The following is a 136130-nucleotide window of genomic DNA, read 5'->3' as shown; positions in this document are numbered from 1 at the left end:
CTTGGCACGGTGCTGGGGGGTAAATGCAGAGCCCAGAGGGGTTCTGGCTTCACAGGGCGAGCGCCCGAGTGCTGCTGCTCCATTCCCCTGCTGGGACAAGGAGGGGACCGGCGGGTCGGGACCCTGGGGAGAGCCCAGCAGCTGCTCGGAGCCCGTGTTTGCTGTGTCAGAAGGAGAAGCCGTAAATTCACCCGGTTTAATTGAAAGCCGGTGCTGTGGGTTTGGCTTAATCCGCCCTCCTCCTCCTCCCTCATTAGATAACGTCTCGCTGAAACCACTTTGCAAACTCACAGCATTCCTGCGTGCTGAGCCCGGGGGCAGCCGCCGGCCGTGGCCCCGCTGCACCGCGCTCAGCCTGCCCCGCTCCGGTCCCGGCCGTGTGGGGAGAAGGGACCCGCTGGTGGAGAACGGCCCCGCTCGTGACGTGGATGGAGACGGGCTGGGGATGCTGAGGGTGGTGGGAGAGGGATGCAGCGAGACGCAGGGGTGCGCAAAGACCAGCAGGGGAAACAGCCTGGTGATGGGGGCAGGAACGGGATTGGGCTCGTTTAGGGGAAAAAAAAAAAAAAGAGGGATTTCTCTGAGCCTTTGAAAGGGCAAAAAAAGGTCTCTGGGAGTGGATTCAAAGGGCTCCGATTGGAAAGATAAAGGGAAATGTTTAGGGCGGGGGCAACCCAGCCGGATGCGAGGTGTCCAAAAAAAGAAAGCGTGGGTACCCTCCGCGCCCAGCAGCGCCGGGTTGGCACCGCTGCCCCCGGCTCCGTGCCCGGGGAAACCAAGGCGCAGAGCGGGGCAGGGCTGGGGGCACGTGGGGGGTGTTTTGGGGCCGTTCCTCTTTGGGTTTCTTCAGAAACAGCCGAAGAGGAAACTCGCAGGTTGCGGAGAGGCCGGTTGGCTGGCAGCGCGCTTCTCGCTAACTACCCACGCTCTTCGTCACCCGTCCCTATCATCCTCCCTGCCCAGGGCCACCCTTATGGGGGGGGGTCCCCGCTGCATCCTCCATCCTTGGCACCCGTCTTAGGGGCAATTTTCCTTTGGGAGGGGAGTTCAGCAGCAGGGCAGGGATGGAGGGGGCCGCCGGGGTGTCCCCCGCGCCGCTGACCTGCGAGGAATGCCGTGAGTCACGGGGAAGGCATCCCAGCTCCGGCACGCTCCGGGAACGACAGCTCCAGGCTTTTCGGGAGGACAGAACTGGGTGAACTGGGTGTGCCCCATGTCCCCCCCTCCCCATTACATCCCGCACGGGCACCCAGGGAAAACGCAGGGTGCGGGGAGAGCCCCGCGGGGGCACGTTGCCACCGCTGGTGCCGCGGAGGTGGCCGTCACCGCAGCTCCTGGCCGCGGTCCCCAGTCGGGGAGCCCAGACGTGACCTCAGCCTCTCCGAGCAGGGAGAGGTGACTCCAGGCTGGGAGGCCAGCCGGGGCCGTTCTCCGGCTCTCTCCACATCTGGCAAGAGGGATGGAAAGGGGCAGGGATGCTCCCCGAGGCTCCTCCTGCTCCCTCCCTGGGAACGCCGCCGCCGCGCTGGGCTTTATCAGCTCGCTGCAGCCTCGCGCCCGGCATTGGAGAGAAAGGTTTTTCCCAGCAGTGCCTTATCGAGGCGCTGAGCCCTGGACCACGCTTTGTTTCAGCCCATGGCACAATTAAAGGTGGAAAACGGCGTTTGGGTGAACAATTGCAAAATTCCTGGAAGATTATCTGAGCGCCGCAGCTGCCCCGGGGGCTCTGCGGGGAGGGCGCGGGGCAGAAACCCCAGGAGGGGATGAACCTGGGAGCATCCTTCTGCGGGGAGCATCCAGGAGCCCGTTTTTGGAGCTGTCCCCTCGGGAGCAGCCCGCTGCTTTGGGTTCTGTGCACTAAAAGGTGACGGCTCATTGCAGGGACCTGTTGCCACCTCCTGCCCGTCCCCAGCACCAGGGCAGCAGACCCTGGAGGTGCACGGAGGTGACGGGGACAGCCCGGCTTCGGGGCTGGTGGAGGTAGGCACAAAGGGACCTTTGGGCCCCTTGGGGGTCTCCAGCTCCAATCTGCCACCTCCTCGTCCCACCCCTCCTGTCCCACGCCACCACCCTTCATCCTGGGACGGGCAAAGCCCCGATGCTCTTGTGACACCTAACGGCAGCGACTTCTCATAGCCACCCACGGCCGGCCCCAGGCGCTCCCACACGCTCCAGGACACCAAAAGTGGAAAGGTTTGGGGAACAGAGATCCGGGCCCCAGGGGAGAGGAGCCCAGGAGCTGGATTTTTCCCCCGTTCCTTAGGGAAACGCAGGCTGTGATCGTGCTGCTCATCTGCTCACCTCCTTTTGGACCCGCTGGCCAAATCCAGCCACAAACCGAGCGTGGGGCACGGGGGAGAAAATCTGCAGGAGCCTGCGCAGGAGGAGCCCCAGCTCTCTCCCTCTTCCATCCTCCCCCAGACGGAGGGAAAGGCAGGAGCCTGCCCTCAACCACAGCGCCAGACATCAGAGAATCCACAGCAAAGCGCCCGGGAGCAGCCCTGGCTCCCCAAATCCTGCTGCCAGGGGCACGCCCTGATAAGCCCGTCCTGTCCCCACGGATGGCAACCCCGGGCTCAAGCTGATCCTGATGCTTTTATTCCCCTTCCTGGGCGCATCCAGCACAACATCCACCTTGGCTCCAAGCCACAGCCCCTCTGCAGTGGAGCCACGGGGTCTTTCCCACCCTCGAGCCACCTTTTTGGTGACCGCGGGGCCACCGTGGGTGCCGCACCCAGGCTGTGGGTGCCGCAGGAGGGGACGGGGTTTGGGGAACTTGGCCACCCAGCCAGGCACCGCGCTCACCGCTGCTTCCTTTCCTGGGAAGAGAGGCGATGGGGGGCACGGCACAGACACGGGGACAGCAGCTTGGTGGCACCAAACGGGGAAACTGAGGCACGGAGCGGGTACGGAGCCACCCGTGGTCGGTGTCACCAGACACACGGGTCCCAAAGGAGGCAGCCGAGCCTGGGAGGGTCCTCGCGGGCTCCTCTGCGCTTCCATCCACCTCCAGGCCATTTTCCCTGCCTGAAGTGGCTCTTTGCAGGGCGGCTGGCAGAGGGGGGCACTGCCTTTAAGTGTATTTGATGGATAATTCCTCATTACCTTAATGCATTCGCGAGCCGGGATAATTGATGGATGTTTAACAGGATGCGTTTCCGACAGGCGGGGCTGGAGAAATGGACTCCCATTACCCCGCAGCCCTTTCTTTTTCCCATTGAACTCCTTTGTTTCGATTGATCCTCGCCTCTCCCAGCATTCGCTGCTCATTAATAATCCCCCAAGCAGCTGCTTCCCCCCGGCCCTCGGCGCGCTCGCTCCTCGACCTGCGACGCCGAAGGCTCTCGCTGGGCTTTGCAAGAGGATTTGGGCACCGTTCGGGGCCGGCCCCGTGCCCCTGCCCTATAACAGAAGGGGATGTTTTCCCCCAGAGTGTGAGGTCTGAGACGAGGCAAAGTGGTTTCTGAGCAAACCTACGAAGAAAGCCAGGGGGGAAGCGCACCGGGGGTGGCACCGCGGTCAATCAGAGCCATGCAACCCGCTTGGCCAGGGGGGAATTTTGGGGTGAAATATAGAGGTAGTGGGACCGAGCCCCAGGGAGAGGTCGCCCTCGGGGCTGGTATCAGCCCAGCGCAGGCGAGGAGCTGCGCACACCGCTGTTATCTGCGGGTCCTTCTGCTCGGGACGGGGTTATCTGCCCTGCCCTCCTGTGTCCCCACCCCGGGGGGCACAGCACCCGCGATCCCGAGCCCTTCCCCGTCCTGGTGCCTCCCAGGTGCTGCCTCGATGCTCTCCCCACACGCTCAGGTCGAGGCTCCCAGCTCCGTCCCTGCCTCCAGCCCCTTTTCCTCGCCCCCAGCCTGGGTTTAGGGCTCCCCGTTTCCCCTTTTCCCCTCAGATCTCAGTTCCAACCCGCCCGTGGCTCACGTCCTCACCTCTCCACGTTCCTCCAGGACTCTCTGTGGGCTTTCTGTAGGGTTTGCCCTCCAAGGGGCCTGTTGGAGGCAGAATTAGGAAGAGAAGAGCCCAGCAGAGCCAGCTGGGGCTGCTCGGGGCTTGCACAGCCCCAGGCAGGTGGAGTGGGGGGCATGGGGGGGCAGGGCTGGAGCAGGGCTGGTGGTCCCCAGGTGGTCGAGGTGGCTCTGCTTAGGGTGAGGGCACCCAAAGGGGTTGTCCTCACCTCTTGGAGCCCCCCACGTCCCCTTGCACAGCCCCGGGGGGTGATTTCCTTTAGGGGGCTCTGCCACCCGTGTCCATCCCCCGCTGGACGAGGAGATGCTGAGCGGGACGGGGACGTGGGGACATGGGGACGGTGGGGACCGGGACTTCCCAGGTCCCAGGGAAGGTGTCCAACCTGGGTTCGTGCCCCAAAATTGTCCCCACGGAGCACACGAGCTGGGTGCGTGCCCTGCAGGGCTGTTCCAAGCCCAGTCTGGGTTTAACCCGGGCAAACCCGGGGGGTCCCACGGAGCCACCGGCCACGGCTCCGCTCCCTTCCCGAAGTGCAGAGCCGGCCTTAAATCATCGCGGGCAGGCTGGTAAAAGCCTCGGTGCCTTCAAGCATGAAATACAAAGCACTCACCGCCTCCTTTCAGCCTCTTCCCTGAGTGCCCGTCTCACCGCATGAAACCTTTTATATCCCCCTCCCCGCTCTCCCCGCCGGCCCCCAGAGCGCCGGCGCGCAGCCGGAGCCTCTGCTAGCAGCGCTCTCCAAAAATTGCTCAAAAAAAAAAACGAGGCCACAATTCCCCAATTCCCCTTCTCACCCCTGAAACGCCAGTGGGGTGAGGAGGAGGGCCGGGACCCCAAAACCTCCCCATGGTCCTGTCCCCGCTGTCTACCCCAAACCCCAATGGACTGACTGTAAAGGGGAAAGGGCTCAGCCGGGCACCGTGGCGGGGATTTTGGGGAGGATGCGCGGCCCCACAGCCTCTGAGGGGGGCCCTGGTGTGGGGACAGCTCCGTGGGGCGATGCCACCGTGGGCAGATGGGGCTGCGGGTGCTGTGGGGCCGTCCCCGGCTGCCGGTGGAGGATGCAGATGGTGCAGGGTGGGACGCTGTCGCGCCGCCATCCATCAGCAGCGGCTTCACCGAGCCTGGCAGCGTTGCCGGGGCGTAAATCAGACCCGAATGAGGCCGGGGATTTCTCTGTAGGGTTTGGCCTCGCTGGTGGCATTCGCTCCTTGTGGCAGCAGGGGGTGGAGAGCTCGCGGCCCCAGCAGCTGGGCGAGGATGCTGAGCTGCCACCGCGCCACCGTCGGGGCACGTGGGGACCTTGCTGTGGCCAGGAGAGCCTGGCAGGCTCGGAGCCTCCTTCGGTGCCTCTTTTTGATGCCCTCCCTCCCACGTCCTGCTGCTGGGGGATCAGCCAAGCCCCCCGGGTGCTTGCAGGGAACCTGTGATGCCTCGGTGGTTTCTATACCTGCACGGACAGGGGGTGTTGGTGCAAAGCGTTTGCTCCCTGGTGTGCAGAAAGGGAGACCGGGGTGGGGACAGGGAGCCCTTGGGTGGCCGGGGCAGTGGCAGGGGTCTGGCTTGTCCCCGTGTCCCCGTCCCTGCTGGAAGACCGGACTGTGGGATGTCTCCATTAAAGCTGTCCCCATTTTCCTTGGAGCCCGTTAGGTCCAGCACAACCCCACGCAGCACAGCATCCCTGCTCCTCTGCCGCAGGGACAAACTGAGGAAGCCTCCTTCCTGCCCCCCAAACCCTCTTCTGGCCACCCACACCAAGCTCGTTGCCATTTCCCCCACACTGGGCACTACTTCTCCAACTGCAAGAACATCAAAATCCTCTCCAATGACCTGTGAGCCCGAAAAGATGGAGCCAGCACCACCGGCAGGCACTGACCATGCCAGGACCCTTTTGCCCTTTGCGCTCGAGCTTTTCTTTCCCACTGCTTCATTTTCCCTCCCCATGCAGCCGGTGCCCGGCAAGGCAGAGGCTGCGTGGGGCCGAACCACTTCGGCTCCTTCCAGCCCTTCCCTCCAGCATCCCCAGCCTGCACCGGCTGCTCCGTGCCGGTGGCTTTGGCTTCGTTTGTGTGGCCGGGTCTGAGCATCGCCGCGTTCACACGCACCAAGTCTGGGCGTTCGTGGCCACCTCCCTTTCCCTCACAGCCCTGTGTTTTCATCCACTTTTTGCCATCACAGTCCTCCCCGCAATGCTTCTCCTTCTTTCTCAGTCATGCTCTGTTGTTCTCCTTCCCCTGGGTGCCCCCGCTCTCCCTCCTGCCCCGTTCATCCCCTCTGCATCCATCCTTGGGCTGCGGTCCCACAGCCGGCGCGTTTTCCCCCGGCCCCACCGAACTGCGGCTGAGCCTGCTCCTTTCCTGCCGCAGCGGCGGATGGGGCACAGCCTTTAGCTGCAGGGGAGGGGGGGGAAGAGCAAGCGAGCTCCCTGCGTTGTCTCGTGCGAGAGCCGTGAGCATCCTTCATCCCCGCACGATCGCGCTCCCATCCGAGGCGCGCTCACCGCGTGACTCAGCCGCTCCCAACGCCAGCGGCTCCGTGCCCGCGCGCCCCGATTCCTCCTGCAGCTCCCCCCCTCGTCCTCCCTGGCCCTGCAGACACCTGGGGGCTGCCAGGTGAGGTCTGGGGGATGCGGAGCCCGGTGTCCCCCCCCACCTTGGGGCACGTCGGACCCCTGGGGACAGCGGTGCCCGTGCAGGGGGTGCGGAGACGTCGGTGGTGCAGCGGCACCCAGAGCATCCTGAGCTGGGGCTGCCGCCCGTGCACGCGCCCGGGGAGGGCTGGGGCGGCTGCGATTCTTCAATCTGGAGCAGCCCTGACCTGCTGACAAAGGCAGAGTTATTTTTAAAAAGCAGCCACTCAGCGAAATTTGCCTCCGCCGCCCGTCCTGCAGCCGCTGCCCGCCGCCGGGGATAAATCCAGCCCGGGATTCGGGCTCGGGGATGCCTGGAACAGGGACGGGGAGCGCGGTCCCTGCCCTGCGCCCTCCCAGCCCCCCCAGCCCTGCAGGCTTTTTGGGCTGCCAAAGCCTCGTTGGAGCGACGGGAGCGTTGCAACCTGCTTTCCTGCACTATTTATAGTCCCACGCACACGGCGCAGCCGGCACAGGGTGCGGCGGAGGGGGGGGCACCCCGCACGCAGGCCCTGCAGCATGGCAGGCAGCGGGGTGGATAGATCCTGCCCAGCTCTCCGAGGCCTTTTTTTTTTTTATTGCTCGGTTGTTGTTTTTTTGTTTGTTTTTTTTTTTTGCATTTCCAGGTCAACAGCCGGACCCACGTGGAATTTGCAGGGTGAGAAAGCGGCCCCGAGCCTCGCTCCGGTCGCTTTTGGATGGCAAATTAATGCCTGGGTGGCGATGCTCTGCCCGCAGCCGGTGCTCCCATTTCGCAGCCCCCGGTTTTATTTTATTTTTTGAGTCCAAAAACCTCTCAAGGGGGCGAATTTCCAATTGGGGGTGTGTGTGTGTGTGTGGGGATTTGCTGCAACAGGGCACGGCCGCTCCCCAGCCCTGCTCTCACCCGCACTCCCTGGGGGCCGCCACTCTGCCCGGGAGCCCTCCTTCCCCTTTATTGCCTGGCTGTGAATTAATACCCATTTCCTGAAGCTTTTATGGTTTCCTCCCAAATGGCCCTTACATCAGGGGGATATTGGGTTACAGCAAGCACTCGCAGCGAGGAACGAGCCCAGGCTCGGCGTGCTCCTAACCCCACAGCCGGGCGCTGGCTCCCCCCGTGTGCCCCTGCCCTACACCCAGGGGGGGATCAGTGCAAATGCCCCCCCTTGGGACCTTGGGGAGCACCCAGGGCCCTCTGGAATCGCTGCAAGGGTGCAGAAGGGCTCCCTGTGCACGTGGAGTACCGGGGTTTGGGGGTGGCCAAGGGAGGGTGGGGGGGTCCCCGTTTTTGGGTAGGTTTTGGGGCTCCTGGCTTTGCTGCCTCTGCCTCGCTTTCTGCCGCGGGGCCGAGCGCGTGCACACCTCTTGGGCTGGTTACTGTAGAAACGAAATTAGCACAGGGAGGGAATGCAATCCCAGAGCTAATTAAGGTAATTACAGCTTCACACCAGCTGCTCACGAGGTCCAAGGACCTTCTGTAACTTGTGGAGGGGATCTGCCGCTCGGGGGGACCTCGCGCTCCGGCTCCTCGCCGCGGTGGCACCCCTCGCTCGCAGGGACCACGAGGACAGCGCCTGGCACGGGGCTGGGATGTGACACGGGTGACATCATGGTGGTGGCACCCGGCCCCAGGGGTGCCTCCCAGATGTGCCGGCCCCACTGCAGCAGCAGGGCCCAGGCTGGGTTTGGGGTCCCCCTGCCACCGTGTCCCACCCGCGGTGGCACTGGGGGACGTGCCCAGTGACGCTGTTTGGGGTCCTCGGTCCGGCACAGCCAGCAGCAGCGGGGTGGGGAGCTGGGGATGTGCTAATCCCGGTGAGGGGACTGCAGTGGGGTTGGGGTCCCCTCAATCCTGCAGGGACCACCTGGCCAAGGCTGGGCGGAACGGGATGGGGGAAGGCTGTGGGGAGGCAGCAGGGCTGGGGGGTGCCGGGGATGTTTTTTGGGGACACGGGACTGGAAAACAGCAGAGATCAACCCCAGGGGAGGATGAACCTGATGGGAGCAGTGAAGGAAAAGGCAGCGATGGGGTTGGGAGCGGGGACATCCCCACCGTGTCCTGGGGGGGGTGGGTGCAGGAGCATCCCCGGGTCTCCCGCAGCCTCCCATCAAAATCCTATTACCTAGCGGGCGCCTTCCCACAAAACACGATTTTTGAGCCGATTCCCGGCACCAGCCCGGGGCGGAAGCCAGGGGAATGCGGCCAAACATGTTTGTGCCGTGGCCGAAATTTCCCTGTGGCCGGCTGGCGTGGAGCTGGGGGGCTGGCGGGGGGCCAGGGTCGGGGACAGAAGCGCCGTGTGCTTGTCAGCGCCGGGAGCGGGCGGTGATTCACCGCTTACCAGAACGCTGATATTTATTCCCCGGCTTCGTTACGAGGCTGAGACGAGACGTTAAAATAAAGAGATGAATGAAGAAAGAAAGAAATTAAAAAAAAAAAAAAAAAAAAAAAACACACACAAAACGCTGCAGCAGGGGGGGAGGCAGCATCCCCCCCCCAGCGACCCCCAGGGGGTTTCCTCGCCCTCCCCTCCCTCTCTGCTTTTTTTTTTTTTTTTTTTTCTGCGGCTGGGGGATTTGGATGGAGGAAAGGAAGAGCTGGCAAAAATCAGCCTCTGCCGCTCCCCCCCCCCCGGCTTGTCCCCGTTTGCCCTGCGCTTTGGCAGCTCCGGGCTGCGGGCAGGCGGCGGGGATGGAGCGGGGAAGGGACGGGGGGGGGGGGCACGGATCCATCGCGGGGCTGGACGCAGTGCAGGGGGCTGGAGATGCCGCAGGGGGGGCGCGGGGCTTTGTCACCCCCCTGCCCACCCAGCGCTGCCATCAGAGCCCAAATCCCCCGAAATCCAACCCCTCCCTTTCCCCTTCCCCCCCCAACCCCCTCCCCGTGCCTCAGTTTCCCCGCACCACCCTGGGGCAGAGGCTGCTCCGTCCCCATCTCCCCGCATCCCCCTCTCCGTCCGCCCACCCAGCGAGGACAGCGGGGGTCTCCGGCCTCTCCCGCAGAGACCGGGGGTAGAGAGGGGGGACACTTGGGGACAACGAGGGACGCGGGGACAGCACGAGCCGCCCCCGGGCTATTTATAACCACCTCCAGCGCCGGTGTGCGGCGGCAGCTCCCGGCGATTATTTTTAGCCCGCTGCAGGGAATCACGGCGGGGCGAGGGCGGGCGGCAGGCGGGGAGGTGCCGCAGCACCGAGCCTCCCCAGCCCTGCCCGCAGCAGCCTCGCTCCCAAATCCCCCTTTATTTCTCTTTTTTTATTCCCTTATTTATTTATTTTTCGGGGGTTGGAACACCCCCCACCCCCACCCCTTTCCCTGCAGGGGATGCGCCCCCAGCCTTGGCACCGGCGAAGCGGATGAAGGGCGAGGGGCCGAAACCCGGTGGCCCCCCAAAACCTCCGCCAAGCCCCCGTTGGAGGCAGGGGCGCACGGAGGGGGGACGCGAGGATGAGGAGGGGGCTGCGGAGGCCGAGGGGGTGGCGGTGGTGGCTGCGCAGGGATGGAGGGAGGGGGGGGGCTGCCGCCTGCTCGAGACAGGAAGACATTTCCGCACGCCGCTGTCTGCATCCCTAATGGGCCTCGCTCCGCCGTCGCCTCCCGCTCCCCATCCAGCTCTGCGGAGGCTGCGGGAAAAGAAAGGGGGGAGTGAGGGCACCCCAGGGAGCAGCTCTGGGTCCCCGCTGTGGGTGCCACCGTGGGTGCCCCCCCCGTGGAGAGGAAAGTGCCCGCGGAGAGCTCGGGGAGATAATGATGGAGACTCCGGCGGGGGCCACGCTGCGGATGCTTCAGCAGGGTGGGGAATCGCCTGCAGCCGGCTCCTGGCCCCACAGAGGGTGCAGGGTTGGGATGTGGGGCTGGGGACAACGTCCTCCCCCCTTCCCATGCGCTGTGAGGCTCCACAGCTCCACCCCACACAGCCCCGACCCGGTGCTGCCCCACATTTTGCAGCCCCCGCAGCCTGCAGGACCTGCGGAGCAGCCGGCAGCACCCACCCCGAGCACCCCAAAAAATGGGCACCCCAAAACATCTGGGCACTCAAATCCGGGGTCAGGCACCCCAGGGACCGGGGTTGGGCACCCAAACCAGGGGTGTGGGGCTGAGGTGCGAAGCGAAGCCCTCCCCCCGCCCCATTCCCGGCGGTTTCCCGGTTTATTTTCTCCCCTATTAGATTCCAGCTGGCAGGACGGCGCCCATAAATATACATAAGGGCTCATTTCCATGACGGTTTATTTGGGGAGCAAATTCCACAGCTGCCTGGCAGACGGCTCCGTGCCCGGGGACGCAGCAGGGCCGAGCCCGGTGCCGGCCGTGCCTCAGTTTCCCCACCTGGAAATCGCGGCGCGGGGGAGCGGCTTTCCCCACGTTTTCGGAAGAGCTATTCCTGGAAAGCTCGGGGTGTCATTATCGAGGCTATTTATAGTAAATGGGTTATTAATAGGATGCTTTGCAGCCTGGCAATGGGTAATTTGCCCCCGAGTGTGCGTGGGGATGGCCCCAGCCCCAATCTGCCTCCATCCTGGGGGGAAATCACCCCAAAACCCCGCGTGGGACCCACTGGGGTCCCACATCAGGGCCAGGGCCTGGTGGCGCTGGAGTCCAGCTCTTGTGTTTCGATCATGATGATGAGCTGAGTCACAGCTGGGGTGCTGCTAATTAAATGTATTTCTTAATTAACAAGATCACAGAGAAGGCCTGCCAGCCCGGCTGGGCTTTCAATCACGGCTGACAGAGGCAGCTGCGGCCGCAGCCATGGCCTGAGGTGTGATGGGCGCCCCGGTGCTCAGCTCAGCCCCCGGCCCCCTCCGATGCCGTCGTGTCCCCCCCCGGGAGCTGTCACGGTGAGGATGAGGAGGGGTCGTGCGAAGCAGCGGGGTCCCATGGGTGGGTAGCCCTGGGGTGCTGTGAGCGTGCCGGGGCTCGGCACGGGGCCGCCGGTGACTCAGGGCTGCGGTGGCTCCGTCCGGCTCCACGTCCGCCCCGTCCCTCCCTGCCACCTGAGCCCATTAATATTAATCACAGCACCCCGCTGCTGCTCCGAGACCTCAAAGCAGGACCTGAAGTCACCCCTCCTCCCCCCTGCCTGGGGACATCTCCATTTCCTTTCGTATGGGGAAACTGAGGCACGGGAACTGGGGCGGGGGCAGCGCCGGGAGCGGGGGCGACCCAAGGTGTACCCCGCTCCGCTATGGGGTCTGGCCTGGAGGATGGGGCAGCAAAATCCTTGGGGAGACACCCACGGCCCCACAGATGGGCGAAGCAAAGCGGGTGAAGGGGATTTTCCTGGCTTGGAGGAAAAAAAAAAAAAGAGAGAAAAAGATAAAAAAAGAGGGAAAAAATTATTAATGAATAATAATAATAATAAAAAAAAACAAAAACACAACAATCTGCCCCCCATGCTGAGCTCTCCCACGCTGAGCTCTGCCCCTCGGCAGTGGGGCGATGCCCCGGCAGGGTGCTGAGCGATGTGGGGGGGCTCCCGCGTCCTCCCCGCCGGTGGGCGAGGGCGGGCGGCGGCGGCGCTGGGCTTCTCCCAGGTTTTGGCAGTCCGGTCATGTCCTGGCGGGGAGCAGCAGCAGCTCTGAGTCACGTTCCAGCAGCAGCGGTGACTCACGGCTGCCCCAGCCTCCTGGGGAGCAGCCGGCACATTGCAGAGATTCCTGGATGGAGGCAGGAAAATAAAATTAAATAATAACAACCAACCCCCCCCCACCACCCCTCACCATCACACGCTCCCCGTCCCCGCCTCTCCCCCGAAATTCTCCTGCAACACAGGGCGCAAGCAGCAAATTCCTGCGCCGCCGGGAAACACCTCCCGCCCGCGGCTCGCTAGACGCCGCGATGCACGACCTGGTTCTCAATTGCACGAAACGCCCTTTGCCGGCAGCCTGCGGGGGCCCTGCAAAGGATGAGGAAGCTGCAACCCCCCCCCCCCCCAAAAAAATATCCCCCCCAAGGTGGCAGGCGCATCCTGCCGCTGCGATGCAGAATGGGGTGCAGCCGGGTGGGTGCTGGGGACCCCTCCAGCTTTGCCTTGCTCCCTGGAGGGTTTTTTGGGGGGGGTTGCACGGTCCCAGCTGAATTTTTTTTTTTATTATTATTTTTTTGGGGGGGAAATTGTAACCTTTTTGCATCATTTTTCAGCATTTCCCATCCGAAATCCCTGCACCTAGGGGTGCCCCCAGCACAGCTGGGTTGGGAGGGGAGATGCGAGTCCCACGGGACCCTGGGTGCCGCAGGGACGGCTGCGCTGGGCAGGGCTCCCCCGTGGCCTCCTTCAGCCTCGGCCTTCTCCTACCAGGAGCTCTTGGCTGTCACGGCAGCCCGCGAGCACAGCCAAAAACCCCGCGGGCTGCAGAGGCTGCAGGCAGGCAGAGGCCACGCTGCGGAGGCTCCGACTCGCGCAGCCCCAGCGCCGCGGCGCGGGCGATGCTCCCGAACGGGCCCCACGGGGATGCGCAGGCAGCAGCGTTGAGCAGAGCCCCTGTGGATCACAGCCCCTGCGGATTGCAGCTCCTATAAGGCAGGATTGCAGCCCCTATAAGGCAGGATTGCAGCCCCTATAGGGCAGGATTGCAGCCCCTATAGGGCAGGGCACGTGGAGCAACCCTTCTCCACGCGGCGCAGACCCCTCTGGCTCCGCTCCAGCAGCTCCTGGGAATGCACCTGTGGAGCCCAACACCTATAGGGCAAGAGATCCTGCTGTGGGGTGCTGGCCCTACAGAGCCTGGGTCCTATACAGCCCAACCTCGGCCCCTATAGCACGAGGGATACCGCAGTTGGCTGGAGACCAGCCCTACAGAGCAAGGAACCCCATCTCCTATGGTGCAGTGCAGCACCTACATCAGTTATCCTGCAGGAGAATCTACCCAACAGAGCAGTCCCTACTGGGAGGGGGATGCTTCCCCTGTAGAGACCCCCCCTATGGAGCCTGTTTCTATACAGCAAGAGCCCCCACCCCACAAAGCAGCCTCCTGACGTGCTGCGGGACAGGATCGGGCGCAGGGTGCATTTCGGCTGGCACCTGCTGGATGCCTTCCTGCTGGCTCCAGGCCCTTGAACCTTCCTGCATCCCATTCCTGACAGCGTCAGGCCGTGCTCCCCAGCCAGAATTTGGGATTTGGGATCCAGGTTTCGGGTACCTGGCTGGGATTCGGGTTGAGCACAGGACAGCGAAGCCTCTGCAGCGAGGCTGCTGCAGCAGCGCCGGTTCCTCCTTGCCGCGGTTTGCGTTTTCTCAATGATGGGTGGCCCGGCCCCCCAGCGTAGCAGCCGTGTGGGTTTCACAATGTATTTTGGTCAGTGCTTACAAGAAAAGGCCGCGGGGAGGGCTGCGGGGATTCCAGTAAACGGCCCCCGAGCCTTCCTCATTCTCAAGAATGGGAAACTGCACGACTTCTCCACGGGGTTTCGCTTTCCACGTGGGGAGACCAGCAGGTGAAGCGCTCCGCGTGGCCATTGCTGCGAGGGGGCTGAAAAGGCAGGGGGAGGCAAAATGCAATAAACTCGTATGATTTAAAATCATGAAAAGTTATATTTGTATGATTTTTTAGTTATCAAAATGGAACCCATTCAAAATGGGTTTTGCTGAGTGTAGGATGGGACCCTGCTTCCCCCAGAGTTCCCCAGTGGTCCCGCTGGGCTTTTGCTGCAGGTTTTGGGTGTAAAATATTTTTCTTATGGGAAAACACAGCGGGGAATCACAAGGTGCCCCGTGCACTGGGTTTCCCAGCCTGTTTTGGAGGTGCTCAGGGCAGCCGAGTGATTGCTGCACCCCAGCAGGACAAGGGATCCATGTCCAGGCAGCCATGCACCTCTGGAAATCCTCCTTGCTGACATTCTGGGGGCTTCATCCTGCCCTGCTTGCCCCCCAGCACCAGGGGGACGCTCGGTGCCAGGGGCAGGAGCTGGCTCTGTGCCTCCCTGGTGCTCGCGGCCCACGGGTTTTGTGCCCTTGGCACTGCTTCACCCTGCAGCCATGCTCGGGGACGGCGTGATGCTGGTGGCACGGCTGTGCCCGTGACTCTGCCCTGCTCCTCCAGCCCTCAGCAGCCTCTTTGGGCCCTTTCCCCTGCCGCACGTGGACGCTGCAGCAGCGCAGGGGGCAGCTCGGGGCTGGCCAGAGGCCAGCGGGCCGGGGAGCAAGCTGGGCAGGGGCTTGGCAAAAAATAGCAAGCAGGTGCCCTCTGCCCCAGAAGCGATTTGTCGCTGGGTAAACAGGAAATCTATTCTTAGGCCCATTCATGAGCTGCGGGCTGACGGCAGCTCCCCGCTCCGGGCTTGTTTTGTTCCTCGCTGACACACGGGTGACGCCGGGGCGGAAGGCGGCCACGCAGATGTTCCAGCCCCGTGGGCTTCCCCCTCGCTTGCTCTTTCCCTCCCACCCCCGGCAGCACCCTGAGCTTCCTCGGCTTTTCCAGGGGTGCTGGGGTTTCCCCTGCGTGAGGCAGCGGCAGGAGGTGCAGGGGCGAGGGGGGAACACGTGCGGTCGGTAGCACCCTGGAGGGCGCCTTGGCAGGGCTCTGCACCCCACACCTGAGCTCCTCTCGCCCGTTCCCAATATTATCTCTTGCTTCCGAGGAGATAAAGCCACCAGGGCTTGCCCTTTCTTGGGAAGGGCTGAGCTGGTTAGGCTGGGGAAGGGGGGAAAAATACTTACAGACCTGTCCTGGCTCCCCAAAGACCCCCAGGGTGGTGATGGTTGAGGTTTATTTTTGCCCCTGGTTCTTTCCCCAAGCGTTGTCCCCATTTGCAATACTGGGCTGTGACCCACATCCCTTCCATCTGCAGATCCCTTCCACCTGTGACACCCCTGGGACCTGGCTGAGGTTTGGGGCTGGGGCGGGGGCTGCTGCAGGGCTCTGCAGCTGTCCCCATCTGATGGGTAAGTGGGGACCCCCAGATCCCTGGGGGATGCAAAACTCCTGGGGCCCCCAGAGCCTCCCTGCATCCCATTTGAGCCCCCGGCAGGCTCAAAGTGGTGACTTCTGCCTGGGCAACGTTTCTGGGGAGCTAAAGAAGGTGGGGACAAAAAAAAAACACTTATGGGGACTAAAGAGGATGGTGAAAAGCATTTGTGGGCAGAATGAATCCAGGGAAAGTCTGGGTTGGGCAGGAGTGCAGGGACACAGAGGGGGGTGTCTGTGGTTATGGGGTGCCCCCACACCAGGGGACTGCATCCAGGTGACAGGCTGGGAGAGCAGCATCCTAAATCCTTAATTAGGGTCCACAAGTTGGGTGAAGGCGAGCTACCAGCCCGGGCTCTGCAGTGACGGGCGGGATGCCGCTGGGGCACAGCCCCTGGTGCCCATCCCGCAGAAAATACACCCTCCAAAAAGGCTCCTGGGGCTCACACTGGGCTGGCAGTAGGGTTTAGGGCAGGGTTTATGGCCTCATTTCCACCGATCCTTGCACAAACCCGGGCATCTCCCCTGCAGCAGCCGGCACCGGGCTCGGAGGAAAGCTGAGGCGTTGCTGCCCTCGGGCGGCAGCAGGCAGCACAGCACCGAGGGGGGGGGGTCGGTCCCCAAATTGTCCCCAGCTTGTCCCCTGGGGTCCCCCAGCCTCTATATCCCCTGTAGAGAGCAAGGAGGGAGGGGAAAGGGGATCCAGTTTGTCTGTGCAGTAGCGACCGTGCCCCCATTTCGCTCCTTTTTTGCCTCAAAAAGCCAAAGCGCAGGGAGGTGGGATTGAAGTGGATCTCGCTCTAGGTGAGGGCAAAGGAAGGGCCTCAACGCCACATGCAGAAAAACTGGGGGTGAAAACGAAGCTGTGGGGAGGCCTGGCTCATCTCCTCCTGGGTCACCCTGTTTCTCCCAAAACTAGCGATCCCGAGGAGCAGGGCAGTGTGGAGTGGGTTCACCTGGATCCATCTGACCAGGAGGAATTTCAGCTGTGAAGGAACTCACTCCCCCTTCATGAGACACTTTCCATTCCCCTTCCTGGGAGTCACATCACTGCAAACAGCTGAAGCTGGTGCCGGAGGCTCGGGATCTCCCAGACACTTGAGTGTCCGGTCCCAAGGGCTGTGAAGAGCCCAAATGGGTGCCCCCGGCACAGAGCTGGTGGGGCTGCAGTGGTCGGAGGGCTGGGTGATGGTGGTGGTAGGGTGATGGTGGGACCAGATGATCTCGGAGGGCTTTTCCAACCTTCATGGCTCTGTGATTCTGTGAAGGAGGCGTGCTGGTGGAGCTGCCGTGGCTGCACTTGCCTCCGGGTGAGAACAGTCTGCGTGTCTGCAGACCAAAATCCTCTTCCCCAGAGGCAGCAGAGAAAGAAAATATTCACCAGGCAGGCTGGCTGCGAAGTGTGCCACTGCCTACACCTGAGTCTGGCACGGAAAACAAAAGCAAAGTCAGGCACATCCCAGCTGGGGTTTTCAGGCATCTCCCCCTGCAGCAGGAGGCAGACAGCGGGGCGGATCTGGGTGCTGAAGAAAAGCAAATTACCCCACCTCTTTCCCCACAGCCTCCAAACCACCTCCACCATGGGGCTTCTTTTCTGAACCCGCACCACGGGGAGCCCTGGTGCACCTGCAGCACCCGCGATGCTCCCCAAGGCCTTCAAACACAGCCACCGTGTCCGACACCATCACCTGCATCCCTCTCCATGGCATGGAGTATATTGGCACTGTGGGGCCGGGTGGTGGTGACCACGGCTCCCAGGAGACTTGTCCTCCCTCTCCAAGGTCTCCTTGGGGCCCAGCAGCGTTTGGGGATGAGGATTTGCACCACAGGGGATGAGAATTTGCACCACAGGGCTGCAGAGGATGGAGGGAACAGAGGAAAGACTTCACTGTGGGTCCATGGGAGGCGAGGGGGAGGCCAGCGTCCTGTGAGGGGTGACTGAGGGCACTGGGGGTGTTAGGGCTGGGGAAGGGGAGGCTCAGGGCAGAGCTCATGGCTCTCTGCAGCTCCCTGAGAGGGGTGGGGAGCTGGGGGTCGTCTCTTCTTGCAGATAACCAGGGACAGGAGCAGAGGGAACGGCCTGGAGCTGTGCCAGGGGAGGTTGAGGTGGGCAATGAGGAGCCATTTCTGCTCAGACAGAGCGGGCAGGCGTTGGGACGGGTTGCCCAGGGAGGTGGGGGAGTCCCCGTCCCTGGGGGGGCTCCAGGAGAGGTTGGGGCTGGTGCTTGGGGACACGGCTCAGTGGGGACAGTGGTGGGGGGGGTGCTTGGAGCAGGTGACCCTGGGGGGCTCCTCCAACCCTAACGACTCAGCGACTCCATGCCAGGAGCACAGGCACCCTGTCCTGGCCCTGGCACAGCCTCCCCGTGCCAGCTCCGGGTGCGCCCCGCTGTGGAGATTCCTCTTCCAGCGCCTCCATCGCCCTCCCTCCTCCCACAGCTCCTCCCCCCCATCTCCCGCAATGGTCCCTCCCGCACCCCCCCGTCTCTCCCACAATGGTCCCGCCCGCTCCCCCCCCCCCAGCTCCGCGGCACAGCCCGGAGTGATGACGTATGAGGCGGGGAGGGCGCAGGCGCGGTGGTGGCGGTGGCGTTGCCATGGCGACCCCGCGGCGGGGGCTGTGTGTGTGGGGGGCGGGGCCCTCCCCGTGTGGGGCTGGGGGCGCCATGTGCATGCGGCTTGTGAGGGGACAGGCGGGGCCCCTGTGTGATGGGGTCACAGCCAGTTATGGGGTCCATCTGTAGCGGGGGGTCCTTTATGGGGACCTCTGTGCATAGTAGAGCCCCTAGAGTCACAGAATCACACAGTCATTAGGGCTGGAGAAGCCCCCCAGGGTCACCTGCTCCAAGCACCCCCCCACCACTGTCCCCACTGAGCTGTGTCCCCAAGCACCAGCCCCAACCTCTCCTGGAGACCCCCAGGGACGGGGACTCCCCCACCTCCCTGGGCAACCCGTCCCAACGCCTGCCCGCTCTGAGCAGAAATGGCTCCTCATTGCCCACCTCAACCTGCCCTGGCACAACTCCAGGCCGTTCCCTTGGGTCCTGTCCCTGGTTATCTGCGAGCAGAGGCCGACCCCCAGCTCCCCACACCTCTCAGGGAGCTGCAGAGAGCAATGAGCTCTGCCCTGAGGCTCCCCTTCCGCAGCCCAAACCCCCCCAGTGCCCTCAGTCACCCCTCACAGGACTTGTGCTCTAGGCCCTTCACCAACTCCGTAGCCCTTCTCTGAACACACTTCAGGGCCTCAATGTCCTTCTTGTACTGAAGGACATGAGGGCACCTATAAAATGGGGAGCGCTGTATAGTAGGATGAGGATACCTTCTGCAACGGGCACCCTCTGTATGACAGGGAATATGTAATAGAGCAACAATGCCCCCATTACAGTGCAGACTCCTTTATATCAGGAATTGGGGCTTACTCACATGACAGGTTTTGGGGACACTTGTAAAGTGGCAGGGATGAGGACACCCTGTACCCTAGGGACCCCATGTCACAGGACCCTGAATGTCATGGGGTGACAGGGTGGATGAGGCCCTTCCAGAGCTCAGGGAGCTGGGGTAGAGGCTGTTGTGGCCCAGTGGGTTTGGGGACACCAGGACCTGCCCAGGGACCTGCTCATAGGGTTTTTCCTGCAGGTCGGACATGAGCCATTACCTCCAACTGTTGAAGAAATGTGCAGGGAAGGAAAGCTCTGTACCTGCCTGTGGGGAGCCTATGTACGCCTATGGGGAGTGTTCCCCCAGCTGTCCCATGCAGCGTTAGCACAGTGCCATACCCGGCCTGCAGCACCTCTCCCACTTTTCCAGCTGCACCCTTGGGCTCATAAAACATTACAACCCGTTGCAAAGCTGTCAGATTTATGTACCTGTTTTTGCAGGGCAGGGACAAGGAGGTGTTGGCTCAGGTGTTACTGCCACATCCCCTTGCTGTGACATGTTACTCTGGCTTTGCTTGTGGATGAAGGCGCAGTGGAAGTTTATGTGGCTTAGGTTTGTTGGTGGAGGGTTTTGCATTTATTAGAGATGGTGAAGTGTGTTTCTTTGCTACAAAACACTCCTGTAAGAACTTAGCGTCCTGACCTGCTCATTTGCAGTGTAGATGGAGCCCTAACAGGGTCAGAAATGCCAAGAAAAGGGAAGTTAGTACATTTGGAAGTAAAAACATAAGTACTGTTTTTGCAGATGCAGCATGGGAGAGGCACGTGAATACTGTATGACCTCGGAGGTTGCTTTCACAACTTTTGCAGTGATGCTGTGGTTAATTCTCCCTGCAATGCAGTTTGTCCTCGTGGCTGCCAGGGTGTGCTGCTGGCTGGTGCCGAGCTGCTGCCATCAGCACCCCCAGGCCCCTTCTGCTGAGCTGCTCTCCAGCCAGGTGCCCCCATATCTGTGCCTGTGTCCAGCATTGCTCCATCCCAAGTGCAGCACCCGGCATTTTCCTGTGTTGAATTTCATGCTGGTGCTGATTGCCTAATGCTAGATCCTCCTGCAAGGCCTTTTGTCCATCCAGGGAGTCAACAGCACCTCCCAGTTTCATGTCACCAGCAAACTTGCTGAGGATGCACTCCACTCCCGCATCCAGGTCATTAATAAAAACGTTGGCCAGAACCATCCCAGGGGAACAGCACTGATGTAGCCCCATTTGCTACAACCCTGTGAGCTGTGCCACCACCCCACCATCACCCAGCATAGCATAAACCTGCTTAGCTCACAGCTGGACAGTTTGCCCAGAAGGATGCTGTGAGGGTCAGTATCAAAGGCCTTCCTAATATCCTGAAAGATTATGCCCGCTGCCTTCCCTTAATCCACCAAGCAGGTGACTTTATCATAGAAGGAGATCAAATTAATAAGGCAGGACTTTCTCCTGAAGAACCCTTGTTTTGGCCTGACTATAGCTTTGTTCTTTAATTTTATTTCAGTATCGTCCAGGATGATCTACGTAACTTTTCCAGGGACTGACTTTAGACTAAAGGGTCTGTAGTTTCCTGGGTCTTTTCATACCCTTTTTGTAGATGGCTTAACATTGGCCAGATTCCTGTCAGCGGGGATCTCCCTGGACTCCCCAGACCTTTGGTAGATTGGTGAGAGGGATCCAGCTACAACACAAAAATCCTTCAGCACTCTGGAGTGAATCCTGTCAGGCCCCATGGATATGGAACATTTAACTGATACAACTGGTCCCTTACAATGTCAGTGACAGCAGATCATAGAATCATTCAGGTTGGAAATGACTTCTTATATCATCTAGGCCAACCTTTAACCTAGTACTAATGCCCACCACTAAACCATGCTACTAAATTCTTCATCTACATGTTTCATGAAGACCTCCAGTGATGGTGACTCCACCACTTCCTTGGTCAGCCTATTTCAATGCTGCACAACCCTTTCTATAAAGAAAATTATCCTAATATCCAACCTAAACCTCCCCTGGTGCAATCTGAGGCCATTTCCCCTCATCACTTGGTGCTTGGGAGAAGAGCCTGATCCCCTTCTCCCTGTAGCCGCCTCCTTTAAGGTAGTTGTAGAGCGTGATGAGGTCTCCCCTGAGCCTCCTTTTCTCCAGGATAAACAACCCTGGTTCTCTCAGCAGCTCCTCAACACCCTTCACTGGCTTTGTAGCCCTTCTCTGGACACACTCCAGCACCTTGATGTCCTTCTTGCAGTGAGAGGCCCCAAAATGAACGCAGTGCTCGAGGTGCAGCCTCACCAGAGCTGAGTACAGGGCACAGTCACCTCCCTAGTGAGCCCTGGGGGACACCACTGGTGACCAGCCTCCAGCTGGATTCAGCTCCATTCACCACAACTCTTTGGGCCTGGCCACCCAGCCAGTTTTTAACCCAGCAAAGCATACATCTGTGGCCTCGAGCAGCCAGCTTCTTTGGGAGACTGGTGTGGGAACCAGTGTCAAAAGCCTTACTGCTGTCTTCGTAGGCCACATCCACAGCCTTTCCCTCGTCCACTGGGCACATTGCTTTGTTGTAGAAGGAGATGAGGTTCATTAAGCAGGACCTGCCTTTGATAAACCCATGTTGACCAGGTCTGATCAGCTGCTTGTCCTGGAAGTTCTGCGTGAAGGCACTCAGGATCATCTGCTCCATGAGCTGCCCCGGCACCGAGGTCAGACTGACAGGGCTGTGGTTCCCTGGATCCTCCTGGTGGCCTTTAGGATGGCAAGGCTCCTCTGGTCATGGTTCTCTGACTGTGCAGGCAGCCCAAGATCTGTCACTACCATTTAAAACTGAGGCAAAAAAAAAAAAAAAAGGCATTTAATGCCTCCACCTTTTCCTCATCCTTCCTTAGGTGACCATCTGCATAAAATATCAGTCCAATGTTTTCCTTTGACCTCTTCTTGCTGTTGGCACACTTGAAAAAGCCTTTTTTTGTTGTCTGACACCACAGTGGCCAGGGTCATCTCAAGGTTGAGTTTTGGCTTTTGTCATTTTCTCCCTGCAGATGAGAACTGCAGCTCTGTCCTCTCCTCATGAAGACAGGCCTTGTTTCCAGAGGTCATATACTTTTTTTTTTCTGCCCTAGTTTCAGGAGGAGTTCCCCATTCAGCCGGGCCGATCTGCCGCTCCACTTGCTTTACTTGCATCAAACAGGCAATCCCAAACTCCTCCTGGGTCTTGCAGCAGGCACCATTCCTAACTGAATGCTGCAACTTGAAGACTGGATTTTAATGCCAAGAGGGAGACAAAACACTTTAAGTCTTTCTCCTTCTCAAAGGGGATCATGGGCGTGACTTGGCTTTCTGACTGGCTGGTACCACTCTTGTTGCCCAGCAGAAGCCGTATGTGATGAGCAGGTATGAGGGAAGGTGAGGTGAGATGCTAGTTTCTTGCAGAAGTTTGGAGTCAAGGCTTATGAGCAGTGTATTTCAGGTCACCACAAGTTGTGGCAAGACCTCCACACCCAGCCACCTAATTTTGGGTGTGATGGAGCGCCAGGAAACTTAACAAGGAGTCAGCAGAGCTGAATAGGATGTGCAGAGCAGAATCAGTATCTTCTGCTGTTAGCCTTTTCTCATACAAAGTTCTAAACTCTGGGTGAGACGAGGAGCAATATTTGCTTGAAGATGTTTGCTTTTAGTTATGTTCAGCCTATTTCCCTTCCCACGGCAGTCCAGTGGCATTTTGCTTCCTTGAACCTATTTGTGTGTCAGCAAGCCTTCACAGGCAAAACAACTGGCAAAAGACAGGTGGAAGTGTGCATTATTTTCTGTATAGTCCCATGGTTAGCAAGTGCAGGATGGAGTAAAGGGCCTTGCTGAAAGCAAGGCAGTTCCTGTATTTGCTGGTGGCACTCGATTGCTGATGGAAGGGATGGGAGTGAGCCACAAGGAGGAAAACTTTGTCCTGAAGCCTCTTCCTGAATCATACAACTCTGGCACAGGCTGGACCAGGTCCCTAGTGGTGGGACAGCTGTGTCGTAGCCCCCCAAAGGGCAGAGCTGCCACAGTATGAGGGATACACTGCCCATTGTTTATCACTGTGGTCAGCTCCATGGGTGCAGTGTACTTCTGTTGTGTGTCTTAGGACAGTTTGGCCTCTATCAGCTCATACTGGGGAAACTGCGAATGAAACACGGACTATACAAAATGTCTGCTTGTGAAGACCTTGAGAAGCATTCACTGATCTGTTAGCGTACGACTCACAGTACTGGGGTGACATTTCTGCCTTTGCGTGACTGTTTACTTTATCACTTCTTTAACCACATCCGTGACCTGACCACCCAAACATTACTATCTCAGCAAGCAGAGGCGATTGTTTTCATTTCTGTGGTTTGCCTCCCCTTCTACTTGGATCAGAAGACCTGGAATCGGGCCTTTGCAGGCGATGATGTAGTTAGAATTTCCCTAAACACCTGAGTAGCCCACTGTGAGGTGGATAGGTGAGCAATTTCTGCTGGAGATAACCTTTCTGTGGCATCAACACTTCCCTCATTTTTCCTCTTGAGGACTGGGGTCTTGCTCTGCCTTTGCTGGTGCACAGATGGATCCCGCAGGGCTGAGAGCCGCAGACAAACGAGCTCCTGTGAGATTCATGGAGCTGCTCCAGCACAGGGGTGATGCTGTCCCTGAGGACTCGGGAAGACACGCAGGGTGCTGGGAAGGAAGAGAAGCCCCCAGCTTTGAGCAGGGCTCAGCCCTCCAGGATGGATGTGGGGAGGCTCAAAGCAAGAAATTCCACGCTACAGGAAGGCAAAGGCTGGTGGCAGTGCACGAGCCGATTGTTGAGCGTTCCTTTATGTTTCATTTGATGGCTGACCTAAAGGGAGTGACTTTACTGGAAAAGGGATTTTAATAAGGTAACAACACAGAAGTGGAATTTACTTAATAGACAATGACTCTTTTATTTTTCTAATACGGAGTAAGCACGATCATAATAGAACTATTAGATTTATAATTGGAGCTCCAATATTTTCATTAGGACACGGGATGGGCGGAGGTATTCCATGACACCTATACTTTGTGCTTCACTGGCAAAACAGCTGCTTGCAGGTCTCCACATTGGCTGGTGAAACCTGGAGGAGAGCAGCACTACCCACAGGAGCTGCATCATAGGATCCTGGGCTCTTTTGGGTCAGAAAAGGCCCTTCAGATCATCAAATCCAACCAGCAACCTGACACTAGCCAGTTCACCACTAAACATGTTGCTCAGTGCCACATCCACGTCTTTTAAATCCCTCTGGGGCTGGGGACTCCACCAGCTCCCCAGGCAGCCTGTCCCAGTGCCCAGCCATCCCTTGGGTGAAGCCCCTGTAGGAATGACTTTGAGATGCTGGAGGTGCACTGGTCCCTGATCCCTGTGGGATGCCTCTGAAGGTGCTACTGGATATGGCCAATATCATCGCAGGAAAGCAGTCGTGCTTTGAGAGGTTCTCATTGACTGGAAAGGAAAAGCAAATGCCATGTCCATCTTCAAAATGCAGGAGGGCAGGAGGATGCAGGGGACTACAAGGCAGTGAGCCTCACCTCTGTCCCTGGGAAAATCATGGATTCAGCCCTCCTGGAAACCACTTCCAGGTACAAGAGTGGGACTGGAAACCATCAGTGTGGATTAAACAAGGGCAAATTATGGCTGAACAGCCTCTGCGATGAGCCCACAAATGAAGGGAAAGCAGTGCTTGTTATTTACCCTTCCAACACAGTATCCTAGATGAAACACCAAGATTGGAGAAGGAGGAGGTGCGTGGTGGAACAGATATTCCTGCAGCCAGAGGGGAAACCATGTGAGGGAAAAGTATGAGGAGGAAGGAGCACCGACTGTAGCCCCCATCCCTCCTGTGCTGCTCGGGGGAGGCAGAGGTGTCCAGGCATGAAGGAATGAACGTGGGCCTGGGAAAGGGGAGAGGAACGAAAGAGAAATTTCCCCTATTTAAGCTTGTTTTGCCTAGGACAATAATTGATAAGTGACCTCCTTGTGTTTATCTCGACCCACGAGGTTTCTTTGTCCCACTCTTCCTATTTTGTCCCCCTGTCCTGCTGAGATGGACAGCGTGTGAGCAGCAGGGTGATGGCTTGGCTGAGGCTAAGTCTCTGCGAGCAGGGCAGCTGGACGGCTGATTTCCCAGGTCTGGAGCTGAGGTGGGATGGCAGAGCTCAACCTGACAGCACCTTGGGGACAGGACGGCTGGGCAAGGCTTGGTTGTCTACGTGAGGATGTCTGGATCCATCTGGGACAGGATGCCTGAAGCATCAGCGTGGATCTGTCAGACGTGGAACAGCACTTACAGGAAACCTGAATCAGTGACCAGAGGCCACTTTGGGTACCTCAGACATTTCAAGACACACGTGTTTGGTATCTGAACCTTGCCCTGACCCTCTGCAGCCCAATGGGCAGGTTGTTTTTCAATGCAGATGGCAGCAGGTCCCAAGGAAGTGACTGCAATGGGATCTTTCGATCCCTGTCCTTGTGGTTGAAGGCAGAGGACGTGAAGACAGAGGGAACTGCGCTTTCTCATCATCTTCTCAGGCTCAGAAATAAACAGGATCGTGACCTGCCAAACCCTAAGGTGTTATTGTTGCTTCTGAGCTTTTGCTGGAGACATAAACACAATCAGAGATTTTACCTGTGCATGTGTTACAATTATACTAATCATGTTAATTCTCATACATGTGGTCCCTGCATCATTGAATTCCCGGTACTGATTCAAATTAATTCCTATTTGTCACCATTTTGGCACCTCCCTGTCTACAAGAGAGGTGCTCGAGGATGCACGGGTTCAAGCTGTGGCCGTTTCCTTCTCTCCGTGCCATCTTTGGACTCCTGAAGGCTCAGGTAAACAATGACCCAGCATCAGAAGACCAACCCCGGTCAGCTGGAAGATGTGTCCCCTTCCTGTCCGCATTTACCAGGAGTGTCTGTGGGATTAGGATTCAATCCACAATGGGAGCAAATTGAAATTGGAAATATAATTATGGGCAGGAGGATGTTGTTTTATCACCCTGAGATTGTGTCCAACACCCTGTGCCAGATGCTTTTTGCAGAAGCACGTCTCTTGTTTAAGCCTGGACAGATATACTGGTTCCTTCGTGAACAGACTGAGAAGGGATTGGTTTTCAGATTGACACGTTTAGCCCTCGTTGATGAGCAGTGCTGCATAACAAACTAGGAAGGACGACACCTGCAGAACGAGGCATCTACAGTCACCAGCTGCTTTGGAAAGTTTCCCGTGTACCATTTCATAATAGACAGGGCTGGCAGTGTGAGTTTTTGGTAGAAATTGCAGTGGGTTTTGAAGCATCTGCAAATAGAGGTGTTTTGCTGTGGACATGTCTATGATATTGGAGATGCAAATAACTTTTATTGTTGTTGTTGTTTGTTTGTTTTCTGCCCCACTAACCAGAGTGCTAATGTTTTAAAAAGAAATGACTAAAAACCAAAACCAACCAAACAAAAAACCCGACCAATTTAGTAGGTATTTCAAACCCAGAGCCCCTGTCTGTCAACTGCTGCTTCCCACAATGGGAACAAACACGGGTGTTCTGACTCCTCGTCCTGCCTTCTTCTGAACTACTGGACTCTGTGCCCGTCCCTAACCTCATTACACAAACATAAAGATTTTTTCCCCACTCCCACTGAATATACCTTAAAATGCGGCCCTTGACAAGCCTCCATCCTAGCCCAGCTTCTAGGACAATGCCATTTCCAGCTCCAGGGTGACAGTAACCCACCCAAGGTGATCCGTAACGTGTCCGTGGTGGATGCCTCATGAATTGGTACCTACGCTATCGTAAAACTAATGAATGTGTAGCCAAACCCTAATTTAGAGGAACTTGGGGTGACCTCAGTTACTGTAATTACCCTAAAATGGTCCCTATGGCAACCCTGCCCCCGTATGATAGGACAACACCAAATCATATCAACAGAACATGCCTAAGGCTAATCCATGGGTTACTGTAATTTAATCCTAAACTCGGTCTTTTATGTTGATGGAAATGAGACTCTTAGAGTTTTCCTGGCCTTTATCCACAGGTAAATCCCAGCTCAACTCCTGTGGCAAGCATAACCATCATCTCAATGCTAACCCTAAATTTCATCCCTGGAACAACCCTGTCCACGACTTCTGGCTTTGACCTCTGTCCATGACCCCAGCCTCACGGGGCTGGTGAGATAGGTACTAGCATCCTCCAAAAATTATCTTTGGCTTTTGGCCCAATACCTTGCTAATTACTGCAAAAACCTCCCACGCTTAACCGGACACGCTTGATGAGCCATTTGGCCCTCCTCCTGCCAGCGGGAATAAAAGGCTGGTGTTGAGGGCAGTCCTGGCAGACACAGAGTTCGAGGCAAAGGCTAAAGTTGCTTTGGCACTTCTTCGCAGGGACTGCAGTATGACAAAGTCAATTCTCTTCTTTGGCTTTCTTCTTGTCTTCCTTGGCCTGACTCTGCCAGGCACCCAGGGAAAAACTATTCCCCGATGTGAGCTGGTGAAGATCTTCCGCAACCATGGCTTTCAGGGCTTCGTGGGCAAAACTGTAGCTGACTGTGAGTATAATGAGCTCCCCCTGTACCTCTCTGCCCATACCACCCTTGTCTTTCTCAGCTTCTTGTAATCCTCCAGCTGTACCACTCTGTCCCACCATGAAAACGGCAAGCCATCTTTCATCATTCCTCTTCCTCATCCTCTTCCTTGCCTCCTGTTGCTAACACAGCACATCCCTGTTCATGCTTCTGCCCACCCAGACCTTTCTCCTTCCAAACATTTGTGCATCCATATCTCAGTCTTACAATGTCCACAATTTAATTACTCTTCCAGGTCTTCCTTCATCATTGACTCCTTCATCTCTTTCCTCTTTTTTACCCTGAGCATACTTTGATGTTCCTCTTCTGGGCTCTCTCCTCATCCTGCAGGGGTCTGCCTGGTGCAACATCAGAGCAATTACAACACCCATGCTTTTCGTGATGAGGGTAAGAGCCGGGACTACGGAATCTTTCAGATCAACAGCAAGTACTGGTGTGATGATGGCAAAACCCCTGGAACTTCAAATACCTGTCGTATCAATTGCTCGAGTAAGTGCTGGGGCAGGGCAAAGAGCCTTCTTCATCCACTCGGTGAAAGCACCCTGCTCTGTCCATGCCACCTGTCCAGGCAGCTGCTCTGGGTGTTTCTGTCCATGTGTCTGTCCTGGTTGGAGCGGCTGAGGGCACTGGGGGTGTTTGGGCTGGGGAAGAGGAGGCTCAGGGCAGAGCTCATGGCTCTGGGACCAGAGGGAATGGCCTGGAGCTGTGCCAGGGGAGGTTGAGGTGGGCAATGAGGAGCCATTTCTGCTCAGACAGAGCGGGCAGGCGTTGGGACGGGTTGCCCAGGGAGGTGGGGGAGTCCCCGTCCCTGGGGGGGCTCCAGGAGAGGTTGGGGCTGGTGCTGGGGGACACGGCTCAGTGGGGACAGTGGTGGTGGGGTGGTTGGAACAGATGATCCTGGAGGGCTTCTCTAACCCTAATGATTGTGTGATTCTATGATTCTATTCTTCCAGCTCCTCAGTATCCCATTTACCCTTCCTGATGAGCACCTTACCCTCTGCCCATCTGTCCGTGCTGTTTCTCTACCTCCCTTCCCTCCATGCTGACCTTTTTTTTCCCTATTCTGCAGAATTTCTAGATGATAACATTGAAGATGATATTCGGTGTGCCAAGATAATTGCTAAAGAGGCTAATGGCCTCTCACGCTGGTAAGGAGCTTTGTGGAGGGAACTGGGGAAGGCTGAGCAGAGGAGACAGAAAGAAATCCTCCTGTTGTCTGGTGGTGGTGGTGGGGGAGCCCTAGATACGGGGGCGTATTTCGTAGAAGTTTAGCACAGCCCTTTATCCTGGAGCTGGGAGAACAGAGGGGTCTTGGATCCCAGCACCCAACCTAACTCCCTAAATTTCCCTCCCCTTTCCGTGGTGAGGATACACCTCTGTTTTTCTTCCCTCACATTCTCCCAGATTGAGTCCACCAGGCTTTTCAGTAATTCATATCTTTCAGGGTAACCCTGCTTTCTTCATCCAAAACTAGCAAAGCCTAATGAATTCTCTTTTTATAACCAATTCAATCGTTATCTAACTCCTCAAATTGCATTCTAACTCCTCAAATTACGTTATGCATTTCTTTTCCAGGGTTGCCTGGAAAAAACACTGCAAAGGCAAAAAACTGGATTCCTACGTCAAGGGGTGCTAACCGACTGCCAGCAGCGGCCGTGTTCTCAGGATGACCAACGGTGAAGAGCGGGGTTGTGCAGAGAGCAACTAGGAAAATGGATGGGTGCAGGGAATTGAACGCAGCGTAAGGTGGATGGGTTGCTGGGTATCGCTAATACAACGAGGCTTTGTGCTAATACAATGCAAGTAGAGAAAATTTAAAGGCTGATGGCGTAGTAGAAATGAAACTTAGTGGCAGTGAGAGCATTACAGGCGGATTTTCAGCGATTTACTTGCATAGTCATGTCTCAAGATTTTGTTGTCCTGAATGATGACCATTTAGGTGTTCTCTCTGGTTTCCTCTCTTTCTCTCTCCTCCTTCCTTCCTCCCTTCTTCCCACCTTTCCCCTCCCTTCCTTATCTTCTTTCATTCTTTTCTTTCTTCTTATCTGAGATGAAGAAAGTAAGATCCTTAATGAATGCTGCACTAGTTACAAGAGCTGCATAATGGCAGCTGCCTTGTATCTAGGGCGGTCCCTGGCTGAGGTGGGAAGTACAGAGACAGAACTGCACTGAAACAGAAACTTGTCCTTAAATTTGTCCTGAACATCTGCTCCTAGCTGACGTGGGAGATAGGGCACTGAAATGTATGGACATCTGGTCTGGCAGAATATGGCTTCTCTTATCATCTTTCGAGGTGTCAGATCAAATACAGTGTAGGAAAGATGCAGGGAGTTCCTCTCTCAGTGAGGAAATAAAGGATGGGAAAGCCAATTAGGGCAGGGAAATGTTTTGCCATTTAGATCACGAGTAATTTTTCCAAATGAATGCTGAATCCAGGAACTGCACAAATGGAAGGGGACAACACTTCAGCCTTCAGCCACGCTTGCTTCTTTGTATGCTTTGTTCTGCTGCTTGGTGAGCAGTGACTGCTTTCATGTTTAGACAATAAAGAGATGCTTTCACTTTTGTCTCCAGAGTTTATGTTAATGTATAAACCAATTATGAAAGGTACGTTTATTCAGATGGCTAAAAAATGAAAAAAAAAAAAAAGAAACAAAAAACCAAAACAACCCCCCCCAAAACAATTTAATGTAGCCTTGCAGAAGACTCTCTCCCTGTCTACAGGGCAGACCTGTGGCTCTTTCCTCTCCCATGACAAAACCAGGGTTCATGACCTTATTAAGTAATTCAAGGAAGAACTATTTCACATGTGGGAGTCCTTAACATTTTGAGAAAATCCAAGAGAACTTGAATTGAAGCCTGACCTTGTCACTGTATTCAGTGCAGGTAGTTTCAATCCATTCGGGGATTTGAACAAAGCTTATCTGGGGTTTTTACTTGTGGGTTGAACTCTGATGAAGGGATGTTTTCTGCCTAGCTGATAGTTAAGGGACACTCTCAACAAAAAGAGTTAAGGGGAAGTGAAGGCTGCAAACCACACGTGTCCCTGCTAGGGGCTGCTGGGCTGGAAATTCAGTCTAGCACACGCCAGTCGAGTCTGCCATTACCTCAAACCCTGTGAGTATCACATCGGCCACCAGAAAGGGCTGCTGTGGTTTATCCCTGGTGGCAGCAGAGCACCACACGCCTGCTCGCTCGGTTCCCTGCTCTCACCCTATGCTACAGAGGGCAGTAAGGTTCTTGTAGGGAATCTTAGTGGAATGAGGACTGGCCACAGGCTGGTGGTTATAACTGGAGCTTTATTATCACATAAAAAAGTCAGCAATCAGCAGAGCTTAGTGTTATCTCCAATCTCTAGCAGCTAGCACAGCCTGCAGTCACACAGAGCTCCCAGCAGTAAGCATTGCCTTCTTGTTATCCACAGTTCTTGTTCCCTGGATTTTTCAGACAGATGAACCCTCTGCAGATTGGGTCGAATTCTTAACAACCAGCACACAAAGCAACCCTCAGAATCTAGACTCAGACACGAGTTGCTCTCAGTCCTTGGGGGGAAGCAGCTGATGGTGGCGGCAGCTCGATCGCCATCCCTTGCCGTGCAGCAGCTCCAGTTCAGGTCCTTTGTAAGGTTTGCTGCTGCTTGATTTTATAAAGCAGAGCCTGTGCGTTGTTACGCCTCTGTGATCCATTAGTCTCAGCCTTCAGGGACCCCTCTGTAATGGTGTTGTGCTAATGCCACATCAGGCTGGGCCTGCAGCAAGCTCCTGTGCAAAACCCAGGGCGCAGGAAGGCAGCTCCCAGCTCCCAGCTCCCAGCTCCCAGCTCCCAGCTCCCAGCTCCTGCCCGCGGGCGCAGAGATCTGAGAGGTTTCTGAGCATCCTCTCCAGGGACTGCTCGCACCGAGCCCGCTGTGCCCTTTCTCACCAAGACAGCTTTTCCAGGGGCAGATGCTTCTTCATCCCCCGCAGAGACCTCCCGAGGAGGTGCCGTGGGTGCCCTCGCAGCATCCTTAGGGCGAGGGGCTGCGGGTGCCTGGGGTGCTGTCAGCCTGTCGCTGCTCTCAGCATCAGCGCCACTAGATGGGCCCCGAGCCCTTGCTGTGCATGGCTCCAGAAGCATAGACTCGTGGCTTTCACCAGGGAGAAAGGGAAAAACAAGGGTGAAATGAGAAAAGGGATCATTGCCAGTGGCACAGAGACGAGTCCGCAGCCCTCAGCAGGAGCAGCATGACTGCTTTGCACAAAATGCCCCAAAAGGGTGGTGGGGTTACTGCAGGGGGAGGACTGTCACGGTCTAAAGGGTTTCCCGGCCTGCTGGTGTGTAGAGGTCACAACAGTGGGTTCATGGCATTCTGTCACACACAAGGACGAGGAGGCTTTATTTTCTAAAACATCTATTTGTTACAGATGACCACAAATCACAGCAGGGTGATGGTTGGAGCACATGATCTTGGAGGCCTTTTCCAAACTTAATGATTCTGTGATTCTATGAAATCACCACTAACTAATATATATACCACTAACTAATATATATACAACATATAAGCAATATATACAATATATACACAATATACAATATATTGTATACAGTATGTATTGTATACAATATATATACAATATATACAATATATACACCACTAACTAATATATTATGATTAAAAAAAAAGGCAGGCATGTATCTGGATAGTAAGCCACCACAAATATTGCCAGGAAGTGAATATATTTATGTTGTAGATATTGAGGGAATAGCACTAATAGTATTTTTCCCAGTAGGGCTGGCTCACTTGTGGCTGCCCCCATCTAGGGGTCTGACCAGTGACTTCTTTGGGAAGCCCCCCACCGGTTCTCCACCTTGCCCCAAAAGCGTGATGGGGGCATGCATCCCCCGGCTTCCCAGATTGGGCACAGGAGGCCGGAGGAGCCAGGGAAGGGGGTGACCCGGGACAAAGGCACTTTTCTTTTTGCAGAAGGGTGTCCCGGGGCCAGGCAGCCTGTCGCCACCCCCAGCCGGGGTCCGCGGCATGCGAAGCACTCGCCCGCCTCGCAATGCGCCGGGTGAAGGAGCGACAGCTGCTGGGGGCCTTTTGCTGCCTCAGGAGCTGTGACAGCACCCGGGAGCCAGGCTGGGATCTAAATTTAAATCCCTGCTTTGTGTGTTTGGACATGCGAGCGCAGCCTCCAGCCCCCACTGCCCCACCACTCCGCCCGGCGCGCGGAGGAGACGGGCTCCACAAGAAGGGGGCTCCCGGGGGGCTCCGGCTGGCCGCGACCCGGGCAAGGGGGCGAGAAAAGGTTTGGGGACGAACACCATGGAGCCCGCTTCTCCCCAGGATGACGTGAAGAAGAGGCAACAGAAGGAGAAGTCCAAGAAGCCGGTGCCACCAGCAGCCCCCCGGCCGCCCCGGGCTCTGTTCTGCTTAACGCTGCAGAACCCTCTGAGGAAGGCATGCATCAGCATCGTGGAGTGGAAGTATCTTTTGGGGTGTGCACGGGATGGGGAGCGCACGTGTTTGTGTGTGCCCGTGGGCAGGGGTGCAGGGGATTGGGACCCTCGCCCTGCGGCAGCAAGGGAAGGGCTCGGAGGGAGCGGGACAAAGCGAGGAGGAGATCGGGGACCCCTGTAGGAGGTGTCAGGATGGCTTCCAGGAACATTAGGGGGGTGGTGTGTGAGGAGGGGGCACGGTGCCCGTCACGGGGTGAGGATGGGGCCAGGCAGAGCCGGGCAGGGACAGGGAGCAGCAGCCGAGGAAGGAGAAAGGGGAGGGAGGTTTGGGGGGGAGCGAGGCCACGGCGAGCTGCTTGGGATGGCTCCTTGAGTGCGTCACCGCCTGCCTGGTCCTGCAGCTGCTCCCTGACGTAGGGGGGGAGGAGGAGGAGGCTGGACAGCGTCCCCCAAATCCTTGCCAGCACTGGTGACCCCTCACCCCTTTCTCCCATCCCTCTCTGGCATCGCTGCTGCAGGTGAGGGCTTTTGTGAGTGACTGCTCAGGGGGACGGCGTCTCTCCGCGCCCCTGGTTTGGTTTAGGGATGGGCTTTCGGTGGTTGCTCCTTGGTCATGTTTTTGCTGGGATGTTTTGGCTTGGAAAATGTAAAATGTGGTGTTTCTGCCACCTGGCCAGCAACTATTCGAGGCCGTTAGATGTGGTCTTGTTCAACTGCATTTTATGGAAGGGGAGAGGGTGATTTTACCTTAGTGGGAGAGGAAACATTTCACTTTGTGTGCAGCGAAACATCTGGGATCAAGTGAAAGTGGTGGGATTTGGGGACATTTCCAGCAAACCCAGTCCTTCCACCCCAGCTTTTCTCATTTCACCCACTGGATTCGCATGCACATTACCAGCCTTGGCAGGGGTGTCCCAGCCCTGCCAGGCTTTGCTCTAACCCAAGGAGGAAGCTTGGTTGCCTTGTTCCTTCACTGCAAAGGGGCTCTGTGACCGTTGAGTAGAGGAGCAGAGCCAAAATTGGGGAATTCTCCTTTTCTGCTTCTCCTTGGCTTTTCAAAACCGTAATTCCCAGAGCTGTGCCTGTCTCAAACACGCAGTGAGCATGGAATAACCTTGCCCATACATCCCAGCAGCAGGGGAAGAGTTGGAAATAGGGCTCACATCCTCCAGCGTGCTCAAACACATTCCTCATCCTGGGCCAACACAGGTTGGAGAACACATAACTGACAGAGGGGCGTGGGGGGACGAGGCAGGTGTCCCACCAGGAAGGGTGCAGGTGCTTCTGCCCCGTGCAGGACAAACCATCCAGGGTGTTGCGTTTCGTTGGCATGGCTCGTGTGCCTGCCTGTGTTTGTACCCCAATGCACCTGACCACCCTTGTTGCAGGGTTGGGATTTACAGGGTCTGATGGGACCTTTCCAGCTCCTGAGGGTGCTGCAGGCTTCAGGGCCAGGCAAGAGGCCAAGTGGAGATGAGCTGTGTCTGTTTGCTGGGGGCATGCCTCAGGGGTGGGTTCATTTTTTTTTTGTTTGTTTGTTTGTGTTTTTTTTTTTTTTTTTTTTTTTTTTTTAATGCTGAAATTTGCTCACATCTCAAACTCCATGTTTGTTAGTACAAGGAAATTGGGGTACTCTGCGAACTGGCACGGCATCATGCGCTCAGCAGCTGGACCAGCAAGCTGGTGGCTACTGGGATGTGCCTGGCTTTGTGGTGTCACTGTGGTATTTCAGGTCATTTCCTATCCAGGGGGACTTCAAGGCAGAAGTTTTGGTTGGCTGGATTTGGCCTGTTGCATTTCTACCTCGTTATGGTGCCAGATTCGCACACTTGCATGCAACAAGTTCCAGCTCCAATTACAAGAGTTCACCCTCCAGGGAGGCAGAAATAAGCCCGTGGCTGTTTTCCCAGAGCAGGGGGAAGGAACAGAGAGAGAGGGTAACCAGGACAGGGCTGCTGAGCAAAGGGCACGGGGGGTGTGGTAGGGACCGATCACCAAATCAACCAAGTGGGGATCAAACTGGGTCCCCTCCAGCTCTTGTGGATTAGCAAGCAAGATGAGAGAAATCCCCCAACCACTTTCTAGGAACCCAACAAGCCGGGATGTCAAGGGCAACATGAGGGGCTTCCACAAGTCCATCGGTGACAAAAGGAAGACTGGGGGAAACGTGGGTCCTCTGCTGAATGAAACGGGACACGGGATGGTGAAAAGGCTGAGGTGCTGAAGGTCGTTGCCTCGATCTTTACCAGCAAGACCAGCCTTCGGGAGTCCAGATGCCAGAGACCAGGGTGAAAGACTGGATCAAGGAAGATGTACCCTCGGTGGAAGAGGATCGGGTCAGGGAATACTTCAGCAGACTGGACATTCAGAAGTCCATAAGATTCTCATAAGATCCAGCAGATTTTGTTTTTTATAATGTCATCAAGTTTATAGATAGATGGGTCCAGATATGGCAAAGTAACCCATGACGAGCAGAGGACATGACTGACAGCACTCAGCCAGCTCAGCATGCCAAAATGGAGAAAAAAAACAACCAGGTGCCACTTACCCCATGATGCTGAATCAGGCAGCCCGATGCCATATAATTACCTGGAAAGCTGAGCTAAGTAGTTAATTAACTGTGGTGCAGGGAAGTGTCGGTATGGCTGCAGGGCTGAGTTTCAGGGGCTGTGCTGGGATCTGCAGCGGTATCGCTTGGCGTGGCTGAGCTGCTGGTGTGCCCACGGGCTGTCCTTTGTAGGGTCTGCCTGAGGTGAGGATGGGGGTGCTGGGAAAGCCTGCTTGAGGGTGATAGCAGGTTGGTATGGGCAGATTGGGATGAGAGATCTCAAAAACAGTCCGTGGGGGTCATGACCACTGGATGCTGTCTGATGGGGCAGTGGAGTGGAAAAGGAGCTGGAGGGGGGGTGCTGGTTCGTGTTGCGGTTTGTTGATATAACCCATTGGTGAGTTTGGCTCCATGGATGGGACTCACTTTCTCCATCTGCACTCGGTTTCAGTGGCTTCCAGTGCTCCCGGTGGGCACGGGTGAGGCAAATAGATCAAGGAGAACTGACGTGAGCATTCTGACCAAAAGTGTTCATTGTCCCTTTTTGTGCCATGCTGCACCCAGCTGTCTTCTGCCAGCACAAGGCTGCTAAATGACCAAAAAAACCCCTCTGCTACCAGGCATCTGCACGGCCCCGTGGTGCAGTGGTTAGAGCTCTTCGGAGCTGCAGCAGGGCCTGGATGTGACCAGAAAAAGGACAGGAAAAGACGATGTCTGTCTTCTTCTGACCACGTCTGCTGCAGGGTACTGCAGGTGGTGGGCTTGAACCATGCTGGGAGGAGCTGGGGTCCCTGGGGTGAGAGCCCTGCCGTGGGTGAGGTCCTGCAGATGAATTTTGGGCCATTTTTGGGACTTCAGGGACGTGGCAGCTGGAGCTTGACCTTGAGGCTGTGAGGTCTCCAGGTCCTGCATCTCATCCTAAATCCTCATTTCTGAACTCCTTCCCTTTCCAAGGACCTCAGGGAGGGGCAGGAACTGGGGGTGTGCAGGGGGTGAGGTCTGGCTGCTGTCTGGTTCCCTGCCCCAGGGCGAGGTTGGTTCCCCCCGTGTACCCAAACAGGGTGGGGGCTGCGCCTGCTTCTCCATTCCCGTCCCCCTTCCTTAACTCTTCCTCTCAGGCCTTTCGAGATCATCATCCTTCTGACCATCTTTGCCAACTGTGTCGCCCTGGCCATCTACCTGCCCATGCCCGAGGATGACACCAACGTCGCCAACTCCAGCCTGGTAAGGCAGAGCCCGGTGTGTTCCCCAATCCTCCTCATGCACAGCCCCACATTGCACCCCCCGGGTGCAAAACGGGGTATCTGTCGTGCTGGGGAGCTGCTGCCACCCTGGGGGATGAGATCAGGCCTTGGCACTGCATGGAGAGAGACAGAGAGGGGCAAGCGGTAGAGAAACTGCCGCAAAATGGGTCCTCAGAGGGGCTGAAACCGCCCCCAGGTCAGCACCCAGGGCAGCAGACTGGTGTGTGAAGTGCACAGGAAGGAAGAATTGGTGCCAAAAAAGGAAAGAATCCCCTCAGTTTTTTTTTATCCCGATGCTTCCAAAAGGAAACATCCTGTTCCAGAAAGGCTGAAATGTTTTGTTTTAGCATTTTTGGAACAAAGTTTCCTGACCTTTTATTTCTAAACTGTATATTTAACTCTGGGATCCTCTTTTTAATGGGGGAAAAAACACTGTTAAGCAGAGAGGTCACTCCTTTCCAATCAGTAACTCAATTTTTTTTCCAGTCACTCCGTATTGCCTGGAATAAAATATTTTGCTGTGATCCCAATCAATATTTTTCATTATTTTTAGCTTGCCACCACCTTCCCCCTCTTCAAATCCCTCTCGTGGTTCAATCCACATTGATTTCCATTGAGAGCCTGAGTCTGGGCACTGAATCAAGGCATCCAAATATGTTGTTTTTAATTAAATGTTCTCTTCTGCTAATTTCAGGACTCGTCAGTGCTGGGGTGGGGTGTTGTGTGCAGGTATTGCTGACAATTTGTGACTTAAACACCGCTCTGTGTTTTGACTGTTCCTTAGAGGCTCTGCAGGGAAAAATATCAAAGCAGTCATGAGATTTGAGGTATGGAGCACAAAGCAAGGCTTTCATCTGAGCAGGTTTTAATTCCTTGAGCTGCTTTTAGCTCTTTCCCTCTCAACAGGCTTTTAGTGGCACTGAAGATGGTGCTTGCTGCTCCTTTCCTTGGAGAAAGGGAAGGGGATGCTGTTGTGATTGTGCTATGATTTTAAAAATAAAATCAAGAGAGGTCGGCAGAGGAGGGGAATTAAATGTGTGGTGGACACCTGGGGCTCGTTCAGCCTCCTGGCATGATCCCTGAGCATTTTCTGATCCCTGGTGTGCTCAGAGCAGGAGGCGCTACTTTGGGTTTGTCCCCTGGCTGTGGGGGCACGAGGGGATGGGGAAAGTGCCACTATCTCAGCTGGGAGATGAAAGAGGCAAAGCAGAACTGGGGTGAGCTGAGCGTGGCGAGCAAGAGGAGGGGGCAGGGGCGATGGGGGCTTCCCACTGAGAAGGGATTTGGGATTTGGCTGGGATCGGCCAGAGGATGAGCCCGAGCCCAGCAGCAGGACAGGAGGCGGCCAGGTGGGATCCCAACACGTGCTACCTAACTGCGTCTACAAAGCCATTTCAGCTCCTTGTATTTATTACATATTAGCTTATTTATACGATATCTGATTTGGATTTTTTTCAGCCTGTTGCCATGCCAACGGCCTGCTCTATCAGCAGCCTGGCAGCCCCGGGGCTCCGTTCTTTCAGCCCTGCTCCACACATTTCTTTGTCCCTTTGTCCCCGTGTGCTGGTGGCATTGGCGAACATCCCCTGCTACGAGCTGGGCCAGGCTCAGCCCTCGGGTGCTCCTTGGATGAAATTTCTGGGAAGAAATGCTCCTTGGATGCATTTCTTCCCACAGCAGAGGGATGCTGTGATGCATTTAGTGTCTCCCTGTCAATTTTGATTGCCTCTCCTCACTGCCCAGTTGTCTCCAGGGAGGATTGCTTTTATCTGAAGGCTTTAAAATAGGTGAGGAGGGGAAATATGTGAAGGGGGAGAGAGCAGGGCAGTGAGGATGTTGCCCCAGATCTCCTGCAGGACCAAGGCTCCCATCTGGGCTCCCCGTGGGTCAGTGCAGGGAAGAGGGGATCTGCTGGGACACCTCTTCTGCTGCTTTAATACCATGTGGCTGGAAAACCCTGTGAGCAGCCACACTCGTGGCTGTCTTTCCAGGACCACCCAAGGAAGACTTGCATACAGAATTTGCACTAGGTACAGGATTAGTCTCATTGAAGCTTCCTCAATCAAAACTCATTTAGGGTGATGGAAAATATTTGACGACCCATAAGTGTTCTATGAGTCTGTTTTCCTGTATCCTGGGAGAAATACAGATGCTTAATTTCAATGTATTTAAGTTTTATTCCTTATAGATTAGATTTCATCTGCCACAGGTTTTTGTTTTGCAATGCAGATTTTTGAAAATTTCGTGTAGTTCTAATGACATCAAACTTTTTCAACACTGAAATGTTTTTTGGCTTCAAGCCAATCCAAATTTCAGAGCATCTCACCTGGGGCAGCCCCAGGAATGTCACTGGGGTGCCCCACAGTCCAAGCCTCCGTTCCCCCTATTTGCTGGAAGGAGACATCGGGGCTCATTCTGGAGGGTCCTGAGTGCCCTCAGGGCTGGGGGCCAGTGCTGCCCAGCAGGCTGGAGCTGTGTCATGTTGCATCGCAGCGGCGTGGTGCACGCTGTTATTTCTGCTGTGCTGTGTCCTGTTCAGAGCCCGCAGGTCAGGTTACCCCATGTCCCCGAGCATTGTTGAAGCATGTCTATGTGCAGCAGCCAGCACGCTATAAAGATCCGCATCTTTTTATAGCGCTTTTCGAGGGCTGGCCTTGTACATTCAACCCCAGATCTTCAGGGCAAAACACCCCTGGCTTCTCTCTGCTGGTTTCCATCAGCAGCAGCAAGTTCGCCCTGGCTCAGGGCATCTCTTTGGGGCCACATGGGTTTCATTCTCGGTATGTGTTCTGCACCTACACTTATTTGGGGAATTCAGAGAGTTTGCTGAGAGGTGACAACCCTAGTAAAAGCTGTCCCACCTCAGCCCACTGATATCTTTATAGGCAGGGGCCTGGTTTTCCTTTGCTCTGCTAACATCAGAGCTTGTCTGCAGTTTACAGCCAGACAAGGCTGGGGGAACTGGACCCACAGCTGCAGGACAGGTGATGAGGGGGATTCCTCCAGCCTGCACTGATGGATCCCAGCATAGCACCTTCATACAGACGATGCCACAAGCTTTCTTTGCACTGGAGGAGTTAGACCAGCAGGACAGACCAGGATGATCCAGTTCTACATATGAGGCTGGGTCTGCAAAGCACTGCATGGAGCTGGAGCTGTAAGGATGTCTGCAGCCTCCCAGGAGGGAGGCGATGCAGCCAGCAGGGGACTTTCGGGTTTGAAACTCCCTGGCTGGATGTACATGGTGGGCTCCAAATGGCATTGGAGGTGGCCAAAGGGCAGTTCATCCGATGTGGGCTTCTCAAAGGGATCATGAAGGAACAGTAAGTCATCATCTGAACCTGTGCGAGGGGTTTTTAGAAGGGGAGCTCTGCTGGTCGGAGACACTGGAAGCTGATCCTGCCTTGCTGGGTGGAGCAGGGCAGGGAATTAATAAGGACAGGATACAGGGGATCTGTCACTGATAAGTGTGGAAGGCAAGCAGCGTTGCCTTAGTGAAAACTCACTAAGATGCAGCCCAATAACAGCCGTAGTTGCAGTGCTTAGGTCTCTGCTCTCACCACTGCTTCCCACCGATCTAACAAGGGGCTGGCACTGGTATGGGTGGCAGTCACACAGGGACACTTGGCATGCCCGCCGCTTTTGGCCGCGGTAATTGAGCAAGCAATGGGTCTGTCTGAGCCTTGGCTTCGTACACGGACAGCATTTTCCGTTTGGCAAGCCAGATGGCCCCGTGAGGAAGCAGCGCTGTGGCAGCGTGCCCTCGGTGCTGCTGCCTCCCCCTGCCTTTCTGGGTGCGATTCCCTGCAGAGCCCAAGCGTGGGGGATGCTCCCTGCCCTTTGTGGGGTGCAAATTGAGGAGAGGGGCCACGGAAAACCAGAAATATAAATATCCCCATCCATTTGACCACTTCAGCGGCATTTTAATCCCAGCCTGGAAAGGGCCAGCAGCAGCGGTGATCGCAGTGATGGGCAGAACCAGGTGGGCACAGGCAGCTTTTGGCCAGGCTCCATGGAAAACGGAGCTATTCCAGGCCCTGTGGCTGTGGCACGGTGCCGAGCCCCTGCATGGGCACCAGGCCCTGTCGGGGGGAGCGGGCATGGTGGCAAAACCCCCAGGCCAGGCTCCTTCTCACTGTGCAGATGTCTGGAGCAGGCTGGAGGCCGAGGCCTGGCTTCCCTGGGAGCCCAGGGCGTGAGAGAAAACACAACGCAGCCAACTCGTACCACGGGGTCTGTGTGGTGTCTCCAACACGTACCCAGCATGTCTGCTGCTGGGGAGGCTGAGGAGGAGGAGCAGTGCGATGAAGGCCCCAGGGGAGTGGGAGGGTGAGGCAGGGACATGCAGTGCCCTAGGTCGGGCACCTCAGGGTGCTGGTTTGGGAGGTGGCGGCGTTCCCGGTGTAGTTTGTAGGAAGCAGGGGTAGGATCCTGTCAGCACGTTGTTGAAGGGATGCAGAGGGTGGCATGTGGTGGCTCAGCGTGCCACCGAGTCCTGCCTGGGACAACCACGGTGCTGCCGGGGAGATCACAGATGGGTCGGCAGCAGGGGCAGAGCCAGGGACACATGGCGGTGGGACTGAGGGAGGCGACAGGCTGCTCTAACGGGGCGTCCTCTGCTGCTTGCAACCCCCAGGAGAAGATCGAGTATGCCTTCCTGATCTTCTTTGCCATCGAGGCGATGCTCAAGATAATTGCCTACGGGTTTCTTTTCCATACGGACGCCTACCTCCGAAATGGCTGGAACGTGCTCGACTTCTCCATCGTGTCCCTCGGGTAATGCAAGGAGGGGAAGCTGCTGGCTCAGCTTGTGCCAGGCCTGGTCCATAGCCCATCAGCATTTTTTTATTCTATTTTATTTTAGTGACTGCAGTGGGTTTTTGGGCAACCTGTAAAGTCAGTTCATAGTCTTCTCCCAAGGGTCCTGTTTTCTTGCCCTGACCTCCCCTGGAAGTCTCTGTAACTCCCATTTCTTCTTGTCTGACTCCTTAATGCCTCTTGGACCTCCTAGCTCTGGGGTGTAGCAGTGGCAGGGTGTCCCCCCATGCTCAGCATGTGGGGAATGGGTCCCCTGGGCATGGGATGGGAAGAGCAGGTTGTGCCCAGCCCTGAGTGCATTCAGGAGCTGGGCTTAGCCAAGAGCTGGCAGAGCCCTGTCCCTCGCCTTCCTGCCTGCAGAGCTCTGACTCCATCACAGATCCTTGGCCTTCATCCTCATGCCTTTCTCTTCCTCCCTGTCCTTCCTTTTTTTTCTCCCCTTCCCTCCCTTTTCTGTGCCTTTTCAGGCTTTTCACCATGACCCTGGAGCAGATCAATGCGAAGCAGGGAGGGTCTTCGGGGGGGAAAGGCGGCTTCGACGTGAAGGCCCTGCGAGCGTTTCGCGTGCTGAGACCGCTGCGCCTGGTGTCGGGAGTGCCGAGTGGGTGCCAGGCTCCCTGCCAGTGGGACGGGTTGTGGGGTGGATGGGGCCCTGGGCCTGGCTGGGGTGGAGGCCATAGAGCAGGCTTCATTTGCTTCTGGTAGGGATCTCCTTTTCCCATAAGCTGTGTAAATACAAGAAGAGAACAAGAGTGGATGGGGGGACAGCATGAAGTATCCTCCAGCACTACTCGCTGGAGTCTTCCAGGTGCTCACAGGGTGGGTAGAGAAAGGAGCAAGAAATTGTCATCTGCAATTTCAATGCAAGAAATTGCATTTCCAGGCTGGTTGTCGGAGGGTCTGGCAGGAATGCAGGGTGCACCCAAAGCAGTTTGGGGAGTGGCTGAGCTCCTCTCTCTTCTCCCCGGTGCAGGCCTTCAGGTCGTCCTGAACTCCATCATCAAGGCCATGGTGCCCCTGCTCCACATCGCCCTGCTTGTGCTCTTCATGATCATCATCTACGCCATTGTCGGGCAGGAGCTCTTCAAGGGCAAGATGCACAAGACCTGCTACTACTTTGGGACAGGTGGGACTGTGTCAGGGGTGGACGTGGTATAGAAGTCTCTGTGTGGCTCCTGTGGGGACCACAGAGACTCTGCAGGTAGCAGAAAGTCTGGTCCTGCCAACATCAGGCCTGGGAGAGCATGAGGGCTGAAGGATGTTTGGTACAGGGCCGGGAAATGTAGATGGTGGGAGGAGGTGGTGGAAGGAGCCCCCTTTGGAAAGCTTCTGTGGGAGGCTGGGAGGTTCTGGGACCTGCTCGCCTTGGCCCAAAATGCTGCTTAGACCATGGCTTCATCCCTCAGATGTGATCGCCACGGTGGGGGCGGAGAAGCCAGCCCCCTGCACTACCTCTGGCCACGGGCGACACTGCACCATCAACGGCACCGAGTGCCGAAGCGGCTGGCCAGGACCCAACAACGGCATCACTCACTTCGACAACTTCGGCTTTGCCATGCTGACCGTCTACCAGTGCATCACCATGGAGGGCTGGACCGAGGTCCTCTACTGGGTAGGCTCCAGCAGCCTGGGCTCAGTGCCCAGCTTGGCACCGGTGACCACTGGTTGTGCCTCGCAGCAGGGAACTCCCCCTGGGACCCTTTCATGGGGTTAGATCTCTTCTCCACTGGCAGACACCCTGCCCTCACCCAGCTTCACGCTGTGATGCACAGCACATCGTGCATGGGGCACATATCCCATATCTCTGCCCTGCAGGCACTGCCCACCGTGCCTTTGCTCTCCAGGGTGCTCCAGCTCCCACCTTTGGGGGTGCAGACCAGGCAGTGGGGGGCTGGTGGATGCTTCTCCAGCAAAACCCCGTGTTTTGCAGTCCTTAGGAGGCTGTCTTGCTGTTAAATCTGCTCCACAAATGCTCTGGCTTTTCCTCCACTAACAGCAGATGCAGAGTGGTGCAGGGTAAGGGCTCAGCCAGGTTAATCTGCTGCCATCCCAGGTGCTCCCTTTGGAGGGGACAAAGCTCCCAGAAGCTGTTGGGGGGCTCCCAGGTGGCAGACTTCTGTTTCTCTCCTTGCCAGGTTAACGATGCCATTGGCAACGAATGGCCCTGGATCTATTTTGTCAGCCTTATCTTGCTCGGCTCCTTCTTCGTTCTCAACCTGGTGCTGGGGGTGCTCAGCGGGTAAGTGCCACCCTGCCCCTTCTCTTTGCCGGCAGATCAGTGAGCGCAGTGTGGACATTTAACTGTAAAAGGAGAAAAAGCCTTGAAAAGTGTTCCTTCTCCTCTCCCAATCCACTCCTTTTCTTTTTGCATGCTTGGAAACACAACCTCGAGTTGCCTTTCGTATCAGCATCTGTGGCTGCCTGAGGTTTTAGCTCAGCACCTAACACACAGACACCTTTTCCCTGCAGTACTGGCACCTGTCAGCAGATGCAGCCGTGAAACACATTTGAGGTGTTTGCAGTGTGGTTTGCAGCCAAAGGAGCTGAGCAGAGAGCTCAAACCAGCTGTCCTTACCCTACAGCTGTGTCGAGACACCAATTAGTTATATGCTAATTATTTGGATATGTTAGCCCTCTTTTAGGGCTAACAGGCGATTTGACGAGAGGCAATGGGCACAAACTGAAAAAGAATGGTAAGATTGGGAGCCCCCCCACTGGCAGACGGATCTCATCCCCATTGCCATGGAGACAGTATCCTAATTATTTGCTGTGTGATGAGCTCCCCTTCCCCACATGGAGAACGTGGGGCCAGCTGTCTGTCTCCAGATGGGGGAGACTCTGCTTGCTTTAATCATGGCACCACAGAATGATTTAGGGTGGAAAAGACCCTCAGGACCAAGTCCAACCATCCACCTGACCTACCGAGTCCTGTCACTAACCCACGTCCCTCGGTGCCACATCCACACGTCTCTGAAATACCTCCAGGGACAGGGACTCCACCACCTCCCTGGGCAGCCCGTTCCGATGCTTGAACCACCCTCTGCATGAAGAAATTATTCCCAATATCCAAGCTAATCCTGCCCTGGTGCCACCTGAGGCTGTTGCCTTGTGTTTTATCACTTCTTTCCCAGTCCCTTCCCAGCTTTGCTGCCCTTCTCTCCACATCCTCGAGCAATTCAGTGTCCTTGTCATGAGAGGCCCTTAACTGAGGGCAATATTCAAGGTGAGGTCTCACCCCTGGGCCCACCGCTGGCTGTGCCCCAAGGCATCTGATCCTTAGCAGGGCTGGGGACCTCTGCAGCATCTCGTGGCAGTTGGCTTGCCCAGCTACAGCCTCCTGCAGCATGGAGGTCCCACGGAGCAGCCGGTGGTGGGGAAGAATCCCTGCCTGCCAACACACGATCCCCCATGATCTTGTGTCGTGGAATGGGGCTGAGAGCGAGGAGTCAGCAGAGCAAGCTCTTGGTGGGAGGGTATTTTGGGCTTTTAGGTTTCTACGAGGATTGGTATGGGACAGAGCTGCGGGATGTGGCCTCTGGCTGCCTCCTGAGCCTTATTCTGCTCCTGGCCTCGTCCCAGTGAATTCACCAAGGAGCGTGAGAAGGCCAAATCGCGGGGCACGTTTCAGAAGCTGCGGGAGAAGCAGCAGCTGGAGGAGGACCTGAAGGGCTACATGGACTGGATCACCCACGCTGAGGTGATGGACAGTGACCGGGCCAGAGGAGAAGGTACCGGCTCTGCCTGGGCGAGGACACTGGGGTGAGGGTTGGGTTCCTGACACTGAGCACCCTGAAGAAACAAGGGGGAGAGCTTTGGAGAAGTCACAGACTCATTTTGCCTGAAAAGCTGTGAAACAAAACGCTTTGGCTTGTGCAGAAGTTTCCTTCCTCCTGTTTTTTTGGGCTTTCCTGAATCATGGTGCTGAATCTGACCCAAACTAGTAAATAACTTGGCACCTAAGCTAACACCACCTCAGCCACTGTATTTACCATTTGCCAGCTGCTGACAAGACCTAGGTCCCCTTTGGCAGAACACACTTGAAATGGCCTCATGTGCGTACAGGGGTAGTCAGCAGGGCTGCTAGCTCTCACCTAACAGGAGCACAAGTTTCTTGCCACTGCTTGACTATTTTGGGGGATTAGAAGTAGCTCAGGAAAGGAGATGAACATCTAGGCAAGGGCTCTGCCGCTGAGCCTCTGTATTTTTGGGTCACTCATGTCCCTCACGAGCGCTTTGCCACTCTGCCTAATGCAACAACTCAGGGCTGATACATGTGTAGAAAGGGCCTTGTAAAACAGGGGGAAAGACCACACCTGTAGACAGTGCTTTCGCCCACCTCCTGTTGTTCAGCATTTGCTCAGATCCCGGCTGAGCCCAGTTTTCTCTGTGCTGGGGGTGTCTGGAGCTGTGGGGAGCCCATCTCCACGCTGCTCTCTGCTCCGGCTGCCTCCCTGGGCTGCTGCTGTCCTTGGTGCAGGAGTTCCTGGGGCCTCCCAGGGGTTTTGCACCTGACATTTAAACCTTCCAGCTCAGGCTCCCTTTGCTGTCTCCCTGGGATGGCATTTCTTGATTTCACAGCTGGGGAGGAAGCTCTCCCAGCTGTGCTCCTGGGAGAGGTCCCCTCCCGTACGCTCTTCCCAAGGGCTCCAAGGAAAGCCTGGGATGTTGTTCTATCTGTAGGTATGATGCCTTTGGATGAAGGAGGTTCAGAGACGGAGAGCTTGTATGAAATTGAGGGCATGAACAAGTGGATTCTCTACTTGTGAGTATTCCTGGGCTGCACCATCTGCTGTCTCTCGCTTGCTGTCGTGGCTGGGCCAGGCTTTCTGTTCAGCCACCAGTTTTGTGGGGAGAGCCAGGGGCTTTTGAGAGCCAGATGCTCTCCTGGAGTACAGCAAGCAATAGGGAAGGGTGCTTCATACTGGCAAGAAGCTGCTGCAAGGGGAAAAACCTCTTCAGCTTGGGTCTAGGCTCCTGGCATCCTCTCACAGCCCATGCAACACGTCTTGTGCTTCAGAAGCTGGGTCTGTGGCAGGAAACCAGAAGCCAACATAGGCCAAAAAGGAGCTGGGAAGTGTTCATGTGAATGAACAGCAAAGCCTGAGAGACTGGGGGCGATGTCTGGGGTCAGGGTTATGCTCCTGGTACCTGCATGCCCCCGGTTCATAAATGGGGTGACACCATGCATTGCCCCAGCACCGGTGGTGGGCCAGCTCAGCCCTTCTGAGGGAAGGGCCCAGAAGAAGGGAGCGGGGTGGCTGTGCCCGGCTGTCTGTTAGCATTGCCCCGGGCTGCTCAGGACCCTCTGGTCAGCCCCACTGACCCCACTGACCCTTTGGCTTTCTCTGCAGCCGGCAGTGGAGGCGCTGGAACCGAATGTTTCGCAGGAAGTGCAGGGATGTGGTGAAGTCCAAGTTCTTCTACTGGCTCGTCATCCTGCTGGTGGCACTGAACACCCTCTCCATTGCCTCTGAGCACCATTTCCAGCCTGAGTGGCTGACGGTGGTGCAAGGTGAGCAAACAGCCCCAGGGAAAGGGAGGGCCTCGGAAAGCCTGCTGCCATGCAGATGTGCATGAGGAGCTCTTGCTGTGCGTGCAGAGCCACGCTGGCCTAGCACAGGGCCCGTTAGACACCCACAGCCTTGCTCATGCACCACCTGGACACACTGTGTGGACTCACACTCTTGTGTGTGCAAGCACACAGTTGTACATCGCCCTTCTCCTCATCCTCCTCTCCCGAGTGCTCCCTAGAAATCTGCATTTGCTGCAGCTCAGGGCTTGGTGGCGGGCAGAGAAGGGATGTGGGCAGCGCTGCCCTCCTTCCTTCCTGCTGTGCCATGCTGAGAGGAAGAGGCCCGTGCTCTGATGGGCTGGATCTCCCACCCCAGACAACGCCAACAGGGTGCTGCTAGCACTCTTTGTGGCCGAGATGCTGCTGAAGATGTACGCACTGGGCCTGCGCCAGTACTTCATGTCCCTCTTCAACCGCTTCGACTGCTTCGTGGTGTGTGCGGGCATCTTGGAGACCATCCTGGTGGAGCTCAGCACCCTGTCACCCCTGGGCATCTCCGTGCTGCGCTGCATCCGGCTGCTCCGCATCTTCAAGATCACCAGGTTGGGACGGGAGCAATTTTGGGTGCCAGGGCCTGGCTGCCCCACAGGCATCACTGGCCTTGTCCCTGGGGGGGCTGCAGCACGGGCAGAGCTGGTAGCTCCTGGGGTGATGAACAAGGCCAAGCCTGGCGATTTCCGTGTCCCCAGGATGTGGTCTGGTATCTCCTGACACCAGTCCTGGGGCCAGGCTGGAGAAGTCCCAGTATCCACCTTGCAAGTGGTGCTGGCTCAGAGCCCCCCTTGCTGGGTTTCTGGGACATCCTGGGGGGCAGACAGTGTGCTCCCCGCTCCTCCCTGGTCCTGCCCTGCTCCTTCACCTCCTGCACGTTCTTCTCTCCAGGTACTGGACATCCCTGAGCAACCTGGTGGCCTCTCTGCTCAACTCGGTCCGCTCCATCGCCTCTCTGCTCCTCCTCCTCTTCCTCTTCATCATCGTCTTTGCCCTGCTGGGCATGCAGCTCTTTGGGGGCAAGTACGACTTCGAGGACATGGAGGTGCGGCGCAGCACGTTTGACAACTTCCCCCAGGCCCTCATCAGTGTCTTCCAGGTACGGGGCTGTGGCAAACAGTGCAGGGGGGCTGGTGGACCCCCACAGCCTGGGTTCTCCCCTCGGGGGTCTCCTGGCAAGAGCTAGGGTTAGGAGAGAAGTGGGTTCGTGGGAGGTGGTGCAGCTCTGAGGATGGAGTGGGGAGGGGAGATGGGGTCATGGGTGGCAGTGGGGGTTCAGGGCCAGAGGACGGAGGTGAGATCTGGCAAGGGGCTGGAGCTGGGAGCAGGATGGAGCTGTGGGGTTCTGCCCTGCTCTGCTGCGGGCGCTCTCACATCCCTGTTTCCCCTCATGCTGTCTCTGCTCTTCTCTCAGATCCTGACTGGAGAGGACTGGAATTCAATAATGTACAATGGGATAATGGCCTACGGAGGCCCGTCCTTCCCTGGCATGCTGGTTTGCATCTACTTCATCATCCTCTTCGTTTGTGGGAACTGTATCCTCTGACATCGAAGCCTTGCCCAGGCGCCCTGTGCCCAGCCCCACAAACTGCTCCGGCTGTGTGAGGCTGAAGGCTCAGCGTATTTGTGTGTGTTGTGTGTGTGTTGTGTGTGTGTTGTGTGTTGTGTGTGTTGTGTGGTGTGTGTGTGTGTGTGTGTGCACGTGTTTGTGTCCAGACTGAGCTCAGGCAGGGATGGGGCGGTCATCCCAGAGCTCAGCACTCATGAGGATGGGTGCAAGACTGAATCATAGGATCACAGAATTATTAAGGTTGGAAAACCATCCCCCTACCACCACTGTCACCCACTAAACCACATCCCCAAGCACCACGTCCAGCCTTTCCTTGAACACGCCCAGGGATGGTGACTCCACCACCTCCCTGGCCAGGGTTGCCTCAAGGCCCATCTCCAGGAAGGTTTCTCAGACCACGGGCAGCCGCAGCCACATCATCCAAATGGGAACCAAGTTCATGTCCTTAGTGCTGTCCCACCAGACATCCTCCTCAATGTCTTCCTGGCCATTGCAGTTGATAACCTGGCCGAGGCTGAGAGCCTCACCTCAGCCCAGAAGGCCAAAGCAGAGGAACGCAAGCGGCGCAAGATGTCCAGGTGGGTGCTGCAGTCCTGGCAGGGGGAGCTCCCAGGCCGGGTATTTTGGGGTAAGGGGACAGAACGGCTTCGTCTGTGGTCCTGCCCTGGGCTCAGCCCTTGCTCTCCGCTCAGGGGTTACCCAGAGAAGTCAGAAGATGAGAAGCAGATGCTGGCGAAGAAGCTTGAGCAGAAAGCGAAGGGAGAAGGGATTCCCACAACAGCCAAGGTCGGTGCTGGTGGGGCTGGGCCTTGGTGAGGGATCAAGTGCCTCCTTGAGGGCTGACAGAGGCTTGGAGCTCGTTCAGGTCTGGGCTCCGCTGGGCCAGAATTGCTCCTTGCCTTGGTGTCTTCTGGTGATGGAGGCTCTCTGGGCTTAGACTGGGCCTGTTGTGTGGTGGAACAGGTCCACCACATCCTGGGCCAGGACCCCACGTGCTTGGTGTTGTACAGGCTGAATGTAGACACCACCGACCCCACAGGGCTTCCAGGCTGATGGGGGTGTTTGGCAGTGATACTGGCACGCTCACTTGCATGTCTTCCTTTCTGTCTCTCCCCTGTTCCAGTTAAAAGTGGATGAATTTGAGTCCAACGTCAACGAGATCAAAGACCCCTACCCATCCGCAGACTTCCCAGGTACGACTTGTCCCCAAAGACTGTGGGGAAGGTGCCACAGCCCTGGTGGCTGTGTGTTGAGCGAGGGATGTGGTGGCCCCTCACCAGCCTGGGGGTGCTGAGGTCTGTCTGGCCCAGAGGCCAGCTCAGGATCACAGCATCAGAATATCTTCCACGGGGTCACGTTGCTCCTCCGTCTCTGGGTGACCCTTTCCTCTTCCTTCCCTGTGACCCCCCTGCAGGTGACGATGAGGAAGATGAGCCCGAAATCCCCCTGAGTCCTCGGCCACGTCCCCTGGCAGAGCTACAGCTGAAAGAGAAGGCCGTGCCTATGCCTGAAGCCAGCTCCTTCTTCATCTTCAGCCCAACCAACAAGTAAGCACCGAGCCTTCCCCCTGCCTTGTGGAGCTCTGCCTTGGGCACCTCTGGCACCAACCCTTCCCAGAGGGACCCTACTTGTTTTGCCATAACCCTCTTCCAGGCTACCACGGCCCCCTCTGATGTCCTTCTGACCTCTCGCAGTGTCTTACGCTGTTTTTGTCCCCGGCAGGTTTCGGATGCTGTGCCACAGAATCGTCAATGCCACCTGGTTCACCAACTTCATCCTGCTCTTCATTCTGCTCAGCAGCATCTCCCTGGCAGCTGAGGATCCCATCCGTGCCGAGTCATTCCGCAACCAGGTGCGAGGGTGACTCGGGTGGGTGGGGGAGATGTCACGGAGACTCCCAGCTCCCCTGTGAGCAGATACCTGCTTGCCAGGTGTTGAGCCTAGCTGAGTTTTGGTAGTTGTGGTTTTTTTTTTCTTCTTTTTTCTTGTTTTCTTTTTTCTTTTTTTTTTCCCTCTAAGGGAATTTTAATCAGAGAAAGGGAGTCTCACAAAGGGCCCCCTGTTGCTCTTCTGGTCTCCGGGAGGAGAGCCTACCTCTTTGCTCTTGTTCTGAATCCAAGGAAGATGATTCTGGGGGACTGGGTTCTCCTGGGTTAATCCCTGCCTCTGGGAGGGCAGGATGCTCGGGGAGGGGAGGCTGCTTGTGCTTCCCATCCAGGGGAAACAGCGGGACAAAGTTTTACTGCTCTGTATCTCAGGTTATTCCCAGTAAAGAGATCTACCTGCTAGGGTGAGCGAGATTACCTTGGTTTAGGGCTGTGGCAGCTTACTGGGGACAGGGACATCCCATGCAGACTGGACAAGTGGTGTGTGCAGCGCCTGAAACACTGCCTGCATGGGGCAGGGGTAGCCCCACGGGTCTAGGCTTGTGTGGTGCCTGGCAGGGACAAGGGGGTCTCTCAGGGTGCCCATTGCTTTTGGGGACCGGAGTCTTTCAGGTGAATCAGGGCAAGCATCACTTGCTTGGAGACTGAGAGCTTGGTCCCAGGCTGGAAACTGGGTCGTGTTTCCTGCGGAAACTGGGGGAAATCAAAAAAGTGAAGGGAATTTCATGCGTGGTCTCAGCCCTGGGTTTGCACACCCTGGATGACAAACAGACCCAGGGTGGATGGCAAACCACAGTGCCAGAACATTTGAAAACACTGGTGCATTTCCCACATCACCCAAATCTCACCCAGTTCTGGTGTTTACATCCCCAGATTCTTGGATACTTTGACATCGGTTTCACCTCCGTCTTCACCGTTGAAATCGTCCTGAAGGTGAGTCCACCTGCTCCCGTGGCCCTGGCCATGCACATGAGCCAGGTCTGGGCTGTGTTCTGGCTGTGGGCACGAGCTCCAGGAGCAGGCAGGGAGCAGCTGCCAGCTGAGCCTAACGTCCCCCAGTTTTGGGCACCCCAGGGCATGTGCCCTGCCCAAGGGGCCAGACCCTTGCAGCGAGGTCAGGCAGCTGTGCTGTGACACCAGGACAGATGGGCCGTGGCACCAGCATTTCTGTCCTGGCATGTCTATAAGAAAAGCTTTGGGAAAGAGAAAGCAATGAAAATCTGTGAAGTAAAACCATATTCCAGCAGCTGCTGTGAGCTGCTCCTGCTGTAAGTCTTTCTGCTCTTCTCCTCTTTGCTTTGCTGAATGACTGGGCAGAGTTTTTTTCTCCACCAGTGCAGTGCAAAGGATTTCCAGCTGAAGTCAGCTGCCTGCCTGGCTGCAAAGCAAGGGCTTTGAGCAGGATGGGGTCCCTGGGCCATGGGAAAAGCTTTCTGTGCCTTGCCTGCCCTGGAGCTGCAGAGGGTTTGTGCCCTGAGCCTTGCCCTGCCTCTCCCCTAACTCCTCCTGCTCCCCAGATGACAGCCTACGGCGCTTTCCTGCACAAAGGCTCCTTCTGCAGGAACTCTTTCAACATCCTCGACTTGCTGGTGGTTGCCGTCTCCCTCATCTCCATGGGAATCGAGTAAGCAGCTCCACGCTTCCCAGGGTGGGCACTGCTCTTGTTTAGCCTGGCCGGGCAGCGGGGGTGCTGCAGCAGTTTGGGTTGGGTGGGATGGGAGCTGCCAGCCCATGTGTTAGAGCCCCCAAAATGTGTCCCTGGCTGTATTTTTAAGGGAAACATGGCCTGGGTGGCTGGGAGGCAAACCCCTTGGGTGACAAAGGGGAAGATCTGGGTGGGAATTCAACTGGGAGTCCCTTTTTCCCATCTGGGAATTGCCCTGTCTCAGCTCTGTGTTCCTCCTCAGGTCCAGCACCATCTCGGTGGTGAAGATCCTCCGGGTGCTGAGGGTGCTGAGGCCTCTGCGAGCCATCAACAGGGCCAAGGGGCTGAAGGTAAGAGCGAGGCTGGGATCCTCGGCCCATGGGAGTCCCCATGGAAGGTTATGTGGGGTTTTATGCCCTGTGGGGTTTGTAGGATCAGGAAAACAATTCCCACTCCCCATCTGGGGAAGGAGCCTGCCCTATCCCATTGCTCTTGGCAGGTTCCTGCTTTCACCTGCCTGTTTTTTTTTCTTTTTTTTTCTTCTTCCTTTTCTGAGTGTGGGGCACATGGGGGAGCCTTGCCCCAGGCATGCTCACGTGTGCTCTGTCCTTGACCAGCACGTGGTGCAGTGTGTGTTCGTGGCCATCAAGACCATCGGCAACATCGTGGTCGTCACGACATTGCTGCAGTTCATGTTTGCCTGCATCGGGGTCCAGCTCTTCAAGGTGAGAGATGTCCCGGGTGGGCAGGAGAGACGTGCAGCCCAGGGCTTTGGGGTCTTGTAGTCACAGGGCTTTGGGGTTGATGTCTCCCGATGCCGAGGTCAGCACAGAACGTGCTGTCTGTGCTCTGTGAAGATGCCTGCCTGTAGCAGGCCTCCCAGCAGAAGTGCCTGTAGTGGGAGGAGGGCAGGAACCACCCAGGACATTGTCAGCTCCAGGCAGCACATGCAGAGGGACCAGCTCCCTTCCCCTGCTCACTGCCTCAGTTTCCCCTCTGGGAGAGGTCAGAGCCAGCACGGAGACAGGATGGGAATCAACCAATCTGTGAAAAATCACAGGAAAAAACACAAAATCATAGCTCCTCCTGCTCTCTTTCAAACGCAGGGGAAGTTTTACAGCTGCTCAGATCCATCCAAGCTGACGGAGAAGGAGTGCAGGTAAGAGGGCAGCAGGCAGGGAGGGGAAGGGGGCGTGTGGCTGTTGGCGTGCCTGCAAGGGGATCCCGCAGCCAGCAAGAAGGGGCTGGGAGCTCTCCTGCTGCTGTCCCTAGGATAAACGTAGCCCAAGGCCGTGCTCCCCTCCCAGGGACAGGCAGCCCTGGGGCAGCGCGGCAGCAGGAGGGGGCCGTGCCAGGTGAGCGCCGCATCCCTTCTGCTGCAGGGGCGATTTCATCGACTACGTGGACGGGGACCCGACGCAGATCGAGCTGAAGAAGCGCGTCTGGTTCCACAACGACTTCCACTTCAACAACGTCTTCTCGGCCATGATGTCGCTTTTCACCGTCTCCACCTTCGAGGGCTGGCCAGAGTGAGTCTGGTGTGCGGGGGCCCGACGAGGGCCGGGTCGTGCTGGGAGCAGGTCGCTGCCCGCAGGCTGATTGCCAGCCGGGAGCTGGAAAGCCTTTGCCAGGGAAAGAAGAGCTGCCCGGGCTGAGGAGCAGGGCTAGCCATCCTGGTAGGGGCTGGAGAGCCAGCAGGGTGATCCCCGCAGCCCAGTTCTACCCCTGCTGGATTTGGGATTTCTCCAGAGCTCTCTGTAGCCTGCAAGAAGGCAGACGGTCTTCCCCCCCCTTAACTAGGGTCTCTGTTGCCTCGCTTTCCCTCCTGTAGGCTGCTATACAGGGCCATTGACACTAATGATGAGAATAAAGGCCCTATCTACAACTACCGGGTGGAGATCGCAATGTTCTTCATCATCTACATCATCCTCATTGCCTTCTTCATGATGAACATCTTTGTGGGCTTTGTCATTGTCACCTTCCAGGAGCAGGGGGAGAGCGAGTACAAGAACTGTGAGCTGGACAAGAACCAGGTACTGGAGCTGCTGGGACGGGGCGAGGTGGATCCAGCCCGTAGTGCTCAGTGGGGGATCAGCAGCAGGGCAGCACGGCAACCTTTGGAGGCAAGGGGTGGCTTTGGGAACGTGGTTCTGGGTGGGGAGAGCACGGCAGGTACTTGGTCATCACTGTCTCTGGCTCATGGCACACAGGGCTGAGGAAGAAGGGTGGATCCAGCTGGTGCTGGTGGGGCTGTGCACTGTCACTGGTGGTGCTGGCTCCGTGCTCGTGCCCCTGTCCCTGCTGTGTGTATCTCCCTGGTTTCACACCTCTCCTGCTCTCCCCAGCGCCAGTGTGTGCAGTACGCGCTGAAGGCTCGCCCGCTGCGGCGCTACATCCCCAAGAACCCCTACCAGTACCAGATCTGGTACGTGGTCACCTCCTCCTACTTCGAGTACCTCATGTTCTTCCTGATCCTGCTCAACACCATCTGCCTGGGCATGCAGGTAAGGGGGGGAGTGCTGACCTCAGGGCGGTGGTGCCCCCCTGAGACCCCCGTGCCTGTGGCACCGGGCTGGCTGGGCTCAGGGTGTGCGCTCTGCAGCCCTGGGGAGAAAGGGGGAGAGGTTGGATGTGGGGTGCCCAGAGGAGGGGCTGCAGCAGGGGGGATTTTTTGGTTTTGCTGGAAGTTTTCCCAGCCACAGGTCTGGGGGAGGCTGCTCTCCCTGCAGCTGGGCTGACACAGCTGCTCCTGCATTTTCTCAGCATTACAACCAGTCTGCGGAAATGAACCACATCTCAGACATCCTCAATGTGGCCTTCACCGTCCTCTTCACCCTGGAGATGATCCTCAAGCTCATGGCCTTCAAAGCCAAGGTGAGGGCAGGGCGCAGCCTGGATATCAGAGGGCTGATTAATTCCCTCATCGGGCTCTCCTTCCCCTGGGCTCCAGCATCCATCTCCTCCTTGTCTTTGTTCTTGGATGTTCATCCCTCTTCTCTCTGGCTCTCCCCCTGCAGGGCTACTTCGGGGACCCCTGGAACGTCTTTGACTTCCTCATCGTGATCGGCAGCATCATCGATGTCATCCTCAGCGAGATCGATGTAAGTGCCGGGCTGCTCGGGCACGAGGGTGTCCCCTCGCCCCGCCTGGGGCTGCTGGTGCCTGCCCCAGGGTGAACTGGGGATACTGGAGTGGTGCCCAGCTCCGTGGGGCTTTGGTGGCCTCTCTATAAACACAGGGGACCGTCCCCAGCCTGCAAGATGTGTTCCAGCCCCTGCCCCACTCACCCTGCCTGTCTGCTGTGTGTGCCCACCTCGACAGGTCCGGGTGTCCATCCTCGGATTGGGGCGGGTGGGCAGAAAAAGGGCTCCCCTGCAGCTCCCTGTACCCTCAGGGTGCTGCTGACCCATGATGTGCTGCTGACCCATGCCACGGGAGGGTTGGGCACATCAAATCTCAATGAAATCGCTTTGTGCGTGTCCCTGTACACAGCAATCCATGCATGTGTGCGTGTGTCTCCCCTAAATGTGGTCTGTGCTCTGTGCCATACACACCGGGGGGCTGCAGCCACTGGTTATATGCTGATAAATGCTCTACTGGGAGCACTGGGAGCATTTTCAGAGCGTGTCACAGCACTGGGACCTCCCCAGACCACAACCAGCTCTGAAAATGCCCCTGTGCACCGGGAGGTCATGCGCTGCGTTTGGCAGACCCGACGGTAACTGGAGAAGCAGCTGTAGGGTCGGGTGGATGAGGTTAACCCTCTCTGGTGACTTTGCACGTCTCCCCTCGGGAGCAGGGCTTTATCTGGCAGAGCTGCTGCCACGGCCACCCTCGGGAGAGTCCTGCAGCCGTCCCCATGCAGAGGAGGAGAGGCTCAGGGGTCCTTGGATGAGAGAAACCACCCATCTTTCTCCCAAAACATTCCTCCCTGCAAGCCCCACACCTTGATACTGCCATCCTCCGTGCCTCTGGGCTTCTCAGCCTTGATGATTCCCAAATTTCCTGCCAGTCCCAGCAGCTTCCAGCTGCCACCAAGCCTCCCAAGACCCCATCCTGGGACCTGAGGGGTCAGGGTGAGGTGTCTCCATCCCTCCTGGTCCCCAGGAGCTGGTTGCAGTCGCTGCACCCCACGGGTCACTGTGCAGGTGTGGGCACACCTTGGGGGCTGCAGCTTTTTTGGGGGGGTGCCCCTCAACAGCTGAGCCATTCCCGAGGGCACCAAGGCATGTGACTGGTTTGCAAAGTCTGTCTTTTCTTCCTCTCTCTCCCTTCTGCCTCTGTTTTCCTCCCTCGTGTCTCTGTCAGGGATGGGGATGTGGGGAAGGCTGTGCCGTGAGGAGCCCTCTGCCCCTCACCAAACCCCAAATCCTCACAGTTGTTCAGTCCCTGAGTTCTCGTCGGGGTTATTGAGGGGTCTGGGAAAGTTCTGGCTGCAGGAAGAGGGCAACGGAGGTGGGAGACCCTCTGGTGGTGCCACCCCAAGCTCTGGGGTCGGCAGTGTCCATGCTGCCCTGGGAGTTCAGCACCGCTGCAAGGTTTCCAGCCCTGAAAATCCCCCAAAATCACTGCAAGGGCACCGAGGCTGCGGGAGGGAGCTGGGGACCCCTCCGAGGGCTGGGTGCTGGAGCCTGGCAGCTTTGAGGAGCTTCAAGGCTTTGTGTGTGTGCACACGTGAGCGTGACCGGGAGCTCCTCTGCGTGCAAATGAGTGTGCCCGGGGCGTGTGGGTGTGCGCCAGCACCAGCTCCTGCTTTTCCCCTTCTTGGAGGGCAAGTGAATGGTGCTGGGCAGGGGTTTGCCTCCTGCCGTGGCCCTGTGCCTGCTTGGGGTGGGGGTGATTTATGGGAGGCAGCTGAACCAGGCAGTGCTGAGCGTTTGCCCAGGTTTCCTGTCCCTCTGCCCTCGCCCCAGGTGTGTTTGCTGCAGCGGGTGAAGCGTGGAGGTGGGCACTGTGCCCCCGTGCTCACGATGCTCTCCCGGCCATCTGTCTGCTGCCACTGCCCCCCAAAAGCCATCTCCTCATCCGACGAGCCCCACTGATGGTGCCTCCGCCTGCGTCCTTCCCCTCTTGTCCCCAGTTTCCATCTTCCTGCTGCCTGTGCCACCACCTTCTGCGACCCTCCCCGTCTCTCGTTTCTCCCTCCCTCCTGCTGACTCTTTTTATTCTCTTGGCAGACCGTTCTTGCCTCCAGCGGCGGATTGTACTGCCTCGGCGGGGGCTGTGAGAACATCGTAAATACCAGCTGCACGTGCTTGCAGTGGACCCGACCCCTTTCCCCTTTGCTGCCTGGGGCCCTACCAGCCTGCCCGCGGCCAGCGTTTGCACGTGTCCTGCATGCATTAGGACGCCCCGAGCCCTGCTGCTCCCCTCTGCTGTGCACATCTCGCCTCCAGGAGCCCAAGGGCCAGGCTCCGGAGATGGGGAGAGGTCGGTGGCAGGTCCCACGTGCAGCACCTGGCTCATCTCCGTGCCCCTAGGGCATATTGTAGCGGGTCCCAGGGCCCTCGTGCACTGTCCTGGTGCTGCTGCGTGGGGATGTGGCCACTTCCCTGGCCACTGTGCTGCTGAGTGCTAGGAAGGAGAAAGGCAAGAAAAGGAGGGGTGGGAAGAAGAGGTGGTGGCTTCCAGTGCAGCCCCGGGGATTCAGAAAAGCCATAATGGGGAAATTGGATCTGCTGGAGGGCCCGGGGGTGTCTGAGGGTGGGTTTTATTGCCCTGATACCTCTGGGAGGAGGCGGGTTGGGTGATGGGAATGAGGGGGGTCAGCAGGAAAGCCCTGGGAAGCCGAGGGGAAGCAGGAGGGGTAGCAGAGGTGTGATGGGATGGACATTTGCTCGTGGCACTTGGTGAGCAAGGCTGGGGCTGTGCCGTGCCAAAACAACCTCCCCAGCAGGTAACTGAGCCCCCAGCATCTCCCACAGCCCCCAGTAGACCCCAAGGTGGCAGCGTAACATATAGGGTGTGCAGGGTGAGAGAGCAGAGAGTGAGCCTGTCCTCGGGCAGCCCTGGGTGGGATGGGATGGGACGGGATGGGATGGGATGGGATGGGATGGGATAGTTGGAAGGAACCTTCAAAGCTCATCACGTCCAGCTGCTTGACCACTTCAGGACTAACCAAAAATTAACGCATGGGATTGAGGGCATTACCCAAATGCCTCGTGAACACCTCCAGGCATCACCCACCTCTTGGGGCATGTGGTGAACGGCATGGCTCCCCCAGCCTGTGCTACAGCATGCCTCTCCCCCCGCCGTGTCCCATCCCTACCTAAGGGGACTCCTGTAGGGTCTGTGACTGCTGCTCCCCTCTGCCTGCAGGACCCCGATGACAACTCCCGCGTCTCCATCACTTTCTTCCGCCTGTTCCGCGTCATGCGGCTGGTGAAGCTGCTGAGCCGGGGAGAAGGCGTCCGGACCCTCCTGTGGACCTTCATCAAATCCTTCCAGGTTTGTGAGGAGCACACCAGCACGAGCCCAGGGCTGGCAGCAAGCTCTGAGCAGCAAGCTGTCCCGTCCCCACGGTGCTGTCCCCCAATAACTCCAGCCCCGACCCGCTGTCCCTGGGTGTCCCCTGGTGCTGGGCTGCCTCTCACCCGAGCCGTGATCCTTTTGCCGCAGGCTCTGCCCTACGTTGCCCTCCTGATTGTGATGCTGTTCTTCATCTATGCTGTGATTGGGATGCAGGTGAGAGGCACAGGGGGGGGATTTGGTCTCGAACAGGGACCTGAGCCTGGGAGCAGCGGGGGAGATGGGGCAGGGGGGGACTGGATCCTCTGCACGGCAGTGCTGGGGGCTTTGAGCACGGTGGGACTGCTTTTCCCTGGTCTCTGAGGATGCCCAGAATTAACACAGCCTGAGCACCTCCTCCCATCCCCAGGCTGCAGCTAAGGCAACCCAGGCACACACCAAATAGCACTTTCTGAGTCAACAGCATGACGCAGACACGCTGTCACCAGTGCCTGGGTCGTGAGATCTCCTTGTCTCGGGTGCAGCACAGCATCGACAGGGGGCTTTTGGCATAGGCAGGGATGTCCAAGCTGCTCACGAGCCCCAGAACAACCACGTCCCCCCTGGTCTCACGCTCTCTTTTGGGGAAAATCAAAGCCAAGTAACCAAGATGAAGAGGAACTCCTGGGCTGGGGTGCTCTGGAGGGCGAGGGTGCGTGAGACAGGGTGCTGGGGGCTGACAGTCTGATTTACAGATGTTTGGGAAGATCGCCATGGTGGACGGGACCCAGATCAACAGAAACAACAACTTCCAAACCTTCCCACAGGCTGTGCTGCTGCTCTTCAGGTCGGTACTGTCTCAGGGAGCAGGCAGCTCCAGAATGGAGCTGGGCTCCGAGCTGGCACGGGAGCCTCCCGGCTTGGACTAAGGGACGCCAGCATTTCCGCAGCTGATTGATTTTTTTGCCCTACAGAAAAAAAAGTCTGGGGGCACCGTGGTGTTTCTGTTCTGCATGTTTCCTTCCCAGACTGGATTTTAATTAGTGAATTTTCAGGAAAAGCAAGGGGAAGGGAGAGTTCAGCCCAAGGCTTTCCTTGACCCCAAATGCTTCGCTTTGGAGCTCGCAATAGCAGGCTCCCACGCCCTCCCTGCAGCAGCGCAGCGAGCCCAGGACCCTGCCTTCTCCTTTCCCTGCTCCCCGCTGTATGGGGCTGGTCCCTGCAGGCCCAGCAGCCCTGCAGGAGGTGCCGGGTTCAGCGGGCATCCCCCTCTCCCCAGGTGTGCGACAGGGGAGGCCTGGCAGGAGATCCTGCTGGACTGCAGCTACGGGAAGCTGTGCGACCCCGAGTCCGACTTTGCCGAGGGCGAGGAGTACACCTGCGGCACGGGCTTTGCCTACTTCTATTTCATCAGCTTCTACATGCTCTGTGCCTTCCTGGTACGTGGGGCTGTGCATCCCCTTTAGTTCCTCCCTGTATCCCCCGTGTGCTGCTGCCCAGCCATGCACCGGTGCTGGCTCCTCCTGAGAGGGAAGAGCTGCGTGTGCCGGCCGCATCCTGCTGTGTAACCCCATGGGGTGGGGGTCCTGCCTCTGTGTGGGGTCACCAACAGCATCCCCTGGCTCCAGGGAGCCCTGGCGCCTTCCTGTCCCTGACCCGATGTGTGTCTGCCTGTGCTTTGTCCCCTGGATGGAGCCCGTGGGCTGCCCTGCCCTGCTGTGCGTGGGGTGGGGGGTCACGGTCCCCTCTGCCCCCAGATCATTAACCTCTTTGTGGCCGTCATCATGGACAACTTTGACTACCTCACACGGGACTGGTCCATCCTTGGCCCACACCACCTGGATGAGTTCAAGAGGATCTGGGCTGAGTACGACCCCGAGGCCAAGTGAGTGGCCGCGTGTGCGTGGCAGGGGGTGAGGGACGTGGAGGGGACGCTCCGTGGGGACCTGTGTTGGGGGGCTTGGGTTGGGCTGCCCTCTGTGCTGCAACCTGGGGCCAGCAGGGCCACACGAGCCTCAGCACTGTCTGGCATTTAGATCCTGGCTTCCCAAAGGTGGGTTTGGGCTCGCCGGCATGTCCCAGAGTTGGCACGAGCCATCAGGAGCTTTGGAGACACAAGACTCCCGTTTCCCTCCTCGTCCAGCCCTGGTGGTGCTGCCAACTCTTCCCATACCTCCTTTATCTGCCACCTTGCCTCGGGGAACAGTTGTTTTCCCCAGGAGGAGCGCAGGGAAGTAAAAGGATTTGCCCACCACGCAGACCACGAAGACAAACCCACCCAGCCCCTCCCCAAACCGCTGCCCCCCCTTGTCTGCCACCACGCTGCTGATGCAGCTCGTTGCCTCTGCAGGGGCAGGATCAAACACCTGGACGTGGTGACTCTGCTGAGACGTATCCAGCCTCCCCTGGGCTTCGGGAAGTTCTGCCCGCACCGTGTAGCTTGTAAGGTAAGAGCCAAGGAGAGGTGGGTGCGTGGGCACGGGGCACCTTCCCCAGGCCATCCCTGCATCCTCCCCGGAGAGGCTGAGGACACGAATTCAGCCAGCTTTCTACTTTCATGCTCTATGCTCATGCTCTGACCTCTGGTTTTTAATGGAGAGGAGTCTTTCAGAGGCAAGGAGAGGTGCTGTAACCTGCACGGAGCTGATGCATTTCAGGGTCCCGAAGATAAGGACTTGCCTGTGCTCACCTCCACACCCAGGGGATGACACCCGTGGGCTGCCCTCCTGCAGCCCTCGTTGCACAGAGGTTTCCAAACTGTGCTGAGTGCTCCACATCTGCACCTGGGGCAAGGGGGCAGCGCTGGGGCTGGGAACACGGCCACATCTTCTGGGCTGTCGAGGTTTGTCTCCGAGAGCTGATAGCACTGAGGTAGCTGGAGACTGCAGTTCTGAGCACACTTTTCCACGCTTGGCTCTCTGCACAAAACCAGGGTCTGCACGAGGCTCCCAGGAAAACCACGTGGGCAGGAGCTCAGGGTTATATCTCCACGGGTATAAACCCTCAGGGATCTCCATGAAACTTGTTAGGGGGTTGATCCCCAGGCCCTTCCTGGCAGCCTGGTGCGCTTTGTGGAGGACGGAAGGCAAAGCAGCAGGAATGCACCCTGAGAGCAGCGCCGTGTTTCTCCTGCTGGGGAGGGCAGCCGGCCTGCTCTGCCTCGTGGGGACACGGTTATCGGTTTGCTCCGCAGCGTCTGGTGTGCATGAACATGCCCCTGAACAGCGACGGCACCGTCACCTTCAATGCAACCCTCTTTGCGCTGGTGAGGACAGCCCTCAAGATCAAGACAGAAGGTGCGGGGTGCTCGGGTCTGCTTCCACGGCACAGCGGGGGGACTCTCTCCTTGTGCACGCGCATGGGGCTGCTCGGGCAAAGCCTGGAGGGCATTATGAGTTGCAGGGCTGTGTGTTGTGACCCCGAAGAGCGAATCGCTGGCACCCCAGCTGTGTGACTTCACTCTGAACAGCTCAGGAGCTGTTCTGACCCAGTTCCAAGCCCTGTCTCGGTGCACAGCCACCCTTCCTACACCGTTGAGGGTAGCTTGATCTCCCTGTGTGCCTGACACAGCGCTGGTTGTTCCAGTTTTCCATCTCCCCGGGTACAAATAACCTCAGACTGGGATGGAAGAGGCTGGCTGCCCTTTGAATTCGGCTGTGCCGGGGTGGAGTTGCTTTCACCCTCTTCCTCGCCAGCAGGGCGGTTTGCAAAGCCCTGCCTTGGTGAGAAACCACACCAGCTTGTTTCCGTGCCTGTGGGTCAGGCAGCACCCCCAGCAGCACGGCGCGGTGCCTCCCCTTCAGCCGGGGTGGGGGACACGGCCTCCAGCACCGTGCAGGAAGCACTGGGAGGATCAGAGGAGATCTGAGAGCAGGCATGAGGACGGGCTGGGCGTGCAAATGAGCAGGAGCAGTAAATCCTGGGAGAGCACGGAAGGGGGGGGGGTTGGAGCCTGCTGCTGATCATCACAGCAGAGACCACGGCACTCGTGTTCCACCCGTTTCCTAGCTGTGACTCACCCTGTAGTTAAGGCCTTTTTGCTAAAATCAAAGCCTTATTCCTACAAAGCTGCCGTTTGATGGGTGCTGTCACACCCTGGAAGAGCCTGGCCAGGTTTCCACACGCTTTGCCTTCTTCCCCCATGTCCGCTTTCCCTTGGGAACCAACCAACCCGTCCCGCTCGCTTTTCTCACAGGGAACTTCGAGCAGGCCAACGAGGAGCTCAGAGCTATTATCAAAAAAATCTGGAAGCGAACCAGTATGAAACTGCTGGACCAGGTCATCCCACCGATCGGAGGTATCCCACCCCGTGGTGCCTCCCGGGGGGCCAAACGACCCCTGGGGCTCAGCTATGGCAATTCAGGGCAGTGCCATCAGGTTGTTCTCCTCCTTTCCAGATGATGAGGTGACAGTGGGCAAATTCTACGCCACGTTCCTCATCCAGGAGCATTTCAGGAAGTTCATGAAGCGCCAGGAGGAGTATTACGGGTACCGTCCCAAGAAGAACCCCGTAGAGATCCAGGTTCGTGGATCTAGCAGAGGCATCTTTGTGCCCGGTCAGAGCAGCAGGGATACCCCCAGCCTCTCCTGACCTTCTTACACAGAGGAAAACCCTTTGTGGTGGAAATAAAACAAGCCCTGAGAGTGCCGGGTGAGGGAATGAGCCAGGCCCCAGCTCAGATACCTGTGGGTGAGGGACAAAGTTCTGTCTCCCCTTTGGGCACCACCGGCCCAACCCATTAACGGGCTGCCCTTAGCAAACCCCTTTTTTGGGCAGCATCAGCCCAAAGATGTTACACCAAGCACAGGGCCAGCAGCAGGGTGACCATGGCCTTTGCCAAGGCCTGGAGACCTCCTGAGTGTGCCCCATCACCGTTTCTTCTCCAAAGCCCCACGTGAGAGGGGTTGTGGGGCCAGGCCACCTCCAGCCATGCTTTCTTGTCCCCACCAGGCCGGGCTGAGGAGCATTGAAGAAGAAGCAGCTCCGGAAATCCATCGAGCCATCTCTGGGGACCTGATGGCTGAGGAGGAGCTGGAAAGAGCGATGGTGGAGGCTGCCATGGAGGAAGGGATATACAGGGTGAGCACAGCCCGCGGGGCACCCCACCGTTTGGTGGGGGCTCAACGTGGCGACCAGCAGGCCTCAGAGATGAGCCTGACCATGACAGGCAGCGTGGGCCACCACGATTATATCAGTGCTTCTGTCTTCCTTCTCCCTGAGCATCGGGACATCCTGGCCCAGTCGCCCTGAGCAGCACATTCATGGTCTGAATTTTTGGGTAGACCTGTGCGGTGCCAGGAGTTGGACTGAATGATCCTTATGGGTCCCTTCCAACTCGGGTTCTTCTATGATTCTGTGTTACTCGCCTCAGTTTCCCCCTCTATTTTTACAGACCATGCTCACATGCCTGGCAGGGATGTGGTGAACATTGGCCCCCAGATTTGGAGGGCCCCATCCACCCCTCCTGCCAGGTTAAGGCAGGACAGCTGGGTGCCACCACAACGGGGACAGATCCACTTCTCTCCCTGCTGCCCCACGGGCCCCCAAACATATTTCCTTCCATGGGAATGGCCCCAAAGCCTCCCAGAGCTCCAGGCCTCCCCTGACGCCCTCCCCGTTGGTTGCAGAGGACAGGCGGCTTGTTTGGCCAGGTCGACAGCTTCTTGGAGCCGAGCAGCCCCCTGCAGCCCCACGTCACCAGCCAGAGACCCCTGCAGTTCGCAGAGGTGGGCAGCGAAGACCTTGATTCCCCTGTCTTCCTCGACGAATTCCCCCAGGAAGGCAACACCAACACCAACAACAGCAACTGGCCGGAGGGGTAAGGGCTGCTGAGCCTCGTGTGGGCATGGCAGGGCTGGGGGAAGAGCCAGGGGCCGTGCCCTGCAGCCCTGCAGCTCCCAGCGAGGCTGTGCTGGTGGCAATGCCGTGTGTTGGTCGTGCCCAGGGGATCCTCATGGGGCTAGGAAAGATCTGAGGAGAAGGGGCAGGGTTGCAGCAGCGAGCTCCCTGCAGACTGCGGGGAGGAACCAGGGGCTGGATGCCAATGCAGAAGCAGTCCCATAGATGCAGGAGCTCCGTGCAGAAATTTAGCCCTTGGGGTGTGAGGTAGGGGTGTCTGCACGTCCAGAGGTGTCCCCAGGACACGCAGGGTAGCTCCAGGGCTGATGTGAGGCCCCATACGCAGTGTGCATGTGTCCCTGAGCTTGTCCTTCTCATCATTCCTTCACCTCGGCGCTGTTACCATCACAATCTCTGAGTCCCAAGGCCCGGGTAGGGGCCACCAGTGCCCAACATGGGTACAAGGGACGAGGGTTACCCGTGTAGGAGAACATACTTCTCATTTTTGGGGTCTCCACCCTGTTCATCCATCCCAGCTGTGTCCCCGGGGGTGGAGAAGGTGGGGAGGGCTGCGGCCGTGGCTGGAGCTGGGTACAGAGCAGGGCTCCCTGCTCAGCTGCCCCGTCTGCCTGCCCCTGCCAGGCTGCAGTACGAGGACGAGGTGCTGAGGAAGACGACGCCGGCAGCACCCAGGCCTCCAGCACAGGGTGAGTGTCGGCATCTTCCCTGTCCTGGGGTCCTGAGCCTGCTCGGGGGTGGTGGTGGCAGGCAGGAGGAGGAGCTGGGACTTGCAGCAGTCCAAAACCCCTCCACATGGTTCCCCTGGATAGACAACCCTTTCCCAGCTGGTCTCCTCTGGGTGGCTGTTGTGGCCTTGCCCTTGTGCCCCCCCAATGTCCCCTCCTGTCCTTCTCCTAGGCTGTGACCTCCCTTTCCCTTCGGAGAGGCTGCAGCAGAGGCCGAGCAGGAGGCGAGGAGCCGCCTCTGGGCATCTCCCAGCATCAGGGCAGCACCATCCGCCCCAGGAGGTAACGGGGACGGTGTGGGGCAGAGGAGGTGAAGCTCAGGGGCTCCAGAGGGATGGGATTGTGTGTATGGGCTGGGGACGGTCCCTGCAGCCCTCACATTTACGTGGGAGAGGTTTTCCGTGGGCACTGCCCGAGGCTGAGCTGCGGCTCTCTGCTCCTCTCACCCAGCCGTCCTCAGAACAGCAACGGGGTGACAGCGGCGTCCCCAGCACTTCTTCCACCCCGGCCATCACCTTCCTCATCCAGGAGGTAAGGCAGGGGCTGGGGGGAAGAGAGGCAGAGCTGCCGGGGAGGGAAGGGGGCTGGCGGGGGGCTGCTCGTGGCACGGAGGGGGATTGGAGCAGGACAAAGGCAGCGAGTGTGACCCCGTCCTCTGCTGCAGGCTCTGATCTCCGGGGGCCTTGAGGCTCTGGCCCGGGACCCGTCCTTCGTGGCGATGACCAGGGCCGAGATGGCAGCCAGCAGCCAGCTGGAGATGGATGAAGTGGAGAAGGCAGCTGTGGAGCTGCTGAAGGGAAGAGAAGCACCGCGGGACGCCGGTTCTGTCCCCTGGGACACCTCGGCTGCGTCACCAGCCGGCTCCCCGGGGCTCCACGCAGCTGCCTCCCAAAAATCCAACCCTGCTGCTCACCCGTGAGCCGCCTGCCACTGCGGCCCCCTGGGCACAGCCCCTTTCAGGACCCTGCGGGGGCTACCAGAGCAATGACAGGCATCTCGCCACCTTTTTTGGGGCTGTGGCTCCGGGGTGCTGGTGACGGGACAGGATAATGCTGTGCCAGAAGGGTCTGGGAAGAGCCGGACGGGTCATTAAAGTGTCCCTGCTGTGTGAGTCCCTGCGTTCCTCGTCCCCTCCTTCCTCTGCCAGCCCCACTGCACAGCTCAGGGCTGCTGACTGCTCAGCCTGGGGAGAGGACTGCAAATTGGGGCAGCAGCCGGATTTATTTCTCTCCAGGAAGGGGTCTGCCCCAGGGCTTGGTTTTACAGCCTTCTGGTGCCCCAGGAGGAATTTGGGTGCCAGGCACCGGGACAGCCCCGTTTCCCTCGGGCATCTGTAGGGTTCTTGCTTCAGAGGGCCTCCAGCCCCTCCAAAGTGGGTGATTCAGGCTTTTCCTTGCCTGATATATATTAAAATGCAGCAAACCGATAGGTCCCAGGAGAGGTATTGAATCAATAGCGCTTGTCTGCGCTCCAGCAGGGCATTTTGTTAACTTAATAAAAGGGAAACGGCTGTTGCTGAGCTCCATCTGCAGCCCGAGCTCTGGGGAGCCCTTCTGGCACAGGGGACGTGCTGGAGCAGCCCCCTTCCCCCAGGGGCTGTGGGATCGGGAAGGGGGCAGCCCTGGGAATCCCCTGCTCCTGCCCTAGGGCAGGGCACACAGCCCCTTAGGTGACCCTAAACACCTCTGCCCTCTCCTGAAGAGGGTTTTGGGGGCGGGTTGCTGATGGACCCGGTGTTTTTGTTGGGAGAGCTGTCAAGGATGCGCCTCAAGGTGGGCAGTGATGGTTTGTGGGTCCCACGGGGGGTGCAGGGCTGCGTGTGCCCCCTTCTGAGGGTGGAGGGGTGGGGGGGAGCTCACTGGAGCCCCCAAACACAAAGGGTGACACGGTGAGGGGGTCCTACAGCAGCGATGGGGCAATGCCTCTGCACCCTCTGCTTGGGTTTGGGGCTGCAGGGGGGCTGCTCTGCCCCAAAGTGACATTTGGGGGGGGGGGTTCTCCCTTGGGATGGAGCATGGGGTGGGCTCTGTAGGGCAGCACACGGTGTCACCAGCCCTCCAGCCCCGTGGGGCTTTGGTGGGTACACCCAGCACCCTGCTGCCCCCTCAGTGGGGTGACACCATGGCTGGGGTGGCAGCTGGCCCCGCACGGCCCCGGTACCCGCTTGGTACTGCCTGGTGCAGCCCTGTATGGCCCAGTGCAGCCCTGTATGGCCCAGTAAACCCAGTGGAGCCCCATATGACCCCATGCAGTCCTATATGGCCCAGTACACCCTGTGCAGCCCTATATGGCCTGGTACACTCGATGCAGCCCTGCACAGCTCGGTGCAGCCCGGCATGGCCTGGAGCAGCCCTATATGGCCTGGTACACCCAGTGCAGCCCAGTACAGCCCAGTACAGCCTGGTACACCTGGTACACTCAGTGCAGCCCTGCAGGGCCTGGTGCAGCCCAGTACACCCAGCACAGCCCTTTATGGCCCAGTATACCTGGTGCAGCCCTGTATGGCCTCGTGCAGCCCTATATGTCCTGGTTACACCCAGTACCCCCACTGCATCCCAGTTACACCCAGTACTCCCAGTACCCCCACTGCAGCCCAGTACGGCCCTGTACACCCGGTGCAGCCCCATACACCCCAGTTACACCCAGTACTCCCAGTACACTCACTGCATCCCTGTATGGCCCAGTTACACCTGGTGCAGCCCCATACATCCCAGTTACACCCGCTCCTCCCAGTACACCCACTGCAGCCCAGTATGGCCCGGATACACCCGGTGCAGCCCCATACATCCCAGTTACACCCAGTCCTCCCAGTACCCCCACCGCAGCCCAGTACAGCCCAGTATGACCCAGTACAGCCCAGTATGACCCAGTACACCCAGGAACGGGGCCGCCGGCCCGGCAGAGGGCAGCAGGAACAGACTGGGGGTGCTGGGGGGGGGTGCGCGTGTAAACGGGGGGGGGGCTGCGCGTGCCCGACCGTGCGCGTGTGCGCGCCTGGCCGGGGGCGTGCCCCCGAAGCCCCGCCCATCGTGACCACGCCCGGACACGCCCCTAGAAGCCCCGCCCCCTCCAGACCCCCCCCTCCCCATCTCGCAGCCCCCGCCCCTCCCGGCCCCGCTGGCTGCGGAGCCCCCCCCGGCGGCACCGACCCCGGCGGCAGCGCCCGGACCGCCCCCGGCACCTGGGGCGCCGCCGCCGCCTTCCTCCTCCCCCTGCCTCTTCCTCCTCCTCCTCCTCCTCCTCTTCTTCCTCCTCCTCCTCCTCCTCCTCCTCCCCCCGCGGATGCTCTCGGGCAGCGGCGGCCGCGGTGCCCGGGCGGGGGGGGCATGGCGGCCCCGGACAGCTGCGTCAAGGTGGCCGTGAGGTGAGCGCCTCCGGGGGGGGGGTGGTGGTGGTGGTGGTCCCGGGGGTCCCGGGGGTCCCGGGACGGGGGTGGGGGGGCTCGGTGCAATCGTGGGAGGGGTCCGGTGCACCCCCTATGGGGGCTCGGTGCACCCCCATGGGGGGCTCGGTGCATCCCCGGGGGGGTTCCGTGCGCATCTGGGGCGCACCCGGTGCACCCCCAAGGGGAGCTCGGTGCGCCCCCGGGGGCTCTGTACCCACCTTGGGCTTCCCCCCCCCCTGTTTTACCCCCCTCTCCAGGGCAGCACGGGGGTCCCCCGAGCGGTGCAGAGCCGTGCCAGCCCCTCCCAGCCCCCCCCATCTTTTTTGGGGTTGCCCCCCCCCCCCCATCAGCACCATCACTGCTCTGCTGCCTGGCCCCGCAGTGCAGGGGGGACCCCAGACCCTTCCCTTGCACCTCGCTGCCCACCCCCCAAAGGGCTCCTGGCAGGTTTGGGGTCGGGTTTGACCCCCGGTGGTGTCCAGGGGACACGGGGGGGGGGGTCCCTGTGATGTGCTGGGGGGGCGATGCAGCATCTCCGTGTCCTTTGTGCTGTCTCCAAGCTGGGAACAATGCCCCTCACGGGTCTTGCACCTCCATAAAGGAGCTGCCAGGCACCGAATTCATGCCTGGTTTGGGGTGGAGGGATTTGGGGGGGGGGGATAGGGATGGGGCCCCGGGGCTGGGTTGCAGATCCCCGACCTCTGCTGCGGATCCGCAGGGGATGGATGGAGCTGGGAGCCGAGCGGGGGCTCTTTGTTAGCGCCGTACCCGGCTGGGTGCATTCTGAGCGCAGCCGCTGGGGTCCTGCGACCCGCGGCGTTTTCTTCACTCCTCTCCCTGCCAGGAAGGAGCCCCCGCGTCCCCAAACCCAGCAGAAGGGGGTTAAGACCCCGGTGGAAGCCCACGAGTGAAGCAGGTCCCGGTTGGAGCTGCCACCCCGCGTGGGGCAGGGGCCGGGTGCTCGGCTTCCTCCCGCTCACCCTGTGCCTGCCCCGCTCAGCCCGCGGCTTCCGCACTGCCCTGGGTCAGGCCCTGGGTGCCTCGAGTTCCCCGCAGGCTGCCGGAGTGGGGCGAGGGAAGGCTCAGACCCTCCCCATCCCACTGCTCCTGCCTCGGAGCCCACCGCGGGGCTGCGGGAAGGGCCAGGGGGTGACCCAGGGGGTGACCCAGGGGGTGACCCAGGGGGTGCCGCGGCCCCGTGCCCGCGAAGGCTCGAGGTGGATGGGGTGCGGATGGCAGAATGCAAGGGGGGTGCGGTGCTGCTCGAAGGGAGGTGCAGAGGCAGTGCCCTGGGCAGAGCACAAAAGATGCTGGGTGCAGCGTCAGGGATGGAGGGGGAAATGGGGGGGGTGTGTGGCTGCGCCTGCCGCCGCCGCCTGCGTGCGGGTGCACCCAGGCACCTCCCGGTGCTGCCCGCTCGGGGTTTTCTGCCTCGTTCCACCCCGCAGGCTGGGAATTGGGGCCAGGCTGGGGTCCGGCAGGCTGGGGGAGCAGCGGGGAGGGGACAGCATCCCTCCCGTGTGGGTGCTCCCACGGTGCCTGCGCAGGGCAGGTCAGGGGTGGCCGTGCCAGGGCAGTGACCCGGGAGCCGAGCGATGCCGGTGGCTGCGGGTGGAGATTTCCTGCTGGCCGCACTCTTCCCGTCCTCCATCCTGCGTTTCTCTTGGGATGGAGCCTTGGAACAAAGGCCCCGGCTCAGGGCCGGTCCCTTTTTTCCCCAGGAGATGAGCGGGTGCTGTCAGGGAGGGTGCTGCAGGGCTGTTCCCTTCCAAACCCTTCAGCCCCTGCCCGCGCTGCTGGCGGGTGCACGGGGAGGGGATCACGAGCAGGAGGTGATGGAAACGCGCATCCTCCCCTCCACGGCATCGTCGTGGTGGGGCTGGGGCATCCATGGCGAGGATCGGGGTGGGGTGGGAAGGCGCCCATCCCTTTCCCACCCCCCCCCCCAGCTCAGGGAAGGGTGCCCGTGTCCCCCCCGGGTGCCGCCGGTGGGCAGCGGGTGGCGGGGGCGATGCTGTGGGGAGGTGAACGGGCAGGACAAAGGAGGGTGGGGGCGAGGAGGCTGCGAGACAAAGCAGGCAGGTCGCAGTGCTTGGGGGGGGGGCTGCGTGGCTCCTGGCACAGGAGGGCCGAGCCTCTCCTCTCCCTGCTGCTTTTGTGCCCAAGCACAGGCACGGGTCCCCTCCCACCCTGCGGGTTTCTTTGTGTGACACCTTGCGGGGGGGAGCAGCCGGGATGCGGGGTCCTCCCGGACCCCCACCCTCCATGTGGAGCAGGTCCCGGCCCCCCCGGCTGTCTGGGGACAGGGCAGCTCCGGGAAGGATTGCGGAGGAGGTCGAACGCCTTTGGGGTGCGGCAGGATGGGAACAAAAGCCCCAATGTTGTCCCTTTGTGTTACCGTGCCCTTTCTTTGGGTTTCTGCATCCCTGCTGTTGGTGGGAGCGAGGGGAGGTGTGGGGGGACGTGGGGGGTCTTGGCAGGAAGGTGCTGGGAGCTGCTGGGCGGTGGGCACGGTCCCACTGATGCCGAGAGGTGCTGCAGCCACCAGGACTGATCTTTGGGGCCTCGTGGAGCCCCCAAGGTTGGGAGGATCAAGAAGGGGGGGCCCCGGTTCTTCTGCTTGCCCTGCCCCGGCAGGAGGAGGCCGTGGAGATGCGGCAGTGTCACCCTCGGCCTTCACGTATGAAAGAAATTTTCCTCCTTCCCCTCTGAGAGCCTCGGCGGCCCTGTTGGCACCGGGGCCGCGTGGAGCTGGGTGCCGGGGGGGGGGGGTTATTTAGGGCACGGGGGTGTTTTTTGGGCTTCCTGGTGCGCCACGAGCGCAATGGCTGATGCCTGCTGCAGCGCCGCCGCCAGCAGCGAGAAACGCAGCCCTGGGGGTGCTCCCGGCCCCGCGCCCAGCGGGTCCCTGCAGCAGGGACCCACACCGTGCTCCGCTGGGCTCCTGCCCCATTTTTAGGGTCTGCCTTCCCCCTGCCACCAGTCCCGAGCCCTCCGGGTCGCTTCGTGGGCCCGTCGGAGCTCGCCGGCTCTGGCGGATGCCGCCGGGGAAGGAAGCGAGGGGCTGAGCCGGGTGCTGCGCGCCGCGGTGCCGAGCGGGGCGACCTCAAAACCTCGGGTGCTCGCTCAGCAACCCTGGGAAGCCAACAACCTCCCCCTGTCCTTCTGCAGGTGACCTTCACAGCGTGGTTGCTGCACAGCAGCTCGCTGCGGCTCCCCGCACAGCTCAGCGGGGCTGGCCAGGCTCGGGGCCCCCCCTCTCCGTGCGGCACCGGGCTCCTGGTGGGCTCCTGGTGGGCTCCGGCACCCGGGGGTGCTGCGGGGGGAGCGGGGCTGTGGGGCTGCTGGAGGGTGCTGGCGCCCGGCCCCGCTGCACGCGTGGTTTTGCTGTGTCAGGGAGCGCTGGTGGTGAGCAGGAACCTGGGGCTGTTTGACTGCTTGGCTGGGGGGGGGCTGAGAAGCCGGGCTGGCTGCAGAAACGCCCCCCCAAGGGCCCTTTGCAGCCCCCCAAGGGCCCTCTGCAGCCCCCCAAGCGCGGCGTTGGTCGGGGGGAAAGCAGCACCCCCCGTGCCGGAGCTGCCTGCGGCACCCCAGCGCGCCCGGCCGGCTGCCGAGACGCAGGAAGCAGAGCTTGTGAAATTGGGGAAGGAAGTTGAGTCGGATTTCAAGTTTATTTAAACTCTGCAACCTCCAGTCCTCCGCTGCTCTCACAAACGCTCCCGCCGAGAGGGATGATGCTCCGTGCCCCTGTGCCGCCAGCGTTGGGTGCTGGCTGGGTGCTGCCCGGGGAGCTGCTCCCATCCTGTGCCCGGGAGGCAGGACGGGGTTTTTGGGGTGCTCGGCATCACGCAGCCATCGTGGCGAGTCTGGGGGGCTCAGCTTGGTGTGACCATGGGGGGGCAAAGCGTCCTGTTGTCCTGCCTGGGGCTCCGCTGCTCGCTGGGGGGGTTTCTGCTCTCACAAAGCCTGCGGGACCGGGGTCGGTGCCGAGGAGGTGGGGTGGTTGTGCCCCCTTTTGAACCAGGAGGGCACGGGGCCGTGGGGGCTGGCTCCTCCCGGGGCTGGTTTTGGGTCCAGGTGGGGAGGTGGCATCAGCCTGAGCGGTGTCACGGCACTGTCACCCGAGGGTGGTGGCACAGCCCCGTCCCCGGTGCTCGCTGCCATCCTGGTGCTGCCGTGGTTCCGAGCCCTTTGATGTGGTCCCAGGGGTGTGCGTTTAGTGGGAGGTGTCCCTCAAATGCTCTGTAGGGTCCCTTCCATCCCACACCGCTCTGGGACACCATGGGGACATTGCCAGACCCTCCACCCCGCTGCCTGGGGATGTGCCTGCCCCCAGTGTGACACCGGGACATCCCTTTTCCATCCCTTTTGGGGTCTCTCCCCCATCTGCAGGGACTGGGGGGCTCCCTGGTGATCGGGATCCAAGCCCCAAAACCGCATCCCGCGGCCGTGCGCGTTCCCATCCCCGCCCCGAGCGGGGTTCAGGTGTGGGGGCCCCATGCTTGGGGGCAGCGCCGGGGGCCAGGTGTGTGGGTGAGAGGGGTTTTTCCGTGCCTGGCCTCAATCAGGCGTGCGCCTGCTGGGTTTTACAGCGGAAATGTTCGAGAGGGGCTGGAAACCTCGGCGCTGCGAGGGGAGCGGGGCCGCGCACGGCACGGGGACATCGCAGCCTGCAGCCCCCGGGGGCTATCGGTGCGTGCACCCTACAGGATTGAACTGCTTGATGCCACGAAGAACCAGGAACCGGGGGCTCGCGGTGCCTTCAATGCACCAGGAGCAAAATTTGAGGGGCAGGAGACGAGGCTCTGAATGAGGGCGGTTTGCGGGAGGTGAAGCTCCAAACAAAGCTGTCAGGAACACGGCCCCGGCCCCGGAGAGGGAAGGCGATACCCCCACCGAGCCCGTGCTGATCGAGGGGTCTGCCCCGGCCCCCCCTCCCCGGTGTTGTGCTGTTCCTGCTGCGGGGGCTGGCCCCGGTGGTCCCAGGAGGGTTTTTTCCTGCTGGAGGCTGTCAAAACAGTCCCCAGCTGCTGGGTTAAACAGCCGGCGGGCTCGGGGTGTGCTGGATCGCGTGGAGAGCTGAGCCTGGCCCTATAACCTGTGTAACCCCCCCCGGGGGGGTCCTGCCTGGCTGCTCTTCGTGCCCAGGGCTCGGTGGGTGCTGGGGGGGGTGCTCGGTGCCCTGCTCCCCTCCCCAAGCTCAGGGTTTGTTCTTGCAAACAGCCCGGAGACTGGTGCCGATGTGTCCTGGGGCAGCGCTGTGCCAACCCAGCCTTCCCGGGGGGGTGAAAAAGGCTTTATCAGTGTCCTCCTGCCCCCACCCACAGCAGTCAGGACCCCACAGGCTCTCAGCCCCTTCCCTGGTGCTGCCTGATCAGAAACACCAGGGCCAAAGCCACCCGAATGCTCTCGGCTCTTCCCTCCCCAACCTGGCGCACGTGCGAGTGCCCGAGCCGAAGGACCTGGGTGTGAGAGCGGCCCCCGGGGGCTCTCGGGCACAGGATGGGGGGGTTTGAGGGGTTCTGTGGGCAGGGTGGGACGTGGTGGGGCCGTTCACCGTGCCCTTGGCCAGAAGTTGTGAGGTTCCTGCTGCTGGAGGGTGAAAACGCCATCACCTCCTGCCAGAGCTCGCCCTGGGTGCGCGTCGCTTGGGGGCAGCTCGAGGGGGTCGCCTCCGCCCCCGCTGTGCTCCGGGAGGTGAGCAGTGCTGGGAAAGGAGGAAGGGGCTCGTGTTGGGGGAAAAAAGGCTGGGAAAAGAGTGGATTTGGGGTTCTGGTTCTTGTGTGTGACCCAGACCTGATACAGAGTGTGGGTGATGGGGTGGAGGAGCTCAGGAGCAGCGTGGGCGGTGTTGTGCCCATCACCCCACACTCGGGGCTATTTAGGGTGGGCTCTGGGTCTGCAACCCCTTCGTGTCCTAGGGGAGCCCCTGGGTGACCAAGGCATGTGCCACCTGCATGGGTGCAGCTGACTTTTTGCTTGTGCTGGAGGGGAAAGGGGCAGAGAAAATCCCCCAGGGCGGCCGTCCTCCCTCTGAGCAAGCCCCTGTTAGCAGGAGGGCATCCCCCGCGCTGTGGGGCTGCAGCCTCTGCTCATCCATATTTCATGCTGGACCTTCCCGAGGGGAACACGGGGCCGTGAGGAGCCTGGTGCCATCCCCAGTGTGGGCCCAGCTTTGTTCCTGGTGGTTTTGGAGCTTTCTCAGCCTGCCCGTGCCGTTCCCGTGTGCTTGGAGCGGACGGGGCCGCGCGGTGCCCTGCGCCTTGGTCGCTTCACGTGTGCTCCTTGCGCTGCCCACCCCAGGGTTTTGGGGCCCTTTGTGTGTGACTGCCCCCAGTCTGCCATCCACAAACATCCTCGTGGCATCTCCCAGCCCTTCTCCAGGCAGGATCAGCGAGGAGCCTTTGGGATCCCCAGCCGCTTTGGGATGGAGGAGGAGCCCGGAGGCACTGCGAACTCGGTGCTCCTGCTGCCCTCCAGGCGATGCGCTGGGAAAAACACCATCCCCTGCTCCCCCCGAGCCCTGCCGAGCCCTGCCTGCAGCCGTGGGCTGGGGTCTGCTGGGTGCCAGGTCCCCGTGCGGGCCGTGCGTCCCCTGGCCCTTGGTGGGTCTCGGTGCGGAGCAGATGGCGCGGCTCGGGGCCGGTGTGCTCCTGCCAGAGCTAACGAGCAACACACGGCGGCTGCCAAGGCCTGATTTAAAGGTTTCCCTAAGCCTGGGAAAGCCTGGAACAGGAGGATTAGGAGGCCCGGGGGGCTCTGGGGTTGAAGGCAGCGGGGTTTGCCCCACAGGGACCTGCTGTGCCCTCGGTGCTCAGCCGGCACGGAGGCAGGCTGAGCCCAGCGCTCGCCCGTGTTGTGCTGGCTGCCGCTAGGAAATGCCCCGCTATATCTCTTAATCTAAGCATTTTCCGACCAGACCTGGCAGTCCCAGGGGAGCCTTATTCAATTTTCTCTGATTGCCGAGCTGCTTCCCTGCCGCCGTAATTAAATGCTCGACTTTGTCTTGATTTGGGTCCGGAGCAACCTGCGTGCCACCAGCCGGCTCTGGGCACGCGGGGACCTGGCTGGGGGCTCGTCCTCTGGGGACGGGGACCGGTCCTAGGGGGGGGGGGGGGACAGATCCTGTTCTGTGCTGGCCTGGGGACGTGGGAAAACCACGGGGGTCTTCGCTTTGACCTATCCCTGGTGCTGCTGGAGGTCAGAAAGAGCCTGGGAGCAGGGACGGGAGCGATGTGGGCACCGTGTGGAGCGGGGATGGGAGCTGGGGGACCGCAGGCACCGTGGGGAACGCAGCCAGGCGCTGCTTGGGCTCGCCCGGCGCTGTCTGTGCAGGTAAATTGGAGGCTGCTCGGCTGGCCCCGGGGCTGCCAGCTCCACCCTGCGCCAGCCCTCGCTGCCAGGGCTGCCTGCCAGAGCCTCCTCGGAGAGGTGGGAGCTCCCTGCTGCACCGGGGCACTGCCCAGCAGTGGCTCTACCAGGCAGCGAGAGGCAGTGGCAGCCAGGGTGGTGGTGACCCCCGGATGCCCAGGAGGCGCTGGGGGGGCTGCTTGCACCCCCAGTCTGAAGCAGCTGCCCTGGACTGGGAATTGGTGGCGAGTGGACGTGTGCTTGGCCTCGCTGGGGAGTGCCAAGGGCTGGGACAGCCCCGGTTGGAAGTGGGCGATGCTGCAGGAGGGACGGATCCCTTCCCGTTGCGTCGAAGCCCACCCCGCTGGCTGCAAGGCTGGAGGTGCTGGGGGGCTCCCCATGGGGTCTGCTCCTGCTCCAGAGCTGGAGGGGGCCCTGAGGGCTGCCCGTGGGAGCTGACAGCCTCGTGCTGCCCGCCCAGGGCTTGGCTCCCAGCCTGGCACCGAACAACCCGACCTTTGTGCGTGCCGCGGGGCGCTCCGCGGCGCTCCCTGCCCCTGGGGGTGCGGGACCCGCTCCCCGCTTCTCCGCTTCCTCCCCAAGATGCTCGGTCACCCTGGCAGCCGAGCCATGGAGACGGGAGCTTTCACAGCCTGCCAGCCCGGCAGGAAAGGGGAGGAGAGATGGAGAGGCTCCCCTCCGTGCCGCCGCTGAGCCTTTGTGTCCCCTTGTGTCCCCCCGTGCGGATGCGGGCTTTCCCTGGCGTCGTGCCGCCCGTGCTGCGGGGTCTGCGTGCCGATGCCAGAGCGGGTGGGCTCCTGCCGTGCCGCCTGTCATCCCCTCGGCGAGTGCTGCTGCTTTGGGAAGGAGCTGGTTTGGGATTTCCTCCCCTTCCTGTACCTTCTTATGTCTGTGCATCCGTCTGCAGCCATCTCTGCGCTTCGTGCCTCGGTTTATCCGCGTGGGCACGAAGGAGATGGGGCTGGTGGTGCCCTGGGGACCCCAGGACAGTTTGTGTCCTCCCCACGCTGGTGGCTTTGCACCGAAGCAGCTGGGGACAGGCAGGGGGACAGCCAAATAGCTGGAGGAGCCTGCACCGGGATCAGCCGGGCTCTGCTCTCTGTGCTTGTCCCAGCCCCTTGGGGCAGGGCACCCTGGCACATTTGGCACGGTGCTGGGCACAAGCTGTACGGGGCGATGGGGTGCAGAGCAGCGTGGCTGCATCCCACTGCTGGGATTGTAGGGGAGGGAGCAGCTCCATCAGCCTGTAGGGTGGGCCCTGCTGGCACCCCCCCAGTTCTGCTGGGTGGGCAGGACGTGGTGAGCATCCCTTTCAGTAGGGCAGGGCCAAGGAGAGGCAGAGTGCACCCGGACGGTGACCTCCTGCACCCCACGGTCGCTGCTCTGTGTTGCAGAGGAAGGAAACTGAGGCAGGGCAAGGCAAAAAGCTGCTGGGGGAGCTGGCAGCACCTGGTGGGGCTGAGAGTAGGGCTGAGGAGAGAGCCCGTGCTGGCTCTGCTGGTCCATAGGGCTTAGGAGGAGGAGGTCTCGTGCCTCTACGCCCAGTGCCTGGCGTGGCGATGCCCCCCTGGGAGGGCTGGGCTGGGCTGAGACCCCCGAGGGGCAGAGAGCTGGGGCTGCCTAGTGCCAGGGAGCTGGGGCGGTGGCACTGGCCTGGGGACACCTCCGTGGTGAGTCTTGGTGGCCTCATAAATCTCCTGATGCTGGGTGGCCAGGCTGCTGGTGACAGCCACGTCCCCCGTCTGTGTCTGCTGGCACTCGCTGTGCTCATCCCTGCCCTCTGCTCTGCTCTTGTAATGGGGGGGCTGATATTTGCTGTCTGCAGCAGCTCCCCAGGGTGTACCCGGGTGGTTCTTGGCCAGTTGCCTGGGGACTGAGCCCCTCGCTGTGGTCGGGACCCTCCTGTGGGGCACCTGGGTCCCCTCCAGCCCCCGCAGGTCCCACAGCTGCAGGAGCTGGGCTGAGGGATTGGCCCCGCTCGGGTGCTCAGGACCGGGGTGTTGGGACGGGAGATTTGGGGAGCAGGGGTAGGGAGATGGTGGTGTTGGCGTGTGGATGATCTGGAACAGCCCCGTGCACCAGGCTCCAGGTGGGTCCCCGAAAATCCTACAGAAAACTCATGTGCAGTCACCCCAACACTGCTGCACAGCCTCTCTCCCAGACCCACAGGCACACATTTAATTGCTTGGAGCAATTAAAAAAAAGAATGAAGGATTTTGCTGAAGGCCCTGCTCTGCTTTTTCTTGGAGAGGGAAAAATTTCCACAAGTGCCCTGCTTCCAGCTTGTTCCTCTGCCCTTCCCTGGGGGACGCTGTCGCCGTGCGCGCGCCTGGGGATGGGGAGGGCTTCATCTGGGTCAAAAAAAAAAAAAAAAAAAAGTAATTAAAACTGGGGTTCATTTTCCTGGAGGAGGGTGGGCCCCTGGGGAAGGCGACGGCAGCGAGTCTCGGGCTGAGCACATCAGAAGCTGCTTTCTATTGTGGCTGCTGAGCTAAATATACCCGCGGACACCGCGCTGTTCCCACGCGTCTGCTGCGCAGCCTCGCGGCCCACCCGCCTCCCACGCCGGGGGGATTTTTGCCCCCCCCCACAGCCCTCCCGGTGAGCCCCGTCCCGCAAAACCTCCTCTGCGGGCGCTGCGGGCTGGGGAGGAATTAATAGGAGCGTTGATGGAGCGCCGAGGGAGGGGAGCTCTGCAGTCATTAGCTCTAATGAGAGCCGCTTGCCAGGGCGCTTGGCTCCGTGCTCCCTTCTTTCTCCGCAAGTCCCCAGGGACCCGGCAGCTTCCCCCGAAACCCGGAGCTGCTGCACGGCCCCGGCGCCTCTCGTGCAGTAGATCCACGTCGGTGTGGTGCACCCCAAGGGTTTTGGGGGCGTTGGGTGCAGCGGGTGGGGACGCGGCGGGTTGGTCGTGCCCGCAGCCGGAGCTGCCTTGGTCCCGTCTGCAGCCTGGGGCAGGCACGGGGCTGGGCGGAGGGTTGGGTCCACTCGGAGGTTTTGGTGCTGGCACCGTCTCGTCGGGTTTTGCGCTTTGCATTCCATTTTGTGCTTTTAATTTTGTCACTTTGCTAAGTGCGGTTTTGATCTCGCTGCCTCCCGAGCGGGTGCGCCCACGCTGTGGCTGGCTGCAATGCGTCCCCTCGGCGTGCCCGTGCCTGTGCCCTGGCTCTCTGGGCTGCTTCGAGGAACTGATCGGTGTCTACCTGCAGCCCGGGGCTTGCTGCCTGGCCGGGGACATGGTGAATAAACTGGTGTAGGAGTGGGAGACTGGGCTGTATTCAGCTGTTGGTGCAAGGGAAGCTGTTGTGAGCTGTGCGCTCCGTACCGTGAGCGGTGGCACTGCTGTCACCTGCCTGGAGCAGCCCCAGCCCCAGCGTGGGGCACGCCGGTGTCCCCAGGAGCAGGCAGCGGGGTGAGCCCCGAGGCTGTCCTCAGCCTCTTCCTCCTCCTGCAGGATCCGTCCCCAGCTGTCCAAAGAGAAGATCGAGGGATGTCACATCTGCACCTCCGTGACCCCCGGCGAGCCCCAGGTGCTGCTGGGGAAGGACAAAGCCTTCACCTACGACTTCGTCTTCGACCTGGACACGTGGCAGGAGCAGATCTACACCACGTGCGTGGGCAAGCTCATCGAAGGCTGCTTTGAGGGCTACAATGCCACCGTGCTGGCGTACGGCCAGGTACCTGCTCTGCCCTCTTTTTGGGCTCCGTTGTGGGTTTTGGGCTCTCCTGAGCCACTGGTGCTCGCAGAGGTTAGGGGAAGGCAGAGGTGTTAAAGGTCCTGGGTGCAGAGGGGACAGAGGTGGCCCTGGGCTGGGTGGGAGCTGGGGCAGGGGCTGGGCTGGGCTGGGAGAAGGCGGGGACACGGCTGGGGCATGTGTGGGGGTCTGGGGGGTTTGGGGAGCCAAGGGGGCATCGAGGACCCAGGCAGCCCCCCCATTGCGTCCCCTTTGCAGACAGGGGCCGGGAAGACGTACACCATGGGGACGGGCTTCGACATGAACATCTCCGAGGACGAGCAGGGCATCATCCCGCGGGCCATCGGCCACCTCTTCAGCGGCATCGAGGAGCGCAAGCGGGCGGCACAGAGCCAAGGCGTGGCGGCACCCGAGTTCAAAGTCAGCGCCCAGTTCCTGGAGGTGGGTGACAGCAAGGCTGGGCTGGCACCCTGGGGTGTCCCTTTGCCCTTGTCCTGAGCTCCTGGAGGCGTGACAGCACGCAGGAGACTCAAAGCACCCGGGTGCTGTTGGCCTCATGGTGGCCACAAACAGCGGTGGCGTTTCCTTGGGAGCTCCCCTGAGGGATAGGAGCTCATGCCTTGGTCCCCAGGGGATTTGGGGTGCTTTGGGCTCTCTCACTCCTGTTTGAGGTGTCTGACTGCTGTCAGCTCTGACTCCTTAGGGTTGTCCCTGCTTGTCTGGCACTCCCCTGCCCTCCTGTGTCCCCTTCCACCTGGTGAAGTTGACCTCGAGACCCAAGGGGCCCTGCTGCTTGTGTGGCCGGGGCGTATGCCCCCCTGCACCCCATCCCTTCTGGGCACGTGTAATCATGCACCTAGATCCGAACTCACCCCTGCACCACCTCCTGGACCTGTTTGTGCACCCTTTGTGCATCCTCTCCTGCACCTGTATGCACACCAGCTCTCCTGGTCACCCTTCCCTGTGCGCACACACGTGGGCATCCACGTGCACGCACCCCCGGCTCTCCTGCGCCGCCCGTCCTAGCTCTGGGATTGCAGCAGCAGAAGGGCACAGGGCAGCTCCTGAACTCCCTCCATGCCAGGCTCCAGCAGCCTCCCGCTCACCGTTTCACCCCCCTGCCCGCTTTCGCCCCGTTCAGCTCTACAACGAGGAGATCCTGGACCTGTTTGACAGCGCCCGCGACCCCGACGCACGGCACCGCAAATCCAACATCAAAATCCACGAGGACGCCAGCGGGAGCATCTACACCACCGGTGTCACCTCGCGGCTCATCAGCTCGCAGGACGAGGTGGGTTCGGCACCGGGGGGGCTGCAGAAATGGGGTCGCAGCCAGGGATGCCCTACAAGAGGGGCAAGGCGAGGAGGGACCGGAGCAGAGCAGTCCCAGGGTGGTGCAGGGGGAGGTCGGGGCTGCCCGGTGCCCGCTGGGCTGCTGAGGGCTGCTGTCCTAAATCTCTAAAAGGGTGCTCCAAAGGTTTTGTTTCCTCTCTGCCGTGCGTCGTTGCAGCTGATCCAGTGCCTGAAGCAAGGGGCTCTGTCCCGCACCACTGCCAGCACCCAGATGAACGTGCAGAGCTCCCGCTCCCACGCCATCTTCACCATCCACCTGTGCCAGATGAGGGTCTGCGCCCGCCCGGAGCTGGTGAGAAAAGGGGGTCTGGGGAGCCTGTCCCTCTCCCCTGGCTCTGTGTGGGGTCCCTGGAAAGGGGCAGGGGTTGGAAGTCTCGCAGAGAGCTGGGTTTTTGTTTTGCTTCTCTCTCGTTATTACAATTATTAACATTTAGTGGGAGATGAGCAGCCCCGTGCCGGGCGGGGTGACCCGCAGCAAGTTTCTGTTGGGATCCTCGAAGGGCTGAGAGCTGAGGGTGGGTGCTCAGGGTTTTGCTGGTGGCTGAAGATGGCCGAGAGGGTCTCTGGGTGCTCGGGGGCCGTGGCCGTGACCCCTCTGTGTGTGCTTCCTGCAGGTGAACGGGGAGGTGAGCGGCCTCCTGGATGGAGCCCAGCCCACCACCGAGTACGAGACCCTCACGGCCAAGTTCCATTTCGTTGACCTGGCGGGCTCGGAGAGGCTGAAACGAACGGGTGCTACCGGCGAGAGGGCGAAGGAAGGCATCTCCATCAACTGCGGGCTGGTACGGCCCCGGGCGTGCAAGGGGCAGGGGGAGATGGGGGCTGCGGGGGGCCCTGGGGCACCTTTGGGTCCTGCTCCAGGCTGCTCCGAGCTCCTGAGTTGGTGTTCTCTGTGCTGTGGGTTATGTGGCTTGGCCCTGGGTTATCCGTGACCCTAAACAGCAGTGGTGAGGGCACGGCTTTACTCTGAGGGTGTGGGGTGGGGGTCCAGCTGGGCACAAGGGTGCAAGCCCCCAAAAGCTCCAGGTCTGCTAATTTGATCTTAAAACCCACTCCGAGGGCAAATGCTGAGCCTGGCCCGGGAACCCTCCAGCTCTGGCACCCCACAGCACGCACCCCAGGCCCCAAACACCGGCCGTGGGGGTGGCTGTGTTCTCAGCAGGGGCTGAATTTGGGGTGGGGGCTTTGCTTTGCGTTGGCAGCTGGCCCTGGGGAACGTCATCAGCGCCCTGGGAGACCAGAGCAAGAAGGTGGTGCACGTGCCCTACCGGGACTCCAAGCTCACCCGCCTGCTGCAGGATTCCCTCGGGGGCAACAGGTACGGGGGTCCCTCTGCAAATGGGGTGAGGGTCCGGGGGGCTTGGGGAGGTATTTTGGGACTCAAGGGCCTCGTGGGGTGGGTGCTCGTGGCAGGCAGAGCGCGACCTCCCCTGACCCCAGCCCTCGCCTCCCCCAGCCAAACCATCATGATCGCCTGCGTCAGCCCCTCCGACCGCGACTTCATGGAGACCCTGAACACCCTCAAGTACGCCAACCGGGCTCGCAACATCAAGAACAAGGTGGTGGTGAACCAGGACAAGACCAGCCAGCAGATCAGCGCCCTGCGGGCCGAGATCGCCCGCCTGCAGATGGAGCTGATGGAGTACAAGGCGGTGAGCGCCCGAGCAAAGGCTGTGGGGTGGGATGGAGCCAGGAGCTTCCCCGTGCTTGCATTGGGGTGATTTTAGCCAGCAAGACCCTCCTGCCCGCTGTGCCCCCTCCCCTGGTTGTTTCCAGCCCTTTCCCCCAAGGAGGGTGTCCCACCAGCCAGCCGAGCTCTGTTCTGTGTCTTGGTGGCACCGGGGTGTTGGGGAGGTGGCGTGGCACTGAGGAATCGTGCAGCTGGTGCTTTGGCATCGCTGGTGACGGCTCAGCTCCTGCCCTGCCACGGGAGGACCTCGGGCAAGTCTTGTAGGGATGCCGAGGCGGAGCAGAGCCTTGGAGCATCTCTCGCCCTCTGCCCCATGGGTTCAGCCCTTCCTGGTCCTTAGATTTCACCCTTGCCCTGCGTGGATGTGTGTGGGTGCCCGTGTCCCGGCGCACCCCGCGCTCAGGGGCTGCCCCCTGTCCCCGCAGGGCAAGCGGGTCATCGGGGAGGACGGCTCGGAGGGCTACAGCGACCTTTTCCGCGAGAACGCCATGCTGCAGAAGGAGAACAGCGCCCTGCGCATGCGGGTGAAGGCCATGCAGGAGGCCATCGATGCCATCAACAACAGGGTCACCCAGCTGATGAGCCAGGAGGCCAACCTCATGCTGGCCAAGGCAGGTGAGGCTGGGCGCACGCACGGTGCCTTGGGGTTGGGTCGGGACCGCGCCGCGGCTCTTCCCGTGACCCACCCGAGGCTCTGCTCCTCCTGCAGGGGACGGTAACGAAGCTATCGGCGCCCTCATCCAGAATTACATCCGGGAGATCGAAGAGCTGAGGTGAGCCAGGCACCGGGGCTCTCGGCTCACCGGGGTCCCTGGGCTGGTGGGTGCCGTTGTAGGGTCCGAGCCTGCGCGCTGCGCCCAGCTAGGTGTCCCCAACATCCTTGGGATGGCTCCTAGACCCCCATGGGGCAGCAGCTGAGACCCGTGGGGCTGCCTTGGTGCTGCTCTGGCCAGCATCATCCTTCGTGTGGCTGCTGATGGATGGGGGAGATGCTGGGGGGAGTCCTTGGTCTTCCCCATGGGCTGCTGGCCCCCAGACCCGGGTCCATCGGTGACCCTGGGGCGCTCCCTGTCCGCAGCATCCCGACCTTATGGCCCGAGATGGGTTCCGTGGTGCTTGTCCCTGCCTCACACCATCCCAAACCCTGGGGATGGTGGCACGTCCCCCAATTTGACCGCATCCTGTGCCTGCCTTCCCCCAGGACCAAACTCCTGGAGAGCGAATCCATGAACGAGTCCTTGCGGCGCAGCCTCTCGCGCGTCTCTGCCCGGCCCCCTTACTCCGTGGGCTCGTCCCCGGTGCCCGGTTTGGCTGCCCCCGCGGAGACGGAGGCGTCCGACGTCCTGCGCCGGGCCAAGCAGGACCTGGAGCGCCTGAAAAAGAAGGAGAGGAGGCAGAGGAGGAAAAGGTGAGGGCAGCAGCCGCGTGAGGCGAGGCTGCCATCCCTCCTGGGGCTGCTTCCCCCCGTCCTACCCAAAGCCACCCGGACAAAACCTGGGCACCTGGGGGTCCCCCCCAGGCACTGCCCCATCCTCGGGCTCCTTTTCGCCCACCGTGGACACCCAGGGGCTGATTTTCCCAGAGGGAGGCTTGGGGGGACCCATCCCGGTGTTGCCCTTTTCTGGGACCCAGCAGCCCCCCCCTGCTCTCCCCCAGCCCCGAGAAGGAGGCGTTCAAGAAACGGCCGAAGCTGCAGGACAACGGGGAGGAGACGGACGAGAACGAGGGAGAAGAGGTGAGGGGGGCTTCGTGCTCGTGCCAAAAGGGGGGGTGGTTACAGAGGGCTGTCGTAGCCCCCCCTGGGAGGGGGACAGAGCCCAGCCTGGCCTCACAAGGAGTCCGGGGGGGTCGGGGGCTTGGTGTGGAGGTAGGCGAAGGAGATTTGGGGGATGTGGTGCTGTAGGGATATGGATGGGGCACGGAGCTGCTCCTCGCCATGGGGTGCATTGGGGGGGGTGTCCAGGAATGATGCTGCAGCCCCTCGGGGAGAGGCTGAGTTTCTGTGGGGTGAGCTCAGGTTTGGAGGAAGGGGGGAGAGCGCGGAGGGAAGGGCAAGGCCACGCTGCAAGCTGAGGTCAGGCACTCGGCTCTTAGGAGGAGGAGGAGGAGCAGGACGAGAGCGGCTGCGAGGAAGAGGATGGGCGCGAGGATGAAGACGAGGACTCGGGCAGCGAAGAGAGCCTGGTGGACTCGGACTCGGACGCGGAGGAGAAGGGTAAAGAGCAGGGGGGTGCGTGCTGGTGTCTGCTGGCACTGAGCTCCAGTCCTGGGAACGGGGGGTGTCCACGGGGACCCCCGAACACCTCCTCTCTTGCTTGGAGAAGCCCCAGGGGTGCTGCAGGGGGTGTCCAGGGCTCGTAGGGGTGCTGCCACTTCCCAGGAATGTGCCCTGGTCCATCAGCTCTCTCCTGGCTCTGGGGGGCTGTGGGGGTGATGCTGTCCCCGTCCCTCCTGGCCTGACTGCTCCCCCCCCGTCCTCCAGCCGTGAATTTCCAGGCCGACCTGGCGGATCTGACTTGCGAGATCGAGATCAAGCAGAAGCTGATCGACGAGCTGGAGAACAGCCAGCGGCGCCTGCAGACCCTCAAGCACCAGTACGAGGAGAAGCTGATCCTGCTGCAGAACAAGATCCGGGACACGCAGCTGGAGCGGGACCGGGTCCTGCAGAACCTCAGTGAGAGCCGCCTCCCCCAGGGGCCCTGTTCCTGCAGCTTTGGGTCCCCGTCCCCCACTTTCTGCCCCCCTGGCTTGGGGTCAATGCATCCAGCAGCCCTAAATGGCACGGTTTTGCTGTCCCTGGGACCCTGAGGCCGTGCATGTCTCACCATGGGAGCTGGAGAGCTCCTGGCCCCACTGCTGCTGGAGAGGATGGGGAAGCAAAGCCCCTTCTAGTCCCATACGCCCCCTTCTAGTCCCATACACCCCTTTCTGGGTGAGCTGAGGTGCTGCGGGGCATGTGGGGACCCCAAAGACCCCATGGCATGGCTGACACTAGGCTCAGCGGGCTGGCATCCACCAAGCAGGCTGCTTGTGGCTGAAGGTCCAAACCCACTCAGCACTTGCCGTGCAACCCCACAGCCCCCATCCTGTGCTCAGCCCCCACCCATCGCCCCATCGGGTACCCCATACAGACCCCAACCCCTTGCGGGTGGAGGGAAGGCTCCGGCAAGGCAGGCAGGGCGCAGCGAGCCTTGCAAACCCTCCCCGCGCTCCCCCCAGGCACCATGGAGTGCTACACGGAGGAGAAAGCCAACAAGATCAAGGCCGACTACGAGAAGCGGCTAAAGGAGATGAACCGGGACCTGCAGAAGCTGCAGGCGGCCCAGAAGGAGCACGCTCGCCTGCTCAAGAACCAGTCCCGCTACGAGCGCGAGCTGAGGAAGCTGCAGGCGGAGGTGGCCGAGATGAAGAAGGCGAAGGTACCCGGGCACGGAGGGCACCCCCTTGGGACCAGCCTCGGGGAGGCTTCCATGGGACCAGCCTGAATCCTGGCCCTGCTCGGGGCAGGAGGGATGGTTTTTGGTCCTGGGGGGGTCACCCTGGTTGATGGGAGCGCCGGGTGCCCACGCCGTGCTGGTGTTTTTTCCCCTCCCCAGGTTGCGCTGATGAAGCAGATGCGGGAGGAGCAGCAGCGGAGGCGGCTGGCGGAGACCAAGAGGAACCGGGAGATCGCGCAGCTCAAGAAGGAGCAGCGGCGCCAGGAGGTGAGGAGCCGGCCCTTCTGCGTGTCCCTGCGCTGGGGAGGGGGTGTTTGTGCTGCTCCGGCACCCCAAGGTGCTCGTAAATACCAGCTGGTGACGCTCGGGGTCCCTGCTGTCCCCGTGGCCTCTTTAGGGGGTGCCAGCCCCCAGCAGGGCTCACCTGGAGGAATAACTCCTGGCTGGGAACCTGCTGGCTGATAAAATCAGGAGTGACCCCATTCGTGCCAAAGCAGCTCCTCGAGGTGATGGGGGAGTTTGTGGCCATCTCTGGGGGGTCCGGGCGGTTCTCCTTTCCCCATCAGGAGCCAAATCTGTCTTTCTCCTGCAGTTCCAGATCCGGGCTCTGGAGTCTCAGAAGCGGCAGCAGGAAATCGTGCTGAGGAGGAAAACCCAGGAGGTGAGGGGGGGGGCATCTCTGTGGGGGTCCCAGCCAAGCTGTGGCTCAGTGACACGGCCTCACTCGGACGGTGCTGGCTGGGAGTGGGACCCCCAAAGGGTGGGAGGGGGTTTATGGCTGCGGGGAGCCCGGTTGGGGGAGGTTGGAGACAGCGGGGGAACCGAACTGCCCATCTCCTGGGGCAGCTGAGCCAAGAAAAAGGGCTGTGAGGGGAAGGGACAGAGCTGCCCGCTGTCTGCAGGGCTGTACGAACGCCTTTGGGGCTCCAGAGCTCTGCTCTCAGCCCTTTGGGGAGCCGAGGGAGTCGGCGACAGGCTTGGGGTGGGGGACCCCCATCTGACACCCTCGGCCCCTCTTTTGGGCAGGTGTCGGCGCTGCGCCGCCTCGCCAAGCCCATGTCGGACCGGGTGGCGGGCAGGACGAGCCAGAAGCCGCCCATGCTGGACTCGGGCGCTGAGGTCTCGGCCAGCACCACCTCCTCCGAGCCCGAATCCGGCGCCCGCTCCGTCTCCAGCATCGTGCGCCAGTGGAATCGGAAAATCAACAATTTCCTGGGAGACCCCTCGCCCGCCGCCAACGGGGCTCGGCCGCCCAGGTCAGGGCAGGGGCCGTGCGGATGGGTGGGGAGGTGTCCCCGGGGCTCCCGGGTCAGTTTTTAGGCTGGTGGCAGAGGCTGGAGGGTTTTTATGGTGTGTTTGGCTGGAGGCAAACCTCCAACGCGAGGCACGAGCTGCGTTGGAAGGATCAGGGAGGGGTGGTGGCGGAGCTGGGCGATCCAGAAGCGATGCAGCCAGAGCCTGGGCGTCCTTTTGGGGAAAGCCCAGCTTTCCAGAGGCGGTGCAGCCACGTTCCTCTGGTCCCCTCGCGCTGCAGGAAGAAGTTCCCCAAGAAGGGGACGAGCCAGACCTTCAGCAAGGCCGCCCGCCTCAAGTGGCAGTCCCTGGAGCGGCGCATCTTCGACATCGTGATGCAGAGGATGACCATCGTCAACCTGGAGGCCGACATGGAGCGGCTCATCAAGGTGAGGGTGGTGGGTTTGGGGACTGGGGGGGGTGCTGGCCGTGCCAGCAGTGCCAAACTCCCTCTTTTTTCCCCCAGAAACGCGAGGAGCTGGCGCTGCTGCAGGAGGCACTGCTGGGCAAGAGGGCGAAGCTGCAGGCGGAGAGCCCCAAGGAGCAGAAGGGGCTGCAGGAGCTGAACGAGGAGATCGAGGTGCTGGGGGCCAACATCGACTACATCAACGACAGCATTTCCGACTGCCAGGCTACCATCATGCAGATCGAGGAGACCAAGGTGGGCACGGAGGGAGCGGGAGGGTCCCCGGGAGGCGAGGGGATCACCAGGCTGGGGGAGGAACCCGGGCACCCCAGAGCATCCTGCCCCAGGACGTGGGAAAGCCGCAGCCTTCCCACGGGGCTGACGATTTCTGGTCTCCGTGGGCGTCTGCAAACATTTGTGGGATGCTGGAAAATGCTTGGGAAACCCGGCTTTTTTTTTCCCAGAGAAACCCCACGGGTTCTGGTGTCCGGTTTTGGCACTGGGCACGGCGGGGAGATGCGCGGCTCCTCGCCCCCTCTAGCGGCTGCAGCCTGGGCTGGAGGCTCTGCGCTGTGCCCAGCCTGTCCCTGGTTGTGCCAAATTGTCCCTGATTGTGGCAGGAGCCAGGACGGGGTGGTGCTGGTGCAGGACCCATGGTGCCCGTGCCACCCGTGGTGCCCACATCACCCAACCCTGCCCTGCTGCGATGCTCCCCGGTCCCATCCCGTTCCCTCTCCTCCCCTCCCAGGAGGAGCTGGACTCCACGGACACCTCGGTGGTGATCAGCTCCTGCTCCCTGGCCGAAGCCCGGCTCCTGCTGGACAACTTCTTGAAGGCATCCATCGACAAGGTGCGGGCGCCGCGCCGCCTCCTTGGGGGGGGGTCTCGTCCCCCACCTTGGGGGTTTCTCCCGAGCAGCGTGATGATGCTGAGGTGGCTGTGGCTTTCCCCATCCTCCAGGGGCTGCAGGTGGCGCAGAAGGAGGCCCAAATCCGGCTGCTGGAGGGGCGCCTGAGGCAGACGGACGTGACCGGCTCCTCGCAGAACCACCTCATCCTGGACGCCCTGCGGGAGAAGGCCGAGTCCCACCCCGAGCTGCAGGCGCTGATCCACAACGTCCAGCAAGGTGGGCACGAGCCCGGGGCCTCTCTTGGGGTCGGGGTCCTCTCCGTGGGGTGAGGCCAGGCCTCCAGTGCCAGGGAGCACCCAGAGGTGCCACCACTGGCATCGTCGTGCCCCTTGGTGCCGTTCTGGTGGGCCGTGGTGGGATGTGGCCCCCCTCACACCGCTCATGTGCCCTCTCCCCTGTGCGCAGAGAACGGCTACACCAGCACGGATGAGGAGGTCTCCGAATTCAGCCTGGCCTCGGATGGGAGGTGAGCACCCAGCCCCGTGGGGTGGGATGTCCGGGGCCTCTCAGGGGTGGGTTTTGATGAAGAAGTCCCCTCCTGAGCTTTCCTGTGGCCCCTATTCCTTGGAGAGCGCAGATGTCTTGTAGACCCCCAGTGGGAGCGAAGATGGGGTTGTTCTTTGGAGAGAGGGAGCTGGGGAGTGGGGGGGGACCTCAGGGACTCAGGGGTCTTGGGGGGGCTGCAGCAGCCTCTCCAAAAGGGGTTCAGCCCTGAGGATCCAGCTCTGCCACCTTCTCCTCGCAGCTTCTCCCAGTCTTTCACCATGAAGGGCTCAGCGAGCCAGGATGACTTCAAGTTCAAGGTGAGCTGGCCTTCCTGCCGCCGGCCGTGGGAGGAGGGATGGGGGGAGGCGTTGTTTATAGGGCCGTGGGGCTCGGCTTTGGGGTCTGCTCTGCAGCCTGGCCCTTGGGGAGCCAGCCTTGGGGTACAGCTGGGCTCTGGATGGGGTCTGTGGTCCCCTGGGCACAGAGATGCAGGGATGGCTTCCAGGATGGGTGGGCACCCAGGGGGGTGTCCCTGTGCTGGATCCTTTGTGGGCTAAGGTGGAGGGAAGCCCGCTGCCCTGTGCAGGCTGTCAGATTTGTATGGAAAACTGGGAATTCGTCCATCCTCCTGCGGCCGGGGTGCACGAGCTGCTGGCCCCGCAGCTCCCCTGAGCCCCGTGTCCTGTCCTAGGGAGAGCCCAAGCTCTCCGGGCAGATGAAGGCGGTGTCGGCCGAGTGCCTGGGTCCCACGCTGGACATCTCCACCAAGAACATCACCAAGTCCTTGGCGTCCCTCATGGAGATCAAGGAGGACGGGATCAGCTTCTCCATCCGAGACCCCTATTACAAGGAGAAGGTGTCGCGCACCGTCAGCCTGCCCACGCGAGGCAGCACGTTGTGAGCAGGGGGTGCTGGATCTGGGGGGGTTGTGGGGGGCTCCTGGGGATCGGGGCTGGTGGGGGGGAAGCTGTGCCCCATGGCAGAACAACGAGGGCGAGCCAAAGCCTGCATCCATCCAGGCTTGCCCGCGGTGGTGGGTCTCTCCAGAAGGACCCCCTCGTGCTGGGGGTCCCATCCTGGTCCCCCTGGTCCATCCTGGTCCATCCTGGTCCCCCTGGCTTCCCATCCTTCACGGAGGCTTCTTGGGTTGCCAGAAGTGTCCGTGCCCACCGGATGACTCTGATGGTGCCCCGGGGACACCAGGGCAGCCCCTTCCCCGTTTCCTCTGCCGGGGGATGGACGAGGGGCTCAGCACGGAGCAGCTCCCCCCGACGGGGAGGAGAGCAGGCACCCACCGTGCTGTTCTGCTTCCCCTAGCCCCAGGCAGTCTCGCGTCTCGGACACGTCGCCGCTCACACGGAGGAAATCCTACGACCGTGGGCAACCCGCCAGGTGAGCTCGGGAGCCAGGGACTCGGTCAGGGGGAGGTTGGGTGGCCCGGACAAGCCAGGAGGGATGCTCTCCAGGCCCTGGGGTGCCGGTATGAGGAAGAGGAGTTCGGCAGGTGCCGCATGAGTAGTCCCCAAATCACGCGTCCCTCTAATCCTTCCTGCCTCAGGCCTCCAGACGTCGGCTTCACGCCCCCCTCGTCCCCCCCCACCCGCCCGCGCAACGACCGCAACGTCTTCTCTCGGCTCACGAGCAACCAGAGCCAGGGCTCGGCCTTGGACAAGTGAGTGTGGGGTTTTTTTTTTGGGGGGCGCTGCATGGTGCGGACCCGTGCCGTGGCACCGGCGGCACCTACCGGGTCCCACGGCAGGGCACGGGAGCGCAGCACCCGGGTGGGCTCCCTGCTGACCTCCTGCCACCGTTTTGTCCCCGGCTGCCCCCAGCAGGGGGGAGGTGGGCTGGGGGCTTGCAGGATGCTCAGGGGCTGGCACGGACCCCCCAGAGCTGCTCCAGGTGGCTGCCCACGTCTCGGAGAGCTGCCGGCAGCGCCGTGTCCTGACGGAGATCTGTCCGACCCTCAGTGCCCTCCTGCTCCTCTGCCCTCTCCGTGTGTGCTTCTCTCTCTCCCTCTCTCCCCTCCTCCTCCTCCTCCTCCTCCTCTACGCCCTGCGCTGGCTTGGATGCAATAACAACCCCTCCACCTCTGACTCCTCCGCTGCCTCTTCTAGTCTGGGTTTTCTCTCCCGTAATCCTGCTAATTTTCTGCCCCTAGGTCTGATGACAGCGATTCCTCTGTCTCGGAGGTGCTGAGGTATAGACAACTTTCTATTTATTACCCCTCCCTCCTCTCCTCCTCCTCCTCCTCCTTTCTCTCTCTCTCCTGAGGTCGCTCTCCCCTGTCCCTGCATGCTCTGCCTGCACCTCGCTGCTCTGCCCCATCTCCCAGCCCGTGCCTGCTGTCCCCGTGCCGTGTCCCCTCTGGGCACGGCGCCGTCCCCTGGCTCGGGACCTCGATCCGCCCCGTTCCTGCTCCGGATCGCACCGTGCTGCGGTGGCAGCATGCTCCGTGCCACCTGCCTGATGCCCCCGTGCCCCGTCCCGTCCCCCGGCTCTCCAGCAGGACCGCGCGGTGCTGGGGAAGGGGCCGATCATCCCGCACGCTGCCGGCATGGTTTTTCTTGCGAGCGGCTTCCCGGGAAACATCTCCCCGTGCCTGGCCCTGCATCTCCAGCGCCGGGCTCCGGGGCAGAGCTTTTTGCCCTGGAACACAGCCCGGATGGGAACGAGGTGCTGCTGGGCTTGTCCCCGTGCCACCTCCCATCCACCGGGGGGTTTCCCAGCTCCAGGACCACCTTTCCCTCACCCTTTAGGAGTAGCGGCTCCCCAGCACCCTGCCCTGAGCGCCCACGGGTGCTGGAGGGGTGATACCAGACCCTTTGTCACCTTGGGTGCTCTGCAGCCAGGCACGAAGCCCCCTGACACCCTCTCGCCCCGGGGATTTGGGGTTTCCACCCATTTGTCACCTCCAGGCTGGCAGGGACACTAGGGGTCAGGGGAGAGCTGCTTAATTAGAGTTTGTGGTTGTGCCTGCTAATTGGGAAAGGAAGATCACGCCCGTGTGATTCCCAAACCCCGCTGAACGAGCCCGCAGCCATCCTGGCTAACATGAGCCTTCCGTGGCCCCGGGCCTGCCCTTCCCCAGCCCCGTGCCTCAGTTTCCCTGTCTGTAAGAAGAGAGCAGCTCGGGGCCACGTTTTGGGGTGGCAGCGGGGAGGAGATGTTGGTGGCCGTGCAGGACAGGGCTGGAGCTGTAGGGTTGTTGGATCTCAGCACCCCGAGCACCTCTGATGCGCTGCCCTCTGCCACCCTTGAGGTTTTAAAAGGAGCAGAGCCCTGACGGGCTGTAAGGAAGCGAGGTGCTGGCTATTAGCATCCTGAAATGTTTATGGCAGAGCTTCAGGCCATACAAGGTGCAGTTTGTCCCGAAATGCCCCGAGGGATGGTGAGCTGGGTCTCCTGGCTCCCCAGCTCGCCGCTGGATGGGCTCAAGAGGCTCAGCAGCAGGGCAGAGGCTGCTGGACGCCCCCTTACCCAGCCCTGGGCACCAGGACGGGGGCACCAGGCAGTGGGGAGGTTCCCAGGGTTTCCATAAAGACATTTCCTCGGATGTGCCGGGTTCGGACGGGGGGCCCATCGCCCTGCAGGGTGGTGGGAGATGCTTGGGGTGCCCCTGGGACATGTGGTGCCCCCATGCACGCACACGCACCCCACCACGCTTCTCCTTTCTCTCCCGCGCAAGGGGCGTCATCAACCCGGTGGGGGGCACCAAGAACGCCCGGACGGCCCCGCTGCAGTGCGTCTCCGTGGCAGAAGGACACACCAAGCCCGTGCTCTGCCTGGATGCCACCGATGAGCTGCTTTTCACCGGCTCCAAAGGTGCGTGAGGGGGCGAGGAGGGCGCTGCCTTGCGAGCAGGTCGGCACGGGGGAATGGGCGGTGCGGTGGGCACCGCGGGGACGCTCCCTCCTGGGCCACCCTCCTGCCCTCAGCATCGAGCTCGTGCTGCCCAGGTTGGCTTTTTTTGCCCTGGGGGGGTCCCTGGGGGCTGTGCTTCGTCCATGCCCCTTGGGAGACCCCCCCCATGGGCACGTTCGTCCTCCCGCAGACCGCAGCTGCAAGATGTGGAACCTGGTGACGGGGCAGGAGATCGCCTCCCTCAAGGGGCACCCCAACAACGTGGTGTCCATCAAGTACTGCAGCCACACGGGGCTGGTGTTCACCGTGTCCACCTCGTACATCAAGGTGTGGGACATCCGGGACTCGGCCCGCTGCATCCGCACCCTCACGTACGTAGCAGGTTGGGGGAGTCCCGGGGGGGTCCCTGGGCACCGGGGGCGTCTTTGGCTCGGCACAAGCTGGTCCCAGGAGGGGGCTGGGGTGCAAGGACAGAGGGGATCCTCTAGGAGGTGAAGGTCCTGCTGATCCCGTGGTGGTCAGGCAGTCAATGATACCCATAGGGCCTTTCCCAATGTGGGATCTGGCACCCAGCAGCCCCGTTGGGTTCCTCAGCGGGGCCCCGATCTCTGCCTCCGGTCCCTGACCGTGCCCCATCCATCCATCCATCCTCCTCCTCTCCCTCCCCTAGATCTTCTGGCCAGGTGATCTCTGGGGACGCGTGCGCCGGGACCACCACCCGCACGGTCACCAGCGTGCAGGGGGAGCACCAGATCAACCAGATCGCGCTCAACCCCACCGGCACCACGCTCTACGCCGCCACCGGCAACTCCGTCCGCATCTGGGAGCTGAGCAGGTGAGGGCAGGACGGCTCTCCAGAGGGGCTGCTGTCTGCTTGGAGGCACCCGAAAGGACCCCCCGGGGAAAGGGAAAGCCTCGTTAGCAGCGGAAGGTGCCTGGAATAATGATAATAAGGGCTTTCGGGACCCAAGGGGTGACGAGCAGCGATGGGGCTCCTCAGGATGTGAGCGCAGGAGAAGGGGGGGACCTTCGCCTGCTGGGGGAGGCTTTTGGGGGAGCTTTTTGGGAGAGCTGACCCCAGCCCCTGGTCTCTGTAGGCTGCAGCCCGTCGGGAAGCTGAGCGGCCACATCGGGCCCGTGATGTGTCTGACGGTAAACCAGACGGCGAGCAACCACGACCTGGTGGTGACGGGCTCCAAGGATCACTACGTCAAGGTGGGCCCTGGCACCTCGGGGAGCCCGGGTCTTGGCAACCCCCCGGTGCCTCCGTGCCCAGATTTCTATTTTCACCTCTGTGTGTGGCTTTCTGTGCATCTCCACACCTCGAATTTTGCCTTTTGTCTGTGGTAGGGGTGCAGCTTTGGGTGTGGGGGGTTTGTCTCATCCCTCAGGCTCCGTGCCTGGTGCTGGCGCGTTACGGCTGACCCGGATCAGCAGCTTGTCCCGTTCTGCTCCCTTGTCCCTGGTGCAGACGCTCTGTGCCGGCTGCTCTGCATCCCCAGCACAGGAAAAGCTCACCCCTCTGTTTTATTTTTGGCTGGGTGTTAGCAGGTTGAGGTGGAGCTGGCACCAGGGGGATGGGGAGGGAGGCAGGGTCCTGCTCTTCTGACAGCTGCGAGCTCTTGGAGAGGTGTAAAAGCTCACCGAGTGAAATCCCAGAGTTATTAGGGGTGGAGAAGCCCCCCAGGGTCACCTGCTCCAAGCACCCCCCCCCACTGTCCCCACTGAGCCGTGTCCCCAGGCACCAGCCCCAACCTCTCCTGGAGCCCCCCCAGGGACGGGGACTCCCCCACCTCCCTGGGCAACCCGTCCCAACGCCTGCCCGCTCTGTCTGAGCAGAAATGGCTCCTCATTGCCCACCTCAGAGGACGATGCCAAGTTCTCCAAGGCAGGGTGACCTCCGTTTATTTCCGCATCCCCCTGGGGTCCCTCACCCGCTGTTTTTTTTTCCCCCCAGGTGTTTGAGATTGCCGAGGGCATGGTGGGCAATATTGGCCCCACTCACAACTTCGAGCCCCCTCACTACGACGGCATCGAGTGCCTGGCCATCCAGGGGGACGTCCTCTTCAGTGGCTCCAGGGACAACGGCATCAAGAAGTGGGACCTGGAGCAGCAGGAACTTATCCAGGTCTGGGGGGTCCTCAGGGTGACGTGGGGCAGAGCAGCAGTGCTGGGGGGGGGATTAGGGGAAGGTTCGGGGCATGGTGCTGGTGTCCTGTGCTGAACACACCTGGAGGGCCCCCCTGGAATATGGCAGTGCCTGTGCCAGGTGGCTCTGTACCCCCCAAAAACACCTATGTGTGTGGATTGGCACCCAGCATTGCCAATTCCCCTCGGCACGCAGGCTTTGCAGCATCAGCTGCTGTGCTGAGCCCCTGGGAGCTGGGTTCCACTCTGAAAACAGGATTAGTGCCCCCTGCCCAGGGGGCAAACCGAGCTCTGAGTCTCGGATCCAGCCCCTTGGCATCCTGTGGAGGTCAGCCCTGGGGCGACGCTGATCGGAGCCCCTCAAGCTGGGCGCACGAGGCTTTTTCGGGGGCTGCAGGTGATGCTGATCGTCACCTCCGCTCTGTCCCCGTGCGTGCAGCAAATCCCCAACGCGCACAAGGACTGGGTCTGCGCCCTGGCCTTCATCCCCGGCCGCCCCATGGTGCTGAGCGCCTGCCGAGGAGGCGTGATCAAGGTGTGGAACGTGGATAACTTCACCCCGGTGGGGGAGATCAAGGGGCACGACAGCCCCATCAATGCCATCTGCACCAACTCCAAGCACATCTTCACCGCCTCCAGGTGAGCCGCGGGCTTTCTGCGCCCCCGCAGCCCCCGGGGAGGTGGGAGCCCCCTGGGTTGACCTGGCATCCCCGGGCCTTGGTGGGGGGGGGCTGCAGGGAGCAGGGAGGGAGGGAAGGGGGGGGTCTCGCAGCTTTCCAGTCCCTGCACTCCTCATCTCGTCTTGCCCGTCTTAGTCCGTCCCCTGCCCGCGTGCCGGCGCTGCCCTGGGTTATCCCCCGCGCAGGGACCCCTCTTCCCCGGGGCTGGGCACCCCAAACTGCTCTCGGGGAGCAAATTGGCAGCAAGACTCTGATGTCCTCTTTTCGACCATGTCCCTTTTCTCCCTTCCTTTTTCTGTCTCTCTCTGTCTCTCCTCCTCCCCACCTCCCATCTGTGCCACACAGCGACTGCCGGGTAAAGTTATGGAATTACGTGCCTGGGCTCACCCCTTGCCTTCCACGACGCGTCCTTGCCATAAAGGGCCGTGCTACTAGTCTGCCTTGACCCTCCTGCTCTCTCTTGACTCTCTCTTGCTCATGCACTCTTCTTCTGTCTTTTCCTTTCTCTCCATCTCTTTCTCGCTGTTGCTTGCTTTTGCTCCTCTCTCTCTTTCTCTCTTTCTCTCTGGTCTGAGCTGCTTCTTGACGGTATGAAACTCTTTTGCGTTTTTCCCCACTTGATAAATCTTTGCTAGGAGTGACTCGGCCCCTTGGTCCCCATCATGCCCCCGTGTTGTTTTTGGTTTTCTTTTTTTCTTTTTTTTTTTTTTTCTCTCGCCCGGTGCCCACATCTCCTGTGGCACCACGGCCTGCCCGCACCCTTGCATGGAGACGGGGCCACCCCGAAGCAAACCCGTGCCCGGGGGACACCCAGCTCAGCAGCTCCCTGCAGCATCACTTCGACCTAGCCAGAGCTCATCCGAGGGGTGCAGGGGTCCCGCTGTCAGGGTCCCCACTCCCCTTTGTCCCCGGTCCCTGCCCGTGGGGTGAGCTGGAGGCTGAGCCCCACCGGGTCTGCCTGCTCCCCAAACCAACCCGGGCGTCCTCGCGCCGAGGGGAAGGAGCTTGGGGGAGCCCTGGGGGCTGCATGCTGCCAGGGGCTGGGGGTGGAGGACGTTCTCCTCGTGGTGCCGAGCCCCCTGCCCCTCTCACGCCGCTCCTCTCGCCCTTTATTTCCCAGCGACCTGACAGTGAAGCTCTGGAGCGGGAGGAGGTTGCCCGCTGGGTCCAACTAGGGGCTGCCAAGGACTGGAAGGTGGGACAGGAGGGCGACAGCCGGGTACCTCGCCCTTGCTATCGAGACCTCATCATCGACAGGAGCTCAGCCCAGGGATGGGATTTGTTGTGGCTGGCCCGCCGGGGTGGATGAGGCCCCACCTGGTACTTTGAGCACTGATTTTTTTTTTTCCCTGTGAAGAGGCAGCTCCGTGGAGCACCGGCAGCTCCACCTCCCCTCCTGCTGCGGTTTCTCGATGGTTTTTCCACTGACCAGGAAACTTCGTCGCCCTTCTCGCCCACCCTGCTGTACTCCTGCTGTCAGGACTCTGAGGGGTTGGAGTCCAGGCTGAGCTCCTTGGCTCCTTCCCAAAGGAATTTGGAGATGCCAAATTCCCTCCTGTCCCTGTGGCTTCCCGCAGCCTCCGCCTGGATGTGCTCCTTTGGTCCCTCTTGGCTCCAGGGCTGGTTCCTGCAGGAGTCTTTCTCCATTCCCCAGTCTCGAGGCCGTTTGGGGTCTGCTGGCCAGGACCAGAGCACGGAGAGGCTGCTTCTTTGGAGACGGTACTTGTGGGATGGCCCCCGTGCTGCGATGGGGTCTGCAGGAGGATTTCCAGGCAGCTCCATCATCCCCCAGCCTCAGCCTGTCCGACCCGGCTCGCCCTGAGCATCTCTGCTGTGCCTGGTGAGCCCGGGCAGCTCTCCATCCATCGCACGACTTCCAGCACCTGCTGCGTTTCCTCGTGGTGATCTGTGAAAATCTCTGAGCCCAAATCAGCAGACCCCAGCTCCACTCTGCACCTCGGGTCTCAACAGGCGTTTCTGGTGCGTCCCTGAAGCCTTTTAACCCCTCTCGAGCTCAGGACCCCAAGCGAGACCAGAAGTTCCTGGCTGAAGAAGCCGAGGCTGGGTTTGGTGCCCCGATGGCCCGTCTCATTTTGGCACAGCTGGGGGCTGGAGGCTCTCAACGCTTCGCTCTCAGCCCCTTTCCTGGGGAGGGACCAGCTCGGTTTTGCCCCACGAGCCCTGGGGTGCCGGCGATGGGGCTCAGTACCAGGAGTGGGGTGAGGACGGGGTCGGCTGCTGGGGCTGGCACAAATCCCCCACTCCCTGCACACTTGAAGGACAATCCTGCAGGGGCTGATCTTGCACAGTTTGCTCCATCCAGGAGTGTGATCCTGAGGATTCAGCCTCTGCAGCCACCCTCCTCCTCCTCCTCCTCCTCCCCTGGTTTAAGGGTTGGCCGGGCTCCAGTCCCATGCTGGAGCTTTGATTTCTCCCTCCCCTGGTCCCTTGGGCCGTCCCCTGCCCTATGCCAGGCTTTGTGGGATGGCCGAGGAGACCCCAGGAGCGGTGCCCTCTCCTCCCCTGCTCTCACCTCACTTTTGTCGCAGAAGAAGCAGCTTTTGGACTCGGACTTATGGATTTCTGTACGTGATCCCAATGGTGCTGAACTGGGATCTTGGAGGCCGGGGGCTCCAGGACCTGCCCCATAAAGCACAGACCATTTTCCCTCTCCATCCTGCAACCACAGCCACTCCTGGGCCAGCCCCAAGTCCTTTGCCACCAGCCCTCGTTGAAACCTCTCCAGGTGGAGCGTGGCAATTCCTCCTCATCCCGAAGCACAGGAGCATCTCTACTGACTTGATAAGGATTTTTTTTTGTGGGTTTTGGGGAAAAAAAAAAAAAAAGCAACAAAACAATCCTGCTGGCATGCCTCGGTGGAGGGCACGGTGCTGTGCCACCCTGCCCAGGACAGTGCCAAGAGGCACAAGGGCCCCACGGCCACCCCATAGCGCACAGAGGTACGGAGCTGGAGGTGGTGATGCCCTCTAAGCCTGTCTTGGAGAGGGTCTCCCTGCTCCTTGATACTTTTTTTTGGGATGTGTGTGTCTGTGTGGCTGCATCAGTGCTAAGATCTGCCAGCGCCTGCCCTAAAACCTTGCGCTGCTGCAATCAGTGAAGGGCCGCCCTGTTGGGGCCATTTGGGGTCAGATCTGCCTCGCCTTTCTCTCCAGTTTCCCCCCTCCACGTAGGCTGCAGGTGCCTGCTTGGCTTTCCAGGGCTGGGGGGCTGGATCCTGGCTGATGCTGAGCCCCCCCCGGCTGCAGCCTGGAGGTGCGGGGAGCTGGGGAGCATGGCACAGAGGGGGGGGGGTCTGTGAAGCAGGAGGTGACCGTGATCCCATACCGTGTGTGTGTGTGTGTCTGTGTCGTAGTCCCTGCGTGGGTTGGTGCTGCCCAGGCAGGGCGGTGATTTTTGGGGTGTTGATCTGGTTTAGCTACCTCACGGTGCAAGCTGGGTGCTGTCGTCGTTGGGTTTCGTCGGGGGGGGGGGGTGATGGGGTGGGAGGGTGGGGGGGGGGGGGTTGAAGTTTGGATTTCTCTGCCTTCCGTCCTCGTCGGTCTGATTTTGATGCTTGAGTTTGTCCCAAAGACGTGTGCCCTCACCTGCACCTCACTGCGTTTCTGAGCCCCCTCCCTGGGCAGCTCAGCACCCCAACCCCCCCCCAGCTCCCCGTTCTGCTGCAGCTTTCCTGCTGAGATCCGGCTCTGGATGCTGGAGGGTGCTCACAGCGGGGCTCTGCCTCCATCCCATTAGTTTTGGGGTTGATCTGCAGCCTGGCACAGGTCCCTCCTGTCCCTTTGGGGGATGGAGAGCATCCTCTGCAGGGCTGATCAGCCTCCATCCCCGCCCCTGTGCTCGCAGCTAGGTTCTGGGGGTGCAAAGCTCTCCGTGGGGTGATGGCACCCAAAGCACAGGGTGGGCACGGGGCTGCTCCTCGTCCCTGTTTTCCTGAGCCCTGGGCGCAGGGAGCGGTGCTTTTACCTCTGCCCAGGTTGGAGGTGGTCTGCGAGAGAGGGGGAGTCCCGTGTGTAATGTCTATTTTATTGTTTCCCTCCCCAAAATGTAGCTGAGCCTAGATCCCGTCCCAGGCACTGAACGCAAACGGGGGCAGCCCCAGGGTCCCCGGTTCTCCCCTCGTGGGGCTGGGGAGCTGCACGGGGCTCTGCCCCACTCCCTGCCCCATGGGGTTTGGGGGGGGGCTCGTGGCTCCTAGCCCTACCCCCAGCTTTGGGGGGCAGGTCCCCCAAACCCTAAAGCACAAGGTCCCACCCTGCTGGGGGTCTGGCGAGGGGGAGCTCTTGCCCTTTGCTCCTTCAGCTCTGCCCGTGGGCAGCATCCCCGCGGGCACCGCCGGGTTTTGGGGTGCACGTTCCCAAATTCACCACCTCGTCCTTGTCCCGGGGGACGGTGCCTGCAGGCTCAGGCTGGGGCCGTGGTTTTGGAAACACCGCGTGTGTAGGGTAAGGACAGGGCTGCAGGTGAGGGGTGGAGGAAGCCAGCGACCCCCCCTTTTTTTTTTTATCCCTTTGCACATCGCTGGGTGCTCCCCTGGGGGTCTATGGGGGTCTCTGAGCCTTCCCCCAGCCCCTCCATGGCGGGGCCAGCTCGGAGCTGCCTTCACCCCACCCTCCTCGTGCTGCTTCTCCCTCGGTGCCTTGGTTTGTGCCAGGCTGATCCCTGCCCGGGGGGGGGGGAGCTGGGTGCTGCTGGTCCCGGGCTCTGCGCCTCGCTCCTGGATCTCCTCCCTCCAGCACACAGGGGCCGGCTCCAGCTCCGGCCTGGAGCTGAGCTTTGCACAGCAGGGATGGAGATGACGCAGGAGCCCCAAAATGCCAGGCCCCCAAACCACTGTGAGCCCCCCCCCCCTCGGGGAGCCCGGACCCCATCTCCCTGCTCAGCACCCGCAGCTCTTACGGCACAAATTTTGGGGGGCTTTGGGGTGCTGTGTCCCAGCCTGGGGCTGCTCCCCAGCACCTCCCAGCTTTTGGGGTCCCAGCCCTGGTCCCACAGAGCCACCGCCTGCCCCCAGGGTGTCCTCCCCGTGCCCCCCTTTCCCCATCCCTTGTTGGGATGGGGCCCAGGTACGATCCCACGGAGCACTTGCCTTGTCGCTGCTGCTTTGCTCCATCCTGCAGGCACCGTGCCCCCCCCAGAGCCCCCTTCTCCCTTTGTGGGGAGCAGGGAAGGGGTCCCCCCAGCCCCAACCCCCCCGTGCTGCTCCAGCTGTAAGCAGGAGGGAGCCCAGCACAGCACTGACACCCCCTCCCAAGCCTTGTTCCTAAAAAAAACCCCACTGCCCTGCGCCTTCCTCCTGCCCTGGGGGGCTCGTCCCCATCTCCCCCAGGACCTGCACCAGGATGGGGCCAGCCCTGGCTCCCAGCCCTGCGCCTGCTCCATCGCCCCTTCCCGCTGCACAATTCACGAGCAGCAGGTGCCTTTTCTTGCTCGGAGCTGTCGTTGAGGCCAGCTCTCCTGAAGGCTTCTTTTTTTTTTCTTTTTCCTCTCTGCTGAGCTGTGCGGCCCAGCCCTGGGGTCTGGGTTTGTCGGAGGACGAGGCGCGTGTATATATTTTGTACCTCGATGTGTTCCTGTAAATAGTGTAAGTTATTTCGGTCTCATGATGTACATGTTGGTTTGTTGATTTTTTTTTTCTTTTTTTTTTTTTTTCAATGGATGTGTTTGTTCCTGGCCTTTTTGTCTTCACGAATAAAGTGTTCTGAAACCACCGGGGCGAAGCCTCCCAGGGGATGAGCAGAGCTGGGACCTGCCTGGGCTGGTGGGTGCAGGGCCCCTGGGGTGCAGGGGTGCTGCTGGGGCCCTTCTGCTCCTGCCCAGCTCCTGCATCCTCAGGGGCACAGTGTGGGTGCTGTGGGGCTCCCTGGGTTCTCCCCCAGGACCTCAAGGTGGAGGAAGCACCTTCCTGGTGAGGAGGAGGAGGATGGGAGCACCTCGTTGTCCTGCTGCAGGTCCCCAGGAAGGCAGGACGAGGTGGCACCAAGCGCCAGTGCACAGGGATGTCCCCGTGGCTATGGGCAGCATCTCGGGTGCCTCCAGCCTGTGCTGGTCCCCATGGTCCTGCCCATTCCAGGGGGACCTGGGGGACAGGGGACGAAGCTCTGGAGGGACAAGAGGCTTTGCAGGAGGATCTAGCATGAAAAACACCAAAGGAAAAGGCTGTCGGGTGCTGCACCCGGCACGGGGCGATGCTGGGCACAGGCACAGCTCAGCGGGAGGGACCTGGGGGTGCTCAGCACCAGCCAGCAGCGTGCCCTGGCAGGTGTGCACAAAGTAAAGGGGATGTTAAGGGGATTGTTATTTACTACACAGCTGGTAAAAGCTGGAAGGTGTGGAAGATGTGTCCTGGAAGAAGAGGCTGGAGGTGCTGGGGGGGTCTGGGCTGGAGGTGAGGTGGCTCCGAGCGCCCTCGGTGCTCTCCTCCCCGGGACCGATGCTGGCACCGAGCTGCACGGGGGGGTTCAGACGTGACAACAGGAAAAAAAATCTTTATGCTGAGGGTGGTGAGATGCTGGAAGAGGCTTCCTAGCACGGTGGTTGATATCCTGGCAGCATTGATAACTTGCCTCAGCTGCTGTTAGCCCCGCAGTGCGCCGGGGGACTTGGCGAGCTCTGCGCATCCCTTCCGCCTCACCTGCCCCAACCCCAGTTCTCCCAGGACACCGGACAGCCGAGGCACGACCCCTGTGTCCCAGCCCGGCTGCCCAGGGCCACCTCCCCGAGCCCGGTGTCCCCAGGAGCGGGTGGCTTTGGGGACAGCCGGCAGGTGGCAGCCCCGGCTGCGGGACCGCGGGGCGCGGCGGAGCTGCTGGGGCTGGGGTCAGAGGGGTCCTCGCCCGGCCCCGGGGGTTGGGGGGGGTTGGGGAGGGGGCTGCGGGCAAAGGGAGGGGATGGGGATGAATTTGGGGAACCCCTCTGGGGGGTCAGAGGTTGCTCTGGGAGGTGGGGAGGAGAAGTGGCTGCAGGGAGGGGATGGAGATGGATCGTGTCCCCAAGCTGGGACCATGTCCCCAAACTGGGATCTTGTTCCTGGAGCTGGGGTCGTGTCCCCAAGCTGGGGTCTTGTCCCCAAGCTGTGTCCCTGTCCCCTGGGGCAAGGGGATGAAGGCAAGGCCTGGGGGTGGCACAGGGCAGGAGGTGACCCCAGTGCCAGCCTGCAGTGCCCGTGGAGGTGACGGATGGTGGCACCGAGCTGTGCCCCCTGAGGCTGTTGGGCAGCCAACCCCCCCCAGGGCAGGGAGAGGGGGCTGCGAGCTGCACCCCGAAATGTTCAGGGCAGCACCTCAGCCCCAGCAGCCTCCACTTTCTCTTTCCCAGTGGCACTGGTTAGACTGGTCGAATGGAGCAGCCAGGTGCTGGGAGGTGCTGGTGCTGGGCTGTGCCTGCACCCCCCAGCCTGGGAGCAGCCCCTCCTGGCACCCATCCTGCACCCTCTGTGGGGCACCCCGTGGGGGCTGGGGGCTCCCTCCTGGCCATGGGTGGCCCGACACAGCTCGTCCTGAGAGCGGTGCCAGCTCTGGGGGGGCTGCACTGGGGGGTGATGTTACGGCTACCCTGGGACTGGGGGGCTGAGGCGGTGCTGAGTGCCCTCCACGAGGCCCCAAGAAGTGTGGGGGACGGGGGGACAGCAGGCGGGGGGCACAGGGTGCTGCTCTGGTCCTGGCTGGGTCTCAGGAGGGTGCCCGGAGCTTCCCCAGCCCCGTGTCCTGTGCACACCCGTGCTGCTGCTGCTGGTGATGGGATCTGTGGGGTCACAGATGTGGGGTTCAGTAATAAATGTGGGTCTGGGTTCTCCCCCCAGCAGGGCTGGTGGCACCAGTGGCACCCCCCTCCTGCCTACCGGGTGCACCTTGTCACCGCGAAGGAGCCAGACCGGGCCCGAGAAATCCTTGCAAGGGGGAATTTGTGTGAAAAGCCCCCGCGCAGGGCGCCGGCACCACCCCAGGAGGGAGGCTTGGGGAGGAACCGCTCAGCACCCATCAGTGCTGCACCGGGGCGGGGGGTCCCGTGGCCACCATCCGGCCACTTGTGGCCACCTGCAGTGGTGGCCACTGGGCTAACTGAGGATGCTCAGCCTGGTCCCCCCCAAACCACCCCCATTTGCTCGGAGCTCCTGAGGGCTCCTGGTGCTCAGCGCCTGCCCCTTCTCCCCCCAGCTCGGGGCACCGCAGACCCACCGTGTCCCTGCTCTGGGGCTGCTGAAAAAGCTCCCCCAGGGGCAGGTTTCTAAGCACAACACTGGAAACCCAGCCTGGCAGCGGGGTCCCTGGGCACTGTGGGGTCACAGCACTCAGGGTTTCAGGCTCTGCGTGCGCCCGGCACCGGCGTATCCCCCGGTGGTGCTGGTTTACCAAAGGATGGAGCTGGCAGGGGCTGCTCCCCGGCATGGGGATGTCCCTGCGTGCTGCAGGATGCTGTGCCCGGGAAACAAAAGGGCCTGGCAGCGCCCAGCACTCGTGACGGTGCCATGCAGGAATGAAGCTGGGGCAGGTGAGCAGCTCGCACGGCCCGGTGCCTCCCGGAGAGCAGGTTGGCCCCGGGGCCACCGCACGGCCCCACAGGGACCTGACCGCAGGGATGGGGCCACAGCATCCACGTCTGCACCCTGGGTCGGCACCGAGCCACAGCAGCTGGTTTGGTGCCAGGCAGGAGCTAGAGGTGATGCTGGGGTCAGTTGCAGTCACGCAGTGCCAGGGGATTGATCCTGCCCCTGGATGTGGCTGGGGCAGCAAAGAGGTGGCCTTGGGTAAACGGTGCCGGGCTCTTGGCCTGGATGGGCCCAGGGCTAAAAAACCAGCACAAACAGACCCAGAAAAGAGTCCCAAATCCTGCCCAACAGCCAGAGGGGCAGCAGAAAACAACTCCCCAAATGCATCCCTTGCTTTACCCCTAGGTGTGTGTCCCTGCGTGCATCCGTGTGTGTCCTTGCCGTGGCGCTTGTGACATGGCTGGGGATGGGCTCTGCAGCCTGTCCCGGCCACCCCTGGGCAAAAACAATGCCCCATCCCAAAACGGTGAGCAGGGCACCTGCACAGACAGATCATCACAGCCTCTGCCACGCGTGGTCCCGGGGACAGTGCCCGCGGGGTGGGTGACCCGGGCAGGGCTCCGAATGCAGCTGGGGACCCCTCCGAGAGCCCCCCTGCCACGAGCACTGCGCTGCCCCTCGGAGCAGGGCTCGGAGAGGGGAAATCTGCACCTCCTGGGGGCACCTGGGGCAGCCTTCCCGGCCACTTTCCCCCTTGGAAGAGCCCCCGGGATGGATGCTCGGCCCCCGGGGCTGCTCCGGCCCTCCTGGGCATGTTTTCTTGGCAGCGGGAGCCGAGCGAACCTGCTGCTGCGAGCAAACAAACACGAGCTGGGCTAAACGGCGGCGAAGAAAACACCCCGCGAGGCCGGCGCGGGTGAAACTCTGGGCACCGGCAGGGCAAGGGCTCTGACAATGATTAAACTGGCCAACCCAGATTTCCCGGCAAGGCAGCGCTGGGCTGGGACCCGGTGGTTCATATTATGCAAATCACCTGGATCTGGGAGCATGAACGTTTCAGCCTGGAATTCCCCTCGGGCCTCCAGATCGCGTTACGCCGCCCCGTGCTATAAAAGAGGAGACGTGGGCAGGAGCTGCCCATCGGCACAGCCTGGCCGGGCCCGCAGCCGTGGTTAGCGGCCGGGCAGGGCTCCCCTCGCCTCCCCCCTTTGGATTAGCTGCCACCCAGCGAGTGCCATCGCAGAAGGTACCAAAGCTTTTTCCTTCGGGACCTGCTCCCCGCTGGCGACGTGCCCCCGGCTTCGCTCCCTTCCCTCTGCATCTCCTCTCCCGTCGGGGATGTGCTCGGTTGGTCCTCGCTCGCCGCGCGCCCGCTGTCCCAGCGCGGCCACCGGCCCCTTTTGGGGACCCACAGAGGGGTCCCCCTCCGGCCCCTGGGCTTTGTCCGGCGATCGGCAAGATTTGGCTTTTCTACCACGGGCTGCCGAGTCACCGGGATGTGCTTTTTGGAGGACGGGAGGTGCCAGCAGCCCTGCCCGTGGGCAGGGGGCAGGGGATGCGCCCACCCGCGGGGTTGGGGGCACATTTGGTGGCCGAGGGTCCCGCAGGGGCCGTGCCGTGGGCCCGACAGCCCCCTCGCCGTGAGAGGGGCTGGCAGGGCTGGGGAAGGGGCTGCGGCAAGCACGAGGCCACCTTGTCCCCTGCCTCGGGGTGGCAGGGATTGAGGCCACCAGGCGGGCGTTTCGGTGACCCGAGAGGTGGTGGCGCACGGAGGGAGGGGGAGCCCGGCCTCACCCAGCCCCGTCCCCGGGCTCCCATGGGTGCTGTGGGTTCAGGACCGGGGCTCACTGTGGTCTCTCGGCACAGAGCTTGATGGCAGGATCTTGCGAGATCAGCAACATTTTGTCCAAGTACAACAGCACCATGTACCAGCAGGAAGAGCCGCAGCTGGCCCTGGATGTGCTGGGACACCCTGGGGACGACGGCAGCCTGGGGCTGAGCTTCCCCCCCAGCCTGCCCCCGGTAGACACCACAGGTAGGATGGGGTGAAGCGGTGGTGGGATGTTTGGGGGGAGCCCCCACGGAGGGGAGAAGTGAGGCAGCCTTGGAAGAGCACCCCCAGGGTCCCAGGGGGGCAGGTCGATGGTTTGCACCGTGCCTCAGTTTCCCCATGGGGTTGTTGGCTGGAAGGTTGCCAGAGGATGTGCTGGGTGGCACCAGGTGCCAGGCCCATAATACAAACCCCATAACCCCAGCCCCATAATCCAAACCCCATAAACCCAACCCCATAATTGCAGCCCATAAACCCAGCCCCATAACTCCAGCCCCATAATCCCAGCCCCACAACCCCAGCCCCATAAACCCAGCCCCATAAACCCAACCCCATAACTCCAGCCCCATAATCCCAGCCCCATAAACCCAGCCCCATAAACCCAGCCCCATAACCCCAGCCCCAAAACCCCAACCCCATCATCCGAACCCCCCACGGCCCCAGCCCCATAATCCCAGCCCCTGAGCCCCGCTCTCCGTCCCTTGCAGAAACGCCAGAGTGGTTCAGTGAGCTCCCGTACTTCTGGACCAAGGTGCAGGTGCTGGAGTGGATCAGCTACCACGTGGAGAAGAACAAGTACGACGCCAGCATCATCGACTTCTCCTGCTGCAACATGGACGGGCACACGCTCTGCCACTGCAGCCGGGACCAGATGCGCCACATCTTTGGCCCCCTGGGGGACGAGCTGTACGACCGCCTGCACGAGATCAGTGAGTGTCCCGACGTCCCCTTTGTCCCCAGGCCGAGAGCAAAGCTGAGACCCCCCCGCCCCGTGCCAGAACGGGACCCCCGGAGCTGCTCGGGGTGGCACGGGGAGCAGCGTGCAGCAGGGCTGGGCTCAGCTCCTGGCGGGCGCCGTTCCCCGTTGCACCAAAATAGGATCACTAATCGCAGTCCCCTCACCTCTACAGCCTCTGACGAGCTGAACTGGATCATCGACCTGCTGGAGAAAGAGGATGCCAATTCCCAAGAGACCTTCCTGGACACCAGCCACATGGGTACGAGAGGGGCCTCGGCCACGGCTACCCCCCAGGGGCCAAAATGTGGGCACGGGCAGGGCTAACCCCCTTGTCCCCTTCTCTGCCCCTTCCAGAGCTGGCAAACCCCTGTGCCAAGGATTCCCTGGAGGACCTGAAGCCCACAAACCCTTTCCTCTTCACGGACATCACCTGCTCGCCCGATGCCATGTCCCCAGGCAGCTCCAATGTCTCAGGTCAGTGGTTTCACCGGGAACCACGGGCGGGTTTGGGGCCGGTACCTGGCTGACGCCAGGGGCCTGGTGGGGCGGAAAAAAAAGGGGAAACACCTCCGGGTGCAATTTGCTCAAGGTCTGAGCCCCGTCCCTTTGCCCCCCAGGGCCTGCCATGTCCCACAGCCCCAACTCCCAGGACTCCGGTGGAAGCGACCTCGACCTCGACCCCGTGGAAGCGAAGCTCTTCCCTGACGGTGAGCTGCGGGCATCCCCCCCAGAGCTTGTGCCAGCCATTTAGGGACAAGCCCTGAACACCCATCCCCAACCCCAAAATGGGTATTTTGGGGCCCTTTTCTCCCCGTTGAGCTGCGCCCTGGTGGGAAGGGGCAGGCGATGGCAGCGGGGTGAGGGCTGAAGCCGGAGGTGCCGGGTGCTGGAAGCATCGAGCCCAACTGGTGGTGGGACTGGGGACACTGGGGATGCGGGGAGGCAGTGGGATTTGGGGAAGGAGCCGCGTGCTGCCCTAAAAACCGAGGCTCCCCTGTGTCGGGGGGGGATGATGTGGGATGGGAAGGGGCAGACTCTGCTCTCCGGGGATGGGTCCCTGGTGCCTGGGCTTGAAAAGTGGGCGCAGCCCCTGACACCCCCAGCCAGCTCTGCCCTGCTCCCGAGGGAGATGTCTCTGTCCGGGGGGGGGGCTGCACGCTGGAAGACCCTGCAGGTGGGATAACACATCCATCCCCTTGTCGGTGTGCGCAGACGGCTTTGCTGGGAGCAAGAAAGGGGACGGCAAACACGGCAAGAGGAAACGGGGACGGCCCCGAAAGCTCAGCAAGGAGAACAGAGACTGCCTGGAGGGCCGGAAGAGCAAGCACTGTACGTACACCTCCAAACACCTCCGGCCTCCCAGGGGGAATGCCTGCCCCAGCCTGGTCCTCGGGGCTTTGGGGAAATTTGGGGAAGGACCGTGTCCGCTGGCAGGAGGCTGGGCAGAGCCGCGGGCAGGAGTTTCCGTGCCCTGACGGCTCCGTCTCCCCTCGCAGCCCCGAGAGGCACCCACCTGTGGGAGTTCATCCGGGACATCCTGATCCACCCGGAGCTGAACGAGGGGCTGATGAAGTGGGAGGACCGGCGGGAGGGCGTCTTCAAGTTCCTGCGCTCCGAGGCGGTGGCCCAGCTCTGGGGCCAGAAGAAGAAGAACAGCAGCATGACCTACGAGAAGCTGAGCCGGGCCATGCGGTGAGTGCTTCCCCCGTCCCCAAAGGGGATCCTGCTCCCCCCCCAGGGCTCAGCCTTGACCCCCGCATCCAACGGGGCTGCACCCAGAGCCCTGACCCCAACGCTTATCCCCCCACCCCCAGGTATTACTACAAACGTGAAATCCTGGAGAGGGTCGACGGGCGCCGGCTGGTGTACAAGTTTGGGAAGAACTCCAGCGGCTGGAAGGAGGAGGAGGTGCTCAACAGGAACAAGGAGCTGTAGGAGCCCCGCACGCAGGGGGCCGTGGAGCCCTCCTGGGCCAGCCCCGAGCCTGGCTCCTGGCAGGAAAATTCGGCAGCTGCTGCCCCACGCAGCCTGTGAAACTCCGACATGCTCACGAGTGCTGGCGACCGCTGGCACCGAGGTGTTTAAAGCTAATATTTTGGCTTCAGTAGGTTATTGTAAACCATTATTTCCCTCGTTGGATTTGTACCTCCGACTCGGAGAGGCAGTGACTTCGGCTGTTTGAAAGCCTGGACAGGAGAAAAGGGGGAAAAAAAAAAAAAAGTCTGAGGTGGCACCGAGTGGGTGTCCTGCTGTCACCCAGCGCCTCGCCGCCCATCGGATGGGAGCCACCAGCTCTCTCCCCACCGCTGCTGGTGCCGTGAAGGTGCTGCTGCCCCGGATGCCCTTTGTGGGGTGAGCGGGGCCCCTCTGCAGCAGCAGCAGCAGCGCCTGCCAGGAGACGATGGGAGCACAGCAGAGAGCAACTCCCGACCCCGCAGAGCCCGCAGAGGGGACGCTCGGGGCACCAGGGTCTGTCCCTGTCACCAGCAGCCTAGGAACAGGCTGTTTCCCCGAGGGTGGCTTCTAATTTATGTAAAAAAAACCAACAAAACAGCAAGGAGTGAATGTACAGATTTATTTTTTCACGAGGAAGATGTTCTGCCTGGCAGCGTGCTCCCTGTCCTGCGGCAGGCGGTGATGCTCAGCTGGCCTGAGGCCACGTCCCGGGGGCGCAGACTGGCTCTGTGCCCCGCAGCAGGAGGGGGATGCCAGCCCAGCGGGCGCCCGGCAGGGGCGAGTGGATTCCTCCTTTTGAGCTCGGGAGGATAAAAGGAATAAATTGTTTGTCTGGGTTTTTGTACCTCCGTCTCCTTGTGCTTGTTTTTCCGCGGGCCGGATGTGTGTTACCTGGGATGTCCCCGTGCTGATCCCCTTCTGCCACCGTCCCTCTTGCTTGCCGTGGCCTGGACTCGCTGGCCCCACTGATCCAGACCCGCTGGCCACCGTGGCACGGGGTGGCAGGGTCCTCCTGGGCTCTGCCTGTCCCCATGCTGAGAGCGAGAGCTGGAGGCCGTGTCCCCAAGCCAGCGGGGCAGGGGCACCCTACACCAGCTCCCCAACCCTGTTCCAAAAATCTTGTGGGGCAAAATCCTGGCCCCACAGCCCCCCGTGCAGCGGTCGCTGGTGAAAGGTCCCTCAGCACCCTCCATAATTAGGTCCCCGGCCAGGCTGGTGGTTGAGGCAGGCAGAAGGCACGGCAATTTTTTCTTATTTTATTCTTTTAATGCTTGCTCGTCTTCCAGTCTGGTATCTGGGGGCTTCCCAAAGGGACCAAATCTTCAGCATTGGGTTTGGCAGCGGGGACCCCACACGTGCGCAGTGCTAACACCAACCCTCCCCTGCAGCCCCGGCCGTGGGGAGGCAGGGAGGGAGCCCAGGGGCTCTTGGGGGGGGGTCCCTGACCCCCGGGCTGTGTCTGTGGGGCAGCCAGAAGGGAGCACGGTGGGCTGGAGGCTGGGCAGGCTCTCGGGATGTTTCCACCACGAGCTTGGCAGATATGAGGCTGTGCCTCACTCCCCATCGGCATGCTTCATGGCAAAGCTTTCCGAAGCCTCCCGGGCACCACAGGGCTCGTTGCCACCTTGCTGGTGTACAGAACACTCCTGGACGAGGGCATGCAGAGGATGGGGGTGCCCAGCTCCTGTTCGCCCTCCAGGTTTTATCTGGGAACTCTACGCCAAGCTTGGAGCTTGACCAGGTTTGGGATGCCCAGGCAGAAGCAATGCAGCATCCTGCGGACAGGTTACGGGGTAGGGAGGCTGTAGGGATGGGGCCAGCCCAGGAGCGGGGGTGAGGGTAGGTTTTGGGCTGCCTTAGGTGGTAAGGCTGCCCTGAAAAGCCCCAGAGAAGCCTTTTTGGCAGGGAGACCAAGCTTCAGTTCCTTGCCTGCTCTCCGTGCTGCCAGAGGTGTGGCTTGGTGAAAAATCACCCATCCGACACTTGCTAGGGCGCAGCCCTTTTCTCTTCCAACCCCCTGATGGCCGTAGCCCTGGCACCCCAACTCTCTGCCCGCAGCCCTCCAAGGACCCCCCAGTGTCCTCCTGGAGATGCGGCAGGGGCCCAGAGCTCCGGCAGGAGGCTGTGCTGGGGGGGCAGGAGGGACCCTTGGGCCACGTCCAACCTCATTGGGGGTGCTCAGCCACTGCTTACAAAGGGACGTGCCTTGCTGGGACGCCTGGCTCCTGCTGATGTGCCGTGCCATGCCATGTTGGTGCTGTGCCATGCTGTGCCATGCCACGCCGTGCCATGCTACACCTTGTCATGCTGTGCCGTGCCATGCCGTGCCATGTGCACCCTTGTGGTCCAGCAAGGCAGCTCGCACAGGGGAACCTGCTCTCACACAAAAATCCCGAGGCTGACCCCATCCTAGCCCAGCCCTCCATCCCTCCCCTGCACCTGCGCCGCTCCCGGCTGAGCCGTGGCCATCGGGGCTCCCCGGTGGTGCGAGGAGAGGTCCCGGCCCCTGGGCGTGAGCTGCGAGCCAGCCCCGGGTCTGGGCAGCAGCCAGAGCCCTGTCACGCTCCTTGCGTAACCTCCCCTGGGAACAGGTTTTCCCGGCTGGAGTCTGCTGGCTCCGGCGAGCGGAGGGTGCTGCAGCCCATCCCTGACCTCCCGGGGCTGCTCGGAGGCTGCTCGGGGGCCGTGCCGAGATGCTCGGGGTGCCCACGCAAGCACCGTGCGCGAGAAGGGACCCGGGGGCTGGTGCCCGCAGAGGGGCCAGGTCACGCAGGAGTCCCCGAGCTGCTGGCGGCCGTCCCTCGCTCAGGGTTTGGGGCTGAGGGCGAGGTGTTTGCTCTCCGTCAATAGATAACCCCAGCAGGCTGGCAGGGAGCGCGCAGCACTTTGTCACGCAGCCTGCTGCCCTGCCAAGCGCGCCGTGTTTGCACAAGCAGTTTCATTTCTTCCCCGCTGCGGTTTGGGTTACCTAACGAGCCCGGGACAATGTTTAACCAGCTCTGGCAGCAGCAGGAACCCCATCGCCTCGCCGTGCCCCCGGTGTCCCCACCGCTGCCACCGCTGGCCGGGAGGCTCAGGGTGGAGACCAGGGGTCCGTGTCCCCCCCCCCAGCTACATCTTCCCCGTGCCAAGGCAGGGATCAAGGAGATGGAGGCAGGGCAGTGCGGGCAGGGGCTGGGGACAGGGTCCTGCAGCCTCCTGTGGGGCTGGTGTGTGTAGAAGAGGCTTTGGGGGCCAGGAGCAGGGTGTGCAAGGCCACACACACACGCGTGCGAACACTCTCATGGTGACCTCCCCGGTGACCTCCATGCCCGTGCTGAGCCAACCCCGCGGAGCCTCCCGGCACCCTGGCACCAAAAAGAGATGATTTATTTGTTTTCTTAATCTCCCTGGAGGTGCCTGGATCCCGTGGCTGTGGCAAGCCCTGGCAGAAAATGGAGAAGCAGCTTTGCCACCTCACCTCACCGAGGGACGCCCGGGGATCCTTCCTACCAGGTGGTCCCGAGCTGAACGTGGTTCTGGCACCCATTTTCCACAGAAATACCTTCATCACCCTTCATGTTTGTGCATGGAAACGGGTTTTCTGTGCCCTGAGACCTCCCCAGAGGGGCGCAGGGGCCAGTACTGACCCCAAATCCCAGCTGGGGAAAAGGAGGGCGGCTTGCCCTGGCCAGCTCTTGCCTGGCCCCGTGTCCCCGAAGCCGGCTGCTGTGGCTGAAAGGGGGCGAGCGCGGGGGCAGAGGAATGGGGAGAGGGCAGAGGTTTTGTCCCACATCCCGTGCACCAGCCCATGAAGCGGCCCCGAGCGCAGCAGCACGACCTGATTTTCCAGCCCAGCCGGACCGTGGCCACCTGCAGAGAGGATCAGGGCCGGGGGGGACGTGGTGGGGACGGGGACAGCCTGTGGGAGGCTGGGACAGACCCCTGGGGACCTTAACCCTGCCTCCTGCTGCCCCATCACCGTGCTCCCCGCAGCCTTTGCTGGCTTTCATCCTCTCCCAGCTTCTTGGCCCTGGCTCAGCACAAGGAGAGGAGAGGATTGAAACCGTGCTGGGAGCAATGGGGGGGCTGTGGGGTCCCGTCTGCCTTCCCCCTGCAACGTGCCGGGGAGCTCCCAGTAGTGCAGGGACGGAGACTGGGCGAGGTCCGTGGCCCAGGGCGGCACCTGGCCCAAAACCCAAAAGCCCAAAGCCCCAAATGTCTGCTTAGCAGTTATTTGGTGGGACGTTCCTTTGGTGGGAAGTTTCTTTGGTGTGTTTCTCCCTAGGGTCCTGATCTGGGGGGAATTCAGCCCTTCTGACCCTGGGAACAGAAGCAATAAGGCGTGTAACGCACTGGGGTTGGTCCTGCTGGAAGCACGCAGGGGAAAAAAACCTTGGAAACCTGCGAGAGACATTTATTGCAGCTCGACCTGTCCAGCTGTGATAAGAAACACTCTTCCTGCTGGATTTCACCCAGCACTGCCCTCCCCAGGCCCCGACCAGCCCCGGGCTTGCTTCGTGCAACCCAGGCAAAAACCTCCCAGGACGGGCTGTACCTGGAGGAGCCGCGCACGGTTTGGCACGGGCAGAACCAGGCTCCGGAGCACCCAAGAAAAATGCCAGATTTTCTCGAGAAACTGCAGATTTTCCCCGAGAGAACTGCCAGAGGGCAAAAGCAGGGTGCAGTTTGGGCTGCCCAGCTGCTTTGGGGGGCTTTTCTGGCAGGGGGCTGGGTGAAAAGCTCAGCTGGCATCAATGTGCGTGGAGAAGTGTGCGGGGAGGGAAGGGGTGCGGGGCTGCGTCCTGGGAGGGGTCCGATGGGTGCAGCTTTAGGGGCTGTGCCGGGGGCAGGAAGGGGAAACACGCTGTAAGGACATCGAATGGTTATATTTTTTATTATTGGTGTAATTAGTTATTTTTTAAATAGAAAAAAAAAACACTTAGGGTGACATGGAGACAAAATATATTTATTGCCCAGGGGATGCGGGTTCTGTAGGGGCAGGGGGGACCTGCTGCTGGGGGCTGTGCCATGGCAGGAGCGAACCCAGCCCAGTATCGGGGTTGGGCTGGCAGCTTGGGGCTGGGCAGGTCCCCGGGGCTGCGTCCCTCTCCTTGGGGCTGCCGCCGTCACCGGGGTGCCGGCACCACGCTCCCCCCTGCCTCGCGGCCCCACGCTTCCTCCTGCTAACCGCCTCCAGCAGCCGCTGCCCCGGGGGTGTCTGGCTCACCCAGGAGAGCTGCCCGCTGATGGTAACTGCTCTGTTAAAACCCTGGGCTGTTTGGTTGTTAAACAAGAGGGCGGCTGTTCCCGCTGTCGGAACGGGGAAGCCGCAGCGGTGGCTGCCTGGAACCAGAGGCAGCCGGCTCGTCTCCGTCACCCTGTGCCCACCTTCCCCTTTTTTTTTTTTATTATTTTTTTTTTTTATTTTTTGCTGTGCCCGGTGTTGTGCCAAGCTGCTCCATCCCTTGCCCCCAGCCCAAGCTCCTGGGGGTTTGTCTGTCCGTCCTGTGCTCTGTCCTGTGCCCTGCTCGCTGCTCCATGGCTCAGCCGTGCCACACGCGAGTGTCTCCAGCTTGCCACAGGGCCTGGGCCATGCTCCTCGGGCACAGACATGGGATGTGCTCCCACCCAAAACTGCACCCCTGAATCCTCCCCAGCTCCTTTCCCTGCTCAGACATTTCCCCTTCTGCAGAAAACGCCACGTCCCAGAGTCCCCAGGAGGGGACGGATGCTCAGCCCTTAGCCTGGCGGCCCCAGAAGAGCAGCGTTGGTGGCCCTTTTTGGGCCGATGTCCCCTATTTTCCTCCCTTCCCCTCCCTCCACCACTGCCACCAAACCCCCCAGTTCTGTTCCATTGTGTAGCAAAACAAGATTTTCACTGCATTCTTGTTTCCCGGCCAGCTCTACCCTTTGTTATCCACCGAGCACCGCGCGGAGCTTGGCGCGGCACCAGCCCGCACGCGGGGTCACCGGGCAGCCCAGGGACCTGCGGCCCCATCCAGGCTTTGGGACCAGAATGGAAAAACAAAAACCTCGTCCCAGGGCTGCTGCAGCTCGATTCCCATCTCACGTGTGTTTCACTTCGACACGATGAGCACCTGCTGAGGTTTCCTACTTTCTCCCACACCTCCAGCTCTTCTCCCCGTTTCCTGCTGAGCCAACTTTGCCAAGGCAACTCCCAAAGCCTTGAGTCCCCCAAGGGCTCATATGGGGCCACTTGCAGCCTCTTCAGCTGCGGGATTTTGGGGATGGAGATGTGGTAACTCATGGGCTGCAGCTCCCAGCCCCTATTTTCCTTCCTCCACCTTGAGCAGATTCATTTCATGGAGAGGTCCCCACTGACCCTGATCCACTCGTTGCTCATTTCCCTACCCTGGCCTCATGCTCATCCTCTAAACTTTCAGCTGAGAACCCAAGTAGTAAATTAAGGTTTTTGAGCCCACAAAATTATTTTGGCTGTGTCCTGGTCCCCTGTTCAGCAAGGCGGTGGTCATTGAGCCCCTCTTCTCCCAGCCTGGCCTTGCCTTGCTGCCGTCCCTGTGCCCCAACCACGTGCAGTCAGAGGGGAAGGAGGAGGAGAAAGAGATGTTGGAGAGGGAGAGAAGATGGGAGTGGGGGGCAGAAGATGACTGGGGGGCAGAAGCTGGCTGCCCCAGTGCAATGCCATATTCTTGGGTGCCTATGGAAACCAAGCAGGGGATGATTTGCTGAGCATTTTGTCTTGGCCACTGTACCTGGAAGAAGAGCGCAATATCTCTCTGCGAGACCCCAAAATTGCTCTGGGGGGCTCTGGACTCCAGCACCAGCTCCTCACCACCAGCCAGATGTGGCTTGGGGGCAGCTGGTGGCCACCGATGGTGCAAGGGTCCACAGGATGGAGGTGGAAACTGTCAGCTGCAGCGGGCCAGGGCGGTCAGGACAGGGGATGGAAGGGGACATCACCCACCACCCCCCGTTGGCTGCTTCTGGGAGGGCTCAGGGGGCTGCTGAAGGATGGCAGACGTACAGTGAAGTGCCCAACCTGCTGCACATGGGGTGTCCTATGTGCCTCGGGGTCGGGGCTGGTGGTGCCCTGCCGAGCGCGGCACACCTCCAGATCCTGGTGTGCGCCGGCGGCAGCCGAGCCCCAGAGCAAAGGTCGGCCGGGGTGGGGGTGGCACAGCTCCCTCGGCCTCCAAAGGCTGGGGTGACACGGGGTGATAGAGGTCCTGGCCGAGACGAGCTGTGGGTTCAGTCTCGGTCATCCCAACACCAAACCTTTATGGTGCCCCTTCTCTTTGAGCTTGCTTGTGGGGGCAAATCCCCTTGCAGAGGCTTTCCCCCTCTGGGGTATTTGGGTCCCCAAGGTGGCAGGGCACACAATGGGGCAGGGGGGCCCCTCCTGCTGGCATGATCGGGTGGCTGTGATGTTTTCCTGTGCCCAGCCCCAGCGGGGACGCGCCCAGCTGGCCCCGGTGCCGTCACGGTGGGGTCACGCTGGTGGCACCCCCGGTGGGATCTGCAGGTTCCCCAGGCAGCGGGCGCTCCTCTGGTTTCTGCTTTCAGGACTTGCAGGCGAGCAAGTCCAGACCTGAGCCTGTTTTCGGGCAAAGGGTGGGTCCTACGAGAGGATCTCATCGCTCCAGGGCTTTCTGAAATCAGCCGGGTTTCAGAGCACGCGTTGAGGGAGCCACCAGGCATGACGCAGCTTCGGGGCCAGCAGGCTGGAGGTGGCATCGGCCCGAGCCTTGGGGACGTGCTGCTGAGCTTGCAGGGGAGATGAGGATTTGGGGGCTAGGACCTGCAGGATGAGACCCTGGAGCTGTGCTGCCCCAGGTGGGGCACCCTGCACCCACACCGAGGGCAAAATCCGTGCTGGAGGCTCCGAGCACGAGCAGCCTGGCACAGCAAAAAGCTGCAGCACGGCCAGAGCCTGGCAGATCTTCACCAGCTTCCAGCTGCTGGGTGTCCCAGTTTCCCTCCTCTACAAATCCCAGTGTCCCCAGTGGGCACCAGACCTGGCCCTGCCTGGCGCCAGGCTCCTGCTGGGTCCTTCCCGAGGTGCTGCCCCCATCGAAGGGAGCAGGGTCAGAGTGGGCACGGGGTCCAGCGGGATGGACAGAAGGTGTCTGGTCCTGAGTCAGCCTCTGCTGGTGGCCAGGATGGTCAGAATAGGGCCTGCAGGGGTGGATGGGCACTGACCCTGCAGCCCTTCACCCTCCCCACCCCAACAGGGTGCTGGGTGCCGAGTGCAGGGGGGTTCCCCATGGGAGACCCCGCTCCTGGGTCACCCCGGGGGCTGGCGATGTGGCTCAGTTTGGGACACAGCAGGAGAAGAGAGGTGCTCACGGAGGGGCTGTCTGTTGTCTGCAGCCCCCCTTTCCTTGAGCCCCTTCCAAGCCCCAAAGCTCTCCAGGGGGCTCCTGGGTGCCGGGACCCCTTCCCAAGCTGTCCCCAGTGCACCCCGCAGCGGCCTCAGCCCCGAGGGAGCGGAGAGCCCAAGGGTCGCTCCGAGCCCAGCCGTTGCCTGCCGGCGCAGGGACCCATCCCTCTCGCATCCTCCCTTCCCAGAAGTGACGGTGGCAGGCGGCCAGCCCCACCTGCCCGACAGGTAGAGCAGGGGTGGGGGCAGGCTGCTGGCACCCGACGGGCTCTGCCCTGCCCCATCGCGCCCTGCCAGGCTCTGCTCCAGCACCGGGACGCCAGGAGCAGGGCCCCCGAACAGCACTGCCACCTCAAAGGGCACCGGGGGGGAAGCCTGGGGGCTGCGGGGCGCGGATCCTCTGCGCCTATGGGTGTTACCCACGGCGTGTTGCACTGATATAGGTGCACACGAACGGGTAGAGGTGCACACAGGGACGCACACGGGGTGTTGTGCTGCTGAACAGTCCCAAACACAGATGCTCAGCAGGTGCACGCGCAGCACGGTGCAGGCACACGGGCGTGGAGCAAGCGTGCACGGACACACTTGCATCGTTGCATGGTAGCAGCATGGAAGCCTTTTTTGGGGGGTCTCTGGGCACCCCAGCAGCCTGAAGGCTGCTGAAGCCACAGGGTGGCATGGGGGTCCCGTGGGACATGGGGGTCCTGTGGGGCACAGGGGTCCTGGAGCAAGGTGATAGAGCTGGAGTAGATGAGAGCAGCGGGCAGCTCTACGTCGTGGTGCAAGTGGCTGCAGCGGGGAGTAGAGGAGAGCTGGGGGTGCAGCAAAGGGTGAAGCGGTCTGAAATCCGAAATTCTGGAATCTGAAATCGGGCTGGATGCATCTGGGCAGCCTGCTCCAGCGGGAGGTGTTGTGCCCATGGCAGGGGTTGGAATTAGATGGAGACCTCAGGGTCCTTTCCTACCCAACCTCAGATGGTCCTCGAGGTTCTTTCCCACCCACCCGTCCTGTGATTCTGCAGTTTTAGGATGAAGCGTGGTGCAAGGAGCGGGGAGGCCAGGCGCTCTTTGGGAATCCTGGTGTAGACCCCACAGCAGCCTCTACCTTGACCGTCCCCAAACACCGAGATCAAACCCCATTTCATCCCGAGGAAAGAGGCACCAAAAGCACATTGGGGACAGGGCGAGGCGGAGGGGCCGGTGGCCGCAGCTCCCCTGCCCCCAGGGCTGTCCCCGCTGTCCCCGGGCTGAGCTCAGCGTGCTGCGGTTCCCTGCTCGCTGCCAGCTGCTCCGTCACGAGGCAGGAGGAGTGGGAACAGGTTGTGCTGGGTCTGCCTGGCCCAGGGCGAGCTGGAGGGTGCAGGGCAGGCAGGCAGCGTGCGGACCCCCAGGGCTCTGCCCCAGGGAGACCCCCACCCCTCCCCAGCTCTGCTCGGGACCCCCAGCCCGGGCAGCACGGCACAGCCGTGGGGTGAGGATGGGGGGAGCAGGATGCGGCCCCCACCTGTGAGGTGTGGCCGAGCTGAGCAGTTTTGCGGGGCGTAATTATCGTCCCGGGCCGGAAAAAGCAGGTTGGGGTCAGGACGGGTCACATTCGGGTCAGATCTGGAGAGCTGGAACGGGTGGGAATAGCACAAAGCCCCTCAAAAACACCTCTGGGCTCCCGCTTCCCCCCCTCGGGGTCCATGGGTGGGGGGTCCAGCCCTAGGCAGGGCAGCTCGAAGCAGCTCCTTATGGGTTTCTGTAAGCCTGAGCCTCTTCTCTGAAATAAAATTCATATAAATAAGGGAAAAAGAGGGAGGGAGCACCCCGGTTACCGCAGTGCCCCCCACAAATTCCCCCCCTGGCTCTGACCCTTGGGCTGGTGGCTCAGGTGTTGGAGGGGGTCTTGGACCTGCCCCAGGGGGTCCCCTTGGAGGGGTCTGGGCTGGAAAGGTCGAAGCTTTCGGTAACCAGAGCCTCAGCCCTCCGGAGTGCCTGGGGAGTGGGGCACATGGAGAGGTGAAGATGCCCTGAGGGTCTGCCGATGCTGTTCTGCCCCACGGCTGCCCCACGGCTGCCCCACAACTGCAGTGCCCTTGCTCCAGCCTGGGAAACACACAGCTCCTCCCTGCCCCAGTGCTTGGGAACTTTCTCTTTCCCAGCTGAAATAAGGCCACAGACACTCCCGGACACTTCTCCTGCAACCTTTGTCCGTAGCTCGGAGAGCTCTCCCCCCTCTCCTGTGAACCCGCGTGGGTCCATCAGACGGGGCCAAACCCAGCCCCAAGACCTCCTTACCCCAGGGGGATGCCCGGACCCCCTTGGGACAGGGTCCCCACGCAGACATCTCCTGGGGCAGCAGCCCAGAGCGAAGCAAGGAGGGTTTGGGACTGCTGCAAACCTTCCCCGCCAGCTCCTTTTCGCTCCCCTCCTGCAAGCGCAGCCCCCTGGGGACCCCCTGAAGCCCCCTGGGGACCCCTTTGGGGACCACGGGCAGTGCAATGGGCCCGGTGTTTGTGCTGTGGGAGGTGTGTGTGTGGTGTGTGTGTGTGTGTGGTGTGTGCACACGCGTGGGCAGGGTCCCAGCACGGAGCCGAGCCGGGGACGTGACGCCAGCCCGGGGCGCGGCGCCGCCCAGACGTGGGTTTGGCAAACACTTGGCGCTGGGTCACGGACTGCACAACGGCACCCGTGGGCCCTGCCAGCGCCGTGCTGCCCGTGGCCAGGTCACCCCAGCACCAGCAGGGTGGAAACTTGGGAGCCAGGAGTCCCCCAGCGTGCTGCACCTCCCCAGGGTGCTGAGGGGGAGCAGGATTTAGCTCTGCTCAGCCCCCAGCAGCGAGCCCGAAAGCCCTGGGTCCCCAGCATCTCTCCTTGGGGTGGTGATGAAAAGCAGAGGCTGGGCGAGGCGGGGTGCTTGGTGCCCCTGGGGGTGGTCAGGGGGCATTTGGGCAATGCCCTCGGGAAGGTGCTTTAATTCTGTGATGTGCTCAGGCAGCTGGGACCTGATCTTTGTGGGTCCCTTTCAAGTGATCTGTCCTGTCCTGTCCTGTCCTATCCCATCCCATCCTATCCTATCTCACCCTATCCTACCCAACCTGCCCCATATTTACGGGCACAACCGAGCTCCAGCTGAAGCAGCGGCGCGTGCCGTGGCGTTTGCAGCTCCATCCCCAGCCCTTTGCTACCCGTGTGCCGCTGACTCACGGCGTGACCTGGGGCTGGCCACCTCGTCACCTCCCTGTGTCATCGGGCTTCCCGAGGAGAGGGCTCGGCCGTGGAATTTCCCCACCTCTCCGTCCCCAGGACCTGCCCCAGCGCGGCACCCACAAACCCGGGGGCTCTGCCCCGGCTGGCCCCCAGCCGACCTCGTGCCCTGCCAAAAAAAAAATCCTGGCAGGAGGAGGCCGGCTGCAGGCGAGTGCCAGGCTCCTGCTCTTTGTTTATTTACGGAGGTGAACGCTGCTGGCAGCTTGTTTGGAAACAAGGCGAGCACCTCGGGGCCCCGCGCGCCCTTGACCTGCTGCGGCTCCTGGCCGGGGCTGGGTGCGATCCCCGGGGGGTGGGAGGGCTCCGAGCGCCCCCACCTCACCCAGCCCCCCAGCGGGGGTCCCGACCTGGCTTCCTGAGGGCTGAGCAGCAAGGATGAGGTTGCAGCAAGGGGAAGGAAAGGGGAGCAAAAGCCCCAAGCCCGGGGTCCCTGCGGTGCCGGACCGGGATGGTCCCGATGCGGTGCTGCCCCATGGCCAGGACCCACTGCGGACACCACGGAGCTGTTTAGGTTGGAAAGGAGCCTTAAAATCAAGCCCAGCCATCAACCTGACCTACCAAGCCCACCTCTACACGTGTTCCTAAGCACCACGTCCACCCTAAATACCTCCAGGGGTGGCAACTCTCCTGGGCAGCCCCTTGCAGTGCTTAACCACCCTCCAGGAGGAAATTATCCCTAATGAAGCCGTGTCCAGGGCCAGGATCTGACCTGGAGCAGCCTGTGGGGTGCTGTGCCCAGGGTGGGCAGCTCCTGCCTGCCTTTGGGGCACCCCGATAGTAGAGATGCAGCAAAATGTCCAGGGGACAGCATGATGCCACGTGTCCCCAGCATCCCTCCTCGCCTGGGACTGGGGACAGTGGCAGGAAGGCAAACGGGAGCCAAAATAAATGAGGCCAGGATTAGGAAAAGGAAGGTCATCAGCCAGCTTTGGGTTATCCTAGAGGCACAGGAGCTTTGTGTCCACCTAAAGCCTGAGCTTGGCTGTCAGGCTTCGCTCTCAGCTCTCAGCAGAGCTCACACCACACGTGGCCGTCCCCACGCTCCCCACCCTGCTCTCAGCTTCCTCCTGCTCGCCTGCAAAGCCTGGCTGCAAACAGCAGCGTCCGTGTGTTTTGAGGGGACAGAAAGTGGAAAGTTTGCTCGAGGGAGCCGGACCCTTGAGTGGTCCCTGGAGCTGTGGAAGGAAGCTGCTGAGAGATTTGGGTCCCCCAGCAAGGCTGGGACGAGTCCTGAAGCTGCAGGAGGGCTTTAAGCCAGTCACCAGGAGGTGATGACCACCAGCAGGGCTTCACGATGGGCTTGGGGAGAGCTGTAGGAGCCCCCCGACCTCCTGCAGCTGCTTCCCCGAGCGCAACTCGTGCCGGTCACCGTGTGCCAACCCTGGCCACCTCCACACACCCACTGCTAGCCCCAGCTGGCCAGGAGGTGGCCACAGGAGCTTGGTGACCCCCTAGGACACCCCAACAGTGCTTGTGACCACATGTGCATTGACAGGGACCCCTCCGGCGTGGGGCTGCTGAGCCCACGTCACCGCGTGGATGGTTCCAAGCGCAGCCCGAGGCCGCTCGACCTTCTGCTGATGGTGCACTGGCCTCCTGCCAGCTTGGCTCCGAGCAGCTCCCGGGTGACATCAAGGAGCACACCAACCGTCCCGGTCCTGCTGGGCGAAGGCTCTCTGCCAGCACCAACCAGTACAGCTTTACTGCCCCCGCTTCGCCCCGCGCCGAGAGCAGGGCGCTGCCCCGGTGCCGTCACCGCCGCATGGATCCCGGCGGACCTGGGGAAATCAGATCAAACCAAGCCAGGCATTCGACTGAGACGTGCGTGGGAGCAGCCTGACGAGCCTGTCCCCGGGCTGGGGGGCGCCTGTGGGTGCTCCCCCGCTGCTGGCCGCTGCTAGGGGTGACAAGGGGTGACAGCGAAAGGCCCCGTTTGGAGCCCTGGGACAAGGCTCAGGAGTGGCACAATTTCAGTACCCGTGGCTAGATTGCTACAGCCCCCGCTGCACCCTTCCTCCTGGCATCCCCCCCTCCCGATGTGGCTTGGATAAATTCCGTGCCATCGGCATCACCACGAAATAGGGGCACCGGCACCCCTGGGGGTGAACCTCTCCCCGTCCCCACAGGCTGCCAGGCTCCGGCAGCCCCGGCTCTCCCCACCCTGCAGCCTCCTGGCTCAAACTGGATCCAGGTTTTTATTGCAGACCGGGGGAACACGGGGAGGTGGCCGCGCGGACACGGGGAGCGCGGGGCCCTCCCTGCCAGCTGCTCGTCTGTCCCCACGCGCTGTTTGCTCAGCGCCGCGTGCCATGGGAAGGCAAACACGGCCGTGCAGGAGGGAGCAAAACCAGGGCAAACAGAGGCTGGTGCAGCCCCGACGAGCAGAGTTTGGGGCTTCCCAGGGTCCCAGCAGCCTCGGGATGAGGGAGCACAGCTCAGAGCACAGCCTGCATGGACCCCCAGTGACCCCCTGTCCCAGGAAGGTTGTGGCTGGTCCCTGGATGTGGGAAGCCCCAGCAGCACCCAGAGTGCTTGGTCCCAAACAGCGCCCAGAGGTGAAGGTTTTAAATGTCCCCTGCTGGCCTGACCCTGCAGGTGGGCTCGGGGGGACCCTGCCTGGCAGGGCTGAGCACCCCAGGGTGCCTCGAGGTGCCCGTGTGAGCTGACAAGGATCGTGCTGGGACCCTGCGCATCGCTGCTCTGCGGCTCGCAGCCCGTGTCAGGGCTGACCCCAGTCCTGGCTGACCCCTGGCTGTGGGAGCCCCTGAGCCAGCAGAAATCACCTCCTCTCACTGTAACCAGCACCACAGTTTTCTGGGGAGCTGTGCAGGTTCCCCGTACGACCTCCAAGGGCTGAGCACCCCCAGTTTTCCTCCTGGCACCTTCTGGGGACACTCCGCACCCATCCCCTCTGCTTGCACCCTTAGGTCCATTCACACCTCTCGAGAGGAAACCCCAAATATCTCCTCATCCCTCCCCAACCCAGAAGGCTCGGGAGCCCCTGCCATGCCAGCACTGATCTGGATGGGAGGGCTGTGGCCCCGGGAGCGTGTCCTGGTTGCATCAGAGCCCTGGCATCTCCAGGGCCACCGCTGCCAAGTGGGAGCAGACCAGAGAAGTGCAGCCTTCGCGGGCCGATAGCCACGCAGAGGTGTGTCTGCAGATAATGACAGCCGGGTCTGAAGTCCGGGAGATAAGAGGCTGGGAAAAGCAGCCGAAGGGAGACGTTGCCAGGAGAGATGTCAGGGTTTTGCGGGAGAAGCAGGCTCCAGGTGCTGGGACAGGGCAGGTCCCCCCCGGGTCGGACCTGGCGGAGGGGCAGGGGGATGTCCCCGCAGGATCTGGGGGGGCTGTGGGGGTGCTGGAGGTGGCTGCAGGACAGGGCACAGCCAGGCTGGTGTGGGCAGAGGGGGTAAATGCTGCTCCAGCAAAATCTCCTGGCTGCACAAGAGCCCTTTGTCTGTGCCCCACGTCCCTGCCGCTGCTCCCCGAGCCAGTGCCGGAGCCCCGTGGCCCCGGTGGCTCTCAGAAGCAAAATGAGGACAATTAGGAGGTGCCTTTTATTACAGGTGTCTCCGAGGGCCTGGCGGAGCCAGGATCCGGGGGGGCCTTTGATCTCAGCCCTTGGAAGCCCACGGCCGTGCTGACAGAGCTGCTCTGTGTTCCCGGCTCTGCGGGATGATCATTTCCATGCAGGACAATGAGCTCTTTGTGCCTCCCTGCGTGCCGTGCCCTCCCTGTGCCCAGCGGGGTTGGCGCACCTCGAGGCCCCGTCCCTGCACCGTGGTGGGGTGCAGGAGCCCGGGGATGGCAGCGGGAGCAGCCCCGAGTCCCCGGCTCCATGGGGACAAGCCTGGCCATCACAGCACGCTCAGCATCCCCACCACGTGCCCTGTGGGTTTTAGCACCAGGAGGCCAAATTTCCCCCGTGTGGAGCCCCTTGGAGAGGACATCACACCCCCAGGATGCGCCGTGAGATCCTGCTGCTCCCCTGGGGACAAACCCTGCCTGTCCCCAGCCCCTGAGGCTGACTCAGTGCTCAGTGCCCGGGGTGCCAAGCGGGCGCAGGGCTGGTTTCTGCACACCCATGGTTTCTGTGCTTTCCCAAGGGGCGAGGTGCTGTGGCACTTCCCCTAAAACATCCCCTCCTGACCCAAAACCCTGCCGTAAATCTGCGTCAGGGGGAAAAGCAGGGGGGGAGGCACACCCAGAGGGGAACTCGCCCAGCCCCAGCATCCCTCCCCTGCCTCACCAAAGCCCCTGTGCTCGGCTCTGAGGTCTGGCTCTGTGCCCCACGGAGGTGGCAAGGACACCTTTGTCTTGTCTTTGGCTTTGCCTCCACCGCTCCATGGGTCCCAGCGTGGCATGGGGCTGCTGGAGGCTGCGATTTGCCCCTGCCTGTGTCCAACACCACATTGCTCTGCAGCAGCAATCAGGGGGACCAGTCGTGCAAGTTGCCTTGGCTGCGACAGCTTTTCCTGGGGTTTGAGGCAAGGTTTTGAGTAGATGACCTCCGAGATCTGCTCCCTGGGGAATGTGGTGACCCCATGAGTGCTCTGGGGCACCTATCTGAGACCCATCTGGGGCCAGCCCGACCCCTTGGGGGTTGCTTGGGCGACGATTGCCATTCCCACACGGAGCCGAGAATCTCCTGGCTGTAAACCAGCCGGAGGCAGGAGATGAGCCCTGGGGAAAGCAGCAGCACCAGCCGCTGTTTCCATCCTCCAGCAGCTCCATCTCTCACCAAATTCCTCTCTCCTGTGCCCACAGAGGCCGTGCAGAGGCCCAAGCCCAGGTCCTACAGCCAGCAGCTGCCCTGCGGTCACGGTGCCGATCGGCCGATGGATAACACCAACAGAGCCAGCAGTGTCCCTGCGGGTGCTCTCTGGGCTTTTTTTTTTTTGCCCTCTCCTTGCACTGGCTGTCACCTTCTGGTTTTGCAAAGCAAATGTCACTTTGGGGTGGCCGTGCAGGGGTGGTGGTGGTGGCGGCGTGGGGCACCTGCTCATTTGCCAGGTAAATTCCCCGGGGAGCAGAGGACGCAGAGCAGGGCACCCTTCCCCACCTGGCCCCACCGAGCTCCCGGTGAGGTTTGGGGGGTACCCGGCTCCACGCCACCCCCTGGCAGCCCAGAGGCTGCTGCTCGCTCCCTTCTCAGTCAGATCCACCTCCAGGTAACCCAGCCAGAGCAAGGAGCGTCCCTCCCCTGCCGAGCTGGTGCCAGGGCTGGCACATACCTCGCATACCTGGCTGCAGGCATCACCAGCCCTGCTAACCCTTTCCTACTCTCCTACAGCAACGCCCGCCTGGCCCTGGCCTCCCCCGGCTGCCGACAGCCTCCTGACCCAGCCCCCCAAGGATCCAGGCACCGACACGGGCACGGAGCCGAGGGAGCAGAGGTGGTGCCAAAATTTGTGCTTCTCCACCTCTGCTGTGTGCGAGCCGCTTCGCTCCACCAGCAGCCCAGAGGGCAGCTCGCAGGGTTTGAGCCCTGCTGCCCAGGGGCTGCTTCACACCTCCTCTTCTTTCCCGTCCCTTGCACCTCCCTCCGGCAGCCCCCGAGGGGAGGATGCTCCAGCAAAGCAGAAGGCACGGTGTGTAAAGGTGTAAAGGCTCCGTTGCAGGAGGTGGGGGCTTGGCAGCAGCTTTTTGCCCCTCCTGTGCCCTCCCTCACCCTGCTGCCTGCCAGGGCGTGAGACCTGGCTGGAGCAAATCCCCCGAGCCAACCCTCCTGTCCTAGCCGTGTCCAGAGACACAGAGCCCACATCCAAGCTCCCAAGCCCCCTCCATCCAAATGCCAAATTCACGGGGAGGCGGCTGGGGTACCCTCAGCCGTGCAGGCTGCCCAGCCTCTAGACTGCTGGTCCAGCTCCTCAGGGACCCGCACAGCCCATGGTGGAGCAGGAGGGCTGCAGAATGGGGCAAAACCCTCAGCAGGATGTTTTGTGCCAGAGGAGTTTGTGCCTGTGCAGTCCCAAGGCTTGAGCAAGGCTTTAGAGGCATGGGCAGCTCAAGCGGCTACTGGGGGTTGCACTTGGAGCATGAGCAGAGCCATTTGAAAGCCACTTTGAAACCCCAGCAAATGGTCCAGAGGAGCAAAAGGGGCATGCTAGACCTGAGGGACACTGTGAGGACATGCGGGTGCCTTTGGAGGACACCGAAAGTGAATTTTGGGTCCAGGCAGTGCTGGGTGCACGCGGTACTGCCAGCCCCTTGCTGGGCAGAAGGGTGGGATGGAGCCTATGCTAACGGGGGGCACGAGGATATTTGGGGCTGTTCCTTGAAGGGATGGGTCCCAGGAGACATCAGGGGCCGCCAGCCAAGCCTCACACTGCTGCTGGGTCCCGCCTGCTGGCCCCGTAACCCCAGAGGCTCTGCCAGGCGCTGCCTGCCCCAAGCTGCTCCAGCCCAGGCACGGCGCGGTGCCACTGGCACCCCGGGGCTGGCGGTTACTTTTCGGGTGACTAATGGCAAGTGCCCAGGTGACAAGGCTGGCACTGGTCCCCGAGGGCAAGCTGGGTTGGCTCGAGCTGGAGATGTGAGCGGCAGAGCCCTGCTCCACGCCTGGCACTGAGCCCCAGGGGATGAGCAGGGGCAGCCCGGCGGGGCGCTCAGGGCGCCGGGAGCAGAGCGCAGTCTGGCACCTCCGCTGGGTTTCCATCTCCCCAGGTGCTGTTGCCGTTCCTGTATTGCCAGCTCCCGAGCGAGAGGAGCTGAAGGAAACCGCAGCTCGGTGCTGAGACCAGATTTAGATCTTGTGGCTGCCGCAGGAAGCCCGCTCCGGGGCATCTTCCAGCACCTTGCACCCCGCCTGGAGCGGGTTCCCAAGCTGCCGGGAGCCCTGCTCAGGTCCAGGCAGCGTGCCTCATGCTCACCGAGGCTGCCTGCAGTCCTGGGGCAGCCCCACGCTGGGGAAAGTGGTGGGTGAGTGTGCCTGGGGTGATGCACACCAGGGTGCATGGCCACACTGCAGGGTGCCCGGCATCCCCCAGCAAGCAGAACTGGTAACGTGGAAGGGGACACGGCTCTGGGGCATCCCCGAGCAAGCAAACCAGTAAGGGGAAAGGTGACAGGGCTCTGGGGCTTATGTGGCTGAGTCAAGACCACCCGGCAGCCCTGGGTGCTGTGCCCTGGGCAGCTCTGGGATCCCCTGAGGAGCCACGAGCCTCCCCACCTGGCCAGAAAACCAAGATCTGAGCCCAGGCACCGCGTCCAAAGGCTGCTCACACCCTGCCCCATGAGCCTGGGGCTGCCGGGGAGTTGCACAACGCCAGGGCCCAGCCCCGGCACCTGCTCCACGGCTGCCAGCCCTGGGGGGACCCAGCCCCGTCCCCACAGCCCCTGCGTCCCCTCCTGCCCAGGGGTGCGCAGCCACGAGCAGGGCCATGGAGCAGCCCAGGCGGTGACAGCTCCGGGGACCTCGCCTGCAGCCTGCCCAGTGCCCTGTCCCCTCCGTCCTGGTGTCACCGTGCCCCAGGTGGGTGGCAGCACCGTCCCGGCACGCTGCCATCGTGCCTTGTTTCCGTGCCAGGGACCTGCATCACTTTGGAGCAAGAGGAGAGGAGAGGAAGGCATCTCGCACAGCCAACCGGCTCTTTTTGGAGGTGGTGAAGGCACAGAGAGGGGCTGGGGGTGTCCCAGTGAGACCGCCCCCCCCCCCCGGTGATGGAGGAGAGGGGAGAGGGGCCTGCATTTTCCTCTCCGTGCCTCCTTTTGTGAGCTGTTTGCTCTGTGCTTTGGTACGAGGCGTTTCCATCACCCAGCGGCTGGGCCGGCCCCTCTGCACACCTTGGGGTGCCTGGGGGAGACGACTGCTGACCTTCCCAGGGTCTGCAGCTCTGACACCCCTCTGGGAAGCTGTGCCCCCAAAATAAGGACCCTACACGGTGCTGTGCTGCCCGCAGGTGCCACCGCGCGCAGGGGGAGGCAGCCTGGCCATGTGGGGACAGAGCAAACGGAGCAGCCTGGGGCACACAGCGGGTGACTCAGCCTCCACGGGTGGGGCGAGAGGTCCGGGCTTCACCAAAGCCAGCCTTTCGCAACGTGTTTACCAGGACGCAGGCAGCCTGCGACTTCCAGGAGGGGCAGCCCGGCCGCAGCCCCAAACCTGCTCGCCGGGCTCAGCCAGGCACAGGAGGGGCCGGGTCCCCACCCCGGCCTCGCTGGCTCTGGGCTCAGAGCCTCGCCAGCAGCCTCCCGACGGGGCTGTGGGGGCTCAGCCTCTGCCCCTGCACACGCGGGGAAGTGATGCTCGCCGTGCTGGGGTCGGGAAACGAGCTCCCAAAGCAGCCAAAAAATACCCCAGAGCTTCCCAACACAGCCCATGGGGAGGTGGTGGCGCATCGGAGGATTTGTACCCGCATGAAGTCACCCTGGGGAGACGGGCAGAAATTTCCCTGCTTTCCCTTCCCCGCTGGCTAACCAGTGTCCCAACGGCGTGGCCACCCCCTGCCAGGCCCCCCCGTACGTGTCCCAGGTGGGCAGGCACGGAGAGGGACGGGCACGTCCCGGCTCACAGAAGGGTTTGGAGCAAAGCTCCCTGCTTGGAAACTCCGCGGAGCAAAGCCAAGGACAACAGGTCCAAGTAATGTTTTACTCCGTTTCAACATTTTGTGGAGCTTGGGAAGGGAAATGCTGGTCAGAGGCAGCGAGCACCGATGTTTTGTTCTGCAGTGAGCTGGGATGGGCGGCGTCTGGAGGGGGCCACGTCCTGGCAGTCCCCAGCTGCTGAATTTGGCTGCGCTGCTGCAGCACCGCCGGGGATGAACTCACAACAACAAGGGTTGGCCACAGCACTCCTGAAAATCCCAGAGCCTGGGAATGCCAGCCCCTGGGCTGGAGCTCCTGGCACGTGGGGTCCCCCAGGGAAAAAGGGCTTTGGGGGCATCCTGGAGACCCCAGGCACTGCTGGCAGGGCCGTGTCGATCCCTGCTGGACGTGGGGCACCGCAGAGCGATGCCGCTTGCAGGTCACACCTGACCAGCGAGGCCCCTTTGTCACGCTGCCAAAATAGTGATTTTTCAGCACTTGGCCTCAAATCGCAGCTCCCAGTTAACCCAGCTGTGTGCTGGGAATGGCTCCTTAAAGAAAACCCCGTGTGCGCCCCTGTCCTGCCGGCCTCTTGCTGGCAGCTTTCCGTCGCGTGACTCGTGCCAGCTCCAGCACCGGCGGCTGGGAAGGGACCCGTGCCACTGCTTTGTCCCCGGGGCATTTATTGGCATTTATTGCCCACCCTGCAGGGTCACCAGCCGAGGTCCTGGCTGGCAGCAGCTCACGCCGTGGGCACAAATCGGCGTTCCCAGCCTGGCACAGCAGCAGTGAGGGCAGATATTCAGCTGGGCACTGCTTGGTGCTGCTGGAGACGGTGCCCGGGGAGGGCTCAGCACCTCCGCTGCCCCGCGGGCACCCGCTCCTCCCCGCCGGTGCCCGCGCTTTCACCCCGGCTCCTCCGCTGCCCCAGCGCTGCGGCAGGAACGTCGGGGAGGGCAGGGCCCGCAGATGAAAGAGAAACGTCTGCACCCACCCCATGCCAGGAATATCTGCCCGCAGGGTGTGTGCTCCGTGGGCACGGCTGCTCCTACATCAGCTGCTTCGCGGAGATGGGGCCCCAGCACGGACAGGGGCCCCATCCAGCCCTGTCCCCAGCCCCTTCCCCTCCTGGTGCTGTGCCCGTGGCTGCCCTGCCTTGGCACGGGAGGACCCGCAGCCTCCCCAGTGCAGCGAGGCCGGGCAGCTTTTGGCTCCTGTGGATTACAAATCGTGCCCAAATCGATGGGGTCAGAGGGTGCCCGGGGAGGAGCTGCGCAGCACATCCCAGGGCTGTAAAGCGGTGACGCAGCTCCTCTGCTGCTCCTGTTTTCTCACTCGTGTGACTTTCCCCCCCCGCCGTGGCCTCTCCCTGGGGCTGGCGGGCAGGAGCGGGTGACGACATGATGGGTGGCTGCCACCTGCCCCGGGCTGCCACCGCCCCGCGGTGGCACGGGGACATGCAGGGAGCGGGGTGTGAGGTGGGGTGGGGAGGGCTGCGCTCCCCCCTGGGCCAGAAAATGGTCGTGGTGGGGAAAATTGGGGCTGGGGGCTCACCCTGAGACCCCCAGACTCGAGTCTCTTCTCTCTCCATCCTTGTTTAATGATACCCCCCCCGTTTGGTACTTGCTCTCCCCCCAAAACCATCTGGCCAGCAGCAGCTTGGGGGGCTCCAGATGGCACCCCCCGAGGTACCCCTGGCTCTCCAGCTGGCTCTGGGACTGAAATTAAGTTTTATTTAATTATTGTCTCCGTAACGGCGAGGGACAGAGCAGGCACAGCAAAAATAGCCAGTTTCTATGGCAACCAGGAATCGGGTGGAATCGTCTCCTTGGAGAGAGCGCCGGCCCCATCGGTCCCCAGCCCAGTGACACCGCAGGTCCGTGACAGAGGACGCAAGGGGGGGTGTTGGGCACAAAAAGGATGTGAAAGGACCCGGGTGGTGTGGAGCAGAGGCTGCCACGAGCAGGATCCCTCCCCTCTGAGCCCTGCCAGCCTCCCAGCACCTTCCCTCCCCAGCTCGGTGCCGTCCCGTGGGGCTCACAGGCAGCAGGGCCGGGAGGAATTTCAGCAGTTTCGCAGCTGGAGGAGCAGGACAGGGACCTGCCCTCTCTCGGCTCGTGAGTCACCGCCCAGCCTGCACCACCTGCAGCATTTGGCCACGGATGAGTGGAAAAAAAAATAATAAACCAACAAAAAAAACAACAAACAAAGCCCTGGTCCTGTGCTCTCGCCAGCACTGCTCAGCCGGCCGCACCGGGGCAGGGATGGGGGTCCCATGTGGGGAGCTCACTGGGGGTCCAGCAGCCCGTGATCTCTGGGGGAAGGCAAGGTGTGCTCTGTGGGATAACCACCCGCGGGGCTGCACCGGGGGGTCCCGCACCCATCCCCGGAGCAGCCGGAGGGAGGCCAGGTACCCGGGGCACCGCACGAAGCTGCCGTGCCCACCGCCGAGCCTCAGCCCTGGAGGCTCCATCAGGACATGGGCTTGGGCTGGTGGCACGCATCGACCCCAGGAAGAGCCTCCAGCCTCAACCCTTCTCCAGCCTCATCCTCCAGGAGCCTCCGGGGTCTTTTCCAGTGACCCCAGCCCCGGGAAGAGGTCACCACAGAGGCTGTGGAGGCTCCGTTGGGACACGGGCTCGGGCGGACCCTACTCAGACCACGGCTGGGGGGACGCGGTGGGACCCCAGGAGGAGCCTCCAGCCTCAGCCCTTCTCCATCCCCAGCCTCCAGCAGCCCCCACGGGCTCCTCGCCGGCCTCAGCCTCCCCGAGGGAGGCCCCCCCCGTGGTCACGTGACCCCGTTAATTAATTCCCATTTCGGCTGCTCTGACGTCATTCTTCATCAATTAATTAATTTATTTGCTGTCCCGGCAGGGATGTTGCTCGCCCGGCCAGCCCTTGGGTAACCTGGAGGCTCCCAGCCAGGTCCAATCAGAACGCAGCCGGGGGGGGTGAGAGGAGGGCTCTGATTGGCTGCTTGGGGCTCTCCTGAGTGCTGATGGTGAGAGCTGGGCTCTGATTGGCCGCTCTGGTCCCTCCTGAGTGCTCATTGGTGGAGCTTGGATCCTGCTGCTGGCGGCTGCTGGGGGCAGCACCCATGGGTGGCGAATGGGGCGGGGTGGGGGAGCCTGGGGGACGGGGGTCCCGTGGGGCAGTGAGGGAACCTGCCCCTGCCTCACCCCATGGGCATGGACTGGGACCAGGGTGAGCCCAAGCATGGGGTGGGGCACCCATGGGTGCTGGCGGGGCACCTGTGGGGTGATAGGGGGACACCCATGGGTGCTGGTGGGACCCCAATGGGAGCTGGTGGGACACCCCCGGATGCTGGTGTGACACCAAAAGGGGTGCTGGTGGAACCCATAGTAGCTGGTGGGACACCCATGGGTGCTGCTGGGACACTCATGGGGTGCTGGTGGGACGCCTGTGGGGTGATGGAGGGACACCCATGGGTGCTGGTGGGACCCCCCCTGGGATCTACCAGACGTGTGCTGACCTAGCTGCCAGTCTCTGGCACCACAGGGGCCTCCTGGGGCTCTCGGTGCTCTGGTTGAGGATCCCCGGGGGGCTCAGCCGCTGCCCTCCACCTCCAGAGATGCCCCCAGAGCCGAAATCACCCCGGCTCGTCCCCATAACCCAGCACTGAGCCCCCCCATGAGGCTCCCCTGGGATCTGGTGCGCTCCCCTCACCTCTGGGTGAGGCTGTTTCTCTGGGTGAAGGTCCTGCTATTATTTTTTTCCTCCTTTCATTCAAACTGACATGTTCAACGTTTCATTTTTCCCATTTGAGGCACCTCTCCTGACCTCGCCGTGCAGAGCCCAGCCCGGGAAGTTCCCTGGCCCTGCTGCAGCACCGGGGCTCACCGCTGGCACCTTTCACCTCCCCTCCCGCTGAACCCCACCGCTCCTTGGCTCCGGCCCTTTTGGCAGGCAACCTCCTTCTGTGCGCTTAAAAAAAATGTTCAAATGTTACTCCAAATGTACATTTTCATGCCTTTAGCAAGTCATTTTTTTTTAAAAAAAAACCCCTTTTGGCTCGCCTTCCTGTGGTTTCGTGTTTCACTTGCCCCCATTTCTACTCGGTGCTGCTCGCCGTGTTTGGACACGGTTATAACTTAATCAAAGATATCACTTTACTTCCAGCAGGCTCCTGCACTTGCTTTTAGAAAAACATTTGCTATAATACTGCTGGAATCTCTTTGGACAAACAGTGTGCATTTACTGAGCGCCTCCAGTACCAACTCTGCGTAATTCCATGCTATCAGCAGACATTTTATTCTTTTGGTGGCCTCTCTAATTGCTTAATTTCCCTGTTTTCTCGGTTTCTTGATTTTAATTGAGTCCATCTTGCACGTAAATAATTCTGCAGATTTTACAGCGCTGTTTTTTCTGTCCTAGGACATGATCGTGATCATCAGAGCCATGTTATGGGCTTGTCTCAATGCCTGCTTGTAGAGCCTGGTAACAGATGGGCTGCAACTGGGATGGATGCAATGTGTGTGTGGGAATGGCCGGGTGTGAAAGCACCACGAGAAACCCTAAAGAGGAAATCGTGAGAGTGGCCTACGCTGATAACCAGTGCCACGGTCACCATCGGGAATCCCTCTGGTAGGGGGACGTGAGCAAGGCTCAGAGGCCAAAGCAGCCATTGTGGAAATGATTTAATTCTTATAGGGCATCAAAACCTGTCCTCACCATTGTTGCCAGCAGCAAAGAGGTGCCCCTGCCTGCTGGCGTGGCCTTGGAGGGTCCCCTGGGGGTCGGTAGGAAGGGGGTGCCCGAGGGGTGTGTGCCTGCAGTGGGGTGGAGGTGCCTGTGACGGACACCCTGCAGGAGAAGAGGTCCCCAAAAAACCCTGGTGTCCCCCCCCTGGCAGCGTGGTGACAGGTTGGTGTCCTTCCCCTGCCACCCCATCCGCCTGCATTCCTGCGGGCTGACTCAGGGGCGTGCAGACACCACCCACCCTGCCCTGCAGTGCGGGAGGGTGCTGCTCCTCCTCGGGGCACGGCAGGGGCAGGATTCGGCCATCTGAGGCCACGAAGTTGTTTGGGACGGTGGGGACGGTCCTGGCTTCAAGCTCGGACCATCCTGCAGGGCTCCTTTTTCCGCCAGGAGGAGGAGGAGGAGGGTCCCCCTTGGGGTCTGGGCACTGCTCTGCCCTCTCGCAGCTCCCCCGGGGGCTCTTCTCCCAGGGGGATGCTGGGCACAGACCCCCCTGCAGGACCCCGTCTTGCATCCTTGAACAGACAGGAATAAAAATGAGAAAATAGTGAAAGAGAAAAGTAATTTCAGCAAACAGCTATTTTTTTAAAAAAGCACATAAAAATAGGTGCCCAGAGGTGTGTTTGGGTTGGGGGCCGGAGGCGTGCCTGTATGCCAGCGGGCAGCGAAAGGCATCGTAGACCACAAACTGTGCTGGAGCTCGGAAATAGCAGCCCTGTCCCCAAGTGCCAGGGACCATTTGGGACTGAAACCGAAGCAGGAATTGCCCCCAGGGAGCTCCCAACCCCTGTGGCACCGATCAGCCGAGCAGAACCGCGGTGCTGCGGGAGAAGCCACGATTGTCCTCCGAGCGTGCGGCAGAGCCCGAGCCAGGCCCCGGTGGCAGGGGATTTCTCTTTTAAACAAAGCCGACTCAGTCTCTCACCCTTCCCTCCTGACCGTCCTCCCTCGCAGGGTGTTTGCCCAAGGGGCACGGCCAGCTCTGCGCTGCGGCACGCAGGGAGCAGGGTGCCCGCAGGGTGCCTGCAGGGTGCCCGCAGCCCCGCTGCGTCCCGCAGGATCCTCCAGGCTGGTCAGGGACAGGACTTGGACAGGCATCAGTGGTTATTCAGGCAGGAATTCAGACCCTCTTTTATCTCCAAACCTTGCTCACTTTACCCTCCGTAAGACTCAGGCAGGGCAGCTGCGTTTCGCCTGTGCCTCCTCATTTTGGGTGTCTTTTTGGCTGCTGTAGGGTTGGGATGGGGGGAGGCACAGGGCATGTGTTGGCACCATCGTCCTGCCCTGAGCGCTCAGAGCTCCTGGAGTTAGTGGGGTCACCGCATTTCTCAGTGCTTATCAGCCTGCTGGGGTCTTTGGGCCCCCTGGTTATCGACAAAGGCTGCCCACATAACCCCTGCCCTGGTGCTTTTCCTGGTGCTGTCACGTTGGGATGTTCCATCCGCGTTTCAGACCAATTTTAACATTTTATTTACAGTCTCTGTGCCCCGATCCTGCTCTGCGCTCAGCAGTTCTGGGTGCAACGTGCGATCTGCAGGTTGGGCCACTGAGGTCCAGCCGAGCAGTTTGGCTGTTTGCTAAGGAACATTTGTGGTGCCTCAGAAAGCCGCTGCACAAGGGGCACGTGTAATGGTGCTAGGGCTGGCCTGAGGGTCTGTCCAATGCAAAAAAATCTCCGAGTAAGGTTTGGCAGTTTGGATTGCAGAAGATGGGAGCTGCTTTGACCAAGGAGGGGTTTTAAGAACTTTTTCAGCACAGTTCTACGTTAAGATGTACTTCACACGATCTCCATCCTAGCATCATTTGGAAAACATCCTATTAAAATCCGGAGCTGATTTCCTCACTTTATTACTTCTAAACCCAGCGCGTTTGGTGCAACCTGCAGCTGCGCCGTGCCACCGAGTGGCTCAGGTGTTGGGAGGGATTTCCTCCCCAGCACTTTTCCCACAGTGTCCGTCCCCGCTGCGTCCTGGCACCGCTGGCAGCGCCGCTGCCGGGCTGGCACCCTGCCCTCTGCCCGCCCCGAGCCTGGCACGGTGCTGGCTCACACACCTTCCT

The 136130-nt window shown here is 61.0% G+C and overlaps 4 protein-coding genes across 9 annotated transcripts; all 4 read left to right on the top strand.

Moving 5' to 3' along the window:
* Nucleotides 1-27323: 27323 nt before the first annotated feature.
* LOC309887109 (lysozyme C-like) lies at nt 27324-29149 on the top strand (the record flags this gene model as incomplete). The annotated part of the gene is made up of 4 exons (XM_082778572.1): nt 27324-27477; nt 27844-28002; nt 28583-28661; nt 29089-29149. 4 exons carry the CDS (start codon nt 27324-27326, stop codon nt 29147-29149), a joined length of 453 nt encoding a protein of 150 aa, XP_082634698.1.
* A 3560-nt stretch (nt 29150-32709) lies between these two features.
* On the top strand, nt 32710-66369 carry CACNA1S (calcium voltage-gated channel subunit alpha1 S). Its single transcript, XM_082778555.1, has 44 exons — nt 32710-32979; nt 36619-36724; nt 41381-41520; nt 42030-42163; nt 42536-42688; nt 42969-43174; nt 43698-43801; nt 45142-45290; nt 46243-46324; nt 46914-47074; nt 47451-47676; nt 48017-48224; nt 48540-48660; nt 49159-49273; nt 49388-49481; nt 49819-49888; nt 50110-50242; nt 50418-50547; nt 51455-51514; nt 52099-52205; nt 52489-52576; nt 52844-52951; nt 53333-53385; nt 53609-53755; nt 54058-54259; nt 54572-54730; nt 54990-55100; nt 55244-55327; nt 57404-57460; nt 58545-58673; nt 58845-58910; nt 59429-59520; nt 59953-60112; nt 60431-60558; nt 61024-61120; nt 61867-61969; nt 62869-62970; nt 63071-63195; nt 63625-63753; nt 64302-64492; nt 65155-65219; nt 65431-65540; nt 65709-65789; nt 65923-66369. Exons 1-44 carry the CDS (start codon nt 32819-32821, stop codon nt 66175-66177), a joined length of 5502 nt encoding a protein of 1833 aa, XP_082634681.1. The 5' UTR covers nt 32710-32818; the 3' UTR covers nt 66178-66369.
* Nucleotides 66370-68482: 2113 nt separating this feature from the next.
* Nucleotides 68483-97924, top strand: KIF21B (kinesin family member 21B). 6 transcript variants are annotated; one of them, XM_082778600.1, is made up of 35 exons: nt 68483-68622; nt 79469-79691; nt 79968-80150; nt 80851-81000; nt 81220-81354; nt 81677-81844; nt 82265-82380; nt 82519-82714; nt 83178-83367; nt 83462-83525; nt 83954-84160; nt 84409-84487; nt 84850-84967; nt 85235-85426; nt 85972-86171; nt 86349-86456; nt 86782-86850; nt 87216-87445; nt 87724-87871; nt 87949-88143; nt 88637-88738; nt 88849-89014; nt 89204-89264; nt 89544-89601; nt 89976-90181; nt 90602-90676; nt 90843-90956; nt 91446-91484; nt 92973-93109; nt 93339-93519; nt 93819-93983; nt 94246-94363; nt 95106-95276; nt 95736-95935; nt 97097-97447. In XM_082778600.1, exons 1-35 carry the CDS (start codon nt 68585-68587, stop codon nt 97149-97151), a joined length of 4857 nt encoding a protein of 1618 aa, XP_082634726.1. In that variant the 5' UTR covers nt 68483-68584; the 3' UTR covers nt 97152-97447. The 6 variants fall into 6 exon arrangements, with proteins under 6 accessions (XP_082634726.1, XP_082634727.1, XP_082634729.1 ...); XM_082778601.1 differs by lacking the exon at nt 91446-91484; XM_082778603.1 differs by lacking the exons at nt 68483-68622; nt 79469-79691 and having other exon boundaries at nt 79973-80150; nt 97334-97924.
* Nucleotides 97925-105653: 7729 nt separating this feature from the next.
* ELF3 (E74 like ETS transcription factor 3) lies at nt 105654-110071 on the top strand. The gene is made up of 9 exons (XM_082778682.1): nt 105654-105728; nt 106349-106517; nt 107021-107242; nt 107444-107530; nt 107626-107745; nt 107889-107978; nt 108484-108600; nt 108768-108963; nt 109086-110071. Exons 2-9 carry the CDS (start codon nt 106355-106357, stop codon nt 109204-109206), a joined length of 1116 nt encoding a protein of 371 aa, XP_082634808.1. The 5' UTR covers nt 105654-105728; nt 106349-106354; the 3' UTR covers nt 109207-110071.
* The last annotated feature ends 26059 nt before the right edge of the window (nt 110072-136130 follow it).

Source organism: Aythya marila (assembly GCF_965140915.1).
Source record: "Aythya marila genome assembly, chromosome: 24".
Lineage (NCBI taxonomy): Eukaryota > Metazoa > Chordata > Aves > Anseriformes > Anatidae > Aythya > Aythya marila.
The sequence above is the reverse complement of the archived record's forward strand: the minus strand, read 5'-3'. Positions and strand labels throughout refer to the sequence as shown.

Coding starts and splice junctions, on each gene's coding strand:
- CACNA1S (XM_082778555.1), top strand. CDS start 32,819: ATGGAGCCCGCTTCTCCCCAGGATGACGTGAAGAAGAGGCAACAGAAG. Junction 52,206..52,488: donor CTCATCTCCATGGGAATCGA/GTAAGCAGCTCC, acceptor GTTCCTCCTCAG/GTCCAGCACCATCTCGGTGG. Junction 65,220..65,430: donor ACCCAGGCCTCCAGCACAGG/GTGAGTGTCGGC, acceptor TCCTTCTCCTAG/GCTGTGACCTCCCTTTCCCT.
- KIF21B (XM_082778600.1), top strand. CDS start 68,585: ATGGCGGCCCCGGACAGCTGCGTCAAGGTGGCCGTGAG. Junction 85,427..85,971: donor CCGGGTCCTGCAGAACCTCA/GTGAGAGCCGCC, acceptor CGCTCCCCCCAG/GCACCATGGAGTGCTACACG. Junction 93,110..93,338: donor GCTTTTCACCGGCTCCAAAG/GTGCGTGAGGGG, acceptor GTCCTCCCGCAG/ACCGCAGCTGCAAGATGTGG.
- ELF3 (XM_082778682.1), top strand. CDS start 106,355: ATGGCAGGATCTTGCGAGATCAGCAACATTTTGTCCAAGTACAACAGC. Junction 107,979..108,483: donor AGCGAAGCTCTTCCCTGACG/GTGAGCTGCGGG, acceptor CGGTGTGCGCAG/ACGGCTTTGCTGGGAGCAAG. Junction 108,964..109,085: donor AAGCTGAGCCGGGCCATGCG/GTGAGTGCTTCC, acceptor CCCCACCCCCAG/GTATTACTACAAACGTGAAA.